The 144,179-nt window shown below is 41.6% G+C and overlaps 3 protein-coding genes across 4 annotated transcripts in view; 2 read left to right on the top strand and 1 right to left on the bottom strand.

Annotated features, from left to right (window-relative positions):
• Positions 1-27,610, bottom strand: part of ccdc102a (coiled-coil domain containing 102A) — a 98,223-nt gene extending 70,613 nt beyond the window's left edge. For both annotated transcript variants that reach the window (XM_083912983.1, XM_083912982.1), the window contains exon 1: positions 27,472-27,610. The gene's annotated coding sequence lies outside the window, so the exon portion shown is untranslated. The remainder of the gene's footprint in view (positions 1-27,471) is intronic.
• Positions 27,611-41,038: 13,428 nt separating this feature from the next.
• adamts17 (ADAM metallopeptidase with thrombospondin type 1 motif, 17) lies at positions 41,039-112,985 on the top strand. Its single transcript, XM_083921543.1, has 23 exons — positions 41,039-41,180; positions 41,426-41,775; positions 51,224-51,380; positions 64,905-65,077; positions 67,215-67,298; positions 71,086-71,243; positions 75,065-75,108; positions 83,057-83,162; positions 84,865-85,005; positions 87,138-87,288; positions 89,737-89,838; positions 92,470-92,615; positions 94,571-94,740; positions 96,750-96,877; positions 97,772-97,892; positions 100,316-100,396; positions 100,697-100,854; positions 102,631-102,790; positions 105,266-105,401; positions 106,092-106,296; positions 106,592-106,744; positions 107,664-107,841; positions 110,726-112,985. Exons 1-23 carry the CDS (start codon positions 41,123-41,125, stop codon positions 110,875-110,877), a joined length of 3,312 nt encoding a protein of 1,103 aa, XP_083777669.1. The 5' UTR covers positions 41,039-41,122; the 3' UTR covers positions 110,878-112,985.
• Positions 112,986-118,865: 5,880 nt separating this feature from the next.
• On the top strand, positions 118,866-132,941 carry minar1 (membrane integral NOTCH2 associated receptor 1; the record flags this gene model as incomplete). Its single annotated transcript, XM_083915828.1, has 4 exons — positions 118,866-119,672; positions 123,884-125,365; positions 129,915-130,178; positions 132,744-132,941. The coding sequence occupies exons 1-4, from the start codon at positions 118,878-118,880 to the stop codon at positions 132,939-132,941; spliced, it is 2,739 nt and encodes a 912-aa protein (XP_083771954.1). The 5' UTR covers positions 118,866-118,877.
• Between the last annotated feature and the right edge of the window lie 11,238 nt (positions 132,942-144,179).

The following is a 144,179-nucleotide window of genomic DNA, read 5'->3' as shown; positions in this document are numbered from 1 at the left end:
AACAAGTGACTCGTGGAGAGTCAAACACTTACATTCATCCCTAAATTAATTCACAATTGCAAAAGGTGAATCTGCCATTTGCAAACTGTGAAACCTTCACCAAGAGTAATATTGGACTGATATTTCTAAGTTAAACAGAACCAAGTCACTAGAGGCTGTCCCATGATATCCAAAACTGCTGACAGTACAATGCTCCTACTCTGATGCAAACCGCATCATTTTAGCTTGGGCTCCAAAATTCAACATCAAACCTTTTCCCCTTCCAAGTCAGAGAGTTTTGTAATAGCGCCAGTGGGAGATTTCCAAACATCAAAGCAGAGCTTGAGAACCCCCCCCCCCCCCCCCCAAACTGAAATACACTGTTTTCACAGGAAGAAATCTAAATATGAAAGCTTGTAAACAGTCTGCTTTGTGAGACGCTTCATCGAGCAGAATTGTCTTCATTACACCATCAAAGGAAAAGATCAGAGATAGTTTAGCTGGAACAATGTGATTAAATATAACTGGCAGGGTTTCAATTGTGCAATTAGAGAAACTAGAACCAGTTCATTTTTGTCATCTTTGCTTGAAAAATGACTGAAACAATGCATGGGTTTGCAAAAGGGGCAGAAACTTTCCATGGGAAGTTAAACTGGGGAATTTTGGAAATATTCCAAATTGGATTTATGGGAATTAACTGGAAATTGGGGGCAATTTAAACAAACTGTATCATATCCAAATATACAGTGGGTACGGAAAGTATTCAGACCCCCTTAAATTTTTTACTCTTTGTTAAATTGCAGCCATGTGCTAAAATCATTTAAGTTCATTTTTTTTCCTTTTAATGTACACACAGCACCCCATATTGACAGAAAAACACAGAATTGTAGACATTTTTACAGATTTATTAAAAAAGAAAAACTGAAATATCACATGGACATAAGTATTCAGACCCTTTGCTGTGACACTTGTATATTTACCTCAGGTACTGTCCATTTCTTCTGATCATCCATGAGATGGTTCTACACCTTCATTGGAGTCCAGCTGTGTTTAATTCTAATGATTGGACTTGATTAAGGAAGCCACACACCTGTCTATATAAGACCTTACAGCTCACAGTGCATGTCAGAGCAGATGAGAATCATGAGGTCGAAGGAACTGCCTGAAGAGCTCAGAGACAGAATTGTGGCAAGGCACAGATCTGGCCATGGATACAAAAAAATTTCTGCTGCACTTAAAGTTCCCAAGAGCACAGTGGTCTCCATAATCCTTAAATGGAAGACGTATGGGATGACAAGAACTCTTCCAAGAGCTGGCCGTCCAACCAAACTGAGCAATCGGGGGAGAAGAGCCTTGGTGAGAGAGGTAAAGAAGAACCCAAAGATCACAGTGGCTGAACTCCAGAGATGCAGTGAGGAGATGGGAGAAAGTTCAAGAAAGTCAACCATCACTGCAGCCCTCCACCAGTCAGGGCTTTATGGCAGAGTGGCCCGACGGAAGCCTCTCCTCAGAGTAAGACACATGAAAGCCTGCATAGAATTTGCCAAAAAACCCATGAAGGACTCCCAGACTATGATAAATAAGATTCTCTGGTCTGATGAGACAAAGATAGAACTTTTTGGCCTTAATTCGAAGCGGTACGTGTGGAGAAAACCAGGCACCGCTCATCACCTGCCCAACACCATCCCTACAGTCAAGTGTGGTGGTGGGAGCATCATGCTGTGGGGGTGTTTTGCAGCTGCAGGGACAGGACGACTGGTTGCAATTGAAGGAAAGATGAATGCGGCCAAGTACAGAGATATCCTGGACGAAAACCTTTTCCAGAGTGCTATGGACCTCAGACTGGGCCGACGGTTCACCTTCCAACAAGACAATGACCCTAAGCACACAGCTAAAATGACGAAGGAGTGGCTTCGGAACAACTCTGTGACTGTTCTTGAATGGCCCAGCCAGAGCCCTGACTTGAACCCAATTGAGCATCTCTGGAGAGACCTCAAAATGGCTGTCCACCAACGTTCACCATCCAACCTGACAGAACTGGAGAGGATCTGCAAGGAGGAATGGCAGAGGATCCCCAAATCCAGGTGTGAAAAACTAGTTGCATCATTCCCAAGAAGACTCACGGCTGTATTAGCTCAAAAGGGTGCTTCCACTCAATACTGAGCAAAGGGTCTGAATACTTATGTCCATGTGATATTTCAGTTTTTCTTTTTTAATAAATCTGTAAAAATGTCTACAATTCTGTGTTTTTCTGTCAATATGGGGTGCTGTGTGTACATTAATGAGGAAAAAAATGAACTTAAATGATTTTAGCACATGGCTGCAATTTAACAAAGAGTAAAAAATTTAAGGGGGTCTGAATACTTTCCGTACCCACTGTATATATATATATATATAGATACATTTGGATATGATACTGATATGATATTGAGACCACACAGTGCGTGGTCTCAATAAAACCCCTGCAGTAAGCCGTGTGTTATGTGCATGTGATAGAGGATTCTCAAGTGAACTTGCATGAAATATGGCTGTTGTAGTCAAGATTATACTAAAATATATTTTCCCCAACTATATTAAGCATCTCTGATATGGGCCAACCTTCAATTTTGTAAATTCCAGGTTTATTTTCATTTATTCCCATAAATTCCTGAAAATTCCCAGAATTGTGCAACCCTAGTTGGTGCTACTATCCAGAGTTGGGGTGATGTTATATATTGTTTAAGTCAAAAACTAGCATGTGTAGGAATTACACTCTTACACACTAATTCCCATCCGAGGAATAATCTTGAATGGGATTTTTCCATTCAGGTAAAGGGGCCTTCACATGATAATCATTTGCCCGGGGCTCAACGCGAGGTTGGGCGCAGAGACCCAGTAAACAGCTAAATCAAGGTTAGTATTAAAACAACTCGTTAACTGCCTATTCACAAACCTGGTGGGACTGCTTATGAACCTCCAAGCATTACATTTTCTTTTCTGATCGTGGAACGATTTTAATGTAACGTTTAGGCATGAAAACGAGTCAGGGGTGAAAAAGGTGAGAAGGGGGGGCAAAATATTTTCCCCCTAAAAATGGAAATGGCTATTGTAAAACACTACAGCGACAGGAGTGCATATATCGTCTTTATTTCATCAATATAAATAGTAGCAATAGGCCTCAAAGTGCAACAGCACAACAGCTGACCAAAACAATAGTGATAGGCCGACTCAAAGCTACAAGCTTGTTAAAAACAATCCCGACCAGAGGATTTTCACTTAATTATTAGACTAAAGTACAAGTTTGAGGCTCTTCTCCTTTACTTGAATACTTTATTTACATGCTCCTTTATTCTTCTGCTTCACTACAAATCAGTGGAAATATTCTACTTTTTACTGCACTACATTTATCTGATTATCTCAGTTACTAGTTACTTTACCAGGCTGACAAGCACATGTGAAACATTAGTTTATTCATCAAAAACTGGACTGACACAAATGAACGTAACATAAATGCAGATTATTTTTTACAGTTCAGTGGGAAAGGGGTATTGAAGTTGATAGGATTTTCTTAAAATGCCTTCTCCTCCTGCAGAGTAAACAAAGGCTTCACAGTGACAGTTGACGGTTTTCTGTGTGACCTTTTCTTTTTCAGAACAGAAAGAGCCATTGCGATGGTGATTAGAGTCACAATACCAAAAATTCAGTAGTCGGTGCCAATACCAGTGAAATTACACAATCCTCGATGCCAATTTGATACCATGGTGAAAAAAAACAAAGAAAAAAAAGGGATTTTGTAAGATCCCATTTACTTAAACATGAACTTCTTTATGAGCAAATTTGCAAAAAAGATTAAATGCCATTTCTATAACAGACATACAGAATAGAAAAAATTATCGATCGAAGCGGTCGCTGTTGTTCACGCACGCCGGGAGTACATTACGTTAGTGATGTGACACTGGGCACTGTATTTGCTTGTCTGCAGTAGTAAAGTTGGAACTTTATAGAAGCTAGCCAACTTTTCCCTGTAGTCAAGCCTACATTTTCCCTTACATTGTATTTATTGTGTTTTAGATGTGACGTATGGTGCGATTTCAAAAGAAAAATTTATTATTTTTAGACTTAAAAGTCAATTATACTGTATTTTCTACTTTTTATTACTTCTTCTCCAATCTTCCACAGTCCCGCGCTTAGCCTTACCGGCACCACGTAGTGCTTTATGTCCCTCTTGGCCGTTCAGTTTTTTATAGACCTGTAAATACCCGTCCTATGTAATTACAGATAAGAAATGACTCACTCAGGAGGATGAGTCAGATTGTTGGCAGAGGTAGCTGTACACCATGAGGACTTCTTTACAAATGAAGATGTTGATTTGAGTTAGGCCTAATAAATTACTAAATAACTACAGTGTCCCTTTTAGGGCCAACCTTCAATTTTGTAAATTCCAGGTTTATTCCTATACATTTCTGTTAATTCTCATAAATTCCCATGGAAAGTTTCCAACCTTGAAAATTCCTGGAATTTTGCAACCCGTATTGACATACCGACCCCGATATTGGAGCCATGCTGATAGTCTGCTACAACAAGACAAAAGATTCATCCTGAGCACTGGATGTCAGAGTTCAGTACGCAGTGCTACAGATATGCCTCCAAGTTGCTCACAACCCAATAAGTAAAACTACTCCAATAATGTCTAGCACTTATATACTTTATCCTTGGTCTAGCATTTGTTTCAGGTTGATAAGACATTCTCATCATTGTGTGATGGCTGCTCTCTCTCCTGCTCATTAGTAACCCCTGCCTGCATGGTAACTAAGGCATGGTAACCACACCAAGCAACAACATAATAGTGACTGTGTGGAGAAATTTAGCCCTCGCTGCCAAGAATTATTACAGCTTTCAATCATGTGAGCTGTTATTTACCCAGTGCATACCCACTACTGCTGCACACAAAGTCTCCATGCTGGCAGGTAAATAAAGGACACACAGAGAAATATATCTTTGTACACTTTGGTGGATAAAATAGGTATTCCATCGCGCACGTGCGGAAAAAAGAGAAGTTCACCTCCCAGGGGGCCCCAGGTGCAGCAAGAGGCTTCACTGTAGCAAATTATACAGAACATTCCTAAAGCATGACACACACACACACACACACACACACACACACACACACACACACACACACACACACACACACACACACACACACACACACACACACACACACACACACACACACACACACACACACACACACACACACACACACACACACACACACACACACACACACACACACACACACACACACACACACACACACACACACACTCAAGCTCAAACTCAAACATGCATGTAGTTTGCACCACATTCAAACTCAACAAACAGGAGCGTGAGTGAATGAGATCCAAGGACAGAGTTTGGTATTTCTACATAAGAAAAGACAGAGAAAGCAAGAGAGAGTGTGTGTTTTGACTCTGTGCTTGGGTAGTATCAGTTTGTTGGAGTGTCCAGTTCAGCAGGCTGGTGGTGCAGGATCACATTGCCATCATTTATTCAACAGGACAGGAGAAAGAGAGGAGTGAGGAGCGGATAAATGGAGGTGATGTGAGGGGATGGAGGAGGAGGATGATAGGTGGGCGACACTTGCCACTCCACTCTCTTCACAGTTCTACATCAGTAGAACTTTCCCCCTGCATATCGTCTGGGCCTTGCACAGTAAACCCGTCATGTAGGTCACACAACTTCTCTCGGATGGTGAGGCAAAGAGGCGGTTCCAAAAAACTAAGGTGTTTGTGTCTCAGGTCAGTGCAGGAGCAAGATGTTTGGATGCAGGACGTATGTGTGAGTGTGCATGACGAGGTAAAAATGTGCCAATTGCTGTTTGTATAGTGTATTTTTGATGATGCTGGTTAGTGACCTTAGAGCTTTTTTTATGTTTTTATGTTGTTTTAGGATATTTGTCAGTTTTTTTGGAGCATGTGATGCAAGGTGTGAACAGACGACAAAGTTAGAGCTTATTTTAACATGCCTAGGCGCTGAGAAAGCAGAGCTAAAAAGGGGGCATTTCTGCAGGGCACTTCAGCTTCAAAGCTTCTCCTACTCCAAAATGCAAAAAGCTAAGAGAGGTTTGCATAATGTGTTGTATTAGGTAAATAGATTGAGGACACATCTCTTTTCTTCTTCATTACAGAAGCTGCTGAAGATGATGAAATTCCAGGACAGAAAAGAGAGCAGTACATAAAAAGAAGTTAAAGGTATTGGAGGAGGTTACCTTCACAATAAAACTTCACATCTTCCACAGTCACTGCCAAAAGGACAAAGGTATACTAGCTGTGAGTCTGTCATTTCCACTGAGTTCAGTTTTCTTTTTGTTATACTTTGACATAAGTGCAGGATTAAAGCTGCATAAATGTTCAGTCCGCTCTGCGGCTTTCCTCAGCTTTACAGTCATTCAGCCTCTTTTAACGCAGCGTTTTAAACACTCACAACTTTACTGTTTTGAATAAACTTTCATCAAACCTGCTGATGTTCACTGAGATGGATTACGTAACTGAAAACTTCTTAAAGAGTCTGTTGGTTCACGCTGCACGGAAATGAATAGTAATGAATGGCTGCCTGGAGCAGTGATACAAATACATGATACTGCATGGTTTGCAAATCAAGTAAAGTCATCAGTGAGGTAAAGTATTCATCATTTCAAATGTGCTGTGGTATGGTCCTTTACAGTAAAGTCTTTCTTATGTTACATACTTGTACACACTACACACTACCTGGATCTCCACACCAGTTAGTTGGACCAGTCCCAGCCTGGTCAGATGTGTACATGGATGAGAGGTGAAACGACTTTCTAGACAAATAACCAAGTCCAGTTGGTGTAGACTGAAATTTCTTTGGGGACAATGATGACCTGGACTAATGAGAACATTCATTCATTCATTCATCTTTAACCGCTTGTCCCAGGACACATAGAGCAAAACAGAGACAGACAACCATTCACAGCTACGTGCAATTTTGAGTCATAAATTAACCTAACACGTGCACGTCTTTGGACTGTGGGAGGAAACCGGAGAACCCAAAGAAAATCCCACGCAGACACGGGGAGAACATGCAAACTCCACACAGAAAGGCTCCAGCAAATGAGAACATTCACAGACTTAGTCATTAAATGTCCTGTCAACATCTTTATCTGCACTCTGCATTCACCTCTGATGAACAGTAAGCCTAGTGATACATTGACCAGCTCTTGACTCGCAGGATCCTGGAGGGGGCCTGGGAGTATACCCATCCGGTCTTCATGATATGCTTGAAAAAAGTGCACCCGAATGCCTGTCAATGTGGAACCTCATACTATCAAATTTGAGGGAGATCGACCTAAAGTGAATTCACTAGTAGGAGGATTGCATTCCTGGAGGTCCGAAACTTCGGACTTCCCATGGCACTGACATTTATCAGAAATATGAGAATTGAATATTGATAAGTTTCAACTGCCGGTGGATTTCTTTTACATTTTAGTGTGCCATACACGTATTAGGAGCATTTTAATGCCAGAAAGGTAAGACTTGCTTTAGGGTACTTGCCCCCCCTCCCTCCCTCTCCCCCCGCGGGCCAGGCCCATTTGTTCTCACACTACCTGGGCCTCGGAGAATGCTTCTTGCTGCCTATACGTCATCACGCCGTAACACGTCACACGCATTGATGACGTCATCGCGATGCGTCGCTTTATTTACAAATCTTTCCGTAGACCTCAGAGTTTTTGTGCGTCTTGTCGACTGTTTTTGAATCTTTTGATCGACCAAATCTGCAGTAAACACTCCACCTCCGCATCACACCAACGTGAACCTTTCGCCGCCATTGTTTTAAATGTCCGCGCATGGTCCGTCCTTCTTTTTTCTATGTCCGAACAGGCGCACATTAAATGACGTCCGAACTGCCGTAGGCCTCGTGCTCATACACGTGCGCACGCTCGTGCGCACGCTCGTGCTCGTACATGTGCAAACGTGCTTTACAAAAGCCCACCTCTGCCAAATGGGCTGTGGCCGTCAAGCGTACCGCGCGGTTGCACTCACACTGGTCCAACGAACTAGACTTTAGCAATGAAACATGCTTGGGCACGGTACGGATGGACAGTGTCAGTGCGCTCTAAGAGTATTAACTTAATGTTCTCTTGTTGGTATGGGCTTTGAAATAAAAATGCATTTAATTTTACTAAGAGTTTTTCATGCTTTGGTCCTTAATGAACATGCTCTAAAAACAGCAGAAGATGATCTTGCAGATTAACACTATAAGCATGTGACTGACATTTAACAGTGTACAATATGTGTCTGTGGATGAGACAAACAGCCGAACTCTGCCTCAGCTGGAACTGGAACTGTAAGACTCTGGTCTAATACCGTCTGAACAGCCTTAGATGACCAGGAAATCGTCTGGCTCTAATCTTTTCCCATAAGGAAGCAGCATTCACAGCCTGTGTGACACAAAGCTCAGTGGGCACAGAGGGATAGAGGGGGTTTACGGCCCCTAATGGGGATCAAACCACTCTTTAAACACAAGCAAGTCAACCAAACAAGCTTACTGTGCAACACACAGACACATGGGAGCTTATGCAGCGACTTAAAGAACTTCAAAAAGGGGAATATGGGTGTGTGAAGTCACTAATTCCCCCCCCCAAACACACACACACACACACACACACACAATGGACAATACAGAAGAAGGCCAAAGGTTCACCAGCATACACTTCTGGAAACACTAAATTCAGACACACGGTGAACAAAACAGTGAAGCACAATATGTTTCCTTAAAGGAGTACTCAAACTATTTTACACAACAAAGTCAGCATATAGGTCCTTATCAAATCTACTGTATATTCACATTCATTAAAGGGGCTCTGCTGATTTTACACATGAAGATCAGTTACCAAGTCTTGGTTAGTAGCACGCAGCCTGAAACAGTTGTATAATGTCTTCTGTGACTCTGGAGGAGCTTTGACAAGTCTGAGTATTGCCCGATGATGGAGACGACAATATGTTTACCAGGAGGGGCGGGTCTAGTGATAAAATGCTATTGGTTGCTTTATGGAAAACATAGGATCCAGCTAGGATATCTCTAGTTGTAGCTCTTTAACACCCTCAAATTCTGCTAGAACCTTCCCTCCCAGAATACTTTGGCTGGCCGGACCGTTTGCTGCATGTCTATCCCCTACTCTCTTCCCCACATTTCCTGCCTCTCCCCACTTTCACTATCAAATAAAAGGCATAAAACACCCGAGCGGAAAGTGCCTTTTTGAGGCGTGTCCTCCTGGTTATGTAGCGTTTGACTCATTATTTTTCTCATTCCTCTGCTTTACCAGGTCCTTTAACGCTGCTGCTGACGCTGTTAAAATGTTCGACTTTATGGATCTCTGACAGCAGGACTTCAACAGGACATGAGAAAAGACATGGAGCATTTTATGGTAAAAATGGGGCGTTACTTATGCTAGTTTACAATTCTCATGCACACGCTCATTTACGCACAGGTGGTATTCGTCATGTGTACGTGGATCATTTACACAGTTATCTGACGTTAGGAGCATTTGCTGAATCTGACGTGGCACACTCATAAGAGCTCACCCTACGATAAAAAGTTGGGTAAAGTTAACATTTGTATCTGAAAACGTTCTTGCATGAGGCTCAATATGTCTAGTTTTTAAAAAATCACCTGTTTTAACAACAAGACCCTATGCAATTTTGTGTCCCACGCTGTCCTGTGATGCACTTTAAAATTTAAATGTGTTCTGTATGGAGAACAGTTTGGGAAGGGTTTACAGTGAGTTGACATTAACAGGGAGAAAACAAAGCCTGCTGCCATGCTGAGTGTGCAGACGAGGGTGTAAGGGCCCTCTAAAGACCCATTAATTACACTCTGCTTTAATACAATTAAGCGTTCAGGCAGGTGAGGCCGAAAAGGTTAGACCTAAGTCATAAGCTGTGTTTTCATCACAGTCGAATACCCGATATAAGGTGGGTGCCCCTCACCGAAACACCACTAATTTGACTGTGAGCTGCCCCTAAAGGCCTTGTGAGCGGGCTTTTGTCGGCCCTACCAGGGACGTAACTTCTCCCCTGAAAAAGCCTTGTTGCTGATTGGATATAACTTTAAGTGGGATGTGACGTAGGTAGCACTTAACGCCACGCCACAACATCACGAAGCCGAGAGTAGACATGTTTATCCAGTGGTGTAGTTCTTTTTTTTTTTTATTACCGGAGCGCACTCAGCGGCCCGGGTTGGATTCCAACCTGCGGCCCTTTGATGCATGTTGCTTCTTTGTTACTTGTACATGAGTTGATGTTGTGAATCAAAGGAGCCACCTTAAATGTCAAAATGATAAACTCTTTGTTTTCATCACCTTTTTTTGAACAACATACATTTTAATAATGGTCGGATCTTGTGTCTGGATGTCAACTAGATTATTCAAACTGCAACTATTATATATTCTGTGTTTCTCACTTGGAGAAATAAGTGTCAGAGCACCGTTCCTCTGCGATGGAAATCCATTCAGCGTGATACCTCACCTCCAGAGTCTGGTGAATCCCTCTGGGGTCCTTTATTGTAATGGAGACACGCCGAGTGAGAGGACATTTGAGCGCCTTCAAACTTCCCCAGCAGCCACATTTGAAACCTAAATGGAAATGTGCATACACATCACAGGAAACGCAGCCTCTCACTTCTTTTCCACGTGGTGTTAACCTTCACATCACGTTCACACTGGCATGATGTTTTAAGCTGGACTGTAAGCGCATCTCAATTTAAATGCACACATGCACAAATCTGCGTTCAATCACCAAAATGCTGATGTCAGTGCAGGTCAAGTCATAGCATTTACACGCTTTTAAACAGACAGTAAACACCTCATCTTGGTTGTTCTCCAGCCTCTGGGTTTCCAGGTTACATTCTGACCGGAAGCTGGATGAACGTACTAATGTTCCTTTCTGCTGTTTTTAACATAATATTACAATCTCTAAAACTGGGAGCTGTCTCCTTAGCAAAGATAGGACTAACGATTCAATCTTTGCACTGAAGGTTGAAATCCCTACAGGCACCCATTATGCTAATGATGTCGTCCATGCTTACCTGCCTTGTTAAGAAGTGAAAGAAAGCGGTGGTGCATCGATCACTATGAACTGGAAGCATTTGCATTTTATCTGTCTCGTGCACCACTCGGTCACCCCTGGGGTGCCGATTCAAGTCTTTCCAGATGCGCTTATATTTACAGAAAATAGAATATGATGTGAATATGTTAAATATTAAAGTTAAATGTTTTTTCTTGATATATTTTAACTAGTGATGCACTGATCCAACTTTAAGAGTTCAGGGCGCAGCATTTCTCCCACATTTAAAGTCTGTGTCATGCTAACCTGCCAGTATGGAATGGTAATGACACTGATTAATTTGCTGAATAGTTTCTTGGTTAATCCTTTAAGCTTCAGAATGGAATGTGAATGCCTTCAAATGTCTTGTTTTGTCAAATCAACAATCCCAAACCCAAAGATGTTCAGTTGACTTTCACGTGTGACAAAGAAGGAGATAACATCCTCACTTTTGAGAATCTGGGATTTCTTTGGTATTTTTGCTTAAACAATTGACTAAATCTTCTTCTCAATCTTAGACATGTCTGTTAAAGCTGTAGTAGGTAAAAAAAAAAAGCCAGAACTTGCAGCAGACTGAGGCCTCTTCCTGCACCTCTCCCCTCTCTGTCCTGAGCCAATAAGAACGCTGTCCTTCTCTAAAACATCCTGTGTTTGACTGAAGTCTCCGTCACGGCAAGATTTCCTAAACTCGGAAAACAGAGCCAAGGGGAGGAGCAGAAGTTTAGATTTCTCTCAGAACACTTATTATTATGGATTGTTATGCCCAGCTACACCAAATATAAACAGCCTCCTTCAGGTTTGAGAGAGTTTTCTGAATCTGACTTGAAAACACTTGGGAAATAGATGAAAACGTTCTTGCGTGAGGCCAATTGTGGCCTCCGTGGAACAGTGCAGGATGTAACTGACCCTGTCGTTTTAAAGGATTTGTGTTTCTCCAAACAGCAACACAGTCATTACACATAGTGAGACAGCTTCCTATTCAGTTTCTAATGCTTATTAACACCCGAATTAATCAACTGATGTGATCCAAAGTCAGACATAAATCCAGTGAACCAGAACCCATCTTTAAAATGGTTCCAATTTCAGAGGGATTGGAAGGGTACTAAATCCTGACGCGGTCCAAACTTAATGTCTCTGAGCAATAAAATGAAAACACACCTAGAAAACTGAATCCACATTTAAGATGACGTGTGGTCTTTAAATAAAGGCGTTGTATGCTCCACTGTGTGACAGCAGTGTTTTTGTTTGTTCTGTTGCAGCTGTACATACCCAGACAGGATGAAAACTCTTGGTGTGTTGGTTAAAGCCATAAAGACGGAGATAAGGATACACAAAACATTAGGATTAATGTTGGAGAACCTGATGTAACCTTTGGTTCTGGGTTTTCGGAGGCAGATACTCCATGGGAGCATGTGGCTTTGATGTTGTCTGAGTAACAGCAGACGCAATTGACCGTTAAAGCCGAGTAAATCTGTCTGTGACCCTACGTGGTGGCCGGGAGGGGGGTGCACACATCCACACACCGTGGGTATGGGGACACATACAAGTTACCCATTATTCAATAAGGAGAACGTTACTGAGCCTTTCTTCAACTTGATTAATGTAATTGACAAAACAATCTCACCCCAGTGTATATTCATAGCTGTTCTGGAGCTTTTGATCACATGTCCTCAAACTCACAGAGTTTAACATTTGCACATTTCTAACCATTTCAATAACGATACATTTAGAGCCAGGACGATATATACTGGCCAGTTATATCGGTATTAGAGTATAGGTTATCAATATCATTTAAAATGAAAAGTTTTCTTACAGAACATATAATGCAGAAAGCAATGCTTGGGATGATTTAGAACTTTAGAAATGTGTCATATAGTTATTTATTTTATTTATTCTTCATTTAAATTGTCAGTAATTGAATGTTACTGAACATGAGGTTTATTTTATTTTATTAAATGTTTTTATTCATTAGAAAGATAAAAGTCTATAAAATGAGAAATAAGGACTTTTCCTCTTACCCCCACCCCTCCCACTCCTACATCATTTGTTACAGAAGTACATAAAAAAAATTAAAAGAGAAAGAAAAGAAGTAGAGAGAAGTCGTATTTTCAATGGATTGAAATGAGGCAGGGTGGTAAGAGAAATATAGTCAAAAGTTGATTGTCATAGGTGAACATTTAATTTGCCCTGTAGCGTCCAGAGAGATCAGATCTGTTTTTATTCCAGCTCAATAATTCACTATATTGGCCGACATAGCGTACGGTATTTTGCACAGCTACCACATTCTCGCAATTACTCCAGATCATGCAAGAATCGTGTACACATGGCACACGGAAACCCATCTTGTCAGGCTAGAAAGTAATGCGCTTGCGTTTCAGCTTCAAGTCATCCGGCCACTCAGTGTCCTGTGAGGAGCTACTGGCAGTTGAGGGGGTAGGGGGGAGCAGGGGGGTGACGATGACAGAAGAGGCGACCGCTCATTCAAAACAACAATCACTTGAAGAGGTTAGCTTAGGTGCTGCAATAGCATCTGAACTAGAGTTTTTTCTTACTGAGATAAGAAAATGGCACTTAAGACTTTTCTCGATGGAAAAGATATTTTCTCTCTTCTTCCGATTGACTTCGACAAGAGTTTGATAGACAGATGGTTCATCCAATCGCCTGCTATGTATCTTTATGCAACAGTTACCAATGAGGCCTTCTCAGATGACTTTGTAACAGACCGTCTGACGAGGCGGTTCAGGCTTTTGGGTAACCAGTAAATTTCTCCCTCAAAAATCGGTATCATTATCAGCCTAAAAAGAAAGACGTATCTGTCAGGCTCTGAATACAATGAAATATCCAGAACCGCTATGAACCATGTGATCACACTGTTTTGTCAACAGCTGTTTCCGTGTGATGGAGTGAACTTTCACTCTCAACTTTCAAGCCAGCATAAACAAAAAGTCCTTGATGTGGGAATGTACTTTTTTTAGACCTTTATTACTTGGTATCTACCAGACCAATCTTACCTTAATGTTGATTAACTACTGCATCAGCTGTAGACTACTACTTTGAGCTCCTCCAAATACTGGAGGTCCTCGCTCCAGTGGTGGAATGTAACCAAGTACATCTACTCAAGTATTGCACTGAAGTACACATATGAGGTATTTGTATTTGACTTGCTTATTTCCATTTCATGCTACTTCATCCTCCTACTTCACAACATCCGAGCATGTGTTCTGACCTGGTATTAACATCTGATCTGAGTGGACAGCTCTCAGTGTGTCTGTTCACATGTCTCCAAACACGTCTACGGTGTCCACTTGTGATCTGATTTCACTTGTGCAGGAGCGCAGATAGAAAGAAGAAGTGTCCGTGTTCAGCTCGCTGCTTTAGTTTACCGTCATGTTAGGTGCTTCACAAGAGATGTGTTTTTTCACAAAGAACGAACAGAAATATCTGTAGTAAAATATCTAGATATGTTGACTGCTGTCCTGTCTTATCTCAGCGCGTCAAATACCGGCACGCTGAGCGACTGGCTCCATGCACTTCCTGTAGGGGCGCGGCTAAGCTCTTTTCCGTGGTCTTCTGCATCGCTCCTCTCCATAACAGTTTGTTTTGCGCCTGTTGTTGTTCATGAAATCGTTTCAGTCTGGTTAAATCCCTGGATAAATCACCAGCACAATATTTCTGTCTACTTTGAGAAAATGAAAGGTTCAACAGAGAATGGACAGAGAAGTATTTGTTTATAACTGTTACTGTGAAGCCTATGTGTTTACTCTGCACAGGAAAATTATATATATATTTTAATTGATATATATATTATATACATTTTAGACCATACCGTACAGCCCTAATATAGCCTACGATGTCCATTTAACACATACAATATATGAGCCGAGTAAAAAATGGTGCCTGATGCCAAGCTTTTTACACTTGTCTCATTACATGCATGCCTACTGCACACTTCCATACATATAGCCTTTAATGACGTATAGAGATTGTAAAATGAAGCCGAGCAGCTTTACAGACTCAGTTCTACACAGCAGGATCTGTCCTGCTGGCGCCAAATTCCATTATCTGGTTGAGGTCGACCGCAAACCGACTGGCTACTGAGAGGGAATAGACTCCAATAAATGGTCCAAAAATATATGCATCTAAAACGCAACATAGGCCTCTGACCATTTCTGTATCTGTAATCTTCTTCATAAATCAGTCAGGACTGCAATGGTGCAGCAAGTAAATGTGAGAGACTTTACACAATAATCACAGGCTATGGTTTAACAAGCGTACTCAAACTGAGAACTCCATTTGAGTAAATAAATACGTAATCAGAGCAGGTTTTAGTCGCCACTGTGTGCACAAGATTGTTGGATACATATTATCTATAAATATTATAATTATCATCATTCATCATCCATCTTCAACCGCTTGTCCCTATCGGGGTCATGGGGGGCTAGACCTGATCCCAGCCGACATCGGGCGTGAGGCGGGGTCCACCCTGGACAGGATGCCAGTCTATCGCAGGGCACATAGAGACAAACAGAGACAGACAACCACTCACACCTACGGGGAATTTAGAGTCATCAATGAACCTAACACCTGCATGTCTTTGGACTGTGGGAGGAAACCGGAGAACCCGGAGAAAACCCACGCAGACACTGGGAGAACATGCAAACTCCACAGAGAAGGGCCCCAGCCGGGATTCAAACCAGGAACCCTCTTGCTGTGAGGTGACAGTACTAACCACCACACTACTGTGTTGCCCATTATCATTATTAATATTACTATTATTATCATTTTTATAGATATTGTGACGTGTTGCTGCTCATGGAGGAATTGTTGGGTCTCTGTAAATCATGAATGTCAGAGTGTGGTCTAGACCTCCTCTATGTGTAAAGTGTCTTGAGGTAACTTTGGTCATGATTTTGTTATGATTTGGCACTATAAATAAAATTAAATTTGCCAATTCTCTAGAAGAGCTACACCATAGAATCCTGACTTTGCTTTAGTATTCAAGTATTCAGCTCGGGCCAGAGGACATCTCCGGTGCACAGCCTGCTCTGTGGGCCACACAGGGCGGAAGCAGTGCCGATCACCGGGGTATTTTTAGAAGCAGCAGTTGAACTTTTTTGGCTTGCACCACATAGCAGCTTTCATTGGAATGAACAGGGCCCTGTCTCCCATGTTTCTGCCGTCATACATTCAGAAAACAAACACACAGTTGATTTTCTTCCCCATTGTTTCAGACGAAAATATGATTGTAGATATTTTTCATAGCTTGGGTACTCGCTATCAACTCAGGATATAGTATTGCTTTGAACATGGTATTGAAATAGCAACAAAGTAGCAATTTTGCAATATGTTTGGCTCAAAGTTGAATAACAGCTCCAAATATCAGTCTGAAAACATAGTTAGGGTATAAATCTGTCCCTTTGTTCAACCAAAACTAGGCCTAAAGAACATGGTGGTGACCCCCAGCTGTCAGTGACTCCACCCAGCCCTGCCATCTATTGCTCTTATTCTCCACATCTGGTAGACGGATCACGGAGAGGCCACCAGAAGCAGCCAATGATGTCATCCGGTGGTTCGCACCAAACAGGAAGGATGTGTGTGTTTTCTATGCATGTGTGTTTATTGCGCGTGTGAGTTTTGTTGCAGGATAACTTATGGTTTCTTCCTACTCAGAGAGCCTGGAAAGAGAACGTATGTGTGCATGTGTGTTCAAGAATTCAGAGGTCAATGCTTGTAGGCAGATGTCAGCCATTTCAAACAGTCCCACACGCACACACAAAGCAATCTATCTAAAATGCATGCTCATACCAAAAGAACGCACTTGTCATGAGACCACACACACACACACACACGCACACACACGCACGCACGCACACACACACACAGGTTTTAGTGACAGAGGCAGACCAAAGGCATTCCTCTGCTTGCTCCAACTCAAACTCTGCTGCCAGCCATAATTACCAAGTCCCAAACAAACACAGCTAAACACAGACACACACACACACTCTTCCACTCAGATGGAAACACACTCCCTCCAAGAATAAAACCTTGCCTACACGCTGAAGCTCTCTTGACTGCTTCGGACCTCAGGATTAGTAGATCAGTAGAGTAGCGTTATCCAGCTGTTCAGTCTGACGTAACATCCTTTCAAAATACAATTTGCGGGTCCAAACGCTAGATCTCCTGATCTACTGGGATTTTCACACACAACCATCTCTAGGGTTTACAGAGAATGCTCCCAAACAGAGAAAAGATCCAGTGAGCGGCAGTTCTGTGGGCACATATGCCTTGTTTTAGCCAGAGGTCAGAGGAGAATGGCCAGACTGGTTGGAGCTGATAGAAAGGCAACAGGAACTCAAATACACACTGGTTCCAACAGAGGAATGCAGGAGAGCATCTGTGAACGCACAACACCACCTACTTTCTACAGAGAGGGAACAGCAGCAGAAGACCCCACTGACACTTTATTAAGCACCAGGTGCGCCTAATAGAGTGGCCGCTGAGTATATATTCTTGTTTTGCTAAAATTCAACAAATGTTAACTGGAACAAAAAAAACAAACATATTGTTCTCTCCACCCTGCATTGCCATAAAGCAAGCTTTTTGACACATCCTTGTAATAGTTTTTCTGTTTTTGTAACAGGTAAGCCGTCTTTACCACCTCCACGTCTCTCTGATCACACCTAGCACATCAGTAAAGCTGATGCATCCTTATGTCTACGCTGGCAGACGACAGAGAGAGTTCAGACACTACCGTCAGTCTGTAAGTATGTCTCAGATGCTTCTACAGACCCCATGCTGACAACAACTTGACTTCCAAGACTTTCAAGAGAGGCCCGATGTTCACTGAGGTGGAGAGTAAAACGCAGAGAGACAGAGGAGAGAGCAGGGGAAGGGAGGAGGAGCAGATTGAGAAGTTAGAGACAGAGAGGGCAGAGCGTGTGAACTGAGGGAGGTAAAAAAGAAACAAAGAGAAAGAGAGCTAGGCAGAAGGGAGATGCTGAGAGGAAAGTAAACAGTGAGGGGATTGGAATGTGTTTCAGTGGCTGAAGGTACACTGTGGGCCTGGCACACAGGCTGTCAGATACATACCAAGTGCTTCTAAGTGCACATGAACAAATATGACAGCATTCTTACCACACTGTTACTCCTCAAGAGACAAATTTGGTCTCATAGTAGGGCTGTGACTAATGGTTGTTCTCATTGTCGATTGTAATGTCGATTAATCCATTAGTTGATTGGTCAAATGGAAAACGACTTCTTCAAATGTCTTTTTTTTGTCCACAAATAAGATATGTTCTGTTTATTGTCATAGAGGAGAAAAGAAACCAGAAAATATTCACATTTAACGAGCTGAAATCGGATAATTTGGACATTTTTTTCCTTAAAAAATTACGAAAAATACAAAACAGTTGTGGATTAATAAATATTTGGCAACTAATCACTTAATCAGCTAATCGTTGAAGCTCTATCTCATACCAAGTGAAATAAACTTCCTTCTTCTGCATATTTTGCACAGATATACAGTAGATAAGTGATGGCTAGGACTGGGTATCCAGGTTCGATTTGTGGTTCTGTGCCAAATTTCAATAACCAAGGGGTTAATCTCATCAGCATCAGTGAGCCAAAGGGCATAAACGTGCAGGTGATTGGCTGTGTCGAGGCATCCTGGAAAAACACAGGGTGACACGTGGGTGAGCCCCCATCTCTGGGGGTGGAACTTGTCAGTGGCTGTATTTCATCAGGCTCGATGCAGTATTTGCAACAAGGTAATAAGTGCGAAAACTAGCAACAAATTTAATAAAGCACTTGAGAGTGCATGGAATTAATTTGAGTCCTCCTCCAAAACTACTGAGGAAAGCAGCGGCGCTTTGACCGGGACTTTAACGGGTAACTGAACGTTAATGCAAATATTCTGCATAATACGGCTAGCTTTTAGTGGTAGGGCGCATGCTTGTTTTAGGCCACTAAAACCGTCCAACGGGGAATCTGTTTACACTGGCAGAAAAGGGAAAATTGACTATGGAAAAGCAAGATGAGTGTCACAAACTTTATTGATAAGGTTTGCTGCCTTTTTCAACAGTGGAGGCTTCGTGGTGGAGGTTAATAATGCTATTTTTAAGTTTTTTGTTCTAATGTGAATTAGGTAGATCCTCAAACCACGGGTTTCAGTCCACCAGCTGAGACATGCTCTCAAATATACTCAGACCTGCATGTTATGGGCACGAGTAGTTAATTCCAAGATCGAGGGATCGCATCATTTCCTCAAGGGCCAATCGATTACTCGTTTTTCCAATTCTATTTTTAGAACTCAACGCATCTTCCTGCAGGAATAATAATGCACAACAATACAGCCTTCCCAACACCCAATGCTCCATGTCGTCTGGGCCTTGCACGGTAACACAACTTCTCTCAGAGGTGAGGCGAAGTGCTGGTTAGAAAAATCAAAGGTGTTTGTGTCTCGGGTCAAGCGCAGAAACCAGAGGTGCTGCGCGCGCACACAAAAAACTTGAGTGCCGTTGTTTATGATCAAATTAATTTAAAACGAGGACTCCTTGTAGTATGAGTAATGTCATCTTGTTAAACGGATTTCATGAATTGGTATAAAAAAAAAGTGTCATTCAGGAACCGGTATTGATGCAGAAAATGTCTGAACGCTATCCAGCCATTGTGATGGTGCACAAAGCAGACAATGTCAGAGGCAGTAGAGAATAGGGTTGCAAAGGCTTGGAAAATGTCCGGTAAATTTGTGGAAACTTTCCATGGTAAATTAAGCTGGAGAATTTTAGAAATATTCTTAATTGGAAACTTTCCATGGGAATAATAGTAAAAAATATATGAATTAACTGGAAATTGGGGGTAAATTAAACAAACTGCATCATATCCAAATATAAATAGAAACATTTTTTGTCAAACCACTTTTAATTATTTTAATGACCAATCAATTCTTTCCTTGAAAAACAAAAACATGAATGTTGAGTAAAATATTACTCATCCCCCGACCTACCCATTCAAAAATTAAGCAAAATTCATGTGTGCATGTGATGGAGGAACGTACAGTGCATTTAGGGGGCATGGCCTCAGTACCCCTGCAGTAAGCAGTGTGTTGTGAGCATGTGATTGAGGAATATCCTAGATATAAGTGTATAAGTGTAGTCACATGAAATCTTGTTGTTGTAGTCCAGATTATGCTAAAACATATTTTCCCCAACTATATCTACAATCTCTGTTAAGGACCAACCCTTCCATTTTGTAGATTCCAGGTTTATTCCCATTTATTCCCCTAAATTTCCATTAATTTCCATGGAAAGTTTCCAACTTTGAAAATTCCTGGAATTTTGCAACCCTAGTAGAGAGACTTGGCTCCTCTGGTTTGGCCTGAGTTTCAGTGGGTGGAGCGACAAATGACAGGATGTTGATATCCCACACAGGAAGACAGACAAACAAAAGGTCTGCTGGACAGACATAGGACACAAAGTGGAAAGAACAGACCAGATCTGAATAATGCACCATAAAAGCAAAAACAAGTATCAAGTGAATGTTCAAATCAGTAAGCAACTGACCAAATAACAAGGAAACAAGAATCTGAATCATTTGATGGCAACTTTAAGTACTACTTCTTGTGTCCTGTCTGCACTATGCTGGTAATTAAATATTTAAGGAAACCTATATGCTTTTCTTTATTATCTGTCATAATGTTACAATGTGGGCTGTTCATAACAATTGTTCTCAAATCTTCAAGTAACGATTAAAGGTGTGACGAGACCCTCAGCTCACGAGACAAAACAATAAATGATATTGAATCCAAGAGATGAGATATTCACACTATTCTTAACTTTCAGTATTTTCTTTAGAGGTGTGGTTGATTTTAGCAGAGAGCTGTGGTGGTGGAGCTGTGGTAGCCCACGGTAAACATTAAAGCATATAAACATGTTCTAGTGGAAACACAAAATACAAGTATGAACCTGAAAATGAGCATGAAAGTACACTCTTGAAACCACAAGTAATGGATATAATATAATTATATAATTCAACAACAATTTTGATCCATTGTTTTACTGCTGAAAAATACCAAACACAATTGCTAAAGTGAGGATGTGATTTCATATCATTATAAACGGAATGTCTTTGGGAGTTCTACAGTTTGATGAACAAAACAAACAGCTGGAAGGCATCAACATGGGTGTTTCTGAATCTTTTTGGTTTTTTCACTTTTAATACTTTAATAGACACAAGAAGGAAATAATATGCATGGGAATGCAGCTTGGTTTCTAAAACCACACTATAACAAATCCTTTCCCACAGAATTTATTCCATGCACTGGCTCATTAACTCTCAAAAATATCAATTAGTGGAGCCTAATTTACAGAGAAACAGCCCATCCTGAAGAAGACCTGGTTTTTACACACTCATTATATGATACTGTACACACACACACACTGATCAGACATGGGTTGTGTTGGACATCATATTCTATACACTTTTATATGTGAATAAACTGTAGTATCTTTGAGGATGCATGCACTTAGGGCCTACTCACACTGTCCTTCTGGCCGGGGCCAAAACCGTTTTTTCAGCTAAAGCCTAGTACCTTTAAGCAGTGTGAGTGCACCCGTTCCGCGCATAACTGCGGCCAGCGGGCCGTCCATCTGCAATCTCCAATCTGCAGTAAACACTCCACCTCCGCATCACACCAACGTGAACCTTTCACCGCCATTGTTGTTGTTGTTAAATGTCCGCGTATGGTCCGTCCTTCTATTTACATGTCCGAACACTATTGCCGTAGGGCCTGTGCTCGTGCTCGTACACGTTGCCACGCTCGTGCTCGTACATGTGCAAACGGCTCCGCTAAAGCCCACCTCTTGGCCGCAGTTATGCGCGGAACAGGTGCACTCACACTGCTTAAAGTCACTAGGCTTTAGCTGAAAAACCGGTTTTGGCCCCGGCCAGAAGGACAGTGTGAGTACGCCCTTACTTACTAGCTTATTACCGCATCTCTTCTTGAAGGCTTCATTACCGGTTGGACATGGCTAACCTGTGCCAACCTCAGTTCTACCAGCATCACCAGATAATGCTTAAATTAGTGATAAAAGCAAGTAGTTCAACCGTGGCCGGTGACAGAATCACTTATTTACTGAAGTTTCAGAGCTGCCTTTGTGGCTGTCCGTTTGTCTGTTATGAACGTTGACATTATCACCGCATTGGTGCATTGTCTTTCTTTGTTATGATCTTGAGATTTTGTGACAGCTTCAGAAAGAGAGAATGGAAAAGTGATGAGTGACTGCGCAACTGTGCTGGAGCTTGTTGCAGGGAACAATCAGTTGGTACATTAACTGCCAGGCAGTTAAGTTAGTTCGTTTTTTTTCTTAACTCTCTTGTGACAGTGACAGAGGCAGGACGTGTCCTGCTGACTGTACGGGATCTCACACCGCAGCATATCGGACTGTGACAAGTCTGATGGCATTGGCCGCCCAAGTGTGACGTTTGGTTAAGTTTCCCCAAAGTTCGTCTGAACTTTCAATCGCAGTCCAGAGTTTTCATGCTGTATATTTCACTGGAAATAGTTTGCAATTCTCATACTGTTGGTTTCAGACTAAAAGAAACCTCACAAACTATTTTAGCCTGCTAAATAGCACGTTAGTATGGAATTTCGGACACAACCATGGAGTCTGAGCCAGGAGTACATGGCTCTTGTTCTGCCTTTTGCCTTCAGAAACTCTTTGTTTCCATGACAACCACACACAGAGGTCATCCTTCAGTTTGCTGCGTGTGTGTGTGTGTGTGTGTGTGTGTGTGTGTGTGTGTGTGTGTGTGTGTGTGTGTGTGTGTGTGTGTGTGTGTGTGTGTGTGTGTGTGTACGTGCGTGCGTGCTTGCGTGTGTGTGTGTACGTGTGTGTGTGTGTCGTCTACATGTCAGTATATGTGTGTGTATGTCTACGAGAGAGACAAGTGGATGGGTAGTGTTTTCAACATTCAGGGCCAATAAGGCGGACAACATGAGTTAAAATGTGTACAGGAGTGTGTGAGAGAGGCGAGGATGGAGGCAGAAATGAAGAGAGAGGATGCAGACTGGTAGTGCCATCACACCAGCGAAGCAGGCAGCTACAGGCAGCAAAACAGATGGTGCTGTCTGAAAGTTAGAACACGTGCGGGCACTGAAAAACAGGCAATCCCCTCACTACCCCTTGATCCTCAACACCCTCCCATCAAATATTCAGATTTAAACAGCCTTCCACCTGGCTGTCTCCAGTTACGTTTCTGTTTGTGCCGTTCTTCTGGACGCTGAGCTTATTTTCCATTCCTTTATGTGGTTTGTAAATGATTCACTGGCTCTTTTAAAGCATTCAGAGATGTAACCACTTGAAAAACAGAAGGGATTTGGATGGTCTCAGGCGGACTCTGTGTGCAAACCATCGGATCACACAAGGAAGCAGGTTAGCCCCAGCTGGATTGTCTTTCTCTCGGTCACTGCAAATATGTACATAAGCTCTACAGCAGAGACTGTCAGTCTGCTGGGGAGAGATTTAAATTGAAGCTAGCAGCAGTTTAGTTGACAACAACAAGAGAGCAACAGTCTTTTCAATCGGTCAATGACACACCAGACTCCAGACCACCCGGAATATCCCATCGTATTAATCAAAAACAAATGCTTTTCTCCTGCTGCTGGAACACAGTGCACAAACATCAAATGTGTTCAGATGGGAGTCAGTCTTTGGGATGAAATGTTCTGAAGTGGGCTTAAAGATTTCCTCCCAACCAGACGGTAAAGTGGAATGTATATTCTCGGGTTGCAACTGTTGATTATTTTCATTATAGATAAGTCATTTGGTCTATAAAATATCAGAAAATAGTAGAGGTGTCACAATTTCAATTCTAAACCGAAACTCAATCAAGCTTTCAATTTCAATTATCAAAAGAACAAAAGCAGAATCGTGAATTCTCCCATTTCAAATCAATTATTTAAATTTGACCACACAGCTTTAGTGGTACATTTCAAGAAATGCAGTTATTTTCTAGATTAATCGATAAGTTGTTTTGTTTTTCCTCATTCAGGTCTATCAGGGGGTTTTTTTGTAAGTTAAATGAATGTGCACATTCGTTTGCGATGTTGATAGGTTAGTTCAACTTTCCACCCCACACCCAACTTAATTTGCTGTCCCTATTTTTATATGTTAAAAAGTGGTTGCCAAATGCTGGTAAAATATGCAAGTGACTGGCAGATTTGCTTCCCCAACAGCCAAAAAAACCCATTGGTAATCCATAGTAAAGAGCAGTGGCGGCTAGCCCATAGAGGGCGCTAGGGTGCTGCCTCTCCTGCTCTGCATCAAAATTAATTTTAAAAAATTATTGATTTTAATTATTTATTATAGGGTGGTATGGTGAGGTGATGGTTAGCACTGTCACCTCACAGCAAGGGGGTTCCTGGTTCGAATCCTGGCTGGGGCCCTTCTGTGTGGAGTTTGCATGGTCTCCCCGTGTCTGTGTGGGTTCTCCAGCTTCCTCCCACAGTCCAAAGACATGTTAAGGGTTAGGTTCATTGATGACTCTTAATTGCCCGTGGGTGTGAATTTGAGTGTGAATGGTTGTCTGTCTCTGTTTGTCTCTATGTGTCCTGTGATAGACTGGTGTCCTGTCCAGGGTGTACCCCGCCTCACGCCTGATGTCAGCTGGGATCGGCTCCAGCCACTGCGCGACCCCAATAGGGACAAGAGGCTGAAGATGTATGGATTTATTCATTATTTTCTTCCTTTGATTACAATTGTGTGGTCAATGAGTAGCTTATAATTCCTACTTATAACTCAAAGCAACGACTGCATTGGAATATTTATCTTGTCTCTCATCTCTGTCTCTGCCGAGCTGAGCGGAGCTGCTTCTGAAGGGAGGAAAGCTGGTCTCAGGAGTTTACGGGTCTTGGACAAGATTGAGGGCAATTTTCGGAGCGCCCCACAGTTCCACATACACACTTATTAAGAGGTTGCGCAAACAGCTTGCTGTGCTCTATGGACAAATTCATGGGACCTCAGGACGATATTTCGTCCACACCACTCCCCTAATCTCTCCCCAAGCAGCGCCCGTAGTGTTTCTGATAGGTGTTCCTACTTGTGACCGGAAACTGAAACGATTGCAGTGGGAGGGGCCACAACACAGAGCAGACCGGTGTTCTTCACTGTTAAATCTCTCAAACTAAATCTGCTAAAAGATCACTGACATAAACTTGTTAAACTACTTGAACCGCATCAGCGCAATGTTACAGTTATCATGACAACCAGTGAGGGAGAGGAAAAGAACACAATCATCAGTTTAAAGAGGTTTGTAAAAACTTCACAGCTAACTGTCTGTTGTGATGCTCAGGAACAATCATGCTTTACTTTCCTCCTTTCCAAATCTAAATAACAGATCAAGCCTGGCTAAATACTGGAGCAAATGACCTAAAGTGCCTTTCTGAATAATATATCAGTGACAGCTGCTGGTCTTTCGAGGAGGGGAAGATCATCTTTCCGGCCTACATCATAAATGTGTGTGTTTATTTATATGTAAATTCTACCCTTCGTTCCTTTTCACGAAAATGATCTGTGACCTTGTCGTACTAACTAGGCGTCTTTTCCAGGGACTTGACCAGTGTCCTCTCAATGGCAGCAGAGCTAGGCTGCTTAAACGGTCTTGGCCCAGCTGGAGCTGCTGCGCCAGGCTACTGTGAAGTGTGACCGCCTGTGAGTGAGAGTGATCGTGACGGGGAGCTGCTGCTGCTCGTTGGGGAAAGAAACGGCAGAGTGACAAAACAGACAAAAACAAAAACACAAGGCTAGTCGTTTTTAACAAAGACAAAGTCTGTGGGGATCGGTAAAGTCTCCGGATCAGTTCAGAACAACAAAATGAAAAACTTGGTAAATGCTTATTCTTCAAGATCGCTATTTCGCTCAATTAGCTGTCAATCACAAAAGGATTCCGCCTCAGACAGCTCATCCAATCATCATGCAGAAGCTGACTGTGTAAAGTGCTGTGGTGCTGTGGGGATGAATGAGGAGGAAGTTGCTCCGGTTACCTGTGATAAGGAGCTGATTCTGAAAAAATCTTTTGGGGGGGTGACATTCTAGGGGAAGCTGAGCTTCCCTTGCAGTCTTAGAGCAATCACCACTGAATATATATATATATACAATATATGTATATCTATATGAAATAGGGAGATCTCATTGAAAATTCAGTAAAAGTATTTGCAAAATTAAATATGGAAACCTCTAAAAGAAAAAGTATGTTTAGTTATGTTCACTTCAGCAACAACGTGTCGGTCATTATCTTAAAACAATGTTTTTGAGGTTATTGATGGGAACTAACATCTAAGTAACATCTGAACTTTCACTAGCCGTTTGGACAGTGGAGAGAAACGTTCATTTTGCATCCTGGTTGCCAGGTTGTCAATGGAAATGGCAAACCTGGCAAGATATGACAAATGTACCAGCCAAAAATGTTTGCATACATTCACAACTTCGTACACAAAAATCTTTAAAATATCCAGACAGAAAATGTTGAAAGACTTTGTAAAGACCTTTGAAACAGCGGTGGGTGTTGTTGCGTGACCTTTTCTGCCAATGCTTGGAGATCTCACGAGATGCTTCACTTCACTACACTAACTGGGGGAAGCCCAGCCATACCTCCATGACACAATCCGCATGAAGCTGATCCCAGACCACCACACTCTGAGACTACATCTCAGTATGTTCACCTTCCATGCAGATGGTGTACTCAGTTTTCCAGTGAGCTGCTCTCCATAAAGCGTGAATCAATCCCCCAGCTCCCATCTCAAATACCACGGTTTAGACATTTCAACTTCTGGATTGGTCATTTACTGCAGATGTGGGGAAATGCTAAGAGTGACTGCTGAAGTAGGTTGCTGAACTTCCAGAAAAGGTGTTTCTTTATTCAGATTGTCTCTTCTGTGGAATAAGGCAGAGTGACATTGATCGATCTGCCCTTTCAGGTGCCACAGGGGTCCCCCTCTGTGGGAACCCCTGCCACAGGCTGCTCTCGCGAGTGCAGTCGTTTCCTTACACTCAGGTAGTCTACAAAGACGAGATCAACAGTTCTAGAAGTCAACGAGCAGAGCCGAAGAAACACCGTGTGAACTTCACGGCGGCTCGAACGGCCAAAAGTGCCTTTTCCTTATAGCAACAATGTCCGTGAGATAGCAGCAGACATCATGGACAAAGCCACAGAGTAAACCTCTCCACGGTACACTACGGGTCTGTTATTTTGGTCATTATTACCCACCGAGACAATGCACGTGGAAAGAAAGAGAGGACAGGATGGTTTTCTAGTCATCTGACACCAGTGTCTCAAAGCAGTGGGCTCAAACTATCAGCCACTATGACAACAAAAGCGGAGCGGAACGTACCGTGAAGGAAGTACCGGGGAACACCGCCGTTATATCCGCCTGGAATCTGTATTTTAACCCCGGTGTAGCAGCTGAGGGTTCCCTTTATTCCAGCCAAACCTCGGTCCGGTAGTCGCTCTATGTAAGCCGTTTTTTCCTTCTGGTCTGGATGGAAAACGTCGTCCTCGCTGAGGAGAGAAAATGGGCGGGTCTCGAGACTTTGGACAACCCGCCCGACCAATCGGCTACGGGTGTGACAACACTATCGTGCTGTCAGCCAATCGGGTGGGGCTTCCAACGCACAACAGTGCGCTTATTGGTTGGCTAAGTGAAGCCCTCCCAGTTGAACTTACTACAGCACCGGGAGAGGAGACAGCGGGTGGAATGTGATCACTGGAGCCGCAGCTGCACAGCGAAGCGCCCAGAAACACCTGGACACGGTTCACACCTTCAAAACCCACTCAGCACTTTTGTTTTTGTCATGTCCAAAACAACAACAATCCCCTTTTTTATTATCATTATTCATTTTCAATTCAATATTCATTCCCAGGTAAAAATTATTATACCTCACTTGTGTTTGTTTAAGAATGTGGGTTAGCATGGTTTTGTCAGTCATAAGTATACCAATAGTGTATTATAAAGGACTTTTGAAAAGTAACTTACCACGTAACACCACCAATTATTTGCAGTGTAGTATGCTTTTTAAAAGTACAGCCTAAAAATAAACACATATTTAAGTGCACTTTTTGTAAGTAGCCTATACTTACCACTATAGGCATTTGTAATTAGGTATACTTTTTAAAAGTACATTTACATACGATACAATATATTACAATATAGTAGCCTATACAATTCAGTTCAATTCAATTTTATACCAAATCATAGCAGAAGTTATCTCAGAACACTTTGCAGAGTAGGTAAAGACCACACTCTATGACTTATTTATGATTTACATAGACCCAACAATTCCCCCGTAGAGTACGGTGGCAACGAAAACCTTCCCTTTAACAGACAGGAACAGGGACATGGGACAGACCCAGCTCTGTGGAGGACGGACATCTGTCTGCACCGGTTGGGGAGGAAGAAAAGGAGAGAGAAAGAGAGAAAAGACAGACAGATGGACAGAGAGAGACAGAGACAGACGGACAGACAGATGGACAGAGACAGACACACTTCCAGTAACTATAATACTATCTAGAGTAATGTGAATATGGCTTATATGTATACACTCTTCAAACACCAAATAACCACTTAAAGCATTGCAGGATTAGTATTTATTTTTGGAACATTAAAGTACATGTTTTAAAAGTAATGTGAAATATACTTCGAATTCAGTATAAAAGGTAAAAGTATACTTTTGGTACCTTTTGTTAATTTAATAACTGTCAAAATATCACAAACATATATTATCCGGAGCTTTTAACATTGAGTATCTACTGTTGGGGGTCAGGCCTATTTTGTATTTGAACTGTATTCGTTTGTCATCTTTCCCTAAGTGAAGCAGCACATGCACACTTGAATAGCCAGTGTCTGTCAGCAGAGCAGCTTTAAGGAAATATAACCTGGTTTCCTTTGGATGGTGTCCCATGGTATTTTGTACAGCATGCTGAAGTATTCATGCCTGTACCCAGGAGCCCATTGTCTTATAATCGCTCAATAAATCAACAGCTCTTAAAATTGAAAAGATGAGTAGTCAAACAAGTATCTAAATATGTCGGGAAAGTTACACTGGGCCAGTAAGGAGTTGGTTAGATCAGCCTAGATAAGTGCTAAACTAAAATCCACACAGCAGCTAAGTCTCATGAGAGCCTTTGACAAATGCAAAAGAAAAGACAACACTGGCGCCCCCTGATGGACCCCAGTCACTACACATCAACTGTTCTGTGTAGTTTTCCCTTAAAATAAGTCAATGTGGCTGGAAGGCCTCTATTACAGTTCTTTACAATTGCTTTTTTCAATACTTTTAATGATTGCCTAAACTCTTAACACAGTTAGCAGAACATCCATCTGCAGTGGCGGATTAAGGTGGTCATGGGCCCCTAGTCTACTATCTGTTTGGGGCCCCCCACATTATTAATCATGCTCTATAACAACCTTGAAAAATCCTGCCAATTTATAAATTTTCCTCAGTAGATCTTGGTCCTGTTGTTCTTTCGTCGTTGTGCTTTTCTTTTTCGTGCTCTGATATCACATTTCCTTTCTGACATTTTGCTGCTATACTGTCTGGTAACAGTGAGGGACGTATCATTTGACAACAAAACTGACCTTCTGAACCCAGACACATGATGGCAGCTGGTTGGGTAAATGTGTCCCATATCTATCCAATCAGTGACTTCATTCATTCATCCATCCATCTTCAACCGCTTCTCCCTATTGGGGTCGTTGGGGCTGATTCCAGCTGACACCGGGTGTGAGGCGAGGTCCACCCTGGACAGGACGCCAGTCTATCACAGGGCACATAGAGACAAACAGAGACAGACAACCATTCACACCTACGGGTGATTTAGAGTCATCAATGAACCGAACACCTGCACGTCTTTGGACTGTGGGAGGAAGCTGGAGAACCCGGAGAAAACCCACGCAGACACGGGGACAACATGCAAACTCCACACAGAAGGACCCCAGTCGGCAGCCCGACAGTGCTAACCACCACACCACACCCAATCAGTGACTTACTTCGTTTTAACGTTTCTAAGAGCCCCAGTAGGAGTTTTTTCCTAGTGTAGTAAATAATATTTAAAAATAGAATAGTCTGGCCAATGCAGGGCCCCACGCTGCAGCCTATTCCAGTTTGTGCATTAATCCGCCTCTGTCCGTCTGTGTATGCTATACATTTAACACATTTCTTCTTGCTCTGATACAAAATGCATACAGTTAACACACATTTAAAATGCTTGCACTTCTTTTACAAACAAGCTCAACCAAGACCAAAACAATGTCATTTTACTGCCACATAACAGATAACATCATGTTCTAAACCTCACTTACAGGCTAAAGACAAAGTGAACAGCTGTTCATATTCATAAACTAAAGAAAGCAAGAGCCCCCCCACCACCCACCTATCATGTGCTCCTTCTACCGGGGCACCATCGAGAGCATCCTGACCAGCTGCATCCCCGTGTGGTACACAAGCTGCACTGCCTCCAACCGCAAAGCAACCAGCATGGTGGGTGACCCCAGCCACCCTTCACATAACCTCTTCAGCTTCAAGCCTGAACCACCAGACTGGCAAACAGCTTCATCCACCAGGCTGTAAGGAAGCTCAATACCCTCCCCTCCCTCCCTCCCCTCTGCCCCCAAGTACTCTGGACTTTGACTTTGATCCTCCCATCAGGAACAGCACCGGCCACCCTTTTCCCACTCATCATCAGTGCATTTAATTGTTGTTTCAAATAATTTATATTTATATAGTTGATATATTGTATGGTATGTCCATTCCATTGCACATTTTCATCTCCTGTTTTTCTATTTCTCCTGCAATATATAGAATTTAGAAAATATTTATTTATTGTATATATATATATATATATTGTACTATTACATCGTGGGTACGAGAGAAACATATTTTCAATTCCTCTGTATGTCTGACACAGACTTTGCAGACTTTGACTTGGACTCTGATATTGTAGACTGAAACACAAATACATCACCTGTATCTTTGTCCATAGCTTATGAGGAACAGTTGATTGAAGTCCTGTAAACAGATCAATCACAGATTTCAGGTGTGATGTGGATGACAACATGTGGGCAAATGCAGAAGATCGGCGTACGCTAGAAGAGCACTTTTTTTCTTTTTTTCTTCTGTGGCTTTAATGATATTCATTATTCATTTCACACCAAAATGTTATGACAATAGATGACTATTGACGTACAAATAATACAGTCAGTCAATTATGTAACATAAGTGGATTAGATGACAATTTACGAACATGCCTTTTTGACTTCGTCCTGTATCATGGCAATAGCTTCACTAGGAAGGTAAAAGTTCTATATATTTTTTTAAGTGGACGCCATCTTGAAAAGCTTTTAAAATTGACTTAGTCACTCTATACTGTGACATGGCAAAATAAAATGGCCTAATTCACACTCTGGACACAGGCCATTACACTATAGGGGTAGGATCACATAATCTGTTCAACTGAGGATGGAGGTGATTTACCAGAGGAGGCCAGTATCATGAAGAGCTGACTTGATTGTCAAAAATATGACATAGGTCACTGTTGAAATAACATACTGTTGACGACATAATACAGTAACTGGCAGCTCTATTGCATATCTTTGTTACCTTGCAGTAATGTCCTGTTGCAGATAAAGCCTTTACTTCTGTCTCTGTCTTCTTTTTTCATAAACCGTACGTTCTATAAAGCTACTCTGAGATGGGTCATTCATTTTTTGTGCTGAATTTCTGCAGCAAAAGAAACAAAATGCATGAATTTACTAAACCCAAAAAAAACAAAATGCAGAGAGTCTTCAGAAGAAACTACAGTGCAAAATACAATCTATGATCAATACAATACACTGTCTATTGTATAATGGCAGACGTGACACATTGACTTGTGTCGTGACGTGATTGATTGACTAAATGTTCCTGTTGGAAGAGAACGTATGTTAGTGTTTGGGGAAAATTATTTGTTTTTGAGAGATGTTTGCAGTCTTTTGGTAGACATAGTTTGTGATTTTGTATTATTCTATTTTGAAAATAAGTGTTGGAGTTTAGTTTACAGTGTATGATTTTGATCATGAAATCAACTGTTTTACCAAATGTGTGTTAGGTATGAGTTTAGGAAAGTTGTTCAAAGTATTGAAAAATGTTATTGTGATCAGAAAACAACTGTAATATTCAAACAAAAAAAGCTGTTTGTACATTTGCCCACATGTTGTCATTCACATCACACCTGAAATCTTCTCTGTCAAACTGTGATTGATCTGTTTACAGGACTTCAATCAGCTGTTTCTCAGGAGCAATGGACAAAGATACAGGTTATATATTTGTGTTTCAGTCTACAATATGAACAGCTGTTCACTTTGACGTTAGCCTATAAATTAGGTTTAATACATGATGTTATGTTCTGATACAGTGTGAAAGCATTTGTAAATGTAGCAGTAAAAAGACATTGTTTCCGACTTAGTTGAGCTTGTTTGTAAAAGAAGTTCAAGCATTTGTGTTAACTGTATGCAATTTGTATCAAAGCAACAAAAAATGTGTGAATTGTATAGCCTACACCGTCCTAACTGTGTTAAGAGTTTAGGAAAGTTTCTATGAGTGTTAAAAAACTGTCATAGCAATTGTAAAGAACTACAGCTATGTACATTTTGACCACAGGGAACTCCTTAAGATATGGCCCCTACATTGTCATCCTATCCTTTGGTGCTGCATATTTCTAAACATATTTCCAATCAAATTAACACCAATCAGTTGGCAAACTTTAATCCAGAAATCTTCCAGGCCCCTGGAGATCTGGGACCGTGGACTGGGACCGGGACTGTTCCTAACTTCATAGACTTCACTTTGGACTGGAGCTGGTGTGGAGGTTCAATCATGGCAGTGAATCCAGGTAACTGAATGTAATCTCAGCTGGTTAAGATTTAATTTGGATTTTATTCTGGAAAGTCAAACAGCACTGAATGAGTGACGACAGAACCATGATGCACCTCCACAGGCCTTTTGACACCATTGACTATCCATGTATCAATTTCACATGTTTTTTGGGTTGCTTTAAATTACAATGTTGTTGTACATCTGGGTGAAGAAGAATCAAGTGCAGGGAGAGGGGCACGTCTAGCATCTCCTTCTCGATGGTGAAGTAGTTCAGCTGATGGTGTTTGAACTTTGCTAAAAAATTTGCGCACATAGCACACACATCCCTCGCAGTCCTGCAACAGCACAGCACCAGCTCCAGAAGCACTATAACATCCACCTCTAGCTTAAAGGAAAGAGAATAGTTAGGAGCAGCCAAAACAGGAGTACTGCAGAGGAGAGATTTGGCAGCATCCTGACATACTGTACATCATCCCATACAAAAGGAATGGCAGGGATAATTAGTATCAGTACACTTAGGCTTCCATTTGTTTTTTGTCCTTTACTGCATGGAGAAGCATTCTAACTACTGTCCATACTAACACTACACACACACACACACATGGTTACCATTTATTTCAGTACAGTTTGAAGCCTGTGAATGTTTTCATTCCTCCAGGTCATCGTTATACCCAAAGCAGTGGTCCAACTAACTGGTGTGGAGATCCAGGTATTTAAACTCTCACAAGGCCGATGATGTCACTGGAACCCTTTGTGCTCCAAGTGCCAACTGTCGTTAGAGTGACAGTGGTTGGTGGGAAGTAGGTTTCGACTTTGTTAGTGCTCTATTGAGTCTTAACGGCAAACCATCGTTTGATTGTTTGAAAGAGGAGTAAAAGAAGCCATCTATGCAAAGGTAGAGAAACCATCGCTAAACAGAGGAGGAGGTCTGACACAACTTATCATCTCCAATTTACAATGCTGCCCTTTCATCCCTTCCCAGGAGATTCAACAATCTAACCTCAAAGAACAACTGTTCACAAACGTCCTACTGTGACTCCAACTGCTGTTGTTAAGTGGGACCAGTCCCAGCCTGGTCAGATATGTACATGAACTGATGAAGCCTCTTGGATGAGAGGTGAAACGTCTTTCTAGACAAATAACCAAGTCCAGTTGCTTTTGACTGAAATTGCTTTTGGGATAGTACAGTTTGAAATGGGTTAGATGATCCGTCAGAATGAATATCATGTTTGCTTTTATAAAGTGGTGGTTTGTTGCAAGGTGATGGCATTTGTCATTTTTTTGTAAATATTTGTAAATGTGTTTGGCATTACATGAATATGGTCTTCGTATGTTTCTTACACAGGCCAAGTGAGTTCCCTTCACAGACAGCTGCAGTGAATCTCATCTGATTTCTTTTGGCTCCAACTAAGGCTGTGTCAGCTTCTTGTAAGCTGTGTTGCATATCACTTACCCAAAAAGCCTAATGAGAAAATTGAGCCAGTGCCTTTGTACTCCATCCCAGAATGAGGAAAGCCTTGTGCTTGTGGATTGTGTAATTCCATTGGCAAGAATCTAAATCTAAGCTGGCATTAGATGCTTCTTAACTCTACTGTGCACACCACCCAGCTGTACCAAAACCAGTATAGCTGGCCTTCACTACATTACTGTTTTTCTCATTTGCTTTAACACATTGGTCCACTCAGACGTGACATTTTCCAAAGAGTTAACCCAGACCTGAACTGAAAATGCTCTAACAATCACAAAACATTTAAAACACGCAACAAAAGCAAATATTTCCAAACAACACAACTTGTGGTCAAATTAACATACGGTAGGGCGGCTGGGGCTCAGAGATAGAGTGGGTCATCTTCCATTCGAGACATCGATGGTTTCAATCCCTGTCTCCTCCGGTCCGCATGTCAAAGTGTCTTTGGGCAAGACAATGAACCCCTAATTTCTCCCCATACTGTGTATGGGTGTGTGAATGTGGTGTGAATGGTTAGATTAGATGGTATGTAGATGTCCACTGCCATCAGTGTTAATGTCTGTGTGAAAACTGTGTGAAGAAGACTAGAAAGTCGCTAAATTCCATTTACCATTTAGGTACGGAAACGGTTCAGACTCCCTTAAATTCTTTAGGCTTTGTTAATTTGCAGCCATTTGTTAAAATGATTCAAGTAGATTTTTTTCCCTCATTAATGTACACACAGAACCCCATTTGACAGAAAAAACACAGAATTGTAGAATTTTTTGCAAATTAATTAAAAATTAAAACTGATGTTGTATTTGGCAGGTGATGAGAGGTGCATGGTTGGTGTTGCAAGTGAGAACACCCGTGCGGCGGTGGAAATATGTTGTCTGGCGAAACTTACCGAGAGGTGCATAAAAACAACGGAGAGCCCACAAGTGCAGACAGACAGTGTGAACACAGCAGACAAGCACAATGAGAGATGTAAAACGAGATCTACAGTTCACTTGTTGAAACAGCCACAAGCGGGGCAGAGAGCAGTGCTCAGCCTACGGTTAGACATGCCAAGTCTGTGGCATCTCAAACCACTTAGCTAAAATATTCCAGATTAGTAACAAGCCAAAAAAGGTGAATGTGCTGGAAGATGTTGAGCAAGGGAACACAGATACGGATGACATGTTCCTAGACACAAAATGCATCAGCAACGTGAAATCAAAGGGGTACAAATGATTTGTGCACCTCCGTTTTAACGAGAAAAGCAAGCATGTCAGCTAGATACAGGTGCTACTTGTATTGTGATGAGCAACAAGATCAAAGAGAAGTTACGCGCTACACCCAAGCACAACCAAGCTAAAACTATATTCTGGGAAACTATGCTGTCACAGGGGAGTTTCCCCACAGATTGTGTAATTGGAGGAGAAAAGCACAGCCTAGTCGTGGAAACGCAGAGCCTCTCCTCTCTGGAGCCACATGGGAACGCCTGGGCTTAATGACATTCACAATCCCAGAGGAGCTGCATAAAGAAGAGACGGATCAGTGTATTCCCCTCACAAATGAGCAGCTGCTGGCCAACTACAGTGATGTCTTCATGGACCCAATCGAGTCAGTCCCAGGTGCAATCTGATCTGCTGGATCCAAATGTATCTTCGGTACAATATGCACCTTGAAATGTCCCGGTAGCGTTGAGAGAGTAGGTAAAGGAAGAGCTTGACAGGCACATCAAAGCAGGCAATATCACACCAGTGAGCGAACCCACGGCATGGTTAAGTAACATGGTGACTGTCACAAAACCAGAAAAAATAAGACTGTGCATCGCCCCCAAACCCCTTAATCGAGCATTGCTGAGGTCTCACTATAACATGCAAACGCTCGAGGATGTGTTGTATAAGCTAGCCAAGGCTCGTATCTTCACACTAGTGGATGCTTGTGACGCTTTTCTACAATGCAAGCTCGCCGAGGAAAGTCTGTCTGACTACCTTCTGAACACCTTGGGGTCACATGAGGTGGCTCAAACTCCCATTCGGTGTCTCTGTAGCACTGTGGTCTGTGAGCCACTCCACAGACTCCTGGACAAAGACACTGAATGGCACTGGCTAGCCAAACATGAAGACGCAATGCGTGAGTGAAAAAAAGCGACTGGTCTCCAACACACCTGATCAGATACTATGATGTCAGCATGGGCTGGGATGCTGCTTGCTGCAAGGTGGGCAGCCTGTGGCTTTTGCCCCAAGAGCCCTGAAACAAACTGAGCAAAACTATGCTCAACTCGAGAAAGAGTGTTTGAGTATAGTCTTCATATGGCGGAGAAACGGTCACTGCATAGACAGACCACAAACCTCTGATCCCGATTAGAAGCCCCTCCTGATTGCACCAAAACGTCTCCATGGAATGCTGATGCAGCTGCAGTGTTACAACCTCGACGTGGTGTACAGGCCCGGGCCAGAAATGTACATCAGTGACACTTTAAGTTGAGCTACTCGCCGCACCACGGATAATGTACTCCAAGAGCTCAAAGAGGACACCTCACTGGCAGCGCGGGACTACTTGCCCTTCAGGGATGAGCTGAATGTGCAAAATGGTGTGCTATACAGTGGACAGTGCGCCAATTATCCCAAAGGCCCTGAGAGCAGAGCTACTCGAGCGGGTACATTCTAGCCCCGTAGGTTGCAAGGCCGGTTATAGACGGGCCAGGGATACCCTCTTCTGGCCATGCATGATAGCTGAAATCGAAGACTTTGTGGCCAACTGCCCAGCATGCAATGTATTGTAGTTATGATTTGGCACTGTAAATAAAATTTAATTTAATTTAATTGAAAATTGAATTGAATTGAGTTCGCGTGTGAACAATTCAGTAAGTTTGCAACAAGCTGGGGTTTTGCCCACATCACATTCTCCCCCTTGTCATCCAAAATCAAACAGCAAGGCTGAGTCTGCTGTGAATATAGTAAAATCACTCTGCAAGTGGGCAAAAGCAGAGGGCACAGATGCATGGATGGCCTTAATTAGGTTTAAGTCAGGGCTCTGGCTGGGCCATTCAAAACAGTCACACAGTTGTTCCTAAGCCACTCTTTGTAATTTTAGCTGTGTGCTTCAGCAGAGACCGGGCATGGGTCAGGTCTGGAAGGACCAGAAGGCACCAAAGACGCACCCCCCTGTTCTTTGTTTCATTGTTAAAAAAAAGAAATTGTGGGAAGACTGTCAAATGCCAGGGATGTTTAAAGGTGATACCATAATAACAATGAGTTGTTGATATAGAGTTATGTCATTACAATAACGTTATTACAGCCTGCAAGAGTTATAGCCGTGTGAAGAGTTTGAAATGTTTGATAACAGAAGATTAATCTAAAGGAAGGAAGATGTTATGGATGTTGAAAATTGCCAAATGCCAGGCAGCTACAGCTCGTCTCTCTGAGCACATGAATGCTGGTTTATCACGTTAACAACGCTGAGCTGACTGAACACAGCTAGTGCTGCTGCTGGAGGAGATGAACAAAACAAGTGCCGTTTGGAAGTATTTAGCATACAAGGCTAATGACTAATGACTCTAATTGATAAAGTTCTGGTCCCAAAGGAGGTATCTTTTGGATTTATAAGATATAATGTAAGGGATGAGGTGTTTCACCTGTCAGGGTCATATGTGAAGAGAGTGCAGCAAAGAAATGTGTTGTGATGTGCAAAAGAGCAACAAGATAAAAACTTATGCATGGAGAGAGAGAAGAAGAAATTGGTGACCATGGTGGTGAGCTGGAGTAATAAATGCAACAATTGCTCTCATTTTACTCATAACACAACGAGTAGGCGCTTGGTCAGACGCTTTTCTGCCAGAGAGCCTTTTATTTCAAACTGATGAAGAGGGGATTGAAGTTGAACCACAACGAGAGGAGAATGTCTGCGATATAGAAAACAACATCGATCCTGATCCAGACCAGTGTGAGACCGACCAGTCAACAGATGGCGAGGAAGAGGCCCCTGAGGAAGACACACCTGTGGAAGAGGCGCCTGAGGAAGAGGCACCTAAGGTGACATTCCAATCCAAGGATGTTAACTTAGCTCCCGTATTCCACCCAGGAGAGAGGAGGCAGAGCAAGAGTGGAAAAAAATGGTTAGAATGGTTAGAAGTGGAGCAGAATGGTTAGAGGTAGAGTAAACTGAAGAGAGCAAGTTGTTTTTAGTAGATCAAGAATTGGTCACAGCAAATTAAACTGTACACTTTTTATTATAGGACAACATCCATCTGGACACTGCAGTCAGTGTAAAGGGAAGGAGACGGTGGAGCATGTCCTGATTTCATGCAGGAAGTATATGAAAGAGAGAGCAGGGTCATGTTTACTGGATTATGGAAGCTAGGGCACGTGGAAGTCAGGGTCAAAGATGTGCTTTACGGTGGAATACACCGTGGAATGGAGAAGGATGACATTTAGCTTTTCGAAAACACTGGATTTATTACAAGAGGGAAGAGTATTTCGTGGGAACAAATTAGTATTTTGTGGGAACAAATAAGTATTTCACTGTCACAAGTTAGTATTTTTTTCTCACATGTCATAGCTGGGGCTCCGTACAAGACTGTAAAGAGTTAGAATAATAGTCAACGATGGAGACAAGTAGGAGGAAGTAATACAACTTGTAGGATGCCAACTGCCGTAAAACACTAAGGAAGAAGAGTCCGCATTCTAGAGGACTGTTGGGAGAGGGGTAGAAACAGAGAGCATGGTTTGGATGGATTGGTAATAGGATGGCTGAGGTTATGAAAGTGTATAACATGGAATTTGGTCCAAATGCGGTGTGGCCTGTGAGACTAATCATGCAGTGGTGGACACGAACCTGTTAAACAGCAAGCACAGGAACAGAACAAAGGATCTTGTTCATGAATATTACAGCCATACAGAATATAACTACAGAGAATATTTGCAGATCTTTACAGATGGCTCGAAAGATCCACAATCAGAAGCAGCAGGCGCAGAAGAAAGTGATTCCCAGTCTCAAGATAGAAATGTCTAAAAGAACATCAGACTATTTGAGTGTATATGCAGTTGAGATGTGGAATGGGCAGAGAGCAGTAAATCGAGGAAAGTATGAATTTGTAGTGACTCAGTATCTGCATTGCTGTCCATAAAGTCAGGTACTGCCAAAACGCACCAGGATTTATTGTGGGAAACACTATTTAGTATGTAAAGATTAGCCAAACAGGGGAAAGAAGTGGCATTATCGTGGGTCCCTGCTTACTCAGGTGTCCCAGGAAATTAAAGGGTGGATAGGGTGGTAAAGGAAGCGGTTGGAGGCTGGCTGTGGATGTGCGGATCAGGCTGTCAAAGTCGGAGAGGAAACATCTGGTGTGGAGGGAAATGGGGAAAAAATGCCGTCAGTATTTGAATGAGGAGACCAAAGTGAGACATTTATACATAATCCAGAACAGAATTTGAAGAGAATATAAAAGAAGCTGTAACAGAAGAATACAGGGGATTTTTAGCAGAATGAGAATTGCTCACTGTGATTTAAACAGAACATTGTTTTTAATGGGGAAACATCAAACTGGGAACTGTGATGAATGTGGGGAGAGGGGAACTGTGGAGCATGCTCTGTGCATGTGCAGGAAGCATGAGACAGAGAGAGGACGGGTGAGAGATGGACTTCGGAGGGCGGGACACACTGTGAAGAATGTCCAGATTATATTGAAATATGGAGAATCAGCGGAGTGCAGAAAAGTACTTATGAGATTCCTGAAAAAATCAGGTCTCATTAAAAGACTGGGATTTTGGAAAGATTATCTTTTGGAAAGATTATGCCCTCGTTCACTTGCCCTTAGTTTTATACTCCAAAAGGATGCTGGTTTCCATAGAAAGCTCAGGTAGAGAGGTTTGCCCGATAGTTTCTCTGGTTGCAGATGAAAGTAGAATTTTAACACCTGAAGGAACTGCATCAAAGACAATGAAGGAAGCACAGGAATGTTATTCTCTGATAAAAATTATTATATGTAAACTAATGACCCTCGTTGTTAAATGGTTTACGGACAAGAAGTATTCCATTATTAACCCAATTCTTTAAAAACAATATCAATATCTTGGTTTTTCCAAATGTAACATTTGTGAGAGGGAAAATTAAGTTGTATACACTAGGGAGCAGCTTAAAAGTTACTCTATGGGAATCAGAAACTTTTATGGGAAGCTTCTCTATCTTATAACTACATCTTAATAAAAAATATAAATCCTTCTAAAGCTTCAAATCTATATGTTGAAATAAAATTCCATAATGAGGTTGATTAGTTCAATACCGTTTTAACCACTCAATTTTAAAAGTGGAATAATGAGTATGAAAATCTAAGACATTGAATCCACCATTGCTTATTAATCATAACATCAACCCCCTCTTGCCTGTCTTCAAAACCTGAGAGCCCTGAGTACGGCGGGAGGCAGTAATGCAACGAAATGGATGTAAACTACCCTTAAACCCCAAAGAAGCAGAAGAAGAAGCAGAAGAAGAAGCAGAAGAAGCAGCAGCAGCAGAAGAAGAAGAAGCGGAGTCCGACCTGGGCTGTGTAGGCGTGTCCTGCGCCTAAAAGTCTCCACACTGAATTAGTGTAACTTTTGTACCGTGGAAATAAGTGCGCCGCCCGCTCAGTGCTTACAGCGCCCCAGCCCCTCTAAATAACCCCTCTCTCCACTGTACTCAGCCCCGCTCTCTTTACCATGCACCACAGCCATGTCACCCGTGTGCTCCTCTCTCTTCTCTGCATCGCATTGAGTGGTAAGTAACGTTACTGACTTCGAGCTGTTCGGTGTGGGCTAGGCTAAGCGCTCTCTTCGGTCTAGGCCGACTAAAGCGGTCCGTTAGCTCAGCCCAACGACGTTAAAGTCGATAAACGTCACTGCACATTTCTGTAAAGGCGAGTCTGAAGTTGAACGTGGCTCAGAGTCTCGAGAACACACCGTTCAGTCAGCTGTTTATGTCCACCGTGGCCACCGTTTGATGGAAACTGTCCCTCCCCACAGCCCAGTCTGAGCCGGAGACCGAGGAGGTGGTTCCCAGGCTGCTGTCCGGGCAGGAGGCGCACCTGACTCCCGAGCACAGCGCCCGCACACGGCGTTCCCTGGGTGTCCAGGGGGGAGGAGATTCTGAGCCGGATAACATCCTTCTGTCGCTGTTCGCTTTCGGAAGACACTTGCATTTGAACCTGACGCGGGACAGTACGTTTCTGTCCGGGGACTTCGTGGTGGAGGAGAGGAGCGGGGACCGGAGCGCAGCGGTGAGCAGCTTATCCACGAACCAGCGCTGCTTTTACTCCGGCTCCATCATCAACCACACGCGCTCCCTGGCATCAGTGAGCACATGCGGAGGCCTGGTAAATCATTTTTCATTTTTATTGATATAGCTTTCATGTTATTCCACCTCAGCATTGCGGTTGAGCTAAAAAGCCCACACCTGGCTGCGGGTCAGTCAGTTCAAAGCCACACTGTGCAGCCAAACCCCTTTCAAAGCCACTGACTCCATCAGCACACACAGTCTGGCACTACCCACCCATGATGGTGTGGGTGGGTGTAAGCTCAGTAAAAACTTTTTTGTTGTTGTTGTTTTGGAGAATTGTTAAGAGGTTCCACCGATTTCAAACCTAAGTAGGAAAAATAAAATGGGGAAGCTGCAGTGTTTCCCCTACAATTATATTGGGGGGTGATTAGCGTCAGACCACAACAGGAGTCATTTAAGGATCCCTTTCCTATAGAACAGCTCTGTACTTTGTCCTTTTAGTAAACAAACTTAACAGCCTTATGTTATTGATCTTATTTACACGACAGCATGTAAAATCTGTCTCTACATGGTCATGTGTTTATAAAACTCAGACAGAGTTGGAGACTCACTTGTTCAAAGATTATTTGTTAAATTGTTGTCCAGAAAAACGAAACTGAAACTTATCAGAGATCCTTTATTATATAGTTTGAGAAGATGATTGAAATTGAAATTCTTTCTTTAGTTTGTTGTGCTTGAAACCATAAAGTGATTTTGATTTAACTTTGGACTGTTTCTGTTGTGTGATACACTGATTTAGTTTAAGGAGTTTGCATTGTGGCTCTGATTATTGCTGTATAATTGTGATCCTTCTGTCTGGTGATTTTTAACGCCTTTATCACCGATTCATTTATTCATGTGGGGATTGACCTTTAATACAAACCCAACAATTAAAACATGAAAACACCCCAAAAAAGTCTTAAAAAAACATTAACTTGTTCAGTTTGTTTTAGTTTACATATTAAGTAACTGCAGGTGAAGCCCATTTCCTGATTTTGCTGCTTCACAATAAAAGCATTTGAATAATAAAACAGGGGTCTTTTTATTAATAAAATTTATAGGAAATAAACGTGTTTATCCATTTCTAAGACACGCCGACTTGTCAATATCAACGGCTGATGTTACAATGAAATAACAGGAATATGTGGCGTTGGTCACGGTTTGGAATGAAGACGTTAGTTAAGGTGGCAGGCGTGTGCTGCTTAGGCAGCCGCCTAAAAGTGCTGTGGGAAACCCTGAATTCTCAAAGTTTTAAAAGCTCTCCTTCAGTCGGTGCAGCACCTGTGTGTCCCACTGAGTGAGACACACACACACACACACACACACACACACACACACATACACACTTATGACTGAAAAAACGTAACCACCATTGAACTGGTCTAATGTCTACTCAGAGTAGGGAGAGAGGGAGAAAGAAACAAACACGCGTCCATACCTGCGGCCAGGTGGACGCTACATAAATCCTACAACACTGCACAAACCATGAAACAACGTCGGCATTACTTTAACCTATGACCGGTGTTTGAAACAGCTACCGTATAAATACATAGAGACATAATGGCAGCAGTTTTATAGACGAGGCATTGGGCATGCATTTGGCCTCCGTGTTTCGACTTTCAAAGTGTATGGCACTATTTCAGCTAAGTTAAACAGTTCAAAGATGCTTTCCCCCAAAGTAATTTTAGTCAAAAGCAGCTGGACTTGGTTATTTGTCTAGGAAGACGTTTCACCTCTCATCCAAGAGGCTTCATCAGTTCATGTACGCAACTGACCATCTTAACGTCAAGTATCTAAGTTCATCAGTGATGGAGGTAAATAATCACAAGTACTCTTCACGAGGTAAAGGTTTGTGAAGGTTGGAGAAAAGGTTCACTTCTCATAACAGCTCCCATTCAATCGGGCGCATACTTGAGGGAGATGCCACCTGTAGCACTACGCAGTAATGGCGGCTTGTTCACTCCCAGTACTTCGCCAGATACGTCTATAGCTTTTGCTCTGTAGCAGACTGACTTTTTACCTCCCTGTGGAGGGGGGTTAAAGAAAATATGAAATTCCCCACAGTGAGCAATCAAGTTCCATATTATCTGAGGGAGTTGGGTAAGGTCGTTATGGGGTTCATCATGTGTTTATCCCTTCTACAGCCACTATGACTTGTCAATATCTATGGCTGATGTTGCAAAGAAAGAACAAGTAGATCTGTAGCAGAGTATCCTACATATTCATGAATTCAGGTACATTTTATGAACCTTTAAGTAGGTTATTATCCAACGACAAATCCAATCAACAAAACGTGTGTTTTTTGATGTTAAAAATAACTCTAATCATACATATTTTTTGGATACTGTCTTGATATAAAATATCCAAGAATCAAAACATATATTTTTAGAATCACGGTTTTGTAAGCTAGAAATAAAAATGTCTACCACCTGCCAAAAAAGCAGTTAAACTAGGCCACATGAGGTCAAAACACGGCTGATGGTCCAGGGACGGCTGTAACGCCCTGTCAATTCTGAAGGCTTTGGTGGAAAGAAAGATAGACAGATCTAAAGATATTGAAATGTTATTGCTAAAAGTAGCTGCTTGTTGGTCACTGGTAATGTGTTTGGGAAAGAGAAAAACAGACAGATAGCTGTGTTTTCTCAAGCCAGTTAATTGTTTTTATGTTTATTGTTGAGGATTTATGGGATTAATTGAGTTTATTTTAGACATGTTACAATCGTTCCTGGTGTGCGTTACAGCAGTGAAGGGATTGAATTAAAATTAGATTTTGCAACCTGTACATATTTCAGAAAGCCACTTAAATCCAGGATGGCTTTTACTGCCAGGTGGAAATGGGGTCGTAGTAGGTCTAAATGGAAAAAAAACTGGCAGCTGCAGCAGTTCAACCTAGGGTTGCAAAATTCCAGGAATGTTCAAGGTTTATATTTAGCACGGGAATTAACATGGACCTTTACTCAGGCTCTACCATGTCACAAGGCAAACAAAGCTGTAGTCCTTTGGCTCAGAGACCCTGTTTTCACCTGGCACTAACATGCATCCTGAGTGATCCAATCACAAGTGGACAGCTCTAACTAGAGGTGAAAACACTCTCAGGATGCGTTTACGACACATTGGGCCTCATTTATCAATCTTGCGTGAAAACGGGCGCAGATCTGAGCGCAGAATTGGACGTAGGACAGGTCCCACGTGTGATTTATGAAACATTCGTATCTGAACAATCTCAGCGTACGAATGAGCGGGCGTTGATAAATGCGGCGGCTGAATTTGATCGTCATTAACATGTTACGCCCTTAAATATTCCTGGTTCGGAGGCCTCGCCCACTGAGGTCAAACATGCAGAGGAGAAACGCTGGTACGAAAAGAAACACACAGATCGGCATCCTGACATCTGAGATGGAGCAAAATAATATGTTGTATGGAAAAGAATAACGGAGGCAGTCAACCCGAAGCAGCGCTCCACTGAGACCCGTGTGCGCAGTGTTGGACAGGTGTTGTGCCGTACTCAGCACCCCTGCCGTGAAATGCACCCCCTCGCATTATAGGTGATATTCTGGATCAGAAGGCTGTTGTTTCCACCTATAGGAGTAGTTTATATACTGGTAACCCTATTAAAAGCACACACTTTTGAACCTATGAATTCCATGAAAAACTGGGATTATATTTAGGAAATGCTGAGTCAAATACATTCAACTTGCTCAAAAGATCCATTTCATTCATTTTGTAATTATGGTTGCAGTATATTTCCACAGAACAGACAACAAGGTGTTGTTTTGTGTTCGCTATTATCCAAGTTTGTGATTTTAACTCTTTAAAATAGTTTAAAGACTGTAAGTAACTAATGTTCTGACCGTTGTGGGTTAGCTGTATATAAACTACTCCTTTAGGTGGAAACAACAGCCTTCTGATCCAGAATATCACCTATAATGCGAGGGGGTGCATTTCACGGCAGGGGTGCTGAATACGGCACAACACCGGCACTCTTGCTCTGTAGCGGGGTTTGCCAGCGGGGTTTTTAGGTATACCGAGGATAACCTTTGTCATCTAGAAGAACCATAGCAAGATGTTAATCATCTGATACCTTTTTTGATTTAATGCAATTTATCGAAGGTAGCCACGAACCGAGGAGATGACTTTGGCTCCGCAGTGCTTCTTGCTGCAGCCGCGCGCCAACACATTCATTCATTCAATGTCGGGGTCGCGGGGGGCTGGAGCCGAGCTGTTTTGAAATATAAAAGAATCGTGTGTGCCCGACCACCAGGCCACCACGTTTAAAAGCGACAGCTTGGCATCACAAATCACCTGTACATTTATCGAGTGGTAGTTTTTGCGATTGATGAATGCGTAATCATTCATGGATGGTGCCTTCAGACGCGCATGAGTACAATCAATTGCTCCAACCACAATTTTTTTTTTTTTAATTCGTTTTAAGAATCCGTTTGATCTGTTCTTAATATCTGACTGCTTATGCTTGATGACAGCTGAGGTTTGTTAATTATTTTCAGCCAGATTTTGCTGTGCTGCACCGCAAATACACAGGCTCAAATTTGCGTACACAATCTCAGACCAGACGTGAGATTTGATCGTAGCTCCCGCTCACGTCCAAATTGATAAATGCAGACGTTTGCCAGGAAATGGTCGTACGCACGTTTTTCTGCCGTACGTTCGTTTGATAAATGAGGGCCACTGAGATTGGATCTCAAAAATCACACTAGGAGGTAGTTCAGGCAGCATGTGTCCACATTCTAATAGCAGTGAGAACGGGTATGTGACTCTTGTCCACATTAGGGACTGCATACTCAACTGCTGCCCTCTGCGGGCAGTACGTACTCATTCATGCGACAATGCGTCATAAAAGCGCACAGTTGCAGGTAAACAAACAACAGAAGACCAAAAACACCAAAGGACAATTAATATAGCCGAGCGTGGCAGCAGTGCCGACGAAAGATAAAACATCAGAAGAATTTCTACTGAAAGGCAAAATATGCTAATAACACGTCTAGTAGAGACAGGTTTATTTTAGGATGAGGAGTTGGACCGGGTGCTTGTACACCGACCGTCATTCTGTCCCGGTGAAGGGGACATGTTGGAATCTGAACTCGACTACAGGGAAGAGCCGATGTTCAACTCTACTATGAGCATGTGTGGATGCAGCAGTCACACCGCCCAACTGTACCGAAATACAGGGCAATGGCGACCAAGCGGACGGTATGTATTTGTTTTTTTAAAAAAAGCAGAAATCATATAAAATCAACAATCTAACCCCCGTCCTATGTGAATGTGGCTGTTGTCAAGCTACACACATTAGCAGCTAAAGCTAATACAGCAGTCCTGCAATAAGACACAAATAACACATGAAATGCTAACGATTATATACCATTCAACAGCACCCCGAACTGAGGCCACTGTTCAAGCTACTGCTACCTAAATCTGTTTAGGCGAATACTGATTATTATAACTTACATCAAGTTCGGATGTATTGCAGGGCTCGTTTTAGCTCATTTGCTAATAAACTAGCAACAGTGTGTATCAAAGATGCTAACCAATGTATAACGGTAGTTATATACGGTATATCGTATGTATGTAGTGTGGGCCTTTGGTTATGGGTGCAGTCTGCTTTTCCAATAACACTGAGTAGTAGAATAAGAAACTTGGCACTTTGCTGCACTGTTTCTTCCACAAAATGAGAGCATGCTGTAATGTCTTATGTTTACTTGTTTGTGTTTGTAGATTCTGCATCATCATCACCTACACCCCAGGCATCAGCATTACTTGAACCTCAACCACAATCTTCATCATCGAAGAACCAGACGGAAAAAGACAGATTTAGAGACAATGTTGGAGGCCTTTACCAAGGCCATGGGCAACAACGACGATGCTGCAACTTCAGATGCAGAGAGCACAGCATGCCCACGAAAAAAAGGAACTTTTTAACAGATTGATGCAATCGATTGCATCCCTGGCATCTACCATGTCTACTGTGCACCACCCTCCTGCTCCCTCCACACCTTTTTATCATAGCCACTTATCCTGGTATCAGCCGATGTCACAACTGACCCCCTCTGTCCAACACCCTCACTCCAACACACGCTTTAATCCACCTCGACAGGCAAACAGCTTGGAGGCGGTGTCCTTTGTGAACCTATAGTTCCACACCTGGCACTACACCTTTTTTTATATATAGGTATTTTTATTTGCACCAGCTGGTGTGTCCACATATGCAAGGGCCAGCGTGTCCTCATGCTGTTTTGGTGGGTTTTTTGCAAGCCATGGCATTTAAACACAATTTTCTGTTTTTGTTTGCAATTGCGATGTGTTAATTCACCTTATTTACATATCTTTAGCACAACACTGTTTTTATTTTTACTTTTATAGTTATTATGTATTGTACTGCACTACAGTCTGCAATTAAAATATTTTATTTAAAAATGGATCATGAACTTGTAATGTCTGTTGCAATTTTACATATCTGGATGAAAATTAAAACAGAAAGATGTGGGCTTTGCAGGGTTAAATAACCACAATTAAAATTGATAATAGCTTCGTAGGGAACACCACAGTATGTTAATCGACACACAAATGCTTGTACAAGTTTAAGTAAATACGTAAGCTTTTCATAAAGAAAAAAGAAAACCATTACTTCAAATAGCAATTAGGTGCATTATGTGTGCGGCCTCAGTTCTCTGTAAAAGAAAAAAGTAGCTAGTGCCCGTCTGATGTTCTGTGGCTATGCTGTTCTTTCCTGATGCCTTGGAATTTCTGGCTCTATCAGTTCTGCTGGCTCATACACTTCCTCCCTCCAGTTCCAAAAACTTGTCTCCTTGTGCCATGCACAGGTTGTGCAAGACACAGCAACTGCTGACACTGGCGGGGACCTGTGAGATGTTGACATCCATCTTCTTAAGGAGACACTGCCATCTCCCCTAAAGCCTTCTAAAACCACATTCAACAGTCATGCCTGCTCTACTCAGTCTGTAGTTGAATTGCTGCTGCTTGATGGTAAGACATCCATTGTCCGGGTATACTTCATCAGTCAGTTCGAGGGTATGCAGGGTCTCCCAGGAGCATGATGGGCACTTTTGTGCCTCCAACTTCTCTTGTGTCCTACATGAAAATATTACATTTATTAGCAGTGGCTACACAAGACAAGTACAAAGGAATGAGCGGGCGATCATTACAAGATTATGCATCGTTGGGAATTGGTAACACCGTTGGGAAAAGGTTTTTACTCCGTTATGCCAAACAGCTTGGAGTCGTGTAGCACTCTTGCGTTGTGCACACTGTCAGCCTATCCAATGCTGATGTTGGTGAATCTGTGGATGGTAAAGAAAAAGAATACAAGACTTGGTTTAATGACTTTGTTTGGTTTCATTAGGCATGTAATGAGGTTACTATCTAAAATAACAGATCACACACACACACAGACACACACACACACATCATTTGACACACGTATTGCTCGAAAAAACCTCCCAAACAGTGTTGCTTTGCCAATACCTAACAACTACAGTGTTCTATAGTCTGTATCTCGTGAATCAGCGGTCACAGTTCCCCCACATCAAATGTCATATGTAAAAATTAGTCAGCCATTGTTTGACTGTGAACTGTACTAGTAATATCTTGAGTAAAACAAGTTCATAATTTAGATAAAGTTGGCATAACAGTGGGATGTATCCACTAAGTAATATTACCGGGAAATACATGGTCATATTAAGGTTTTAACCTCGGAATTTAAGTTGTACTCAATCAGGTAATATTTTTAGATTCTGGATCACTGAGTCGGTCTAGTCCTCTCAGACCCTCCATCTCACCCTTCTGTTACGGGGAGGTTGAGGCTGGAGATTCCCTCCAGGATAATCAGTTACCTGTGAGGCCGGGTCCAGACATTCTCAGTCAAGCGATCCCCCTTCTAACACCAAATTGTGATGGAAATCTGAAAATAAAGGGTCCAGTGCTCAAATTGCCTTTTGCTTGGTTTAATGAGCTTTTGCAAAAGGGTTAGACATACAGTAAAGATGTGCTCTGAATGACAAAGAACACAGGCATGCAGTTTGTTTTATTAAAGTGTGTCTAAAGGTGTCTGCACCAGTGATAAGGGGACTTTTGCTACCAGTAACCAGGGTTGTTTTCTATAGCACCGTCACAACAGAACATGTAGCGTTGTTCTCACAGAAACAGAAGACAATAAAGGTTGAATACAACATAATTATAGGGATGTAACGATGCATCGTGAGACAATTAAAAATCTATTAAAATGTGTGATTCAAATTAGTTGAGAAGAAAAATGAATCAAATTCGAGCTATCTACTTTTGACTTTGCTTGCTGATGTTCTTTGTCCCTCATCTCAGTACATGGCAGTGCCAAGATGGCAGCGGTCGCAGCAGGACACACCATCCTGGTTAAATCTGCGAAAACGTCTCATTTTCTGGAGTGATCTACAGTAGAGACTGAGTTTTGTCTCTAATTCTGTCACTTGTGCCATTTTGGACAAGGACCATGATTCCATTCCTGGTCTGAAAAACATATTCCATACCCTTCCATTACTCCATGTCGTCACAAGTCTTCTTGTGCTTGTCTTTGATGCACACACTTCCTTCGCGTTTGTAGTGCCTCAGAACCAGAGGGGGGTGGTGCTGATGCACACTCATGACTCTCCATGCGTTGGACACAAATGTCTGTTCCTACCACACATTTTCACAGTGTTTTGCAAATGTTGTGCTAGTATTCGTACATTGCACAGAATAAAAGACGCTTCCCTCAAAGCTGAAAAAAATGACAACTAAATGTGCAACATTTCCAAGGACATTTTAGAGAGCAAACAAATGCCTTGTAATAATTAAGTCAAAAATGATACATTGGGTACTTTGGGTGCCAAACAGGGCACAAATTTGGTACTGTAAAAGTATGGATTTGGAATGGAAAAACTTTAATGAACTGGCTCGCAACAGTATCACCATTGGGTTTAATAACTTCATTCATTCATTCATCTTCAACCGCTTATCCCGGGGTCGCGGGGGGGCTGGAGCCGATCCCAGCCGACATCAGGCGTGAGGCGGGGTACACCCTGGACAGGACGCCAGTCTATCACAGGGCACATAGAGATGAACAGAGACAGACAACCATTCACACCTAAGGGCAATTTTTTTTTTTTAGAATCATCAATTAACCTAACACGTGCATGTCTTTGGACTGTGGGAGGAAACCGGAGTACCCGGAGAAAACCCACGCAGACACGGGGAGAACATGCTCCACACACAGAAAGGCCCAGGCCGGGATGTGAACCTGTAACCTTCTCGCTGTGAGGCGACAGTGCTAACCACTACACGTTTAATAACTTGGTATTCATAAAAAAAAAAAAATATACAGCAAAATAATGTCCACCACTAATGATTTACCTCTGCTGGTTACATTATATATAAATGCACACAATTTTACTTTCTTTACTCTAAAACCAGTCTCCTCAAGGGAATAATCACCCTTTACTCTTCTGTTCTCATCTCAACAGACTGGACTCATCCAGATCGGGGAGGACAGTCTATTTATTCAGCCGATGGGGGAAAATGGCCCCTCACAGTCATTCTTTGGAATAAAACACCGGCTGCTGCGACTCAAGCGCTGGTCCAAGACCAGCTCTGCTCCAGATGCTAACCCCCCTGTTCAAGGTGAGTGACACAGAGAGCTAGACTGGATGGCACAGGATATGGTATTACGTTCACACTAACAGACAGGTTTGCTGATACCATTAAAAAAGATTTGGCCGCACATCTAATTATAAAACAAGGAGGACTTTTAAGAACTGGTCATCCCATCTACTTCACACTTGGCTCGTGTAATGCTGTTGACTCAAGGTTGTTCAGTGTCGTCGGACACGTGACAAAATCAATCTTAATATATTGTGAATGAACAAGGAATCAACGTTATCTGCAGCATCGGGGCGGGGCTTCAGGGACAGCAGACTGAGTCGATCATGTCTCTGTGGTGGTTATGTCAAAGCAAGTATCCAATATGCTAAAATTGACATTAAAAAAATCTCCTACAATGACTAAACCTTAAAGAAACTCTGAGAATTCAGAATACCGACGAGGACCATCCTGATCTCTGAGCTCCATTGTATTTGACTCTTAGATCAGTCTGGTAACGTGTGGCGGAGAAAATTTGGAGAAGTTTGACCAGCGACCGAACCAATCAGTGTTGGTTTTGAGGCAGATTTAAGTGTGACGAAATTAGAATTGACTGTTGAGTGTAAACAACATGGCAGCCTCCACTGATGAGATGAGCAGCTATTGAGCAAGCCACTCACTAACTCTTTTTTTCTCTGTGATCCTTCTGTTGAATATGGACGGGCTCCTGAAATTGGGCCTTTAATCTGTAAGTTCACGTTACACAAACAAAAATATTCTTTACTGATATGTTGCTTACTTTCTGATGTTTTCCTCGACGCTGTTTGTACTCTGTACCTCTCGTTGATCTGATTGGTTGATTTGGCCCATATGTTGGTAATAGACAGATGGTTTATCCAATCAGCAACCAGTATTTTCGCTCCTTCCCAAAAGATCTCCAAACAAGAGTTCCCGGATGGATATGCTGAACAAATGTGAATCAATCCATCTGGAGGAGTCAGGTTAGGAGCATGGTACACTATAACAAATAGAATTGGCTTGTTTTGTTTTCAGGTTGGGCGTAAAAGTATAAGAACAAGACTCTCAAATCAATTATAGTTTAGTTTCGGCTTTGGTTTGATTAATAGGCCTGAGTCGAAAAATGGCTCCTAAGCTACTGCCTCTAGGAATATGAGTATTAATATGAATGGGAGGAGTGGATTCATTTTGGCTAACATATTCTTCATGACATAGCCAGGTTTCAGACAGAATAAATCAATATGATTATCTGAAATTAAGTGAATTTACTGGTACAGCTTTAGATGACAAAGGTGTTTAAAAGTCCACATTTAATTCTCCTATTTTGTTGTACTATTTCAGATGTGGTGTTCATTTTTGTTAGGTATTCCTGTATAATACCTCCTCTCTACCGCTTCCTCTTCACTTTTGATTTAATTAATTTAAATTGTCAGGGGACAGACACCGTTATTGTGGGATAATGGTTGGGTGCTCTAATGGTGCAGTGAAGGGTTTAGGACTGCACCTTTGCTTCCTGGTCTCCACTCTGGGTTGTCATTAAGTAAAAGTTGCATATTTGTAATATATAATAATTAGGGCTGTCAATCAATTAAAATATGTAATTGCAATATTGTCCATAGTTAGCTTGCGATTCATTGCAAATCAGATGCATTTTTTTATCTGTACCTTAATATATATGGGATATTTTTCGTTTCGTTATAAGTTTGTAATGCTCTTATTAACATGGGAGTGGACAATTAATATTATTATATTAATTATATTATTATATTAAATTATTATATTATTATTACTGCAACAATCCAAAACAATGATAAATACTATCCAGAATATTTCTCCAGAATCAACTCAATGGTAATAAATATATAAAATATGCTGAAAGGGAAGGTTGACTTGAATATTTTCGAAGGAAGATTCAATGAGCCTAAAAATGACTCTGTGTGAGGGTTGCCATTTGTTTCTGGTTGGAAGTACTTTAATTTGTAATACTTTTGGAAACCCTGTTGGATTTTTTTTTTTTTCGACGCAATCTCGGTTTTCGTAGTCTGTTATATAGAAGTTTCAAAGATTTCCCACCAGCTTCATTATAACGAATTTATTTAATCTATTTACTTCCTTATTTTCATAATGTTTGATTCGACGTCTTCATTTAAAGTGCGAACATGGTATCTATGTAGTTGCTTTAATTCATCCTCAAAATCCTGTAAGCTTTGCTTTCTAAGCTTCTTATCGTGAGAATTGGTAACTATTATTTTTAATAAAAATAATGACTACTATTAAGGCATCACTTTCCCGTTGTCATTCAGATCAAAGTACAGTATGTTTAAATTTCATTCCGTATCTTTGTTTTGGTTTGTGGTTAATTTTAAATAAAAGTGTAGATCTTGATTTAGTATTGCGGTAAAGTGATATATACTTGCTTGTTGGTCTCAGTGATGGTCATATATGCAACCATCACTGAGACCAACAAGCAAGTATACTCTACCCTCCATGGAGAAGGCATCTAGAAGCTAAGATCAAGTCAGCAAGAAGGTAAAGTCATCTAGCTATCACAGCTACAGAAAGGTGTGATAAAGAAAGAGGTGCTTAGAAAGTACACCAAGCTTTCCGTACAAGAGGCCAGGAGAATAAACAGGATGTTCTACACAGAACCATCCAAGGTATACTCTCAGTAGTGAGGCAGCAGCAGGACAAGAGCAAGACTGAGACTGAGCAATACTGAAAAAGCATATGAGAGAAAGAGGCAACATAAAACACCAATGCTCAGACCACAGCAACCTGCGAGAGCAAGACCCAGTAACCATCAAATTGATAGACATCCAAGAACGAGTGTCTAATATGAAGAGCTGGATAGCACCAGGGCCTGATATGATCCACACCTACAGGCTAAAGAAGCTGCCTGCACTCCATGGACGCATGACAGCACAACTGAACCAGCTGCTGAGAAATGGCACCCACCTAGAGTGGTCAACCCAGGCCGGATAGTCCTGATCATGAAGGGCCTCCAGAAAGGAGCACTTACTTCCAACCCCTGGTCAATAACCTGCCTCTGCACAACATAGACAACATGTGCACAACATGTCAGGAATCATAGCAGATAAGATGATTATGCACATGGCCCAAATACATGAGAGGGGCCAAGAAAGGAATTGGAAAAAACACCAGGGGAGCCAAACAACAGCTTCCGGTTGACAGAGCAGTCACTCGAGACTGTAAAAACATTCAGAAGAACCTGTGCACTCACTGCCTGGATCAACTACAAGAAAGCCTACGACTTGATGCCGCACTCATGGATACTAGAATGCTTTGAACTGTATAACATCAACAGGACACTAAGAGCCTTCATCAAGAAGTCATTGGGGCTGTGGAAGACGAACCTTGAGCGGAATCAAAGCCAGTCACACAAATTAACATCAAGTATGGCATATACCAAGGAGATGCTCTGTCCCCGCTGTTGTTCTGCAATAAATCTCAATCAGATCTTCCTTAATAGTAGCGTGTGCGTGACCATCAGCCACCTCATCTACATGGAAGACATCAAGCAGTATGCCAGGAGTGAGTGTTACATTGACTCACTGATACACATCAAAAGGATCTACAGCAACGACATTGAAATGTCATTTGGACTAGATAAGTGTGGTCTGATGTTATCAAAGAACGGTAAGATGGGCACAACTGATAGGGTGGAACTTCCAGAAGGCAACGTAGCAGATGTTCAGGACAGCTTTAAATACGTTGGAATCCCTCAGGCAAATGGAAAACATGAGGAGGCCACAAGGAAGCTGGCCACAGCCACCCACCTACTTAGAGCAAGGCAGGACCTGAAGAGTCAGCTGAATGGAAAGAACAAGGTCCGAGTCATCAACACATACAGTCATGAGATACCCTGCTAGTATAATAACCTGGCCAAAGGAAGAGATAGAGCACACTGATATCGAGACAAGAAAACTCTTTACAATACATGGAGGGTTTCACCCAAAGTCCAGCACCCTGAGACTATAAGATGCAGAGAACAGAAGTCAGTCATCCACCTTTTAAGGATTAATTGATTAATATCCCTGAACAAAGTGAAGGAAGATACGTGGTTGCCTTCATGAATCAGCTGATCCCACCACTGCTTGGCAAGGAAGACTTCCCCACTGTGCCTGTCTTCAAAAGGGCTCCCCACTCCCCAACCTTTAGCTCCAGCACTAGATCTGCACCCAGACCCATCCTGGTCAAGTTTTTACATTTCCATGACAAAGTGAGGATCTTACGTCTGGCCAGGGAGAGAAGGGAGCTCACCTATATATGCGCTCAAGTCCATATACATATATCCTGTCTCCAGTGCCGGTTTGATGAAGAGACGAGGCAGTCTGACGCTGTCAAAAAGAATCTCCGTGCAGCTGATATTACTCTTTGCTGTATCCTTGTACACAGAGTGATGGTGAAAGGGAAGCCGAAACTGTTCCATTTTCCCGACGAAGCTGAGATCTTTTTCATAGACATCTCCTCTCCATAAACTTGTGAGTAGAGAATCCTGCAAATTGTGGCACCGGTTGGTGACAGTTGTTAAACTATTGAATATTGGATTTTGCTGAATTAAGGAAATCACCCTCTTTCCTTGTTGTCTACGCTTTACTTTATGTATTTATACATTTTTTTGAATATCTGAGTCAATGCATATTTTTGGATGTATGATTTAATTTGACTCGGAATAAGCAGGGCCCTACCTTCATACTATTTGTATCTTTTTAGCAGTCTGAGCCTGTGGTTACTTCTCTTTTTTAGTTTACCTGCTACTCGTTTTCTTATTTTTATTGATATTTTTTATGTTTTTAATTGTGTCTGTCTATGTGGTGTTTTGTCTGTCTGTCCTGCTTGTTGCTCTCGCTCACCACCCTCATCTCTCTTTGTCCCAATTAATTTTCCTAAGTTTTTGATAAGCTATAATTGAGTGAGCCTTGTTTCAAAATTTGGTCTTCTTAAAGCCTGGGTCACTCTTTACGAGCCCAAAATTATTACCATTACTGAAACCTGCTACACAGTAAAATAACATTGACAGTTTTTTTTTGTATGTCAATTTTCAATATCTTTTCAGTAACATTATTCTTCATGATAACAAACACATTTAACCATTGGCAAAATTTATAGGCCTCCCTCTGTTCTGTCTGACTCCACAAAATGTATTCTTCTCTTAAGAGGCATAATTAAGTTATTATCTTGGGTGACTTTAATAGTAACTGGCTCAATTGTTCGTCCTCCAACGATCAAAATTTATTTGATAGTGTTAACCTCACTCAGTTTATTAATGAACCTACTAGAGTGGACTATCGGTCCTCCTCTTTGTTGAATTAGATTCTTGTAACTAATCCTGAAAGAATAATTCAATCTGGAGTTCTGTCAGTTTGTCCAAGCGATCAGTTAAGATTCCTAGTTCTCTAACGTGTCTAGACTGAGACAACCTGAGAATATGTAGATTATTTTATTTATGAGTCTGTTGCAATTTACTGGGATAGATTTCAGTTAAAGCCTTTTGTGTATGATGCACGGAACTTTTTTTATTCTGAAGACAATGTAATTCGATAATCACGCTCCTATGAAAATAATCAGAGCTAAAGGAAGACATTTACCTGGGATCAGCTCACAACCAGTCTTTTTAGACAAAGCCTGGGCTAAATATCACTCATCTAAAGATCCTGCTGACGGGGAAGCCTACAGATATCTGAGGAATGTATGTAAGACCCAAACAAGGAATGTCCAAATCCAATTACTATAAAGATAGCTTTTATAGAGATTTTCATAACACTAGGCAGTTTTGGAATCAACTGAACCGTATTCTCAATAAAACTTACAATGCTTTTAATCAACATTTCTCATCTATCAGTGGCTCCCAACATACTACTTCCTATAGTATGGCTGGTCCCCCTAACCTTAGTACCTCTAATGCTTCTTTCCTTTTTAAAAGAACTTGCCTGTTGATGTTCTTTATACTATTTGAAAATTAAGTCCAGATGTTTTTGAAGCTAAATTGTTCCTAAATATGTTTTACTTGCTGCTCATTAAATGTATTATTAATGTATCCCATTGCAGATTTGTCTCTGTCTTCTTGTTCAATGCCGTCTATATGGAAATGTGCCAGATTTACCCCTCTGTTCAAAGGTGGAGATGCATTAGATAGGAATAATTATTGAGCAATTTGTATTATTGCAAAAATCGTTGAGAAACATATTTTAAATCAATTTTTTCAGTATATAAATCTGTTCAATATTTTATCCTACTCTAATCTGGTTTTAGACCTAACTTGTTCACCACCATGACTCTTCCAAAATCCACTAAAGATGTGTTCTGTCCTTTGATAAAGGCCAAATCACAGGTGCAATTTTTATAGATCTTTCCAAGGCATTTGATATGGTTGGTCACTTTATACTTCTTGATAAGCTCTATTCTTTTGACTTTAAATGCTCTCCTTTGGTTTAATGCTTGTCTTTATAATAGATGCCAGTGTGTTGCCTTTCAGGGTTCGCATTCTGTTTGTAATTGTTGAAAAGGGCATTCTGCAAGGCTCCATCTTGGGACCTCTTCTTTTTTCTATTTTCATTAACGACTTACCTCATATATGCTGAAATTGTTTTTCTTCAACCTTTGCTGGTGACACTGTAATTTACACTTCCGACTGATATATTACAAATCCAGAATTCTTAACAGCTCAATTTCAACTTGGTTCAAAACTGGTTTTGTAACATCAAGCTTGTATTAAATAATTAGAAGTCATGAAGCATGGTGTTTGGTATTCAACAAACTCGTTCATAACTTTTAAATTTGTAAATTCATTTTGATGATGGGTATATTCTTGAGAAAGTTGATTCTATTGAGTTTAAATTGGTTCATTAATCCAGCACACAAAAACTGGACCTTGATTGACAGCTCTCAGGGAGTCTGAAGTTGCCAGGTTGGGGTTTTATGTATTGAATACTGTTGGCAAGACAAGAGACAGTGGCCACATCGGACAAGAGGTCAACGGTAATGTTGTCCATAGAACATTTTTAATATTCACTATTCATTTCAAGTAGTACTTGATAGCTACATTTCGTTAGCTACCTATAAAACATATCAACCTTTTTTGCTGACTCAGTTTTTAATAGCCGTCTAGCTAGCTAGCTACATTTCATTAGTATCATAGAGTACCTATAACGCCTATCAACCTTTATTGCAGACTCAGTTTTTAACAGTAGGCTACCTGCATTATTTGCTTATTCCATCTTAATATAATTAAGAAAAATATAAGATTATAATGTATGTTTAATTTTATGTAAACTATATTGTTCCCCTATTTATATGCCACTGCTGTACCCCTAAACCCCCAGCAGGTTTTAATAAAGGTCAGAGGTCGGAGAAAAATGGCAGAACAAAACAGGGTAAACTATTTTCAATTTTTCAAGACCATTAAAAGCTCTTCTTTCTGTAGCGCTGTTCATTTAAATTTGATTTTATTTATTCTTCCTGTTTCCCTAGAACGAAATATGTGAGGCAACGCAGATTTTGTTGGCCATCCTGAGTGCAGCGAGGAGCAGTGGTATGGATCATATTTATGTGCTTTCTACTAGTTACTGGATGGCATGTGTGCAGCTTGGTTACATTATACAGTGTTCTCTTGTGTATCAAATTAAAACTGGAGAACTAATGATTTGTCTATGATTCTATGGTGATAAGCCGTGTTTCCATTTTGGTAAAAAAAGTGGCCGCTGTGAAAGTTTCAGGGCACGCCCTCTCAAATGTCCTCTCACTCGTCGTGTCTCCATTATAAAAAAAGGACCCCAGAGGGATTTACCAGACTCTGGAGGTCACTCTGAATGGGTTTCGATTGTCATGTTATTATTGATACACAAGAATGGCGCTCTGATACTTCTTTCTCCAAGTAAGAAAAACGGAATAGTTGCAGTTTGAATAATCTAGTTTACATTCAGACAGTTTTGTGAACACTTTAGGATCTGACCATTATTAAAATGTATGTCGTTCAAGAAAGACGATGAAAACAAAGAGTTTGTTATCATTTTGACATTTAAGGTGGCTCTTTTACGTCAAATCATGCACTAAAAAACATGAAAGAAAATATTCCACCTTAAAAGTTCCGGTAGCTTTCAAAAAGTGTGAGTTAGTTGAGACTGGCGCCAGTGCAAAGGACGTTATATATGTGTGTGTGTGTGTGTGTGTTTTTGGCCTTTTGTGCCTTTATTTTGGCAGGACAGTTGGATGTTGTCAGAAAAATGGGAGAGAGAGAGAGAGAAAAGGGGTACTCAATGCCACAAAATTTCTTGTGTTGTTGTGGCGTTGAGTACTACCTACGTCACATCCCGCCAAGAGCTCTATCCAATCAGCAACCAGGCTTTTTTCAGAGGCGAAAAATCGTCCCTGCTTCAAACAAACCAAATTTCTAAGCCATCAAACATATTCCTATCTCTGCGATGGGCAGCTTGGCAAAGACTTGATAACAGCAGGAACAGCAGCAGGAGACATTGTTGACTGAGGTATTGAAATGTATATATAGATGTTCCTAAATCTATTTGTACACCTTACTGCCACCATTCTACAGTGATGCCGGCAGAAAAAGGAGGGTTGTGGGGGCTGCAGTTGATAAATGGAAACACTAAGTGGCAGCAGAGTGCTTGACCCCTTACTGAATGGATGTACATGTACAGTCATTGTACACATCAGTAAAACTAAAACCATGGTCCCAGTTTTCCCCCCTTTGCACTGCTGCAGCATTACCACTGCAGCAGTGCGTTCAAATGAATGTAGTAATGTCTCTACCTCTTTCCCTTTCTTGTATTTAAAGCACAAAATGTTTCCCTCCTTTGTCAATATCAACAGTAAGATGCCGAAGAAGACAGCTTACTGGACCTTATTCCTGCATCGTAGCCTGTCAGTACTCCAGGCCCATCAAGGCTGACCAAAAAAAGAACATCATAGAGTATGTCACCAGTATTTATGTATTGAAATCACCAATTTCTTCAGCTGGGGCCAATTGTGTAATAATTTATATGGTCATTTTGTTCTACATATTAGGGCCATAGCATTACACTCATTGATCAGGCTCTTCCACCTCCTGCAGCAGTTGCGAGAGGGATTAGCCCAGTACAGGTTGGATCAGCTGCTGGTGCAATGGCCACAGATGTGCAAGCAGTTAATAATTTCCAAACAATTCAACTAGCCTTTACCACACCTGTGAGTGACATGTGTTTGATTATTATTTATTTATTTATTTTTTAGGTGGGTGAAGATTTCCTGATCCCACACACTGTCGCAGTACAGCCCAGAGGGGTCAGTCAGATGGCAGTGTGAGTTGCAGATATTTCATCTTCTGCAGGATTACCTACACAGACTGAATGACAGAGGTAACACCTTTTTTAATTTCACATGTACATGTGCGTCTGTCAAACTCATTTTGCACAATGTAGAGACCACATCCATCAAACCTACAAATTATTAGTAGTTTGGTTACCCTGCCATTTCCATGTCGTTTATATTGACTAAACTTTGTATTTGTGTTTTGGAGAAGAAGAGCATCACAAGAAGTCAGAGGAGGAGCCATGCAACAACATCAAGCCTCCGACTGCTAAGGCCCGTCAGTGGGTCTCTGGACAGGACTACATCCCCCTGGGGGAGACTGAGAAGGACAACTTCAAACTGACTGTACACTTTGATCATGACTGTGACCTGAATTGAACATGAAGTGTGTTACCCAATAATGAATGCATGAGCAACTGACCTCCATTTTTGTTATCTTGGAAATGGTTTAATCTTGGTTTAATTTTAAACCTATATCTTTCTTGTTCTTTTCTTTGTTTTAAAAATGTAAATACTTATTAATCAAAAAAATTGTTTCTGTGATTCAAAAAAGACAACAAATACTTGACAGTGGCCCTTTTATTATCTCTGATATAGCCATTTGGTATAAAATAAACTGCTATACAAAGCAGAGAGAACATGTAGTGTAACGTTTAGCAGAGTGAGGTCAAATTAAAAAGAATGTTTAAAGCAGAAGTAAGTGATATATTTTTGTTAAAGGTGAAGTATGTGGTTAGCTAAGGCCCTGTCAGTGACTGCAGTTAGCAGTCCCTTCCCTCGTCCCTATGTCACCACATAAACGCACAGCGGTATTCGAGCAGCGAGTCATCTAGCGTCTGCACATTTGTGGTGACGATGGAGGGGACCGTTAACTGCAGTCACTGACAGGAAGTTAGCTAAAATAATCCAAAAGCATACTTCTGCTTTAACCTAGGTGTGCACGGCAAAGGAGTTACTGGTTTCTTGCGTGATCTTCAGTATCTCCATCATTTCCCTCAATGAGCAACTGAAGCTCTGCTTGCTGCTCTGTATTTAGGGGTTTACAAATTGGTTGGGACTACTACCACCCCATCTACATCTTCTACATTGTCAGCTGCAACATCCCAGTCAACCTCCGGCTCTTGGATGTTCTAAAACAAGGGCTTTCAATAAAAGTAGTAGAAGTCAACCAGTAGGGCAGTTCAATGAATTTCCATGATCAGGTGTTCAGATTGGTGTTTAGTACAGGTCTGCCTTAGTTTAGAAGTTACGATTATAAAGTATTTTTGGCATTTTTGTACATTTGTGTAATACTGCCTAGAGCAGCAGTAGGACAAAATACTACATTAACCATGGATTTACAATTTAGGCTACTACATCGCCTGCTTAGTGTACAAAGTTGTCACAAATAGTATCTAAAAATTCTCTGGCTGGTTGATTGGGTGAAGCATCATTCCTTTGTTCTACAACTGCCTGGGACTTTGATTCCTTTCTGTTCTCAGGGGGTTTGCCTTACATTTGGTATATGTCAGTTGGACTGGGAAAAGATCTTCGGTAAGGGACGATAGTAATTTATTGTATTGACAGGTGAGCTTTAAATACATACCATATAAAACTGATATGGAATTGTGTATTTTTGTCATTTTATTAACTGTGCTTTTTCAATGATTTTCCAAAATAGAATAAAATTGGCTATTATTATGCTGGGTGATCAATGTTAATTTCAGTGCCCTAGACATTTTTAAGCAATCTAATCATGATGATATTTACCAATCATCAATCATTTTTAGATAGAAAATGCGTCACATTTGCAGCCAGGCAAAGGCTGCAATTTGACGTCCTGTATATGTGAAACAGAAGCAGAATGTTCCTCTTTTTCCAAAAGATGGCTTTCTGGGATAGGCGTAAACGTGACGTGTGATGTGAAGCACAAAGTTCGGCGTACACAGTGATGATCTTAGAATGTACAACTTTCGACGGTCGATATTTTGCTGTCGCGGTTGACGTAATGACCAGGTATGACTTTCTGTCTCTCGTTCCTGTGATCAGCTGTTTCCTGCTTTAAAAACTCCCAGCTGTGGGTCACACACCAGTTCACGTCATCGACACCGCCGCCTATGTCACGCATGTGCCGCCAAGCCGCATCAAGCTATCTATGTATCTGTACTTGTTTATGCTTGACATGTATTGCTGTTTTTGTTTGTATGTAGTTTTATCATTTTGTTTTGTGTCTACGGGACCCCCTCGACCCTGCATCTCAAGGGGCTATCCTTACAATAAATTCCAAAGTGAATATCTCAGGCAGCAGAAACCGGTGATGAGGAGGGAGGGGGAGAGGAGGAACCATCCTGGAAGGAAAAGCCCCTGTCCTGCATGGCATGTATCACCAATGGATCGAAGAACTGGTTGCTATCGAGAAAAAAATACCAGTGACACCAGTGAAACTATACAAGGACACAGAGTCCCACGAAAAGGCTGCTTTGACGTAAAACAAGTTCACAAGAAGGATGGAGAAGAGGATTATGCAAAAGCTCTCAATGAGGACTCGGTTAAACACTGCAGCTGGAGTTGCTCGTCAGTTCAGTGCTGAACAGGGCAACGATCTGTCTCTGCACACAGTGTCTCGTCGTTTAAGACTTTTTGGACTGAAAGCCCACTCTGCAGTGACCAAATCGCTCATCCACAGAAAGAATAAAGAGGCTAGACTTGGGGAGCATGTTGTGTGGACGGAGAGAGAACTTCAGTTTATTTTTGTCTGATGCGAAACCTTATGTTCGGCGTAGGACTGGGGAAAATCCTCAGCAACAAAGTAATGTGTAAGAAACCCGCTACGGTTATTGAACTGTGTAAGATACTGAAGAAGAACGGACCCAGATCAAAGCAGAGCAGTTTGAGAAACTAGTGATGTCCTGTGGGTGCAGATGTGCTGAAGTCATTCAAAGCTGTGGCCTCTACACTTCCTGTTCATTTTTGAATCCTAGAGAAGAAAACATGGTTGAAATCTTCTCTTCTGACACAATGGTTACTGTTCTCTCATTTTGATCACTGCTTTTTCACTAAATAAAGGTTTTTGTTGAAGTGTCTTGGTTATTTATAAAAACATGCTACTACAGCAGTGGTATACACACAGCTAATATTCTATCAAATTCTGAACAATAAAAAAAAAAATATTTTAGAATAAATTAAGTTTTAATACTTTATCTAATTTTGATCACTAGTTTCAGTGAAATATTAAGCGATACATTTTTTCTTGAGAAATAATCTGCTAAACAGGTGAACAGCACACACGTGAGAATAGACTTATAAGATATTTTATACATAAAACAGAAACTGAAAAGTATGTCAGATAGTCAAGTTTTTAATGATGATAAAAAGTTTATTTATGCATATTGTTCTTCTTCCGTGGTGAGTTATCACAGAGTTTTAAGTCTATTACTGCCACCTACCCATGGATGTATTCTCTTCCCCATAATGCATAACTGCAAGGCATTGTGGGTGATATCCACCCCTGGAGTGACCATCGTTGTTCCCTCGATCAATCAGCCCTCCTATGGTCAATCTCTCCCTGTTACCTTCAGTTTTTCAGACTATTAGAACGACACTTAAGATGGCTGCGGGGATTCCCCAGAGGGCAAGTGAACAAGGGCAAATGAACCACGGCAAGTGAAGCAGGGCAAGTTGAACCACTATAAGAACACAGCTTTTGTCTTGTTGATCAAATCAACGCCTTCTCTTGAACCAACTGAAAGTTGAAGTTAATCACAGAAATGAACAAATCATCTGTGTAGTGCCAGTGGTACATACAATATTTTGATTTAATCTTTATTTAACCAGGCAGTCTTATTGAGATAAGGGTGACTTTTCCACGGTAGAGCTGAGGACAGAAACATCACAATAATACAACAACAAGAAATTACAAACAGAAGGATTTCCTGCATTGAAAACTAGTATGTGTTTTATATAGTGAAACTTGAAAAGCATCGAAGGCAGACTGAAGACATAGTACTGTATATATCACAAAAGAAAATTCCTCCTGATTCATTCAGCACACCAGAAGGCGGCTCTGTAAATCTGCCTTGGTTAAAGAAAATTGTCTGTGATCTTACGAACACGCAAGTTACAAATTTGCACACCAGTGTGTGAAAAAGCAATACTCACAGCAATGAGTGTCCCTGTGCACTTTAACCCCCTGGCGCAGTGTTTCTAACCTTGGTCTTCCTGTCTATGTCTGCCTGTTTGTGGTAGGGAAGAAGAAGGAGGAGATGTCAAAAGTGGGTAAGAAAGGTCGCAGGAAGAGAAATGGCAATCGCCTGCATGAAGCATACACTGTGGAGACAGTGGTGGTGGCAGACTCTGACATGGTGCAGTACCACGGTGGTGAGGCAGCACAGAGGTTCTTGCTGACAGTTATGAACATGGTAAGAATCCTAGAAACAAATACAGTCTCTCTTTATACCTTGGTTTTCACTTTATTCTTGCCTCCTCTTATGAATTGTGTGAAGCTTCAAGTAACAATGTGCTGATAAACATTCATGAATCCAAGAAACATTTAAAATGTTTAAGGCATTTGCAGTGGAGTGCAGTAGATTACAAAAGTTGTTGCTGGTGTGCTTTCTAAATGGAATTGGACATGTAAACGTAAACAAAAAGCTATATATACTATATATATATATATATATATATGTACACACACACACACCTGCATATATACAGTCAAGATCAAAATAAGATACATTTTAAATACTTAATTTATAGTATAGTACAGAATTTGATAGAATATCCGCTGTGGCTATATCACTGCTGTACTAGCATGTTTTTTTAAATAACCAAGGCACTTCAACAATAACCTTTATTTTATGATTAAAAATAGAGAACAGTATCCACTGTGTCAGAAGAGAAGATTTCAACAATTTCTTCTTATATAGGACTAAAAAAATGAACAGGAAGTGTAGAGGCCACAGCTTTGAATGACTTCACATCTGCTCCCACAGGACATCACTAGTTTCTCACACTGCTAACTCACCTGTCTCACCTGTTTAACAGTGTGACAGGGGACATTGTCTTGCAAGAAAATTGCAGCTGATTGGAGAAAATTGTAGTGTGTTTCATGTTGCTGAAGGAGGTTCACATAAACATTTGCATTCACCCTGCCAAGAGGCCCAACTCCTGCTGCAAAAAACATCCCCAAACCATGACACTTCCTCCTCCAGATTTAACTGACTTCTTTACACACTTTGGGTTCAGTCTTTCCCCAGTCCTACGCCCAACATAATGTTTCCATCAGACCCAAATAAACTGAACATCCTCTCATCACTGAAGTCACTCTGGACCAGTTCTCCTCTGTCCACACAACATGCTCCACAGCAAAGGCAAGTCTAGCCTTTTTATTCTTTCTGCTGATGAGAGGTTTGGTCACTGCAGAGTGGGCTTTCACTCCAAAATCTCTGGAACTGGAGACCAACTCCAGCTGCAGTGTTGAACTGATTCCCCATTGAGAGTCTTCACATAATCCTGTCCTCTCGTGCACTTGTTTTACGTGGACGACCGGCCTTTTTGAGGGACTTCAATGAATCTGTGTCCTTGTAAATCAAAGGTCTGTAGGATAACTACTGTGACCTGAGAGCTCCATTACCAGCTGAATCAACTTCAGTATAGAAAATAAACCCTTTACTCCAATGGAGGACTTGATCTAGACTGTTGACATCAAAAGTTTTTTGCTACTTTGTGCATTATATATGCTCAATTTATACAGTATTTCCATTTCATCAGCTTTGAATAAAATGCTAGATTTTTGGTCATTTTTAAATTTAGCAGAAAGGCCCCTGTGATGTTAGATAAATATAACATGTTCTTTTACCAAGGGTGTATGTAATTATTCTGTTTAAACAGGTGATATGAAAAACTTTCTACATGATTTCATGCATGTAGAAGGGTAAAAAAACCCTGGCCCATTTAACCTGGTCTATGAAAAATATAAATTGACGGATAGCGTTTTTTGAACTATACAATATTCGCTACAATATTTTGAAAAGGTATCAAACTAATCTGAAGCTTTGACAAACATTAAACACCAAACTTTCTAAAAAAAAAGAAATATGTCTTACACTTTGAAACATGGGCACAGTAAAGTCCTCACAGTAGCTGCTGATACTTTAGTTAATGAAAAGTTTTTCAACTACATAAGTTACTTTTTAAGATGTGTAAATTCAGCTCAAATTATGTTGATATGGTAGAGGATAACTGGTCTACTGTAACTTGTGTGTCGTAAGGATAACACATAGATCGCCGCAGTGTAATGACTATAGGCTACTATTACTTTAAGTGCTTTCACATTTACTAGGTGACTTTTTTTTTACCAAAAATAAATACTTGACTAATCTTTCACATTTTCTATTGTTTTCAAATACTTTCCATCAGTTTTCACAATGATTAATTCATGGATGTTAAATAGACAATAAACGTTTGCTTGATAAGTGTCTGCTCATTTGTCTATCCTTTACACCTTTTCTTCCCTGCTGGTGAAATATGTAATAATGTTGCTCTGTTCTCTTGCAGGTCTATAACATGTTCCACCACCAGAGTCTGGGAATCCGGATCAACATTCGTGTTACCAAGCTGGTGTTGCTCAACAGCCGCCCAGTAAGCCGGATTTTTCTCCCTTTTTTGGTCTCTCCTAAACTCTCTGTAGACCATAATAACCTGACTGTCAGATTAGACATGCTGGCCCCATGGTGTCTGTCTGTCTGTCTGTCTGTCATGCAGGCATGAGGTTAGCTGACAGGAAAGCAGGCTTGGAGCTAGCAGATCTGAGGCTAGCTGACTGCGAAGCAGGCTGGGAGCTAACAGACAGAGTTGCTGATTGATGGCTAGCAGGCTGGAGGCTAGCTGACGGGGAAGCAGGCTGGGAGCTAAGAGGACTGGCTCTGGAGCAGCACGCCATGGTGGCAACATGGCCCAAAAAAAGACTGGGCCTCTGTACACGAGGCCTGGAGGCCTTACTAAGGTGTTGTGGTCCTCCCAGGGCCAGAAGGGTTCCCAGGAATGGGTTTGGGGCTGGAGCAGGCTCAACAATTGCAAGCTGCAAACTCAGAAAGCCAACCCTCATGGTCTGAAAAGTTGACTGGGTTCAATTTTGGTCAGATTGTACTGTCAGGGTTTCATGAAAATGGCAAGCTAGAACCCAATAGCACAACAGGAAAAAAAACATTCAAGTGCAAGAACAGAGTTTAATGATAAGTGCAGGGTCAAACCAGGTAACCGGGGCAAAAAAATCCAATAATGACAGGCAAAAGGGAAAGTCCAAAAATCCAAAGGGCAGGTCAAAAACTGGAACAGAAATAAACAGAACACTGGAGAACTAGGTCAGGACACTAAACACTCTGGCGAGGAGCCGAAGAAAAGGACCAGTATACAGTCACAGAGGAGTTGATCAGTTGATGAGGAGAAGGTGGGACTAATTAGTCGATGAGCAGGTGACTATAGGTAATAGGACATAGACAAAAAAAAACTTACCGGCACTTTGTCTTCATGATGAAGTGAAAATAAAGTTGATAAATGACATAGTTTGAAAATAAAATTAAGCCATTAAATGTTGCATACACACAACACAGAAGAGCATATTAAATGAAGAGTTAACAAGGCAGCCCTATCTCTTTTCTCTCCGTTATGTGATGGATCAGTGTAGCCAGGCATAGCTTTATCAAGCGTTAGCTTTACAATAGCTTTATCATGGGTGGAGAGGAAACAGATGGATGGCATTACTGTCTGTTACGTTATTTAAAAATGAACCTGTAATTGTTTGTTTGTACAGTGAAAACACACGATAAGCGGTGAAGTGCCACTCCCTGCACTAATCACATTATTCCTGCTGCAGGGAGATGTGTTCATGTGTTTCATGGCAGGAAAAAACATAGATTGACTTAACACAAGTCACAGGACTCTTATTGGCTATGGTGGCCGCATTTGCTGCTGCTTTCCATAGACACTGCACGGCAGCTTGCTGTACTTTCGACTGCTCTTTAAGGTCACCAATAACTGCAATAACCCTCCACTCCCATCCGTTCCAACAGAAGGAGGATTTACCAATACATAGGGAAGGATTGTACCATATAACTTGGGGTTGTGTTCAGGAAGGGGTCAAAATTAAGAATCTTTGCAGTCTTCAAAACCCCTTAAGGTATGGCAGCACATGATGATACTGAGCACTTGGGGAAAAGAGAGATAGGCAGCCAAGAGAAGAGCAGGGTTGGAATATTTTCTCTAACCTCCTTGACCCCCCCAGTCCTCCTCCTCCATCCTTCCTTCTACCAAGCCACTTTGTCAACTACTTCATAAAAAAGGTAGATGACAAACGATCTTCATTCTCCACCCCACCTCCTGATCTCAAGCTTTCACCAACCTCAACTTCACCCCCTTCGCTATCTTCTTTCACCCCCCTATCTCCTGATCAAGTTCTTACTCTTATAACCTCTGCCCACCCAACCCCTTGCCCCCTTGACCCCATCCCCTCTTACCCTCTCCAATCTGTTGCACCTGACCTTCTTCCTTTTCTCACTCATTTTATTAACACATATTTATCCACTGGCTGCTGAGTGAACCCCCTCCTCATAAAACCTACCCTTGACCCGTCTGAAGTAAATACCTACGGATCTGTCTGTCTTCTTCCATTTCTCTCCAAAACACTGGAGCGTACTGTCTTTAACCAACTCTCTCCCTGTCTTCACCTGAACAACCTCTTTGATCCTCACCAGTCTGCTTTTAAGGCTGGCCACTCAACCGAAGCTGCCCTTCTTGCTGTAACCCGAGTAACTTCACATGGCTAGGGCAGCCTCTCTTTCCTCTGCACTCATCCTTTTGGACCTTTCTGCAGTATTTGACACAGTTAACCACCAGATCCTTGTTTCCACCCTTCAGCAATTAGGTATCTCAGGCTCTGCGCTCTCCCTGTTTACATCCTACCTAAAAAAAACGCACATACCAGGTACCTTGGAGAGGCTCTGTGTCGGAACCCTGTCATCTTACTACTGGGATCCCTCAAGGTTCAGTCCTGGGGCCTCTCCTCTTCTCTCTGTACACCAACTCCATTGGTTCTGTTATTCTCTCACATGGCTTGTCCTATCACAGCTATGCTGATGAAACCGAACTTACTCTCTCTTTTCCTCAGTCCAACACACTCGCAGCAGAACGGATCTCTGCCTGTCTGACTGACATTTCTCAATGGACGTCCACACAACACCTGAAACTCAACCTATACAAGACAGAGTTGCTTCCTGGAAAAGGCTCTCCAACCCAAGACCTTACTATGACCCTTGACAACTCTGTGGTAGTCCCCACCAAGACTCCAAGGAACCTGGGTGTGACAAACAACCCTCCCTTACCTCCAACATTGCTGCAACAACCCAATAGTGCACATACATATGTTGCACAACATCAGGAGGATACGTGCTCTTCTGACCCAGAAGGTAGCGCAGGTTCTGGTCCAGGCTCTTGTCATCTCACGCTTTGACTACTGTAATTCCCTCCTGGCTGGTCTGACTGAACCTCCTCCGACCTCTGCAGCTCATCCAGAATGCAGCGGCTTGACTGGTCTTCAATCTACCTAAGTTCTCTCACACTACACCGCTCCACTGCTCCCTTCTCTGGCTTCCTGTTGCTGCTCACATCCGTTTAAAGACACTAGCACTTGCTTATTGTGCTACTAACGGATCAGACCCAGCTTACATCCAGGACATGATTAAACCTTACACCCCAGCCCGCCCTTTCCGCACTGCATCAGTAAATCTGCCACCCCCTCACTGAGGAACACAGAGCCAGTCGACTAAGTAATGACTGTTTGCTGTCCTGGCTCCCAAACGAGCTCCCCATCAACATTCATTAGGCAGAAAGCTTCAGTTTATTTGATGTTACTGCACGTACGTGCTCTTCTGGCGTGTACCCTAATTGTTTAATGCATTTATTGGAAGTCACTTTTGACAAAAGTGCCCGCTAAATTTAATGTAATGTAATGTAATATTAGCCTAAATATAGATTGACACAAAACAAAGCTTTAAGATTAACATGGTGAACTTTTGCCTCTGAGAGGTTGTAGATCAGAAGGATATAGAAGAATAAAATGGAAATAGGCTAGGCCTATAAGTACCTCAAAATTGTATTTAAGTACAGTAATATTAATACTATTAATTGAACTTGGTTATATTCCACCACTAAAAAAAATCCTGTTTGAGTTTATTTCACACATTGGTGTGTATGTTTTTGACACCCTGCAACTGCATGTATGTGGGAGTTTACAGTGGAATCTGGAAAAGGGGGAGACTAACAGGGAGTTGCCGAGAAATTGGGAGGGAACAGGCTGGCAGTTGAAATTAAACATTGTGGAGACAGTTGGACTAAGTAGAGGATGAAGTTAATCTGCTCTCTATCTTATCAGGAAAAGCTAAAGGTGGGCCATCACGGAGAAAGGTCCCTGGAAAGCTTCTGTCATTGGCAGTATCAAGAGTTCGGGAGGCCGCGGTACCTTGGCACCAATCATGTTTCTTGTGGAAGGGATGGCTTCCCACCAGTGGATACTGCTGTGCTTGTCACCAGGTATGTAGCCAGCACATCCTCCAATGAATGTATGATGAAAGGACTTGCAAATCCTTTTCAACATACATTTAATTGGATACACTAAAATAAAAGATATTTGATGCTCAAACTGATAAACTATTGTTTTTTTGTAAATATTCACTCATTTTGAAGTTGATGCCTGCAACACGTTCCCAAAGCTGGGACAGGGGCAAGTTGAGGAATGGTCAAAGGATATTAACACCTGGACATTTCAGAAAACCATTGTCAGTTAACACAGTTTGTCTCTACATCTACAAGTGCAGGTTAAACTCTACCAAAGTAAAAACCAAATATCAACAACACCCAGAAACACCACCAGCTTCTCTGGACCCAAGCTCATCTGAGATGGACTGATGCAAAGTGGAAAAGTGTGCTGTGGTCTGACAAGTCCACATTTCAAATTGTTTTTGAAATCATGGACGTCCTGTCCTCCGGGAAAGAGGAAAAGGACCATCCAGATTGTTATTAGGACAAAGTTCAAAAGCCAGCATCTGTGATGGTATGGGGGTGTGTTAGTGCCATTGGCATCATGGGTAACTTGCACATCTGTGAAGGCACCATTAATGCTGAAAAATACAGTATATACAGGTTTTAAAAGCAACATATGCTGCCATCCAAGCAACGTCTTTTTCACTGATGTCTCTGCTTATTTTAGTAAGACAATGCCAAGACACACGTGTTCCAACAGTGAGGCTTCGTTGTAAAAGAGTGCAGGTACTAGACTGACCTGCTGCAGTCCACACCTGTCTACCATTCAAAATGTGTGGCATTTATGAAGCACAAAATATCTCAACGTAGACTCTGGACTGTTGAACAATTGAAGTCGTACATCGAGCAAGAATGGGAAAGAATTTCAACTACAATGCTTCAACAATAAGTATCCTTGGTTCCCAAACGCTTATGAGTGGTTAACATGCCCCTGTCCCAGCTTTTTGGAATAAGTTTCAGGCATCAAATTCAAAATCAGGGAATTTTTCAAAAAAACAGTTTAGTTAAAAAGTTTATTATTTTGAAAATGAAATATCTAGATATCTAGATATAGGTCTATAGTTGGCTAGTACCTCTGGATCAAGACTGGGCTTTTTAAGAAGAGGTTTAATTACAGCTACTTTAAAAGACTATGGTACATAACCTGCTGATAAAGACATGTTAATCATATCTAGTACAGGGGGGCTAACTAGTTGGGGTAAAGTCTAAAGAGACAAGTAGATGGCTTAGATGACAAAATCATTGAGGTTAGTTTGTGATGGTCAATTGGAGAAATGTAGTCCAAGAATATATCCGGTCGTACAGTTGTTTCTGAGGTTCCTGGGTTTGAAGAAAAACTGGTGCCAAACGAGTTGATTTTGTCTCTAATAGTTATAATTTTATCATGAAAGAAGGTCATGAAGTTGTTACTACTGAGGGTTATAGGAATACATGGCTCAATAGAGTTGTGGCTCTCTGTCAGCCTGGCTACAGTGCTGAAAAGAAATCTAGGATTGTTCTTATTCTCCTCTATTAAAGATGAGTAATAGGCTGCTCTGACATTACGGAGGACCTTTCTATATATTTTAGGACTTTCTTGCCAAACTAAGCGAGATTCTTCCTGATTGGTGGAACACCATTTACTTTCCAGTATTCACAATAATTGTTTTAATTCACAGGTTTTGTGTTTTGTCTATTTACATGTGACATCTATTTACATTTTCTTGAGTTACAGTTCTGTGAGCTCGCAGGGCACCATAGATAACTTTGGCTGTTCATTTTACATGGAAATGTACCTGTTGTGAATGATAAGTTATGAATATAAGTTAGTGGGTTTACGATACCATCAATTACTCCTGACAAAAGTTATATCAATTTTGTCAGTGGATGTTTTATTTTTTACACGTAGTTACAAAATAGATTATTTCATTTTCTTCAAATTCTCAAATTGACCTTGGATTTCTATCAACAAAATCCTTAACAGCTCCCCCTCTTTTGGCTGTGAATCAACGATCTGCAAATTTTGGTCCCACACTAACAAAACAGTTGTTAAAGCCAGTAACTACCGCATTCATATTATTTATAATGTTACCATTGTCAGTAAAATACTGAGGAAACTTGGGTTTTCATATTAATTTAATATATTCCATATGTACTTAGTATTATTTGTGTTATTCTTTAATGATTTTAGATAATATTCCTTCTTGCATATCCTCATGATAGTCAATAATTAGTCAACTTATTTCTGGACCTTTTAAATTTGTTTTCTGCCGCTGTAGTTCTATTTTTTATGACTTATCTAAATCTTTTTTTTCTTTTTTGCAGGCATTTTGCGGACCCTTTGTGATCCATGTTATGTCCTTGTTTTTGAACTTTTTATTGTACTGTTTTATTGGACAGGTTTTGTCAATGTCAACTGTAGGAGAAGGAGGAGAAGAGGTCCTGCGGCATTAATTAAGCTTAATAAATGAATGAATCACCTGATTGATTATGAATGAACTAGGCTAATTCATTTTTCATCTTTAAAAAGGGCAGAACACCGATATCTACAGGATTTATTTCTGTTAAACACTGTATGCTGTTTGTATAGCTGGAGTTTGAAACAAAAACAATTTCCCCCTGGGATTATTAAAGTATTTCTGATTCTGATTCTGATTCTAAAGAAACTTTGGCAAGGGTTTAATATCTGTTTAAAGTAAGAGACGCTGATCTCTGTAATTTTAGAAGAATACTTATCAATTTTATTTTATCAATCTCAATCTGAAAACGCTTGTTCTAATAAAACAGGGGCCGCAAGACTCTTTGCCAAGACAGAATAAAGATCAGAGACAACAACTTGGGTTTTTGGTTATTTAACTGGCCAAGATAAAATAAGATTATCTAAAAAACACAAGCATTAACTTAAAATGACATTTGACTGATTCATAAAATAATATTAATCAAATAAAACACTGAACTTCTTTGAAATGAAGTCCGGCAGAAAGTTGAACTGCCGTTTATATGACAGGACGCACCTTTTTGGACTCTTTTGGATTCCCTCTAAATTTTGCGCTTCCTAAAGGCATCCTCCAAGTGTCAGTGTGGAACAAAATCTATTTTTATCGTCAGCGCAACCCATCCTCTCTACGGCGTGCGGTCAGCAGTGCATTTATTATTTGTCTCAGAGGACTGACTGGTTGTCTTTTGAAAATGTGCTCTCTACGTATCAGGTTTGATGTCATCAAAAAGGATGCTATGGTAACCCAGTTTGTAAGAATAAATGTCAATGTTGCATAAGGCCTCTTGCTAGAGTTGGATCTGTTCATCATCATCTTGCTACCACTCATTTAAAATTAATGTGTTTGAAGGATTTCTTAAAGTTTGGGGTTTCACCTCACCAGAAAAAAGCCGGCCATTTGGAGTCATCAATATTTCTCATGAGCTTGTATTGCATGAAAAATGGGATTTGTGGCAGTCACCCTCACTGTTAATTGAGGGTTTAAATATCTTTAAATATCTATCAATAGCCCTTACAAATGCTGGTGGCTGGCATGTGGGAAAGATGACATCTCCTTTGCATGAAAGGAGTAACAAGGGCCTCTCCAATCTGCTTCAAAAATAGCCTCCTCCATTTCCTATTGCTTTTGCCCCCCAGGAGTGGGTCAGGTCGCCCCATATTCCAAAGGGATTGTCTTTGGACTTAAATGTCTCCCTGGTTGCCTACTCCTCCTCCTGTTTTAGGAGTCTGTTTTATTCCCATATGAGGGGTTGAAATGATACCTTTGGTACCGGTATCATAACAATTATATTAAAATATGAAAGACTTAGTTAACTAACTTGTGTTTCTCTTTTAGGACAAACTTCTGTGTTCATAAAGACGAACCATGTGATACTGTGGGTGAGTACCACTCTCTCTCTCTCTCTCTCTCTCTCTCTCTCTCTCTCTCTCTCTCTCTCTCTCTCTCTCTCTCTCTCTCTCTCTCTCTCTCTCCGCCAAACCGGTAAGCGAACTGCCTCTCCATCGTTTACATCAGATGAGACATCAGCCGGCTACTGCTCCATATCCATAGCTGCTGAATCAATTGATACTCTTATCAGTAAATTTATCACTAAATAATTGTTTTAAAAAAAAAAAAAATTAAAAAAAGAATCTGTTTAGAATTTAATATTTTTAGTTAATGGGATTTAAAGCCCTATTTTAAATATAACAAAATATTGTTTCTAGAGCAGCAACAGCAAAGTAAAGTGACATATTATTGTTAATATAGTGCTGTATGAACTCAATAATATCCCACTGGAAACCGATCTCAACTATCAGTAAAATAAATTATATTCCTGAATACTGAGTGAAGTTTAGAAAGAAGAAAGATCACAGACATCAGTCAGTAATGGTCCTCTGTCCTCCCTCTCATGTAAATCAGGTATGATGACATCAGTGACATGCATACTAATTGGCCATGTGTGGGTCATGCTGAGAGATAGAGGAAGGCTGAGTTTGGGAATTGCAAATTTACCACATTTTCCAACATGTTGAAAATCTAAGGGAAACGGTTACAGACAGACAGCTGCAGTTTCAGCGTGTGCTATGTGCAGAATAATGCAGAGATATATCAGATTAATGTGTGCAGGGCCACTTGGAGGTTGCTTCTGGGCCAGATGTAGTGAATAGTGAATTCACCAAGTGAATATGCCTGCTATACACAATCTCTCCCCTGTATCTACATATCTCATGAACAAACTATTCTCCTGCCAAACACACAGATCTTTTAAATATAACCTCACTACATGTGAAAACAGAAAAATGAATATTTCTGAACTGCTTTATTTGAATACAAACATGAAGGGTGCTTTCCTATACAGTGCCTATAGAAAGTCATGATACTCCTTTGAACTCCTTTGTCACTAGTTACTTGTTTGACTATAGTCAAATAGTCAATAGTTTTTTGTTATACAGTCTGAAATGATAATACATAAAAACAATTTATTTTTCCAGCCTGATTTACACATTTTGCCTTACAACATTCAAGTGAATTTTTTTTTTTCAAAATTTCTGAAAATGAATAAAAACTGAAAATAAATATATAGCAGGGTTGTAAAAGTGATGATTCCCCAGATGTAATACTTTGTGGAGGCACCTTTTGCTTTAATTACAGCCATCACTCTGTTTGGATTTGTCTCAGCTTTGTGCACCTAGATTAGAAATATTTCCCCATTCTTCCAGCAGAACTGTTGGAGTTCAGTCAGATTCTGTGGTGAGCGCTGATGGACTGCACTCTTCAAGCCCATCCACAGATGTTCTGTAGGATTCAGGTCAGGGCTCTGACTGGGCCTCTCTAGGACATTCACCTTCCTGTCCTTTAGCCACTGTGTTGTTTTTATTGAGGTGTGTTTTGGGTCGTTGTCATGCTGAAGGTGAACCACCTGCCCATTTTCAAGTGTCTAACAGAGGGACATGGGTTTTCCTGGGTGGACTTGGCAGCATCAATTTTCCCTTCAATCCTGAGAAACTGCCCAGTCCCTGCTGAAGAGAAACAAGCCCACAACATAATGCTACCCCCACCATGCCTCACTGTAGGGATGGTGTGTTTTGGGTGGTGTGCTGTGTTTGATTCCTGCCATACATAGAGCTTAGAGTTCTGCCCAAAAAGTTCAGTTTTGGTCTCATCTGACCATATCACCTTTAACACATGGCATCAGAATCCTCAATATGTTTTTTTATGAGACCCAGTGTGACATTTTTTCAGAAGAGGCTTCGTTCTCTCCACCCTGCCATACATGTAGAGCTTGTGAAATTGTTGTCACATGCACAAATTGACAGACCTTTGCCATTTAGACTTGTAACTCCTTCAAGGTCACCATGGGCCTCTTGGTGGCTTCCCTGATCAATCTTTTCCTGGCTCGGTCATCCAGTTTGGAGGGGCGGCCCGATCTAGGCCAGGTCTGGGTGGATCCATATGCCTTCACTTCTGGACAATACTCTGAACGTTCCTCAGAGTGAGAGTTAAAGCCTTGGAAATCTTTTAAGATCCTTCTCCTAACTTGTGCCTATCCACAACTTTATCCTGGAGCTCTTTTGAAAGCATCTTTCCAACCATGGTGAATTATTTGTTACCATGCTCTACTAGGAGTGAAATCCTCAAGGAACAGTTGATTTTATTCTGATGTAAAATCAAAAACACCACAGTTGATGTCAGGTGGAGACAAATTAACTTGGTGTGTAAATTGGAAGGTGATTGGTTATACCTGAAAATGTTTATAATGGTTATTCTTAAGGGACACATCACTTTACCAACACTGCTATTCTAGTTTTAATTTTTTTGTTAATTTTTCAGAAATTTTGAGGGAAAAAAAGTTTCACTTGAATGTTGTAAGGCAAATGTGTAAATCACGCTGGAAAAATATATTTTTTTATGTATTATCATTGATGATGAAAACATTCCAAGGATATTGATACGCATGCGCAGCGTTGCTGGATTTTTCTGGATTTCCCGCCACTTCGGCGCCAGAAAATATTGTTTTTAACACAGTTTCTCGTTTTTATATTTGGAATCACTCGTGCCCAGCTTTTATTGTATTTATTGTTTAAGAACATGGACCAAAGTTTTTAACCATCAGGCCTGTGATTGCCTCTGATTACACTGGAGAAGAAAAACACGGAAATCGTCACAACTTTTCTACAGTCGACCGTAACAAATGAACCTCTACTATCTCGGCATCACAGCCTTCTACTTGTCTCCTAGAGTCTATTCCAACTAGGTTACTTAAAGAAGTGTTACCTTTAGTTAGCACTTCTGTACTAGATATGATTAATATGTCTTTATCGACAGGTTATGTATCACAGTCTTTTAAAGTAGCTCTAATTAAACCTCTTCTTAAAAAGAACCAGAGGTTCTAGCCAACTATAGACCCATATCTAACCTTCCTTTTCTCTCTAAGATCCTCCAGAAATTAGTCGCCAATCAGCTGTGTGACTTTTTACATAATAATGAGTTATTTGAGGACTTCCAGTCAGGATTTAGAGCGAATCTTAGCACTGAGACAGCACTGGTAAAAATTACTAACGACCTTCTAGTAGCTTCAGACAAAGGACTTGTCTCTGCTTGTTTTACTAGATCTTAGTGCTGCCTTCGCCACTATTTACCATTGCATCCTGCTACAGAGACTGGAGCATCTAATTGGCATTAAAGGAACCGCACTGAGCTGGTTTAAGTCATATTTATCAGATAGATCTCAGTTTGTACATGTTAATGACAAATCCTCCATGCACACTAAAATCAGTCACACAGGGTTCTGTCCTTGGACCGATTCTTTTCACCTTATATATGCTTCCTTTAGGATATATTATAAGGAAGCACTCCATATTTTTTCATTGTTATGCTGATAATACATATGCTGATAATAAATTATATTTGTGGATTAAACCAGAAGAAACCGATCAGTTAGCTTAACCTAACTAAATTCTCACATCAAATTAACGACAAGGACTGCATATTTTCACCTGCCTAATATTGCAAAAATTAGGAACATTGTGTCTCAGAAAGATGCAGAAAAACTAGTCCATGCATTTGTTACTTTTAGGCTGGACTACTGCAACTCCTTATTATCACCTTTTACTACAGCAGAGGTTGCTAAATTCTTAAAGACCAGATAATTTGGAGCCTTTGTTTTTAAAACTGGCATCTGAAATTGTAGCTGTTCCATTGTGTTACATTTTTAATCTTAGTTTGTTGACCAATGTAATTCCAAAAGTCTGGAAATCTGCGTTTGTTATTCCCCTCTTGAAAGGAGGAGATCCAAATATTTTAAACAATTATAGGCCTTTCTCTAAACTGTCTGTTCTGGCTAAGGTACTTGAATTCCTTGTCAGTGAACAAGTAAAAGAATATCTGGCCACTAATTCTATCTTGTCGATTTCCCAGTCAGGATTTCTCAAAAAACACAGTACTACCACTGCAGCGTTGAAGGTTATAAATGACATAAATAAAGCCTTAGATAATAGACAGTGTTGTCTCTAACTTTTCATAGACTTGTCTAAGGCCTTTGATACCGTGGACCATGACATTTTGACTTAACGTCTTACAGCAGCTGGGTTTTCTGTACATGCAGTTGGATGGTTTGCTAACTATCTTAAAGACCGAAGCCCGGCTGCTCAGTTAGAAGGTGTCTCTTCTGAGGTTCAATTTGTCCACAAGGGGGTTCCTCAAGGTTCAGTACTAGGCCCTTTGCTATTTATTTTGTATATAAATAATATTGAAATTAATATTCCAAATGCAGCCTTTTATTTTTATGCTGATGACACAGTCATATATTGCTTTGCATCCACACCTGCAGAAGTGTTTGCATATATGCAGAATGCATTTAATAGAGTCCAAGAACAACTCTGTCAATTGCAACTTGTTCTAAATGCATATAAAACAAAACTTATGTTTTTCACTAATTCTAAATCAGCAAGAGCAAGTCAGTCCGTCATTGTCACCAGTAATGGTCAACAAATTGAACTTGTACCTACTTTTAAATATCTGGGGTTCTTAATAGATGACCACTTGTCTTTTAACGCACATTCAGTACACTGTAAAGAAGCTGAAGCTTTTACTTGGATTTTATTTTAGAAATAAGTCTTGCTTTTTCTTTAGGGTGAACAGAAACTGGTGGAGTCATCCTTTCTTCCGATGATTGATTACGGTGATGTGTTATATATGAATGCCTCCGTTCAGTGCCTCCACATGCTGGATAGTGTGTATCATGGTGCTCTTAGGTTCATTACAAACTGTGGAGCTCTAACTCATCATTGTGTCTTATACAGTAAAGTAAATTGGCCATTGTTATATGTACGCGCAGGCTCGGCCATTGGTATGTGCTGATTTACAAGGCTATTCTTGAGATGATTCCATCTTATTTATCTTCCCTGCTAATCTTAACTAACAGGGCCTACAGTCTCCGCTCTCAGGAGTTTTATCATTTTGCTGTTCCTAAGGTGAGAACAGAAATGGGGAAGAAAGCTTTAAGATTTTCTGCTCCAAGTACATGGAACATTTTGCAGTCAGAGCTTAAGTTCCAAAGGCTGGTATCTCTGAATGTATTAAAGTCCAAGATAAACTCCAATTACATCCAGGCTTCAGTAGTGCAAATGTTTTATTTGAGTGCAAATGTTTAAAATGAATCTTGGAAATTCTTTTAACAAATTTTTTGAAAATTCAATTGTTATTGTATTCTAATTGTATGTTTCTTTTTTTTTTGTCTTTGATTAATGTGTCCTTGTGGACATTGTGTTGAAACTTCATGTGCTGTCATTCTTGGCCAGGTCTCCCTTGCAAAAGAGATCTTGGATCTCAATGGGACAAACCTGGTTAAATAAAGGTTATATATATCAGGCTGCTCCAATAAGTCTGTTAAGAGTCTCCAGTTGGTCCAAAATGCTGCAGCTCGTGTACTGACTAAATCGAATCGAAGAGAACATATTTCTCCTGTATTAGCGTCTTTGCACTGGCTACCTGTAAAATCTAGAATAGAATTTAAAATCCTCCTCCTTACCTACAAAGCTCTTATCGGTTAGGCTCTGTCGTATCTTAAAGAGCTCATAGTATCGTATTACCCGACTCGATCGCTGCGCTCTGAGAATGCAGGGCTATGTGTTGTTCCTAGAGTCTCCAAAAGTAGAATGGGAGGCAGAGCCTTCAGTTACCAAGCTCCTCTCCTGTGGAACCAACTCGGGAGGCAGACACCGTCCCCATATTTAAGAGTGAACTTAAAACTTTCCTCTTTGATAAAGCTTACAGCTAGGGCTTACAAGCTTTTAGCTTCGTTGTTTATTGGCACTCAATTTCTCTTAGAGCCTGCCCGTTTGGGCCTAAGCTGATGTTTGTGCTATATACGTGTGTGCCTACACACACATATCATGCTAGTAGATGGCACTGTCACTCCTTGTAACTCATTCATTCTGAATATACGCTGCACTTGTCCTGACTCCTGAGAAGTCAACACCGTTCCACTTGAATAGCTTGCCTGCTAGCTTCCTTTCCATTTTTTACAACAACATATTGGCGACAAGGATGGCTCAGCTTGGGATTTTGCCACCTCCGGCAATTTTACAAAGCCTAGGTGAGCCTACAGTGCCTATCGAAGCATGGATTTGCATGTTTGATAACTATGTGCTTGCTCTGGCCGACAAAGTAGAGAATAAGAGGAAGCGTGTTTTGCTAATACACACGGTCAGCTCAGCGGATCTTCTACACGCTGCCAGCGATTGGTGATAGCTACGAGGAGGCATTTTTTGTACCTAAATTGAATGCCAGTATTTCAAAATGGTATCATAATTCTATAGGCACTGTAATTGTCTCAGAACATGAATATTCAACACAAATAATTGCAGCCTCAGACAAAACATGCATGGTTGTAAAACAGCAGAGTGAAGAGGAGAAAAACATGTCCAAATCCCGGCCAACATCTATTTTCATCAGCCCAAACTGTTTCAGTTGAAGAGGGCTTTAGCCTTAGCCCAGTCCAATCCAATGTTTGTATTTTACTAAATTGGTCCATTATTGCATGATACTGTAGCAAGATTAGATGCAGGAGAGCTCATAAGGGTGTCTGTCTTCTAAACTGGAGACTGCATTCAAAATGAAACAGTTGATCAGGAGGTGCCTGGTCATTTTAAAATGGTACAGTGTCAACCAAGCCATCAAACGGAAGTTCATTATCACCTACTTGTTAGTTGTAAATTAATGAATATACACTACTGTGCAACAGTTTTAGGCAGGCGGAAAAAATGCTGTAAACTAAGAATGCTTCCAAAAATGGAATTGTTAAAATTTTTATTTCATCAATTATCAAAATGCAGCGACTGAACAGAAAAGAAATATAAATCAAATCAATATTTGCTGTGACCTTCCTTTGCCTTCAAAACAGCATCAGTTCTTCTCGTTCCACTCACACAGTTTTGGAAGGAACTCGGCTCTTAGGTTGTTCATAACATCTTGGAGAACTAACCCCAGATCTTCTGTGGATGTAGGCTTCCTCAAATCCTTCTGTCTCTTCATGTGATCCCAGACAGACTGGATGATGTTGAGACCAGGGCTCTGTGGGGCCAGACCATCACTTCATCAGGACTTTACTCTGAAGATAGTTCTGAATGACATTGGCTGTATGTTTGGGCTCGTTGTCCTGCTGCAGAATACAGTTGGGGACAATCCCACTCACAAAGCTTTATAATCTGTGTTTGGAGAGACGTTGTTGATGCAGTATAACTACCTTGCCTGCCATGGTGTATGATCTGTGAAACTGTCTTCCACAAACTCACCAACAGCATAGTTTGGCTGTTCCTCATCCAGTTTTAAGCCTCCTACACAGCTGTTTCTGTTTCAATTAATGACTGTTTTCAACCTACATGTGAAATTGATGATCACTAGCATCTGTTTGGTATAATTAGTTGATCATTAACCTGACTATAATCATACAAAATCCCTGAATTTGTGCAAGAGTGCCTATAAGAGTTGATGCTTGTTTGAAGGCAAAGGGTGGTAACACTAAATATCGATTTTATTTATATTTTTCTTTTGTTCGCTCACTTTGCATTTTGCATTTTTGAAATCATTCTTAGTTTACAGCATTTTTCCACAACTACCTAAAACTACTGCTCCCATACGATAGGGTTGGCAAATGTCTGTGGCCTAGAAATCTAACCCTTTCATCAGCACTGCCAAGACATTCTGGAGAGTATAGATTTTTAAAATCTCAGAATATTTACCATATGTTTGTTGTCAGCTGTGACGACACAGCCTTCAGTTAGCCATTCATGACCTGTAACTGTTTTGTTAAACTCACTATCATGTCATGTCACTGTGTTACAGGTATTGCTTATCTGGGGGGTGTCTGCAGTGCCAAGAGAAAGTGTGTGTTAGCTGAGGACAATGGTCTGAATTTGGCCTTCACCATAGCTCATGAGCTGGGACACAAGTAGGTTTCACTGTGCTAGTTTTGAACAGGTCTACTGTATATGGCATGTGGTTATAAAGCCTCTATTGTCCATGTTGATGTTGTGAGAATGCTGTGAAAGTGTGCTCATTAGTGATGTGTGGATTGCAGTTAATGTCTGTGTGCACTGCAATTAATCTGTCAATCAAAAAAATAACATAATTAATGCAGCAGATAAACAATGAGTTGGTGAAATAAAACATCATTAAGGAAAATTTAACATTCTATAAAATGAGCGCACAGCTGTTCAGCTCATTATTTCTCATCAGGCACGTGTGTCTGTGTCCCCATTAAGACAGGTGCTGTGTGCGCATTTTCAGCAGCTTCATTGATTATGTCAGAAGCTTCATGTTTAGTTCTGCATACTTTGCAAACATCTGTTCATATGAACGGTGGACGTTCATATGAACAGATGTTTGGCTCGCACTGTCGCACAGAAAACACTAATACAGGGACCGGTAGAGAGGGAGTGAAATGTTAATGCGGGTGGAGAAAATAATTAATTTGGATGGGTGGCAGGTAGAGTACACGTGGATTAGAATGAAACAAATGTTTCGCGGAGTCATTGTGAGGCAAGATCAAACACACACTCATGATAAGCTAAAATCAGCACTGAGGAAAATCATAAAACCTAAACTGCGATAGTTCAGAAAGTATACAAGATATCAAAAACTGAAACATTTTTTAATCCTTCATTAAATTTGGTAAAACCGAGACAATTCTATTTGAAACACAGTACAAATATTGGAAATACTGAAAGTCTTCTGTGATGAAGTTAAAGGTCCCAGACCAGTGTCTCATATTTAGAAGTGAAATTGGATCAGTCACTTTCCTGTGAATGCATTGCTGCTAAAATGTTACCAAGTGTGCTGGCAATCGCAAGTTCCTGTTTCACAGAACAAGGCTTTTTGTCTTTTCTGTTTTTTTGTCATCATTGATAGTGTCATTTCGATTATGCCTGTTCTGCATGGTACAGTGGCTTGTTAGCTAAACTTCCGAACAAACTGCAGGTGTTCCAAATAATGTTATTCAGTGGCTATTAAATGCATCTCCTCAAACTCATTGGATGTTGGATGTGATGAATTCAGAAGGGTAGGACTGCTGCTAGTACAGCTAGAGCTACAGCTAGAACAACCTACATCATATCTACAATGTTATCAATGGGCATGCTGCTCAATATTTATGGTCTCTACTCAGTTCCATACTCCCATAACTATAATACCAGGGCCATCAAGTTATATATTAAGTGTTTAAATATGAGAGGGGCTTAGAGAAGTTAGGTTTTTATGGCAGAGTAACAGAGTAGCGTCATACATTGAAATGGCATGTTAAATTAATTTAAATTAAATTATGATGATTTGTTTTTGGTTTTCAGGATTTCCTTGTTTAAGTTTTTATGTTGAATGTCTCCTGATTCTTACTGTTTTTGTTTTATCTTCTAACATAAGTCAGGACCATATTGGAAATAGGTGTTTTCACCTTATGAACATGATATCCTTTGGATTGTTTTGTGTTCCGTGCATTATCCATGAATAAAATCAATGAATCAATTGGGAAAAAATGCTTCAAAACATATCGACAAAGAGACTGAAAAGATTGCTGGTTGACCTCCTAGTTTGAGAACCAGCTTTACTGCACTTTGACACTGTGTAATACTGCGTATGTATCCATGTCTTGTCCTCAGCATGGGTATGAGCCATGATGACAGCCATGCCACCTGCACTGGTCACTCCCACATCATGTCTGGTGAATGGGTGAAAGGAAGAAACCCCAGCGACCTGTCCTGGTCCACCTGCAGCCGTGATGACCTAGAGAACTTCCTCAGGTGAGCTACAGCTAGATGCACCCGAGTTTGATCTTGAAGACATTTTTTTACTCCCAACGCCAAGATGAGTTGTATTTCACTGTTGTCTCTGATTCCCCTCCCTTTTGTGGGCAGTTGTGTGGAAATATATTGCATTTTAAAGATGAATATTGGCCGCTGCGAAGGACTAACTGTTTCTCTGCGTAACGTAACCGCAGTTGCTGTTATAGAAGACCAAGCCAATATACTGGTGCTATTTAGCAACGTACACACTTTGTGTGTGTCTCGCTGTCAGACAAAGGAATCTGCCCGGCCTCGGTTCAACATTGTTGTTTTTCTGGTATGAATTTTTTCCAGCCTTGTGATTGTCTAAAATGGCCTACCTGTTAGGAGTGCCATCACCACCTACTACTTTGCCATGTGCATGACATTGTTTTAGGCTGATTTTGCGGTTTCATGTGGTCGAAGATATTTTTTATCACACCGGTGGAGTGGACAGGATTTTGTTTTTAACCGGGGGCCATAAAAGTTCGGTTTCAAAAGTACCTGAGTTTGTGTGGACTAGGCCTAAATGGGGATTGTGTGTGTGGAGACCCTTTACAGATGTAGCAAAAAGACAAACAACAGCAAATCAATAAATTATACCATATAAAACAAAGACATACCTCAAATGTTACCAGATGTTAATTTTTACATTCAGCACTAAGCATTGATCCATTCAGACTCTTCATTATAGTATAACATTTATGTTCACATTAGGTTTATCCAAATAACATGTGACCACATGTGCAATGAATATGAGGACTGTTTATGAATGTTTACAAAATGATGTACATATACTCAGCGGCCACTTTATTAGGCACACCTGGTGCCTAATAAGTGTCAGTGTGGTCTTCTGCTGCTGTTCCCTCTCTGTAGAAAGTAGGTGGTGTTGTGTGTTCACAGATGTTCTCCTGCATTCCTCTGTTGGAACCAGTGGATATTTGAGTTACTGTTGCCTTTCTATCAGCTCCAACCAGTCTGGCCATTCTCCTCTGACCTCTGGCTAAAACAAGGCATATGTGCCCACAGAACTGCAGCTCACTGGATCTTTTCTCTGTTTGGGACCATTCTCTGTAAACCCTAGAGATGGTTGTGGGTGAAAATCCCAGTAGATCAGCAGTTTGTCAAACACTCAGAGCAGCCCCACTGGCACCAACAACCATGCCACGTTCAAAGTCACTTCAATCACCTTTCTTCCCCGTTCTGATGCTGCTTTGCACTGCAGCACATCCTCTTCACCATGTCTACATACCTGAATGCATTGAGTTGCTGCCATGTGATTGGCTGATTAGAAATTTGCGTTAAGTTATCACAACTGCATCTCTTAAAATTAACTTGTTTAATTTTAAGACGTGCTTTGATTTAAGCACTTGAATACATCATATAAATGTGAAGAATTACCAACAATATAGAGCTAAGGTAAGTATCAGTTAACATTAGCGATAGCTTGGTGAACAACGTGCATTGATAATCCACGTTAACTGTGAGATTAGCTGGCATGCTGAGTTTGGTAAGTGAGAGATGAGGCTTAAAATAACATGTAATGTTTCTAACGGGATAAACTGAACAGCAGGCTGCTTGGAAAAACCCACGCAGACACGGGGAGAACATGCAAACTCCACACAGAAGGGCCCCGGCCCGGATACAAACCTGGAACCCTCTTACTGTGAGGCGACAGTGCTAACCACCACAACACTGTGCCACCCTGGTTAAATAGTGCCAATTTCAAACAATCTTGTAGTAAGATACCCAGGAAGTTCAAATGCACCGTTTTGAAGTAGGTAACTTGAATTCAGTGTTGGGGAAGCTAGTTTGAAAGTTGAAGCTGAACTACAGCAAAGCTACCCTGGGTATAAATCTAGTTTGGTTAACCATCTACTTTGTAAAAAAAAACACCAAGGAGTCATACAAATGAGTCTTTGCTTTGGCTCATACTTTACATCCTTTGATGTCACCATCTACAGTACATCATCTAACGTTGTTAAACTCTTCCCCGTAAATGCTGTCAATTAGTCGGATTCAGATTGAACATTGACAAGAAATCACTTGGAAATAAAATAGTTCACTGGTAATCGTGTTATGAATCCTCCTCTTGTGTGTCTTTCAAACAGGTCCAAAGCCAGTGCCTGCCTTCTCCACACAGACCCCAGGTGCCGTTACCAGGTCCAGCTTCCTCCCAAGCTGCCAGGCATGCACTACAGTGTGGATGAACAGTGCCAGATCCTGTTTGGAACCAATGCCACTTTCTGCAATACCATGGAGGTACAACACACTCCATTTGTCCTAGTATTTTAAATGCCACGTGTGAGCCTCCCTGCTCACAGGACAGACGGAAAATGAGAGACACAGCGTTGTCGGCGGTTAACCGTTTATTTCCGCTTCTTCTCCCCCCCCCCAAACGTGACTCAACGTCTTTTATGCTGTACGGACGAGCGGCCGTCCCTCTGACGGCCGTGGTCCGGTGTCTGCTGCCTCTTCGTTCGGTCCCCGCTCTGGTCCTCCCATAGGACCCAGTCTACTGCCAGAGACAGAACCAGGTTACAAACGTGCTTATATAGCTGACTGATTACCTGATTCTGTCCAGCTGTCTGATCACCGGCCGAGCCACTCCTCCCTCTCCTCCAGCAGTCGACACCTTAACCACACCCCACTGCCACACCACGTTATTCAGTTTTCATAATATATTTATTTTATGACCCACCCTAAAAACCAGAGATCCATTGTTATTTAGAAAGTATAAGAGTAGAATTACTCCAAAAGAAAGAAAAAAAGGGTTATAATAAACACAAAAAAGACATACAGATCTTCATTTTTTAAAGAAGAATCTAATCAAAGATGTCAAGTTAAAAACAATGTGGGGCTGATCGATGACCTTTGACCCCTTCCCAGAGGATATTCATTCAGTCTCTTGTTCAGGGTCCTTGTTGATGTAGTATAGACTGTATAAAATATGTATATAGTCTCCTTAATCATAGGTTTCTAAAGAGCCATCGTTGGTAGCTCAGACGGTCGCCATCTTGGCAAAGCCTGACTGCACCTGTGCCCAGCTGATCCAAAAAGTGTGGGTGAAGCTGATGCGGACCAATGTCTATGCATCGGCACAAGAAGGGGTTGAGCTGAGGGTGCTGCAGAACCCCTTGCCTTTTCTCTAGGCTTATTGTTTAACTGCAATGAAAATTTGAAATATATATATGTGTTATTAAAACATTATCTGTCTTCTCTCTGTCTTCCTAGAGAAGCCTCCATATGTGGCATGTTAGGGGTGAGAACGGGCCTCAGCCTGTCTGTGAGCAGCACTCTGAGTGAACAGCAGCTGGCTCTGACCCGTCTTTATCAGGCTTATGGCAGAAATTTACTAAACCAAAAGTAGTTTTTCTGTCAGCTCCATGGGAAGAAATCAACAGCATTTATGTATTGATTCATTGATTTACCGGAGCAAGTGAGGGTAATCAGGCTGGGAGCTGATCAGTCAATGTGGAAATGGGTTATACGTTCAAAACATATATGGTATCTGTGAGACGCTCTGCTATATGACATCAAAAATGCCTCTGAAAAACTTTTGAGCTGAGAGCAAAGGCTGGAGTTTCTGTTAACAGAAACAAACTGAGTTACTGTCTCAGACCGAGAACATAATTAAAGGGCTATGGTATATGCCTTACATTGTAGTTAAGGGACATTATTTCACACAATGCTCTAGGAGTGGAAGCATAGGAAAGCTCTGTTTTGGAGATGTTCATTAGCTCTTGTTGTTAGCAGCAAAGTTTGCATTCCTTGTTATCACAAGCTGAAGTTTAACCTTTTCAATTCACTCAAGAACGTCTGATTTGAGGTCCAGTCTCATCATTTTTATAGGTGGTTTGACTAAGCTTTAACAATGATGTTATGGGTCACATCTCCTGTCCACATCCCTACATTCCCTCATCCCTCTCCCTGTCCATCCAGTTCTCATGCAGTAGTTCTGTGTTGTTGACTGTGTAGTTGCTTGTATAAAATGTTGGTAATAAGTGTTATATTAAATTATCCTAGATATGTAAATGAATACAAAAACCATGAACATCATGCAGCATTTAGCCTCCTATGATGTCATTACAATATATTTTCTCAGCACCCCCAACTCTGACTTCCTCTGGTTAAAGGGTGCTCAATAACAGTAGTGTTTCATGGAACTGCAATTCTCGCCATTTCGCATTTGCTTCATTTTTCAGCATCAGAAGTTGCCACTTTGGGTTTACCAGCAATGGTCTTAACCTTGAATAGTTTATAGTGCTGACTGCTTGTGACTTGAAGACTAGATGTTCTGATAGTCTGGTCATACAGTACATTAAGGGCCCGTCCACGCGGAGACACGTTTTCCTGTAACCGCACAACTTTAGTCTGGTTCCACAGCGTCCCCCGTCTCTTCTTCTCTGTTGTTGGTGTATTTCTGTGGCAGTTACAGCGCCACATCCAGGCCTGGAATGTGTACTACAGCCTTTTTAGTCGGTTTCACTGGTTTCATGTGGACGCAGATATTTCTTGAGACGTGGCTGCTTGGACGGAAAACATTTTAAGGACGACAGAAAAAAAAAAGGTTGGTTTCGATCGCGTGGACGTACCCTATGAGAGTGCCACTGAGATGCTTCTGATTAAACCTCCTTGTTTAGATACCAAACGACAGTGATGTGTAATTGTTTTCACCTTGTAAGCGTGTGTGTGTGTTTTTTTTACCAGCACCTGATGTGCGCTGGCCTGTGGTGCTTAGTAGAGGGAGATCTATCCTGCAAGACCAAACTGGATCCTCCTCTGGATGGAACAGAGTGTGGAGCAGACAAGGTAGTACTCTCATTCACACACTGTGTTTCCACGCACAAATACTCAGATTTTCACCTCTCTCTGTCAACAGCTTATTTTAGAGGATGCCTTTTGGCTTGCCTTAATGAAGACTGTGATGAACGACTTAGACTTAGATTTCTCTTTATTGATCCTTTGGGATGAACTCCCGCAAGGAAATTGAATTTCCAGCAGTTTACAAAAACACAAGGGAGGTATAAAAAATACTGTATAGGATAACCAATAAACTCTTAGCTAAATAGATGCAGAAAGTATACAGTATGTAGGAGATTAAGCCTACTTTTGTTATGGCTAGAATATAGTAGTCGCTGAATTAATTATGAATTAACTCGACTCGTTAAAATTTAGGATTTATTTTGACTCGTAGTAGGGCACCAAACCAAATTAAGACAGGATGTTTATTAAACTTTGGTGAAGGTTAAATACCTGTTAGTTATTTAAAGTAATTGATTGTTAAATTTTATCAGTCTAGTCTTGAACGCGTTAGTTCATACCACAGCTTTTATCAGTGACCAAACTTTCTGTACAGAACGGAAGACTCTCACAACGACGTAAGGTTATAAACATTTATTTGACTACCTAACAAGGAGAATACAGGGTAGTGCAACACTGAATAGACAAGTGAAAAGGGTTAAATGTGGATATGAAAAAGCTTAAGACCAGAGTGATTCAGATCTACGAGGCTGGCATATAAAATTACTGGCGGATTGAAACTGGTTCTAATTAGCCTGTCAACAGAACTCGGATCAGAATCTAACTGTCACCAACGTTTAACCAAGAGTTGCATTTAAAGGCCAACCTTACTTTGCCGTTGATATTACAGTCGCCCTGGCGTCTTACAGTACCGGTGCAGGTTTGTAGGTCCGCGTCCCGGTGTTTGACCTTAGTTCTAGTTCTGTAGACTGGGTCAGCTGCGCGGTTGGATCGGCGGGATCGTCTGCTCCCGTCCCGGCTCTTCAGGTGGCTTGCCTCTGGAGGTTGTTTTTGGGTTGACAAAAATGTTCTGACCGGTTCTGAACTAGAGTTTGATGCAATTTGTCGACCGGACAAAAGGGAAAAGACGGCACGAGGGGTTTTACTATACTTAGGGAAATTAAAAACGTGTCGTAGAAACTTATAAAGTTGCGTGTTAAAACGGATTAATAAACAAAAATACTTAAGTAAGAAACAACGTCTCTTTCTAACTTTGGGTTAACAAAGTTAGACAAAAGAACAGAGGGAACGAAGAGGGGAGAAGAGATAAGTGCAGGAGGTGAAGTAACAGAGGGGGGGTCAGAGGTGTGAAGAGGTGCAGAGGAAGTTGCAGAGTGAGAGAGAGCTTCCTCTGTCTGTTCCTTTATCTCACAGTTGAACGAAAAGGGGGGTTTTACTATACTTAACCCTTTGGCTCTGAGCGAATCAACTGCTTTTCATGCCGGAATTCTAACAGGGAAGATTAAACTATCTTTCGTTACTGACTTTCCATTATTAATCTTCTTGATATCCAATTTAACCAAAATCTTTAGGCAGACAGTTTTAACAGATACAGATACTGAGTGACGGGCCTATTATTAAAACACAAAATATTTCAGGAATTAGACAGAGACTTTGCACTTCTGAAACCACATAAACATGATCACAACAAGATACAAATAATGCATATACTGTTACACACTTGCAAGAATGTCTTTGAACAGCCAGTTGCGATGAAACATCGAACTTTAACTGTTTAACACAAAGTTCTGTTGTGTAGATTTTATTACTGAAAGTCCCTCTGTCTCCCAACAGACTGTTCCTCCAGTTCAAATTGGGGTCAGATTTGACGTTGATTTAGGTTAAAAGGGGTCCTTCATCCTGGAGTTCTGTTTTTTTTAAATTATTTTAGGGTTTGAGGTTGTAAAACACATTTTATCTTCTATTGAAACAAGTATACCTATGTCTTATCTACTGTTGTCTTCCTGTGACGCTGAGCAGACAACCAGACACAAAAACTCCTTAAACAGGACTTTCCTCATGAGGTCCTACAAGTATATACAGTAAGCAATAAACTCTTAGTCAAATATATATGAGGCAGATGTAGGAATACAGGTCAGATAAAATTCATAGAACATTAAATCAGATAAGATAAATGTAAAAAAGATCAAATATGTATGACTGTGTATGACAGAAATGAGCAGTAAGATTAAATTATTGCACTTAAGTGGAGGATAAAGTTATTGCACAAAGAAAAGAAGAAGATAAGTGTCCAGGTATGTGGGAAGTATATATTTAATAATTTAGTGTCCTGCAGTTCTTCTTATTAGTGCATGCAGCCAAGTTCAGCTGTTCGATCCCCCGCTCCCCCGGCTCCTCTGGACCACATGTCCAAGTGTCCTTGGGCAAGACACTGAACCCCCAAATTGCTCCTTTTGCTGTGCATGGGTGTGAATGGAAGTCGCTTTGGATAAAAGTGTCAGCTAAATGAAATTAAATGTATTGTAATGTAAGTTATGTCTGATTTGCAGGTAAAACAGAGAAATGTTTGAATATTGATAACTTATAACGTTAAAAGTAACCTTTTTTGAAAGAAACAAAGACAGTCTTTACAGTAACAGTGTGTGTGTGTGTGTGTTTGTGTGCGTGTGTGTGTGTCAGTGGTGCAGGGCAGGCGAGTGTGTCAGGAAGACACCCATCCCTCAGCATCTGGACGGTGACTGGAGTCCATGGAGCCAGTGGAGCATGTGCAGCAGGACCTGTGGTACTGGAGTCCAGTTCAGACAGAGGAAATGTGACAACCCTCCGTATGTCACCTGTCTGTCTGTCTTTGTGTGTGTGTGTGTGTGTGTGTGTGTGTGTGTGTGTGTGTGTGTGTGTGTGTGTGTGTGTGTGTGTGTGTGTGTATGTGTGTGTGTGTGTGTGTGTGTGTGTGTGTGTGTGTGTGTGTGTGTGTGTGTGTGTATATGTGTTCAAATTTCTTTCCTTCATTTCCTTTTTAAATTAAATGAATAAATGCTTTATTTCAAACGTGAAATAAAATAAAAAAATAAATGCTGAAAGACCAAAAACACAGTATTCTCAAACGGAAGTTAAAGAAGCAAAAGTGCATCCATTCCTACTCCTTTTCTACTATTATATAATATTAAACATGATGAATGGCTTCATATTTATATCACATCTCATCTTTAACACAATAACACAATTTGCTTCACATGTATATACATACATATTAACATACATATACATCAAACATGACATAAAATAATACTTTAAAGCCAAAGGATAATAACATTGACAAAACCACATTTCTCAACATGTATGATCTGTCAGAGACAACCCACTCTGCTCCGCCTAGGTTGCAAAATGTAGATAAATATATATTTATCCAGCCTTTTTATTGGGCATCAATCTCACATTTTAACACATTTTTAAAAAACAGACGTGAAGTGTAAGTTAAAGTCAGGTCCGGGTTAAGACTTTGAGCTAAGACTTAAGTCCACATGGAACAGGTGCAGACGGCTGCACGGATTGAAATGAGAGCTTATACTGTATGTTCTGTGAGATGTGAAAGTGAAAAAAATGGTCTCATTAGTTTGCGGTTCCACACGGGACTACAAAATAATTCTGCTAAAATTGAAGTACAAAATCATTTTGAATAGAGTTATCATTTGATGAGAATCAACAGTCAGCTGCAATAAGTGTCTGTACGGTAAACTACATTAAGATAATACAGAATACAGCTCATTCTCATATCTTTGCAGTACATGGGTATTGGATGTTATTGTGAAACCTTGGAGAGTTGGCAGATCTCCACGGAGTAGAGTGGAGCTCTTCATCCAATTGTGTTTATATCGCCTGCTATTTGGGCCTGTTCTCACATGGTATTACATCCGTCCTGAGTGATCAGATCACAAGTGGAAAGTACAAACTAGCTAACCAACTAAGCAATAGGTATCTGATTTCACTTTCTCTCTCTGTATGCAAATCAACACATACATCATTTCCGTTTACAGTTAAGATACATGCATATTTTGTACAGTGAATTTTTATTTTTGTGTAAATTTCAGTGATTACTCTCACATTATTACAAAAATGTGTTATGACACTGTCTACAGTTTTTTTCCTCGAGCTGATGGTAGTAACTTTTCTCTCTCACAAACGTGTGTGTAATATGCTTGAATTCTCCGGTGCATTATATGAACATATAAATAACGTCTAACCTGCAGGAGAGCAGAGAGCTTAACTTTACCGCTCAATGCTCACATCACAGAACTTTAAACTTTAAAAAACTGTTATCCTATGGCATGTATTAGTTTCTCTAATAAGACTCCAGGAAAGTGGGAAAAAAAGTTAAAAAAAAAAAAAAAAAGGCGAATGAAAATAACGTCTGTGCCTCTCATCTTTAACCAAATCACACAAATTTAGACTATTCTATGTGATCCTCTTTTGATAACAAATGTGTCATGGGTAGGCCCACGTCATGCTTTGGAAACCTCGTCACTATCAGGATCATACCTGTTCAAAGACATTTTTAATTCATCTTGTGAAATACCAGTGCTTAAACTGATATGTATGTGTGTGTGTGTGTGTGTGTGTGTGTGTGTGTGTGTGTGTGTTGTGTGTGTGTGTGTGTGTGTGTGTGTGTGTGTGTGTGTGTGTGTGTGTGTGTGTGTGTGTGTGTGTGTGTGTGTGTGTGTGTGTGTGTGTGTGTGTGTGTGTGTGTGTGTGTGTGTGTGTGTGTTTGTGTGTGTGCCTGCAGGCCTGGTCCTGGTGGGCGAAACTGTCAGAAGGCCAACGTGGAGCACAAGGCCTGTGAGCATCCTCCCTGTCCCAAGGGGACACCCAGCTTCAGAGACCTGCAGTGTCTGTCCTACAACCGACATAACGGCAAGAAGGAAGGCAGCATGCTGACTGCTATTATTAATGATGGTGAGACACACACACACACACACACACACACACACACACAAACACAAGTACACACACACAGACACAACAGACCTTGAAGTTCTGCTCATTTGCTCACACAGTTCTACTGAGTCAATTTCTCAACATAGGCAGTATGGTGCATGAAAAGTGGCGGACGATACAAAAAGGCTTCAGCTGTTTTGTAAAGATGTCCAGTCAGTTCCAAAATCAGAATCAGAATCAGAATCAGAAAACCTTTAATGTCCCGCAGACGGGGAAATTCTTTTGTCACAGCAGCAACAGAATATGACAAAATAAGATTAAAAAATGGCAAAAATAAGCAATAAAATTAAATTTAAAAAGGGAAGAAATAGACATATATACATATTCACATGATATAGTGCAGTCGTTCTTGTTTTGTTTGTTTGTAATAATATAGTATAGAGTGAATAAATATGATTAAATATGTCCAAATAGTGCAAAAAAAAAACCAGAAGTGCCCATAGTACAGGCGTATTGCACAGTGCAGGGTACAGGATGAGGTAAATAGTCTATTGGGAGCGGTGCTGATTGTAAAGTCTGACAGCAGCAGGAAGGAAGGACCTGCGATACCTCTCCTTGGCACACTTAGAGTGAATCAGTCTGTTGCTGAAGGAGCTGCCCAGTGCTGTGAGAGTGACCTGCAGGGGATGGGACTCCTGCACCAGCAGGGATGACAGCTTGTCAGCAATCTACACAGTCTCCAAGTGAATGAATCATAGCACTAAGACAGCACTGGTAAAAATAACTAATGATCTTCTAATAGCTTCAGACAAAGGACTTGTCAGGACAATCTCAGTTTAACAATCCTAGATTTCTTTTCACCACTGTAGCCAGGCTGACAGAGAGCCACAGCTCTATTGAGCCATTTATTCCTATAACCCTCAGTAGTAACGACTTCATGACCTTCTTTAATGACAAAACTATAACTATCAGAGACAAAATCTACTCGCTTGGCACAGGTTATTCTTCAAACCCAGGAACCCAGGAACCAACTGTACGACCTGTTATGTTCTTGGACTGCTTTTCTACAGTTGACCTCAACAAACTAACCTCAACTATTTCTGCATCAAAGCCCTCTACTTGTCTCCTAGACTCTATTCCAACTAGGTTACTTAAAGAAGTGTTACCTATAGTTAGCACTCCTGTATTATATATGATTAATATGTCTTTATCAGCAGGTTATGTACCACAGTCTTTTAAAGTAGCTGTTATTAAACCTCTTCTTAAAACTAGCCAACTATAGATCTATATCTAACCTTCCTTTTCTCTCTAAGATCCTCGAGAAATTAGTCGCCAATCAGTTGTGCGACTTTTTACATAATAATGAGTTATTTGAGGACTTCCAGTCAGGATTTAGGATGAATCATAGCACTGAGACAGCACTGGTAAAAATGACTAACGACCTTCTAGTAGCTTCAGACAAAGGACTTGTCTGTACTTGTCTTACTAGATCTTAGTACTGCCTTCGACACTATTGACCATCACATCCTGCTACAGAGACTGGAGCATCTAATTGGCATTAAAGGAACCGCACTGAGCTGGTTTAAGTCATATTTATCAGATAGATCTCAGTTTGTACATGTTAATGACAAATCCTCCATGCACACTAAAGTTAGTCACGGAGTCCCACAGGGTTCTGTCCTTGGACCGATTCTTTTCACCTTATATATGCTTCCCTTAGGAAATATTATAAAGAAGCACTCCATAAACTTTCATTGTTATGCTGATGATACACAATTATATTTGTCGATCAAACCAGATGAAACCCATATTTCACCTGCGTAAAGACTTATTGGCAAGGGATCTTACATTTTTATCTTGTATCATTTGTGCCATACTATATTACTAGTAGTTACACTAACCAAATTACTTTTGCCATTTTGTGTGTGTGTGCGTGTTTGTGTGTGCGTGCATGTGTGTGTGTGTGTGTGTGTGTGTATGTGTGTATGTGCGTTTGCGTGCGTGTGTGTGTGTGTATGTGAGAGCAGAGAAGCCGTGTGTGTTGTTCTGTAGCCCAGTTGGCCGAGATGTCCCAGTCCTCATGGCTGACAGAGTGATGGATGGGACGCCCTGTGGACCATACGAGGCTGACCTGTGTATTAACGGAGAGTGTCAGGTAAACACACACACACACACTCATACACAACATGTGAATACTCCTTCAAAAACATGTCATGCTATGGTCCATACCAAATACGAGTAGACTATCTTTGGCCTACTGGTATGGAAGCCCATAGGGGGATTTGATAATTCTCCATATATACTATGTGGTAAATGAAAATGAAATAATCCAATTTTCATTTCACATACGCTGGAGATCAAAACTAGAGAACAAGTTATTAATACTTGATTTACTCTGAAATACTGATTTTTCATAATTTGTGTGGCTTTACCACTGCTGTACTAGCATGTTTTTGAAACTGACCAAGGCACTTCAACAAAAACCTTTATTTTGTGAAAAAAACAGTGATCAAAATTATAGAACACTTTCAGATCCCTCCCAGTTATTGGTGTTAATCTGCACCTGGTCACAACTGACTTCATTGTTGGACACACCTTATGTATCTGCAGCTCTCCTGTGTTCAACTGCTGTTCACATGGTACCCTTGTCCACCTCGGCCTTCAAAGTTCTCGTTTGAATATCTGCTATTACCACCAAGATCTGCTTCCTGCGTTAATAGTTGTTACACAAAATAACTGTCTCGATGGCTTATTTGATGTATGTACTGTAACTGCCGAAAAAGACCCTGGGATGATTTTGCACCAGAATTACACTTTAAGTTTTAAAACCACCTTCTGATGGTTGACTAGGTGACAACATCATGACAACCCAAGCTTTTGCTCTACATAGAATATGTTTCTTTTCCAAATAAATTACACACAAAAGACACCTACACACACACACACACACACACACACACACACATACACACACACAAATCAGTGTGAAATACAAAGGCCACTCATCAGTGCTTCTTTAATGGTGTTTTCACTGCTTTGTCGTGGTCAGAAAATTGGCTGTGACGGCATCATCGGCTCCTCAGCCAAAGAGGATCGCTGTGGGGTTTGCAATGGAGATGGGCGCTCCTGTAAGATTGTGAGAGGAGACTTCAACCACACCAAAGGAATGGGTGAGAGGGGAGATTCTAATTCTAATACAGTTCCCATCACTGTTAATATTGAATATTTTGTAGAATTATCTGGGCATGATTTAGAATGATCAAATTTAAAGATGTTTGCATAAAATGATCCTTGTCAGTTTTTGCCTAAAACACCATCCTAACATAATAATAACACAATAATAATAAAACACATAAAAACATCATATTGGCCTTCAGTAGGATGTTTCTGTCTAAAGTATCACAGAGTAAGGAATCGAACACAGACATCCTGCTGTGTTAACCATCATCTTTACCAGTCTGCAGGGTTTGAGGTGAATAAAGGTTAAACTACCACCTGTCATTTCCGTTACATTTGCTGTCTGTTCTAAAAGTGTGCTCAGGAATCAGCCAAGTTTGGTCTATTTAAAGGTGCCAGCAAAGTGAGAAAAACTTTAATCTCACTCATTCATTATTATTCATCCAAATGGGTATTAAGGTTGGTTTTTGTTTTTTATACTAAAACTAGTTCCAAACTCAGAATATTTTGAGACATTTGCTACACATATAGTAGAAACTTTAAATGCTAAGAATATAACATTACTCAAGTGCAAGTGCAAGGCGCAATGATGAAGATGTGCCTTACTATTTATAATGGCCAAGCCTAAAACCCGGCCACTGAGGGGCTGCTAGACTGGCTCATAACAAATAGTCATATGGCTAATGACCTAGCTGATGCACCTTAATTTGTGTCCAACACACACCATACATGAAAATGGCTTGTACATCATAATGGATGCTTGTTGAATCTGTGCACAGAACAGGCATTATACATATAGGGGCGGCTGTGGCTCGGTGGTAGAGTGGGTCATCCTCTGGGCACTTCAATTTCCAGTGTCCTTGGGAAAATCACCGAACCCCAAATTGCTGCCCGTGTTGCGCATGGGTGTGTGAATGATTCGATTAGATGATCAGCAGGTAGCCTCTGTCATCAGTATGAATGAATGGGTGAATGTGACAAGTAGTGTGAAAGTGCCTTGAGTAGTCAGAAGACTAGAAAGGCGCTATATAAGAACAAGTGCATTTACATTTACCACTACTGTCACCTCATGTTGCAGCATTATAATGCAAAGCCCTGTGTTACAAGGTTGTGTACACAAATCCTGGAAGCTGAAAACATCCCCGTTCTTGCATAGCCTGTATACTCACCGGACATGTCACCCATTGAGCATGTTTGGGATGCTCTGGAGCGGTGTATACGACAACATGTTCCTGCCAATATCCAGCAACTTTGCACAGTCATTAAAGAGGAGTGGACCATGTTTCCACAGGCAACAATCAACAACCTGATCAACTCTATGTGAAGGAGATGTGTTGCACTGCATGAGGCAAATGGTGGTCACACCACAGACTGACCCCTGTGAAGAATCACAGGGAAACAATCAAATTCCCATCAAGTCCACAGAAAAAGTAACCTTTTATGTGTTTACCGTTCTCACATTTCTCACGTGATTTCATGACCTCAGGAGGTTATTCGAACCGAACCGAGGCAAAGCCGGAAGGCGTCGCTTCCGCACCTGGTGGAATTTTGGGGTAATGCACACCTAATGCAGTAATCATGTCTAATTAGCATCCTGATATGGCACACCTGTCAGGTGGATGGATTACCTCGGCAAAGGAGAAGTGCTCACTTACACAGATTTAAATACATTTGTGAACACAATTTGAGAGAAATAGACCTTGTTACTACACAGAAAAAGTATTAGATCTTTGATTTCAGTTCTTGAAAATTTGGAGCAAAAATAAAAGTGTTGCGTTCATTTTTTTGGTTCAGTGTATTAGGGGGCTAAGATAACCAGCAGACTCGACATCATGCTGCTCCATAACAACAAGACATTGACTGTAGCGTTACCGTGGCTATACACTGAGGGTTTTTTCCCCAAATTTCTTTTATTGAATTCTGCAGACAAGTACACAAGAAAGAGTATAACAGTTGTACAGTGTGTCTGCTTTAAGATGAAAAAACAGGAAAAGCCCAACATGAATCCCGCTATCCCTCCCAACAACCTACGTCAGACACGGTCACAATAACCAACCAAGTAACCCAATAACATGTGACATAAGTGGATAGGTAAAGTTAGAAAAAATAATTTAAAAAACTGAAAGTTATTCAAGAAAGAAAAAACAACAAAAAATAAATAAATAAAAAAGAAGAAGGGATGGGTCTTTCTCATTCCAGGCACTAGCACGTGTCCTCAGCATCGTCAGAGTAACAGTAATAGTATTACTAATTAGAGTCAGCAGTGGGTCCCAAGTTTGGTGGAAGGCTGTCAAAGATCCCCTCTGTGAAAACCTTAACTTCTCCAACTTTAGACATTGTAAAATTTCAGGGATCCAACTATCATGAGTCCTGGCTACACACTGAGTTTTAACCTCATCTCCCATCTCTCTGTCAGGCTACATCGAAGCTGTGGTTATCCCTGCAGGTGCCAGGAGGATCAAAGTTGTGGAGGACAAGCCCTCACATAGCTTTCTGGGTAATGATGGTTCCAACTTCATGTCAAACCTAACTTCCCACAGTCTGACAGTATGAAGTGTGCAACTATAGGTGATGTAAAAAGTTGACTGGGCTTCAGAGAACCCACAATCCACTTCAAGGTGTCTTTTAATAGACCGGCCAGAGCTGTCCTTTTTGTGGCTGAGGGAAATAGCAGCTGAAAAAGCAAAGTGTCTTGAATAAGTAAGAATGGGTCAAACATTGGCCAAACAGGTGTCCGTTGTCCCATGTCAAAGACAGGGTTTGTGCATTAAAGTGACCTCATGTGTCTTATTCACAGCTATGCAAGACTCCAGTAAGAGGTCCATCAACAGCGACTGGAAGATCGAGCTTCCAGGAGAGTTTGAGCTGGCCGGGACCAAGGTGCGCTATGTCAGACGGGGACTGTGGGAGAAGATGTCTGCCAAGGGACCCACCGAGACACCCTTACACCTGATGGTAAACACATTCGTTTCTGTTTTCTGAGAAACAGAAAATGCACCCTGGATACAATCAAAGTGTTTGTGTCCTCATGTTTGCGCTGATGGGCCATTGACGCATTGTCTGTTTCCAGCGCAGCAAGAACAGATAGCTTATCTAACAGCATGGACCCACACAGACTGTAAAGCTCTTAGCTGTGTATAATGTGCTATATTTGAAGTATTCTCATACTGCCACCCAATGCAGTAATCCGGCTGTTTAGTCTGGCGCAACACCCTTTCAAAATACGGTTTCCGGGTCCAAGCGCTCCGTTGAAGTAGAACAGACACAATGGTCGAACATGTAAACAATTACGATCACCTCTTCTGTCAGTTAGACACATTTTTCATCATAAGAAAGAGGTAAAATGACAATTAAGTTGTTTTTTTAGAACTCAGATCTGCTCAAACAACAAGGAACAAGGTACTGCAGCGTTGTGAAAATACAAGGCTTGGACCCGCTTGGACCCAGAAATCATGTTTTGGAAAGGCGTTACTTCAGGACTTAACAGCTGGTTAGTCCAGTCATTTGTTTCTCCATCCCTTCATCCTCGCACCTTTGGTTCTGTCTGATGTTGTTTTGAGTTGTAAGCCGTGTATAACCTGCAGCATAAAACCTTAAAGGCATGAACCACATGCTGAAACACATTTTCAATTTCTGCAATTTTATTTTGGCAAGTAAACTAAATGGTAAATATAATCACAAATGATCGTGCAAATTGTACTTTACACCATTATGTCTAACGAACAAATATCAATACGTCCCCGTCAGCATTTCTATTTGTCTCTCAAACCATGCGTCCTTCAGTTCAACAGTCAACACAAAACCTGCCGTTTGATGGCGCACATCCACACCAACCAAATAATGCAATTTAGAAACATCAGTTTTTTTCAGTTTCAGTTCGAATGACTTGTGCAGCCTCAGTCGGCAGCACGGCAGTGATGAGACACAAGTACACAGTAAGCAAAATGTAAGGCTGAATATTAGAACTTATTAATGTCAAATTTTAATTTTAACACAACATTCACTGTAGTGAATGTCGCTCCTTTTCAGAGACTTTCTGTATCACAATAAAGACAAAGAAACCCATTTGTGGGAGCAGATCAGCTGGACACTGAGTGTTGCTGGTGAGTGTTGGGCTTTTATCACCGTACAGGTTGTAAGCCTGTTCTGTTTTGAATTGGCTTTTCTCTCTAAGCATCCACAAACATAATATGCCATTCAATGTTATTGTCACCTCTGACTCAGCGGCTTCTCTCCTCATCATTCTGTATGTGCAAGTGTATCTCAAACCAAACTTCACAGAGATCACAGAGGTTTAGTTAGCGGCTGGCAAATGACTGAGCTGAACGCAGAGACTTTTAAAAAACCTCTTTCTCTCTGCTCTCCTGCACAGACATGAGTTGCCAACCATAGACTGTACAAAAAATAATGGACATAATGGACGATATGGACAATGGATAATTAAGAGTTTGCCTTGCAAAAGTGCCAATGGAAAAGCCCTACTAGAAACCCAGACCTCCCTCAAAATCACAGTGCAATCTTAAGGCCTCTGTAATGAAAAGCTTGAGTTTTCATGGCACAGTGTTGCCATGGCGTGTTTTACTATGGAACAGTGTAACCCACTTGAAAAGTGGCTTAACTTTGAGAAATAATTCTGCAAATAAAGATGAATGGTAGATAAACTGAGTAAAGGTTGTTTAGCTCTAGGTCTAGCTTCACTTTTCTTGAAACCCCTGTCTGTCATGTTCCCAGGTGCTGCTCTTTCATGACCAGAGCTATGGGATCCACTATGAATACACAGTGTCTCTGAACTCAACTCAGGACAAGAGCAGTGAGGAGCACAGGGAGCCAGAGTATCTCTATATCTGGACACACAGCAGCTGGCGGGACTGTACTGTCCAATGTGGAGGAGGTAACACACATCACACACACGTAATAGTACCACTCATAGTTAACCACCAATCATCACATAATGTTATGTAAAATAAATTGCTGGGAAAATAGGTTGTCTCGACAATAAACAAAGAATAGTCTTAAATGACTGTTTTGAAAATGGTTTCTGATGAGAGTGAAGATTTCTTTATTATCCCAAAGAGCGGGATTTGTTTGGCAACGGTCCTGCAAAGTAAAGCCAAGCCATTTAAAATGTTAGAACAATGAAGCCTACAAACGTGAATCAGTTGTAATAATATTACAATAATATGTTTGTATTGTATTACATCTTTATTTAAAAATCTCCAGACAGCGCAGCACTTATCTTACCGTCTAAGGTTTGCATGCCTTTGGGTTAAAGTTACAGCAATTTATAAAGAGAATGCTTCTTCTATCGTCAAGACTAGATTTTACTTCCTTTTTGAGTGCAAACAGATTACTATTTTGCACTATTTTGTTCATCAGATCTTTGGGAAATAGATGCATAAATAAATCTATTGGTTCGGTTCATTCACTTTCCACTCTCGTAAAAAGGCAGGCAAGTCTCCCTCAAACCAGTTGTTTTTCAACACATTTCTGCCTTTCTTCTGTCCCCTTACCCTGTCAGGTGTCGTATCCTCAGCTAACCCCACTGTCACTGCAGCTAGCGTTGGCTAATCCTTCTTTTTTTCTGTAGCCATTCATCATCACTGCCACTTGCATCATCTAGACTTGAGTCAGATGGTAGTTGCTCCAATATTCTGTATGTCTGTCTATCACGCACTGCTCTTGATCTCTACAAAACAAAACAACACTTACTGTCACTCACATAATGTAACTAACATAATGACCAAATATATATATAATATATAATATATAGACGCCAATTCCAATGAAGTTGGGACGTTCAACCCATATTTAATTGAATACACTACAAAGACAAGATTTCTGAAGTTCAAACTGGTAAACTTTTTTATTTTTTTCATTTCATCATCTACATTCCATAATAGCAACAAAAGGTTCAGAGAATCTGGAGAAATGTCTGCACGTAAGCAGCAAGGCTTAAAACCAACATTGAATGACTGTGACCTTTGACCCCTCAGACGACACTGCATTAAAAACTGACATCATTCTGTGAAGGATGTTCCCACGTGGGCTCAGGAACACTGAGGACAAAACCATTGTCAGTTAACACAGTTTGTCTCTACGTCTACAAGTGCAAATTAAAGGAAAAAGCCATAAATCCACACCACCAGCTTCTCTGGGCCCGAGCTCATCACAGATGGACTGATGCAGTGGGAAAGTGTGCTGTTGGCTGACGAGTCCACATTTACAATTGTTTTTGAAATCATGGACGTCCTGTCCTCTGGGCTGAAGAGGAAAAGGACCATCCACACTGTTATCGGGACAAAGTTCAAAACCCAGCATCTGTGATGGTACGGGGGTGTGTTAGTGCCCAAGGCATCATGGGTAACTATATAAAGATTGGCAAGATATCCCTGCACTTTGTGACATTCCTTCCTCTCTATCGGCCAACTTTGATTTGGGCAAATTTTGGTGCACTTAGCAGTTGCAGCTTGTCACAGGTGTGGCTTGATAACAGCATATCATTAGAATCAGTTGTGTAAGAGCAGGGAGAAATCTAAAACATGCAGGGCAGTGGCCCTCCTGGAGCAGGATTGGGCAGCCCTAGTTTAAAGGTTCCCCCTCTATCCACTCTAGAAGACCTCACTTCAAAGTGTCCAGAAGCCTGAACCCTGGAAGCCTCTGAAGGTCAACATGACCCTTGAAGTCCTCCCCCACAGATGATAGTAGGAGTTGGCCAGACCTTGTGTTCAGTCGTGCTGATGTTAAGTATAGAGGTATCCCCAGCCACCTATGAAGGTGATAAACTCTCAGCAGCAGCAGACCAGTCATGTCTTGAATTTCCCTGGTAGTCCGGATTTTTCTATCTTCCTCAGCCCCTCTTCTGTCTGGTTTTCAGTGCTGGTGACATTGTTTTTATTCCTCTGTCCATCATATGTGTATTAGTTTGTTCCAAACAATTTTTACTGAAATATTGGCCCAGGTGTGACAGAAATTACAATTGACACGTTTTGGGCTTTAAAACAAAGGACAAACATATTCTTTCTCTCCTTGTGATGCAGATGTTCTTTATCTGGACATGCAACATGTTGAGCTCTGGATACCCACAGAGACATTGTACAGTACATATCTGCATTAGCACGATTTTCATCTTCAGTATTTAAAGCGAACTGCCTTCAGCTCTGGGTCTGTCTCTCTTCCAGCCTTTGCTCTTAGAGAGGATAGTCGTTTCCTGCAGGAAATACTTTGAAAATCTTTGTTGACCGACTTCTTTCATAACACAGGATAAAAGTATTTTTTTAACATTACACGGTAAATGTGGACTCCTCAAAGCCTCAAAGCTGTCTCCTCACCGTGTTTGATGCACTGACCTATAAATGTTTGTGTGCAGGTGAGAGGAGGACAGTGGTTTCCTGTAAAAGGATAGCCAATAAAACCATGGAGGTGGTCAACGATAGCTTCTGTCAACCTGAGAACAAACTACACCCCCAAGTACGACTCTGCAACTCTCACCCCTGCCAGTACCGGTGAGTCAAACACACAGACACATACACACATGCAGTATTTTTGTGTTATCTTTGCAACGCTTTGCAGATTGAGACGTTTGTTGTCAGATTCTGAGAGTCTGACACATTAAAACCACATACTGTCTAATTAGCTGCAGCCATGCGTCCTCTGCTCACCTGTTTTATTCTATTTTTAAGTTCATGTTTCTGTAGAGCCTCAAATCACAGTCTGTCACCTCAAAGAGCTTTACAGATCCACACGTTTATAAAGAAAACAGGATGGTTATCCTCATCGAAATGTTGCAATAACAGCATCTGTAAGAAATGAATGACTAGTCATAGTACTGTATGAAGCCTGGGGCTCAGGACAGAGCAGGGAGAGGGAGAGCTGCAGGAAGAGCTCTCACACTACTTTGAATTCTCTACTCTCACAGCTTTAAAAAAAAAAAAAGATTTGGAAAGATTTGCTCTCAAACCTATTCAGTTTGATGCATAATACAGAAACAAAAATACATACATATAAAATAATAGCAATTCCTGACTTTGTTTTGAAATATGCTCTATAAAAGTTCATTCAAAAAGTATGTCCTCAGTAAGCCGGTCAAATTCACAAATGCATCTTTTTCTCTCAGTTTCAGACCTCCATCCAGAGTTAAGCACTCAGATGCAAATGGACTTATGAACCGTCTGAGCACTGTTTGTTTTTTACAGGTGGTTGACAGGAGAATGGGGATCCTGCTCCGTCACATGTGGTAAAGGTCTCCAGCAGAGGGAGGTGCTTTGTGTTTACCATCTACAGAATGGTTCACTCATCCACACCAGGGACCTATACTGTCAGGGAGGAAAACCTCCTGCTCTGCAGGGCTGTGAGGGCCGCCTCTGCCTCACTGTGTGGGAGGCTTCAGAGTGGTCCAAGGTATGTCATACACACAGTGTGCTGATGTGAAAACCATTGCAGCCTCTCAACATTTCTTTCCATTAACAATTGATCTTAGGCCGGTGTGCAGTTCAAATACCATTAAACATTAAAGCAGTGCAGAACTGGGAGTCAGGATGAACAGGAATGCTAAAATATACATTTGCTAAATCAATCAACGGAAACCAACAACCTGTGACATTAAGTGCTCTTCATATCAAAATGGTTGCAGACTTCTGCTTTACACCATTCTGTATTCCCCTCTCTACTGCATGTTTTTGTTCATTTCCTCCAGTGTTCATCAGACTGTGGCCACGGTGTTTACAGACGGACGGTGTCGTGTACAAACCCTCAGGGTCTATGTGATCCTCTGTCCCAGCCCACTCAAGAGGAGCCCTGTGAGGACCACTCCAAATGTTACGAATGGAAGACTGGTGACTGGTCCAAGGTATTGCTATCTTCAAACCTGATGATTCAATATGGTTAACAAGTCATTAAGGTTAGACAACTGCAACACTTCCTTGCTCACAAAAAAAGGAAAACACACCCTCTTGAAAGAGAAAAAAAAAATCAATGAACTTACTTAAAGGTATAATATGTAGGAAGCCTCCAGAGGACGCTCTGCTTCACTGGACTGGTAGTTGACTGTTTCCAAAGTTGGTGATGTACCCTACTGTTGCATGCGGCTGATTGGATAAACGACCATCACCATTTAAAACTGGATACAACATGGTGAGCTGGTCAAACTTTATGTTATTCCGTCTAAACAAGTCCTCAAAATCTTTCTCTGAAAAACATTTTATGTGTGAAATACCACAAATGCAGACCATGCTGCAGATCTCTGTTACATTGTGCTGCATCCTGCTGTAGGGAGAGAAGGTGAAGGACGTTTCTATGCATGCACCAGCTCTTGGAAGTGCTTCACAGCTCCACCTAGCGACCTGGCAGGCATACTACGTTGAATTTCACACACTGTAGCGTCACCGTAGACTTCCCCCCAAAGACACTCGTCTAAACGCAGAATAAAAAGTGATAATGCAACGCCACTTTTGCGTTTCCTTTCTAGATCGTCTTCGTCTGAACAGGGCCATAGTTAACACACAGCATTCAGAGTCAGCCCCTCTCCTCCCTGTTGCATGCTCAACGGCCAAAGAAAGAGAGGGAGAGAGAGCGAGAGTTTGTTCCATTGATATTAATGAATTGTAATTTCTGTTAACTGTTTCAACATTATTACTCGATTACAAATGAATTACAAAATGTACAGCTAACTTGAAATAAAAACCACCAATGCCACCACTACAACAGTCAACTTGTAGAAAGTCCCAGAATGAGCATGGAAAACTGAAACCTTTGACTCGCTGTTTCAGTGCTCTTCATCCTGTGGGAAGGGCCTGCAGTCGCGAGTGGTCCAGTGTATGCATAAAGTGACTGGTCGTCATGGTAACGACTGCGCGGTGAGCCTGAGACCACCGACCTACCAACCCTGTCACCATGGTACCTGCAATGAGAAAATCAATGTGAACACCATCACCTCCCCGAGACTAGGTGAGTTGAAAAGTTAAGGGTGCCTTGTTCATTTAAAAGAGTAAAGGTAATTCAGTTACATTTTATTTATAGTGCCTAATTCTAACAGAAGTTATCACAGGACACTTTTCATATAAGGCGTGTTTCAGGGCGCACCCTCTGAAACGGCCGCTCACTTACCGTGCTTCCATTACTAAAAAAAGGCCCAAGAGGGATTTACCTGACTCCGGAGGTGACGTTTCACTCTTAATGGGTTTAAATGCGCCGCTCTTTCTCAAAGTGAGAAATACAGAATAGTTGTAGTTGGATTTAACGTGGCCCGTATGATTCACAACGTCAACTTATTATGTACAAGTAACTTGAAAGAAAACACAAAATTTCAGGCATTGTAAAAGTCACCCCGCTGCAGTACGGTGTGTGTGTGTGTGCGTGTGTGTGTGTGTGTGTGTGTGTGTGTGTGTGTGTGTGTGTGTGCGTGTGTGTGTGCGTGCGTGCGTGCGTGCGTGCGTTTGTGTGCGTGTGTGTAAATGATAGAGAAAGAGAGAGGGAGCACACAGCAGGACCACAGGTTAGAATCCAACCCGGCCGCACAGATCATTTTCTGTGCTGTGTTCTTCTACACCACTGGATAAAAGTGTGTACCCTACTTCACGTGTTGTTGTGGCATCTGTTCTACCACATGTCACATCCCGCTGAGAGCTGCATCCAATCAGCAACCAGGCTTCTAAATGGCCGCTCGAGCAACTCACATGCAAATTTAGGGCGTTTCAGCGAGATAGACTGACCATAGTGGAAACGCACCTATAGAGTAGGTCTAGATGACACAATGATTTACAGGGACCCAACAATTCCCCATGAGCAACAGTGGTGACAAAAAAACCCTACTTTTACCGGGGGGGGGGGGATCCAGCGGGGCGCAGCCACCACAATAATGACATTTACAACTATTGGAATAATAATAGAATTATGACTCATAACAACTATGGCAGGGAGTCTTCAGAGACAACAGGTGTTCTGAAGCTCATAACCACAGGCTCTCCCATTCCCAACAGGACACAGCAGCAAACTCCTCTGTGCCTTGTGAAGTAGCCCACCATGGCTGTCACTTCTTACCAACACATGCCTCCCTTGTATCAGGGGCTGGACGTGTTGAGTGACGAGAAATACTGTGTGTAACTCGAGGAGGTTGATGCCACACACCACCTACTGCTGTCCCCAGGCAAGTCCCTCGCCACCCCATCAGGAATAAATCTGTGAAGACTGTGACACAGGAGGTCACGCGTCCCACTGGCGTTCCCTTCAAAAAGTGTTATGGCGTCCCCTAGTATCACAGGTCATTCTGTACTGAGGAGGGGATGGTAACCAAGCGCCACTTGTGCTTCTTGGCATCCAAGCAAAAGCTGGCAAACGACCTCTGCAGGTGCTGCATATGCAGTAGCCCCAGCAGTACCAGCGGACAGCCAGCTGCCATGAATCCAAGCACCAGCACGACAGCCAATGCCGTCACCGCTGCACACAGTCGGACACCGTTGCAATTCAAAGCCACTTTACCACTTTGAGGTGTGTTGTCTGACAACATCACGCTGGTTATAGGGGTCATGATGGACATGGCTCTGTGATGCCCTCAGTTATGACTGCTTACAGTGGCCCGAGTGCCTACTGCTTTCTGTACTGGTGGTGGGGCCGGAGTGGCGTGTGTGTGTGTGTGTGTGTGTGTGTGTGTGTGTGTGTGTGTGTGTGTGTGTGTGTGTGTGTGTGTGTGTGTGTGTGTGTGTGTGTGTGTGTGTGTGTGTGTGTGTGTGTGTGTGTGTGTGTGTGTGTGTGTGTGTGTGTGCGTGCGTGCGTGCGTGCGTGCGTGCGTGCGTGCGTGCGTGCGTGCGTGCGTGCGTGCGTGCGTGCGTGCGTGCGTGCGTGCGTGTTCATACAGCATCCATTAGAGCACATTTGAAGCAGTTTGAGACGGACGCAGCAAAACGCCATTGTAAACTGCCGAGGTTGGACCACCATGATCAAACATCTGTCCGGAACAAAGGAATGCATTCCTTCTTGTGCTCCTACTCTCGCTCTCACACACACTCACACACACACACACACACACACACACACACACACACACACACACACACACACACACACACACACACACACACACACACACACACACACACACACACACACACACACACCTTAGTTTGTCTTGATTATGTAGCTTGGTTGTTAGATCTATTGTGTATTGTGTTTTGTTTTTGCTTTTATTAACTTGTTAATAAATGTTTGTGTTTACATGTTTGTTTATTTTATGTTACACAAAAGTGAATGAAGCCAACCTCTTCATGGTAGAACTCCCAAATGCTTGAACTGACTAGTTATTGACATTGTGATTTTGATAGTGAATATGAAGTTAATTATTAATCAGAATCCTAAATAAGTAGTTTAGTATATTTCATGAGAGTTTACAATTAAATGAGTTATCGTGTTCCCTTATTTAAGGGGGGTGCCCCAAGGAACCCTAGTATTAATAACTATATAATTATATTTAATTATATTTCGCTAGCTAATATTTATTGATTACACCAACCATCACGGTTACACCTACATGAATTGAGGCTACTGAGTTTCATAATCTGACTGTGCGAGGCGTAGTGCCTCCCTCTTCAGTGTCAAATTTAGTATTGTGATCATATAAATATGAATATTAAACAGGCTGCTATCCCTGAGACTACGTAAGGCCCAGTTTGTCTGCCTTGATGTGAAAATACAGTTTTTGCATTGATTCACTGAGGTCTCTAGCCTGCAAGTTGTTCTTTAATCTGAATGAATTTGACATTGGTAATGCAGTACTTTGATTTGCTGCCTCCCTCCTGTCAACCCTCCCACCCTCACCCCCCACCCCTCACCCCCACAGCTGCTCTGACCTACAAATGCTTGGGAGACCAGTGGACAGTGTACTGTCATGTGATCCGGGAGAAGAACCTGTGTCAGGACATGAGGTGGTACCAGCGCTGCTGTGAAACCTGTATGGACTTTTACGCCAAGAAAATAGGGCACAAGAGCTAAAAAATAAATAATGGTAAGAAAAAGTATATTATTGATGATGGACCATTGAAAATAGAACAGAAATGCACGTGTGAATTGGGTTCATAAGCTTCTAGATTTGATGAAGACTTGAATATGGCACAAATGTATTTAGCTTTACACCAAAAACAAAGGGGGGGGGGGGGTTGCTTAATTGCACAGAATGAGTGTAAGTAAGTGCTTTATTTTTAAGAAACACAGATCCATCAGATAACATGGGTTCATGAATTAGCTGCAGCTACGTTCTCCTTTCTTTCTTAGTTATACTCTGTTGTACTGTATTATAGCTAATAGGTGAATAACTAGTAAACAGGTTTGTACATAAGTACAATTATTTTTACTTCAATATTAATTAAGTATACAGTAATGTGTAAGTATTGATCAGGAGCCATGGTAACATGCTGTAGGATTACAGTGAATGGACCCAGCTAATGCTGTCAGAGCCACTGCTCCACAGGACTGTGTGAGGGCTGTGGATAGCTCATGTAGCAGAACATGGTGCATGTTTTTTGTTTTCTTTCTGACGCAGTCAAGCTGATGGGATTAATTAATTATTCAATTAATCATTAATTGTATGTTTTGAATTATTTAATTTCACCACTTTGATTACCTGTGCCCCTCAGTGCAAAATCTAGATTTCCGGTTGTAGTTGTTACTCCAGTAAGTACGTGGGGGTCAGTCTGAACAAAAAACTCTACGGTGGTATAGCTTGCTTAAATCTGTCACAATGCATACGCACTGTGTACAGACGTATTTCCGTATGCTTGTGCGTGTGTTCTAGAGAGCCAAATGGGATCTACACTGTGATCATAATAATAAATCTATTTTATAACCACTTTTCGAGCATTTCAAGAAGCAATGGCACTGCTATCAGTGGCATTGGCCAGTTAAAGGTGAAGTCTGTAACTTTTTCATATTGGCTGAACCTTTCACTGTATCCTGACACCCCTCTGCTGCTCCTGTCTGCTCCCAGAGCCCTGTCTGTGTGCTGCTAAAGGCATCTGCTAGTTTCTACCACGCCCAAAGAAAAACAACCACAGCAGCAGAGTCTCTGACACAGTGTATATTAATGCTCTAAACTCCATATTCTGTTACTGTATTGCCTATTTCTCTCATAAAGCGTTTTCGGAAAAATGTTTTTAAAAAATCCCAGCCCGCCCAAACAGCTGGAGAAACGTTCTCATTTCAAAGCTACAACAGTACCCTAAAATATGTCACTAAAAATTTGCAGAACAGTAAAAGAGTATCAAGCCATATTTGATCAGCGCTTCCTCGTTTCAGTTTGACTGTAGTTCATGAGCAGTTATTGATGCTGTGTCAGAGATTTCTCTCCTCTGATTGGTTGGCAGTCGGTGGCTCTAGCACATGACAGGAGCAGACGGAGAGAGGTAGAGCTTCAGCACAATTTCACAAATGGTCTGTCTCATTTTGCTGTCGCGATACAGTGACAGGAGCAAACGGGGAAAAAACGCTAAATGTTTGAACATTGAATACAGCACTAAATATCCTTCACCAGCAGCTGCTGTTCAAAAATATCATCCTGTCAGCTTTTCTTTATGCAGTCCTTGAGCTCACAAGCATCTGTGAGCTCAACTCCTCTGTCTTTTTCCAAGACGTTGAATGGTACTATCTTCTGACCCGTTTCACTATTGTGGAATTCAGCTTATTTTCAGTGACAGTCCTTTGTTTGATTGTCTTTGTTAGCAGTTATGTGTTTTACTGTGACGCAAAATCGTTAAATAACATTGCCATCTGTCTTTATTGATGAGTCTTTTTGCCTATGTAGTGCACATATCCATAATTATTCCTGTACTGTACTTTTTTTTAGTTGCACATACAGTATGTCCCATACATGAACTGCCACTACATGTATTTGATGCTTCAGATTTGGGGTAAACTGAGTAAATAATATGTTTTTAGCGATTTAACCATTGGTCTGTTGTTCTGTGCAGTCACCCTTTGTGTCCAATATTCTTCACACCATTCAAAAATCTTAATGGCTGGTTCAACTTCTATTGTATTTCAAGTCTATTGTAAAGTGCCTTGTTTATTTTGTTACAAAATAAATCATGTGATTTTTACATTGAAAAACAAACCTGCATTACCTACTATTAAGGTCTGTGGATTTACCATTAAAGCAGAATGCAGACTCTCTCGCCTTTTTGTGTCCTCACAGCACACTACCACCCACTGTAGTAGTGTACAAACAGTTAAATGCCAAACAAATCACTGTCTTTTTTTGTGCAAACAGGGATAAGAACATTTTTAGGTATTGATATTTGAGTTAGTTTAGTTTTTAGGCAGTTAGTGTATACGTTTTTTTTCTTCACTCTTCATGACAACTGAACGGATACCATGAAGACCATGAGACACTGCTGAAAAATCTGGAAATCTAGTAAATGAACCTTGAACTATTATTTACAAGGTCAATTATGAACCATAAAGCTCAACAACTTTTTTTCCGCGATTTTGTACATGTGTATTTCAGTTACAAGGGCTTTTTACCTTACATCAGTTATCAACACATTGTTAAAAGTTGGTGTTAGTTATGTTCATGTCATGTTTCATCATAAATATATACTTACTGGCCACTTTATTAGGTGCACCTGTCCAACTGCTCGTTAACGCAAATTTCTAATCAGCCAATCACATGGCAGCAACTCAGTGCATTCAGGCATGTAGACATGGTGAAGATGATGTGCTGCAGTTCAAAGCAGCATCAGAACGGGGAAGAAAGGTGATTGAAGTGACTTTGAACGTGGCATGGTTGTTGGTGCCAGATGGGCTGCTCTGAGTGTTTCACAAACTGCTGATCTACTGGGATTTTCATGCACAACCATCTCTAGGGTTTACAGAGAATGGTCCCAAACAGAGAAAAGATCCAGTGAGCGGCAGTTCGGTCGGGGCAAATGTCTTGTCGATGCCAGAGGTCAGAGGAGAATGGGCAGACTGGTTGGAGCTGATAGAAAGGCAATAGTAACTCAAATATCCACTGGTTCCAACAGAGGAATGCAGGAGAGCATCTGTGAACACACAACACCGCCTACTTTCTAGCGGAGAGGGAACAGCAGCAGAAGACCACACTGACACTTATTAAGCACCAGGTCTGTCTAATAAAGTGGCCGGTGAGTGAATCTACTGAGCCCTCTGACAGACAACACCATTCATTACCTTTGACCGAATGTACCTTTAAGGTGCCTTTAAATCCTACGAATCCTCATCGAAGCGAAGAGTACATACTTGGTGGCTTGAGCCGGCCCACATTGTATCTGCTCAGGTTAAACTACAGTGGTTAGCCCAACTGCTAGCTTGAATAGGTAGCTTCACCTGAATGCCATGGCCCACTCAGTAGTCAGTCGACATGTCGATACTGCATCCACCTGGTCAGATGCCATCGTGATACAAGGTTCCATCTTGACCATTGACTGTATTCAATTCACTTCAAGTCATAACAAAAGTTATCTCAGGACACTTTCCATACAGAGCAGGTTGAGACCAAACTCTATGAGAACAGCAATTCCCCCATGAGCATCAATGGCAATGAAAACCTCCTTTTAACAGGCATGAACGTCACACAGACCCTAGGCCAGGGGTAGGCAATTCCGGTCCTGGAGGGCCACTGTCCTGCATGTTTTAGGTTTCTCCCTACTCTAACCTCTCCTGATTCTAATGATCTGCTCATTTTCCAGCCTTTAAAAAACTTCAGCTGCTCGACAAATCATTAAAATCAGGTGTGTTAAGTTAGGGAGACACCTAAAGCATGCAGGGCAGTAGCTGTCTGGGAACAGCAGGTACCCCATAAAGCAGGTTGGATGTGTTTGCAATTTTAAATCAGCATCACTCTATTAGGATTGATGGCGATCGATTCTGCATTTGGCATGGTTATTTTTTAGACAATATGCAGAATCTTTACACTTATGAATTTACACGATCTCTTATCATACTCTTGAGCTGCTCACAGGAGTTCATTAAAATGATCGGTTCCTCTTGGGTGAATTCTGCGGCCCCTGATCTATCCCAAGGGTGAGTCAAATGACACGCCCTTTTTTGTGAGAGCGAGCATTGAAACTAAAGCAGAAACCCTGGCTTGACAGATTAACTCTAATGTGAGCTTCGTGGTACCGTTCAACTCTGATTGGGAGTTTTGTATTTGTCGATCCAGCTTATCCAAAGAAACTGGGGATGTTCAGCGTGCTTCGTAGTACGACCCTCAGATGGTGATACCTAATTCAGGGATGGTTCAGGTTAAACAAAAAGGGTATTTAACAAAATGGTGGACATCTGTAAGAAACCGCCCCATAATGTTGACACTTAGAACGAGTAACTGAGCTTGTCAGTGGTAAAACAAGCACTTTTTTTGCACGTAAATTGAAAGTGCGCAATTGCCCAATAACTTACATTATCAAAGTCAGAAAGAACTTGTCACTTTCATCATTTAGAAAATCTGATCCATCTGAACAAATGTCTGCCACGCTCAAATCAAATCAAATCAAATCAACCTTTATTTATTTGGCGCTTTTCATACAGAAAAGTATCGCAAAGTGCCTCACAGAGATGAACAGAAAAAGAGAAACATCAAATAAAATCAGGAGAAGAAAGTTAAAAAAAAAAAAACAACCCTCCCACAGTCATGCACGGAGACACATACAAATGTATATACGTTCATACACACATTCACACATACACACACAGCCACGCTGACACACAGACACACAAACACTAGTTGTCACTACAGAGACATGGCCGGGCAGCGAGACCTGAGGTACAGAGGAAGCTAGAGGAAGCTACCTTTGGGGGGCCAACCACACTGGGAGAGATCCCAGTCCAAGGTCGCAGGGAGCACCGCCACAGAGACCGCCCCAACCCAGGCAGACAAGAGGCTCCACACCAAGGTGCAGAGCCCTCTAGAGCTCAAGGATTCATAGTCTCTGCAGCCCTCATCCGCCATTTGTTTATCATGGCTTTTCTACCTTAGAACCGCTCTCCATCCATCCAGGATGCCACAGCGCATGGTGTAAGCTGCAAGAAAATTGTTTTTATTATAAATAAATGAATATAGTATGTTGTAAAAAAACATTACTAAATAGTTACCAGGGAAAAATTCTTAAATTATTTCTGAATATCACTTGAGGCTGAAACCATAAACGTGTGTAAACACACAAAGCCCTGGTGAATCAAACTGTGTCTGTCACATTGATATCTCATGAGGCTTTTGTGTTTTCCACTTGGAGCAGTTTTTTATTGCAGGTGTGTGACAGATGTTTATTAGAAAAATGTGCACTTTCAAAAAAGTTTGCAATGAAGTTGACAGCAGCAGGCGATGTTTAGGCCAATGCTGTATATTGAGTGATATTTGGGGTTTTTTTCTGATTAAATTAATCAAAAACAAACGCAAGGTACCACTACGAAACAAAATGAAACAACTGCCTTACAACCATGGCTTGGTCTTATTACTACAGGCATATGTATGTGTATTACATATTTGTACTGTTTGTGTATTTTTACATGAATAGTACATGGTATGGTATTTACGTTGTCTTGTGTTTGTTAATATATGCATTATTCACATCTAAAAGCTGGCATGGTATTGTTGTTAAACGGTCATGTTATGCTACCGTTAACGTTGTTGTTTGACACAATCATACTGGATAGTATGATGAGAAGACCCCTGAACTAAGCCACTCTGTCGAAGATAATTGTAAAGTGGCCTTACCCTCAATGTTATAAATCCCTATTGTACTAGACAATAGTGGCCTCGTACACACAGAGTATTCCAGGCAGACACACAGCTGACAACCAAGCAAGTGGATGCAGTGGAGACAGGCTCAGACATACACAGTGTGCACGGCTGTGAACTTGTTGTGGATTGTGCATGCAAAATGCAACATGAAAAGTGTGTGTGGGGACCAAGGAAGAGCAATCAATACTAGATCAGGTGTGTATGGTCGAACAAGGAGAGCTGTGACAATGTTGTTTCTCAACAGCAGCAGCTGTGCTCGGCCTCTCATCAGATTCACAAATGTCTTAGCGATGATGTGATGACTGTTTAAGTGCACACTACGTTGTTATCAAGGGGGGGTTCCCCAATAGCTACAGCTATATCGACCAGGGAGCTGGAAGTATGTGGTCAATCCATGGTCTATTTTGGGAAACCCCCTTGATAAATATGTTTGGTTATTTTCTAAGATCAAGGTCAAGATTATTACCTTTATCCATCGTAAACTAGCAGCCACTCAGCTCCTTGACCACATACACCTGATCTAGTTCAGGTCTATTGGCAAAAAAAACAGATCAAATACAAGGTGTTTATAGAACAACACAGAAAGAAGTATACATCTATCTGTTCAGAAGCTGTTTTTTACCTTATTTACACTAGGCTACCACTTTACCACACCAGAGTCTATGCTATTTTCTCATCTCTCATCTCATCTTCAGCTTCTTATCCGGGGTCGGTCGTGGGGGCAGCAGCTTTAACAGGGGACCCCAAACTTCCCTTTCCCGGGCCGCATTAACCAGCTCTAACTGGGGGATCCCGAGGCGTTCCCAGGCCAGTGTGGAGATATAATCTCTCCACCTGGTCCTGGGTCTTCCCTGAGGCCTCCTCCCAGCTGGACGTGCCTGGAACACCTCCCTAGGGAGGCGCCCAGGGTTCATCCTAACCAGATGATCCTGAACCACCTCAACTGGCTCCTTTCAACGCAAAGGAGCAGCGGCTCTACTCCGAGTTCCTCCCGGATGGCTCCACTTCTCACCCTCTCTCTAAGATGCCTCTCCGGGAACCATCACCTTATTGTGTTGGAGAGGTTTGTGTGTCACTGTGAACCTGAGGGGCAGAGTGGAATTTTTTTTTTAATGAATGAATAATAATTTGATTAATATTCTTGCAGTTTTACATGCCTTAAATATAAAGGACAGACAGGAAATAGGGTGAGAGAGAGAGACATGCATTAAAGAGCTCGGAGTCGAGCACCGACATTGTCTGTACATGGGGCGACTGCTCTAACCACTGTGCCACCGGCCACCCCTGTATTATAGTTGTTCTTACTTCTTGATTGTCTTATTGTTGCATTTACTGACCAGGTGTGACTATTCTTCCAGCATCTGTCATTTAAATAAAAGCCTCTTTTACCTTCTAGGATGGCCCTCTCTTATTTTGAAAGCGGAAACCGGTAGTGCAGTGTTTATTCTTTTTACCTTGGAACAGTTTTATTTTTTTCAGCACAGCATGCAGTTTCCATCCCCGCACAGCTGCTTCACCACGGCACCGCAGCCGACACAAGCCCATGAGGAAGAGACAAACGTCGGACAATGGAGACAGTCCGGCCGGCTGCGGCTCCCGGGGCTCGGGAGGACGGATCCGTGCTTCACATCCGAACCGACCGGGACAGTGCGTTTCATTTGATCAGCACAGCTGTGCGCGTGCACGTGAGCATACTGTGCGATTGATTGTTTTCTCTGATCACGGTGATGGATGATCGGACGGATTTAAGTTGGCCTCTGTAAACCGTGTTGTAGTTGCGTGTGTTTATTCTCCCGGGCTCTGCTGCACCGACGTGAGAGGATGATGCTCCGCTCCGTTCCCGATCACTGAGGGTGAGTAACGGTATGCAAACACAGCTGAAATCCATCTCCAGCCTCCCGCACACGCACCTGCTCCGTGAGACGCTCTGCGGCTGCTGCTGCTGCTGTCCTCATGCAGATGGACTCGGTGGAAACTGGGGACGAGGAGCAGGAGGATTTTCTTTCTTTTCTTTTTGCTTTACCTCGATTATAGTCCTCTGTCTGAATTCAGTGTAATGAAATCAGCAAACTATGTGCTCTGCTTCTGCTTCTTTGTCATGGATCGTTGTGTAACGCTTTATTTGTCTCTGGTTAAGGCAAAAAACAGCATTGTATGAACCTATAGATGTGTTCTTTCCAGGTGCCAAGCTTCTCCGTCATTGGGACCTACTCTGTAGGTCTGCTCCTGCCACCCAGCAGCCATGGACCCCCTCCCAGAGTACTCGCTGTTCCTGGTCCGGATCCTGGATGAGCTGGACACCAAGCACAACACCATGTCCTACCAGGACCTGTGTAAGTCCCTGTGTGCTCGCTTCGACCTGGTGCAGCTGGCCAAGCTCCGCAGCCTGCTCTTCCACACGGCCTGCCTGGACCCCGCCTTCCCGGCCTCCCTCTTCAAGGACAAGATGCGCTGCTCCATGGAGGACCCGCAATCCAAGAAGCTCATGGTGGCGGCTGACATCGTCACCATGTTCAACTTGATCCAGATGAACGGAGGCATAGCCAAAGACAAGCTTCCCGTGCACAGAGCCAAGTTCCACAAGAACCCGTCTGTGGAGCTGTGCAGGTCTGACACTGATACCTATACGTTTCAGGACTGTGACAGCGGGCGTTCTTATGAGCACATGGACCACCCCAGGGATGGACACCACCATCACTGCCCCCAGCAGCACCCTGTGGCACAGGGCACCGCTCCCTGTCCTAAACCATCTGAGTGCAACAACTTCCTTCTGGGAGTCAGCAAGGACCTGAAATGTAGAGCAGTCTCTCTGGACAAGCTGCACCATCTGCCCCAGTACTCTAGCAGCAGTCTGCACTCTCCACCCTGTGAAATGCAGAGCACCTACTTTCCCATGGACATCGACAGCGAGTCCACCACCGACCAGGAGTCCCTGCAGCACATCGGCCACCCAGAGCCCTTCTCTGTTCACTCCTGCATCCAGAAGAGGAATGCCTTTAAGGAGGACTTCGGCAACTGTGTGGCCTTCTCACCACAGGTTGGTGTTTTTATTTTAGGGGCCGTAGATCTTAAAGTCTTGTTCCGGCGTAAAATCATCCCATTGTCTTTTGAGAACTTACGTACCTCAAATAAGCCATCGAGAGAGTTTTTTCCGTGTAACAACTATTAACGGAGAGACCCGTGGGAGTCACTAACAGCCAGGCGATTAGCTCGGGGCATTAAGGTGAACACATTCAAACGTCTTTTTTAACCACTAATACTGCTCAAAATAACACCAAACCTCTGCAGCAGCATGAGAAGAGTCCCTACACACAACAAAGCACCAACAACGTAGTTCGTGAACCCAGAGTTTATTAAAAGAGTGTTTTAAAGACTTACCTACTGGCCCCTGTACCAGCTCCTCTCATAGTAAAGTCCATTCAAGTGGATTACCAAAGTCAATCCCAAAGGAAGGAGCCCATTGGTGCTTTGTTTTCTGTGTAGGGACTCTTCTCATGCTGCTGCAGAGGTTTACTGTTATTTTCAGCAGCATTAGTGGTTAAAAAAGTCCTCTGAATGCCTTCATCGTGCTGCCCCGAGCTAATCACTGTTCGCTAACAGCCGGCCCGCAAGGGACCTGGCCCTTTGAGTAGAAGCCTGGGAGACTCCAGGAGCTCCATGCGCTCCCTTCTTGGGTGCTGAATCCTCTTGGCAACAGCTCACTAAGCTCCACTCTGTTGGGGAACTGTAAAAAATACTCTGTATTTACATTATTTTCATTTTTGTGAGCCCAGTTTTTGATGAATAAACTAATGTTTCATATGAACTTGTCAGCCTGGTAAAGTAACTAGTTACTGAGATAATCAGATAAATGTAGTGCAGTAAAAAGTAGAATATTTCCACTGATTTGTAGTGAAGCAGAAGAATAAAGGAGCATGTAAATAAAATACTTAAGTAAAGGAGAAGAGCCTCAAACTTTACTTTAGTCCAATAATTGAGTGAAAACCTCTGGTTAACAGGTTTGTTCATTTAACAAGGATTGTTTTTAACAAGCTTGTAGCTTTGAGTCGGCCTATCACTATTGTTTTGGTCAGCTGTTGTGCTGTTGCACTTTGACGCCTATTGCTACTATTTATATTGATGAAATAAAGACAATATAAGTACTCCTGTAGTTAATTAATGTGACGCTTACATTTTTCCAGCCCCTCATTTTGGATTATTTCTGTCAACCGGCCTCAATTCCAAATTAATTAAATAGCCCTGATATTATATAACTGCCGAAAAAGACCATGGGATGATTTTGCCAGAGTTACATTTAAAAAGGATAGCCCAGATTTTCAGAAGTGAGGCCAACAGCAGTACCATGCTTAGCTTCCCTGCCTGTCCTCCTGCCTGCTTCTCCAAACTGCAGTGTGCCATCTAAAAATAACTTTATCTGTGAGTCGGTCACCATGGTAAGGTGGTAAAGCAGGATTACTGAAAAGTCTGAGTTAGTTAACCCTAAGATGAGGGAAACTCTGGATTTTCGGTTCCAGAAGGAAATACAAGTCAAACTCTCGGTCAGTTACCATGGTTACTGACTCTGTGAACCTAAGCTGCTCACTGGCAGGTTTCCTAAACTAACAAACTCTGTCTTACAGAGCCAGATACTCTGTTTAATTTCCTCATTCATTCAGTCTGTATCAAAGCCCATATTGCAGCTCATAAATAGCAGAGATTTGTGAACGTCAGAACCAAAACCTGGTCGGATATTAGTTTGTTCCTCAGGACTTTCAAAAGTTATCGTTTCTATGCGCTGTCGGTCATTTGTACAACGTTTTTGCCCTCATTGAGATTTTCAGTACTACTCTGAAAAAAACCTCTGCAGGACCTTTTGTTTAATATCCCAGTGACTCTGCAGACAGCCCTCAGTTTCTTCGAGCAGTTCCCCTGAAATGTCTATGGCACATTGCGTGTTATTATCACAGTAAGGGAGTTAAAATATTAAAATAGTATAAGGCTTTAGACACATAGGGTCAATGAATAACAATCTCTATCACTCATGATGTGGTTGAGTGCACTGATGAAATGTAATTCCTATAATATTGGAGATTATATGTTAATATAATGAGAGAGCAGGATCGTGATTATATATATATATATATATATATATATATATTATTTTACATCTTCAACTACATTTTTAAATGATGAATTAAATAATGGACAACACTGCATGAATCAATATTGTGTTAACGTACTGCCCCTTATCCCTGCTCTGACTCCTTTTTGAAAGGTAAATGTGCACAGTCTGCATATACATGCATTAATATCTGTACATCCTCCGGATTAAAATGGAGGCTCGGCCTTTTATTTACCTGTCGCCATGGTGAATTGTAGCATCGGAGCTCCATTGATGATGGCTGTTTACTTCAGGCTCAACCTACTCAGAGTTGATTGAAGTAACTCTGATCAGCTGTGGAACAGAAAGCTCAGTTTCCAGCTTGTACTTTGTTAAACCTGCTGTCTGAAACAGGGCCCTGTCATACGGAATAGAAGTGTCCCACTATCATTCTGTAAAAAAAAACATTTTTAGTGATGAAAATGTACTTAAAGTTGTACTCTAAGATTTCCATCTATTTATTGTCTTTAAAGTTCCTATCTATCACAGAGTGAGTTAAAACAATGGTGATTGATCATGTGACCCACTAATCAAAGCACTTGTTTTGCTTTTTGCTGAATATTCTAATATCTGTGTCTGTGGAGACATTCGTGGGCTAGATGTAAATAATCCACCATGTTAGGGACGCTGCTGACAGCTGTTATGTCAACAGTTATGCTGCGTTGACTTGTAATTGGAAATCAGTACTTCCAACTTGAGTCAGGCTTGTAAAATAGGAACATGTGTTATTGTGGATTTAAGAGGGGAACATATAGGGGACGGACTGGAAGTTAAGAAGTGAATGTGTTTCAATAAAGTGTACAGAAGAGCAAAAAAAAAAGTTAAAAATTGTCAACACACATAGTGACCGTGAAAGGGACAAGATGGAGGCTCTGAAAGAACAGGCTCACCTGCAGTTACATCTTACCACCAAAGAGGCTGCTAGAAACAAGATATCTCAAATCTTATGGAGTACAACTTTAAAGTATAAAATGTAAAAGTTCTCGTTAAACTGAATGGCCTCATATTTAGTGTTATAATACTAAATACACTGGAGATCGAAAATAGAGAACAAATTATTAATATTTACTATAATTGTATTTTTTATCGTTCAGAATTTGATATTTTGATTTGCTGTACTAGCATGTTTTTTTTAAATAACCAAGACACTTGAAACAAAAGCAAAAAACAGTGATCAAAATGAGAGAACAGTGTTCACTGTGTCAGACGAGAAGATTTCAACAATGTTTTCTTCTCTAGGATTCAAAAATGAACAGGAAGTGAAAGGGTCAAACGCAAAAGTGTGCTCTGATCTGCTCACGCTGGCTCACATCACGTACGTGTTTCGTAACATCCATGTGCAGAGTTCAGGTAAACAACAACAAACATGTGGGACTGTTTCCATCAGTGGGACATTCAAGTGTCCTGGGTGGGAGGCTGCAGACCATGCTGCAGATCCCTGTCACACTGTGCGGCGTCCTGCTTCTCCGCTGTTAGGGAGAGAAGGAGAAGGAAGTTTCGACGCATGCACCAGCTCTGGGTGCTGTTGTGTGGCAGTGCTTCACAGCGCCGCCTACACACCTGACGTGCTACACTACATTGAATCTCACACACTTTTGTGTCACCGTATGCACGCAGAGTTCCCCCAAAGACACTCGTCTAAACGCAGAATAAAAAGTGAGAACGCAATGCCACTTTTTTGTTTCCTTTCTAGATCGCCTTGGTCTAAACAGGGCCTAAAACTCTGTTTCACCCTGTACAAACGCAAACGAATCCTTTGGCCGGAGTTTTCAGTGATAAAACCTTCTTTTTTGGTGTAAATAAAAGGCCAAACTGCACAATTCTGCCTTTTCTTATATATTGACACTACCCTCCCACCCCTTTTATTCTGAAGATCAGCAGTCCATTTGGAAGTCTTATTGTTCTCATGAACACAGCTTGTCTTCCCTTTTATAATGTATAAATGTTTTCAACCAGTTTAGTAGACATTTGCATTAAGTTTCTAAAATATACATATAATATAATTTGTGATATTTTGTTTTTCTATATATTTATTTATTTTAACTAACATTACACTGTCAAACAAACGTGTTTTCTAAAGATGAATCCTTGTCTGGGATACTTTGTAGGTGATCACCACTGAAGGCAAAAAGGGCAGTAAGGCTGCTGATGGCTACCACAGGAGGGAGCTGCACAAGCCTGCTACCTTTTTCAACCACAGCTTTGAACTGCCCTATAGTAACCCCTACTTTGAGCCAACACTCAACTCCCCTCTTCAGGACAAACGGAGGGTGAAGCATGAGAGCCTGGACGACTTACAGGCATCCACGTACTTTGGTCCAACAACCGTCTCTGAGTGCGTCAGCAGCAAGAAGCGCAGTTACAAGGCAGGGAAACAGCCGCCATGGCCGGTGAAGAGCCTCAGTCTCAACACAGAAGATGGGCCTCCAGACTTTGGGAGGTCGTTTTTGAACAGCAAACCACTTAAAGAAACTCACCAACGCAATGTCACCATCATAAGCACTGACAACGAGCAGCATTTTCAGAGCCCAAAGGAAAAGGTAGTAGCTTCTCCATCTGGCTTTGCGAAGAAATCAAGTGTAATGAAAAACAAGGATGTAGCACTGATGGTGAGTGGGCCTGCGAGTTTGGAGAAAAGAGAAGCACCCAAAAGGTTTAGAGATAAAAATATGAACAGTCCATCTTTTCAGCGAGGCGACAGCTCCTCTAGTGTTGGTACTCAAACAGAGCAGGCTGAGCAGAAAAAGGTGAAGGAATACCCAGCTAAGTACAGTGACAGAGAAAAGCACACCTTCAACCACTGTGATGAGGACGCTGAGGTTGTTAGTGATGACATAAGTGACATTTTTCGTTTTCTGGATGATATGAGTGTTTGTGACTCTCTGGGCGTTGTCCAATCATCATGCTACAACAGTAATGGGTCTGTGTCTCAAGTAACGCTGAAGTCTGAAGGCGACAGCTCCCCTGAACGCAACACGGTAAAACTAGCCAAGTCCAAGCTGGACCGCCTCTTCCATTCGCTGGAGAACACAGACGATGAGCTCAAATCAAGTGTATGCAAGCTGGTTATGAGGATTGGTGAGATCGAGAAGAAGCTGGAGTCTCTGTCTGGGGTGCGCAGTGAGATCTCCCAGGTACTCTCCAAACTCAACAAGCTGGACGAGAAGATCCAGGAGCCTGAGGCCAATGGGAGACATGGGAAGACAGCGTCCGCATCTGGGGCCAACGCCACCCCTGACAAGCTGCAGCCTTACCCTCATCCACATCCCGACACCACCCTCTCACCTTGTGTTTTCCAGTGCAACACCACCGGTCACAATGTTAAAATAGACAATGGCTCTTCAGGGGAGTGGTGCTGCTCAGATGAAAGTAACAGCGATAGCCTCAGAGTGAAAGCTCTGAAGAAGAGCATGTTTACCAGGAAAGTGTCCAGCTCATTCAACGAGGAGAACGGTGCCACTGAGTCAAAGGTCAACAGCGTCACTAACTCTCCGCGGGACTGGAGGACAGTCTCCTACTCCTGCCACCCTGGAGACGAGAACAGGGACAAGGACAGAGACAGCAAGGACAGACACCGCAAGGCCAAAGAGGTAGGAAGACTGTTTTTGAATTAACTTTTAAATCGTACAGTATTTGACAGAAGTAGAAAATAAAGCATGGATTCAATAAATGGAATAATGAAATAGAACAGATACAGTAGCCTACATCACATCATGGAGGTGTCAAAAGGAACAAATGGGATGGGAGAGCATACAGGGTGTTTTTACACTTTGTGCTGCAGGTTCTGGACAAGATTAAGAGCGTGCTCACACTGTCCTCCCGGTCCGCGACCCGGACTTTAGGGTACTTGTCCCCCCTCCCTTTCCCCCCCGCGCCCAAGCCCCGTTTGTACTCACACTTCCAGGGCCGGCCAATGCTTCTTGCTGTCCATACACCATCACGCCGTAACACGTCACACGCATTGATCGCGTGTGTGTGGCTTTGTTTACAAATCTTTCCACAGACCTCGGAGTTTTTGTGCGTCTTGTCGACTGTTTTTGAATATTTTCATCACCAAATCTGCAGTAAACACTCCACCTCCGCCCCACACCAACCTGAACCTTTCACCGCCATTGTTGTTGTTGTTAAATGTCCGCGCATGGTCCGTCCTTCTATTTACATGTCCGAACAGGCGGACATAACGCTACTGCCGTAGGGCTCGTGCTCGTACACGTGCGCACGCTCGTGCTCGTACATGTGCAAACGGCTCCGCTAAAGCCCACCTCTTTCAAGCGGGCCGTGGACGGTCCGCTGGCCGCAGTTGAGCGCGGAGCGGGTGCACTCACATGGCTTAAAGGTACTAGACTTTAGCTGAAAAAACGGTTTTGCCCCCCGGCCAGAAGGACAGTGTGAGCACGCTCTATATAACTCTCACAGTGCTGGCAGGCTTGTCCAGATGACACTAGACTGTGTTCAGCAGATAGGTGATGCAGTCCTCAACTCCCAGGCGGGGCGGGTAAGAGAACTGTAGTGGATCAGTGAGCGCCTGACCATCGGCCTTAGCTGCTCCAGGACGAGTCTCTCCATGGTCTTCATGATGTGGGACACCAGGGCCACAGGTCTGTAGTCCTGAGGGCCACTGGGACGTGGCGTCTTTGGCACAGGCACGAGGCAGGACGTCTTCCACAGCACAGAGACTCTCTGGGGTTGCAGGCTCAGGCTGAAGACTTGACTCAGAGCGTACTCACACTGTCCTCCCGGACCGAGACCCGGACTTTAGGGTACTTGTCCCCCCTCCCTCTCCCCCTCGCGCCCCAGCCCCGTTTGTTCTCACACTGCCAGGGCCGGCCAATGCTTCTTGCTGTCCATACGCCATCACGCCGTAACACGTCACACGCATTGATCGCGTGTGTGTGGCTTTGTTTACAAATCTTTCCACAGACCTCGGAGTTTTTGTGCGTCTTGTCGACTGTTTTTGAATATTTTCATCCGACCAAATCTGCAGTAAACACTCCACCTCCGCACCACACCAACGTGAACCTTTCACCGCCATTGTTGTTGTTGTTAAATGTCCGCGCATGGTCCGTCCTTCTATTTACATGTCCGAACAGGCGGACATAACGGTACTGCCGTAGGGCTCGTGCTCATGCTCGTGCTCGTGCTCGTACACGTGCGCCGCTCGTGCTCGTACATGTGCAAACGGCTCCGCTAAAGCCCACCTCTTTCAAGCGGGCCGTGGACGGTCCACTCACACTGCTTAAAGGTACTAGGCTTTAGCTGAAAAAACGGTTTTGGCCGCAGCCAAAAGGACAGTGTGAGTAGGCTATCAGGACTCCACACAGCTGGGGGGCACAGGCTTTAAGCAACCTGGGAAATACGCCATGGGGGCGTGCAGCTTTGCCAGAGTGGAGTCTTGTCAGCTGTCTTCTCACCAGGTCAGGCATGAAGGACACTGTAGAGGTGTCCGTTGGGGAGGGCTGAGGTCATCAGGTTGTGGAGGACATGATGTAGAGCAGGGGGGAGGGGTGGAATAGGTAGGTGTGAAGTGAGGTGGTGAGGGGCAGACAAAGGATCTGTAAGGAGGAGGAGTAGGGGGAGGTAAAGTGGCATTAGTTGAGGGGCCGGCAGCAGCAGAGTCATGTGGGGGATGGGCCGCAGTATCACACCTATTGAAAAATAGGTTCAGTTCATTGGCCTGGTTCACACAGTCCTCCAACCCCGGCCTACCAGTCTTTTGGAACCCGGCGATGGTTCAGATATCACTCCACACATCTCTCATGTTGATTTGCTGGAGTTTATTCTCCAGCTTTCTCCTACAATTGTCTTTAGCCTCCCTGATTTTAAGTCTGAGAATCCCCTGCACTTTCCTGACCTCATCGCGGTTGCCATCTCTGAATCCTCTCTTCTTTTCGTTCAGGATGGCCTTAATGTCCTTGGTGATCCAAGGTTTGTTATTAGCTAGCAGGTTACAGTCCAAGCTGGGACAATGCAGTCCACGCAAAAATGTATGTAGTCTGTGATGCACTCAGTGAGCCCATCGATGTCCTCCCCGTGCAGGCCAGTCAGTCACTTCAAAGCAGCCCTGCAGTGTCTCATAAGCCTCCTCAGACCACCTCCTCACAGTGCTTGTGGTCGTAGGCTTCCTCTTCGCCAGAGGCACATAGCAGGGTTTGAGGTGAACCACGTTATGATCTGACCTACCCAGAGGGGGGAGAGAAGAGGAGATGAATGTATCCTTAATGTTAGCATACATCCGGTCCAGAGTCCTCTCCTCTCTGGTAGGACAGCTTACGTACTGTTGGAGGGTCGGCAGAACTCGATCCAGGGTGACGTGGTTAAAGCCTCCTGGCATGATGATGAGGGCACTGGGGTGTTGAGTCTGGAGATGGTGGTGTGTATGATGCTGCAGGCAGATGTCGGGTTTGCAGAGGGAGGGATGTACAGAACAACGGTGATGACATGCAGGATCTCTCTAGGCAGATGGTAAGGACGGAGTCCAACAGCCAGCAGTTCAACATCCGGGCTACAGAGCTGTTCTTTAATGGTGATATGACCAGGATTACACCATCTGCTGTTTACTAGAACAGTCCTTTAAATGAAAAGCTTTAACACATGTTGATATAACCAGTTAAATCCACTATTAAACTCCTCTCCAGAGTTTGTGGGCTGCCTTATCCTAAATATGCAACATACAAGGGCTGCCTCTCTCTTTAAGATGATGTGTTGAGAATATCAGCTGGTCTGGCCGCTATGCCGGCTGGCATTAGGGCGATCATCAGGGCCATTGTTTGGCATTTTGCCAATGTTTGGCATTTTGCCCATTATCTGCATCTGTGTTTTATTTAACTGATCACGAATAAAACTTTTTTTCAAACTAATAAGCGCTAATTGAGTTTCAAATGATGTATGGAGGGACAGCTTACATTGTATTTTTACAACATTGGTGCTAGTGGGACGTATTTAAGCTTCCACAGTGCATATGTAACATTAATCATCTGTATGAGATGTGTTTGCACGTTATGTAACATTAGCTGACAGTAACATCGAGTCTCTTATAGATCATTTGAATGCGTTGACAACTGTCCATAAAATAATTGTCTGGTTCATTATAAAGACTACTACGTCATACTAAAAGACTAAGACTAAGTTCCTTATTGCGCGCAGCGTATAAGAGCTGGTCATAATCTAACATGTGAAAAGCAACGTTGCTGAAATGTCTGGAAGCTGTCTGTTGTAACGTTAGTGAGATGAGGGAAATTGCTGTTATAGACTTCAGACATAACAGAACTGTATCCAAGGCCTCTGTTAATCCAAGTGATGGAATAACCAAGTAGCCTACTGTCTGAGTACATTTAAGGTTCTTGACTAGTACTTAATAAATACTTTATTATTACGAGACTCTACCTGATTTTGGAGACAAACATATTACTTTTACTAGCTAAAATGTACTTGACTTAAAGTAGATGACTCAGTATGAAAATCAATTAAAATGAGCTCCAATTTCACCATCTGCAACATTTAAGTGATCAACTTATTAACTCATTAGTAAATATGTCTGCTAGTGGACTCCTCATCAGAGTCTGGGTCTGACTGACGCCTGGTTCAGACTATAACTTGCAAATCAAGTAAGTTGCACATCACTTACATTTGCTCCATGAGCAAGCAGCTTAGGCTCTGTGTTCATTCATCCACCTACGGCGCTCCGCAAGTCGCAACCACCATACCCAGCCCAAGGGGCTGCGCTGCCCTGCTGCGATGGCTGATTCTCTCTAATGTGTTTAGTCATCGTTCACATGCTTCTCTTTAAACCTGGGGCCTCTTTGGAAACCTCCAGTAGAAGCTAGAAAGTAGTTACCATAGAGTCTGAAGCTAGATGTGTTATTGCACGTTTCATATCTTCATCATAGCAGCTCTCTCTCCCAAGGCACTGACATCAACGTTCTTATGATACTAAACATTTTAAATTAAACCATCTGCTCTGTAATACATCCTTGCGCCCTGTCTTACAGATTAGAGTTTGAACGTTTAAAAAAGTCTCTAATAGCTCAGAAAAAAGCCCTGGCTGATCTGAAATAAAGTGTTTACTGTTTTTCTAAAGCACAGGCTCATAAGGACTTCCCCGATGACCTTTCTGTTCTCTGCACCTCTCTCTATTTCCAGGCAGAGCGAGAGCGTCAGTACGAGCTCCCCCAAGCCCACCGCCCCCCTAAACCTCGAAAGGATTCTTACCCGGGTGAACAGGTTTTCGCACCGCACCTCTTCACCCCCTCCATTAAGGCCCATGTGAAATGCAGCCCCCTGTACACAGACCTGAGGCTCCCCAGCCAGTCAAATGGCAAGCGCGGCCAACCGTCCTGGACCATCGAGGAGTACAAACGCAACTCAGGAGGGAAGGGGAAGCATCTCACAGCTCTGGACCTGCAGGTACTGGACTCCCAATAGAATCACAAGAGGGATGCAGGGGAGTGAACCAAGCATAGCTGTCCTCTAACTTTGTAGATATTTTAAACCATTTACTGTGTGTTTGGTGCATTCCTATTGCCTCCTTTTTTTTGGCGCTTACTATGAGAGGCTTCTCTATGGGCAGAAATATGTGTCCTTAGAGGCTGAACTTGATTTATATTTGCATCGGAATTGCTCAACTTGAATAATTGCAACAAAAAAAAAAAACAGAATTTGAATTACATAATCTCAAAATGTTTTCCTTAATTCTATGAATTGCATTGGAAAAAAACTTAATCTGAATAGAATTAGTTCAATTACTTTGGAACTGAATTCCAATAAACTTAAATGAATGTAATATGAAATTAAATTCAGTAGCTCAAACTGTATTTGATCCTCAACTGTACAATACTTCTTATACATACTTCACATTTGAATTCAGTTCACTGAGACACTCATCTGGTTTGAGGAAGAGTGTACACTTTGATAGTTTGTTTATTGGAATAAATCAAAAGTGTCAGAAACATAACTGCATCTGTAGCAACACTATGATGGGTCTAACCAGTGTGATGACACCAACCGCACGGCTCCCTGCTGGATAAGGTTACTTCCTGTTGCTGCCTTTTCACAGGTTAGACCCAGAGCTGCTGACGATGACCTCATTGGCATGCATATTAATTAGCCATGTGCAAGTCCCGCTGAGAGATGGAGGGCTGGTTTGTCTCAGCCAGCTGAATTTACTACATTTTAAATGACGTGGAAAAACTAAGCAAATGGGTAAGATACAGACAGCTTTAGTTTCAGTAATGACTAATGCACTGAGCGTGTGGGGAGACTGTGGCCAGAGCAGATATAAATATTGTGTCCTACAAATGCCTGTTGAACAGTTGTACCAATAAAGTAGGTTGTTAGCATTACCTGCAAAGGTTTTATTGCACTGTGAGTACAGTCAACCGTTGTGGTGAAAAGAGCTGTTGTAGCAAACAAGAAGATTTTCAGAGTATCGATTTCTTTGACAACCCTAGTTTAGCCAAGTTTGAGGTCCCCTGCTAGAGCTGCTACCCCCGCGACCGACCCAGTATAAGTGGTTGAACATGAGTGGTGGGGTGGCATGCAGCTTTGCTGGGTAGAGCTGGTAGGCTCAGTCTTGGGCAGCAGATCAGGTGCAAATCAGACTTGTGGCCCTTTGCTGCATGTCACCCCCTCTCTCTACCCCCTTTTCCTGGTTCTCTTCAGCTGCTCTAATAAAATGGGAATAAAAGCCCAAAAAATCAGCCACTAGATTTCTAGTCAGGATGAACCGTGCAGTGCATTAAAGTGCACCATGTAAAATGCACAGAGAGCATGGTTAGTGGTGTCGACAGTGCTGGTGTACACATGAAGACAGGGTGAGAGAATCTATTATACTGCATGTTATCCTTGGTTGTAATAGGGGTCTATCAGGGCCGGTCACATTGACTCCTCTCACCCCCTGCTGCTTCCTCTCATTAGCACACAGTCAGAGTTAACCATCTGCTCTTTGTTTGGTGTTTAAAATCCCCATATATTTAGATCACAGGGCTCCACACTGCGACCAAATGGTCACATTTGAGAGTGTGCAACTGAATTTTACATCTAGTTGCACATGCGTGACCAGATGTCTCTCCATATCAATATGTAAAAGGCTAAACAGCAACAGACCGACAGATAAGACAGGAACAATATGTAAGCAGTGTAAGAGGATATATAGTGCCGTCAGCACAGTAACACAAACACGGAACACGTGAACTCCCGCAGCTTCTTTAACATCAGGATACAAGTTATAGTCACAGTGTCGGGATCTGACCGTATGTGACGAGCTGAGAGACAGCAGAAATGTACTAAACCTAAATAGTTTTCATGTCAGCTCTATGTGAAGAAATCAACAGTGTTTAACTGATTCATTGACTTTATTTCTCCGTCCAGCGCAGTGAGTGAGGCAGCAGGTGACACACAGACTGATCTGATCAGTCAGTGTAAATACGGTTCATATGTAGCAGTGCCGCATTTTGCCGTTTTTGTTCGTCATTGTTCTGTCATGACAGTGATGGTGGTCAGTTACCTTCTATGTTTACTCTTCAAAAATTGCACAATAAAAATGTGACACTGAATTTGAAACGGCACATTGTAATTCCTGCATCTATTATTGATTTACCGTGTGTGCCCCTGAAATATCTGGTTGCACCCCTAAAATGTTCAGTCCGGGTTAGTATGGAGCCCTGGATCATTTACTTTGAGTTCAGAGCATCTGGCATTTTCGGTTTGTTGTTATGGTCATTAAGTGCAGCCCCTTGGTAATGTTGTCTGTTATGAGGTCTCTGTAAAATAAAGTATAATCAGTATATCTGTAATAATATTGGTAATAGTAAACGTTCAAATGTGGACCCACGCTATACTTTTGGAAATCATTTGAAGCTCAGTAAATCTAGGAAGCTATTCTATTCTAGTCTATTATTATGTTAATAATAATTACCAATATTCAGGTGTGCACGCTCTTACTAACAGTGTCGCCTCTGTTGGTTTCATCAGACACAGGAGTCTCTCAACCCCAACAACCTGGAGTACTGGATGGAGGATATCTACACACCAGGCTATGACTCACTGCTCAAGAGGAAACAGGCAGAGTTCAGGAGGGCCAAGGTGTGTAAGATCGGAGCACTGATTGCAGCAGCTACCTGCACTGTTATCCTGGTCATTGTTGTTCCAATTTGCACCATGAAAACATGAGAGTACCAGGATGGAGTGGCCCTGCCCCACGGAGGACTTTTACTGCTGGGGTTTTCTGTGTGAAGAAGATGTACTGACAGAATGAACGTGTCGGGATTTGGCAATGTTAGATGAGGGTTTTTGTTTTAATGTAGTACTTTTTTATGGGGATCCTTTTGCCAATATAAAGATATAAATATAGCTATTGTACAATAGAAATTCAGCAAGTGCATAATATAAACTGTATATCTATTGGTTTAACAGTAGTCGTTCATTGTATGTTTAAACTGTACAGGACAGTATGAAGGTCATTGATTCAATTATTGAACATCTTAAACTGCAGCAGATGATCACTGAACTTAATTCGATTTGTTATTGTAGCCAGGGTATGACATTTTTATTTTTGTATAATTACTGTACAGTGTATCTTGATCAAAGTTATTTTTGATGAATTTTCTGGTTGAATGTGAGAATTTCTCCTTATTTAATTATTTTTCATCAATGACCACAAGCATTTTAAGTAAATGAAATTTGTGCAACACATTTTTCATAGAAATGTAAGTACATTAGTTGAAATATAGAATAATAATAATAATAATAATAGATATACTTCTACATAGATTGTTGAGGAAGTATGACAAACTGGATGTATTGATGATTGCTTATTCACTTGAAAAGGAATTAATTGAGTAACTTGAATGTTGCTGCCATCTTCTCCTTTTTCTGAATTATAACCATAGACTATATAAAGATGGACGACCTGTATCCACATTCTCCCAGTGTACAAAAATGATGTTAAAACATCCTGGACATGAGCGCCACCATCTTGTTATTTAGCAATCCGACTGACCGAGCGATATCGAAGTCCCGCCCATACACCAGCCTGACGAATCACAAATCAGTTACAGCTGTCAATCATGAGGTTTCACCCTGTTTTTACAGCACTGAATAATTAAAAAACAAACTTGTCAGAAGAATTAAGACTTGTACAAATATAATGTGCATTACAAGGAATTTGACTTGCTTTGACGGTGCCTACATGGAAGCAGACATAAACACAAGCGGTTGGTGCAACGCATATATGAGTCGTAGATCCATAAGTTTCATTCAGAGTCTTTAGCTGTGTTCCAGAGCCTGATGGCAGAGGGGTAGAAACTGTCCTTGTGACGGGAGGTTTTGGTCCTGCTGCCATCTTCTCCTTCTTCTGAATTATAACCATAGACTATATAAAGATGGACGACGTGTATCCACATTCTCCCACTGTACAAAAATGACGTTAAAACATCCTGGACATGGGCGCCACCATCTTGTAAATTAACAATCCGACTCACCAAGTGATATCGAAGTCCCGCCCATACACCGGCCTGACAAATCACAAATCACTTACAGCTGTCAATCAATATTTGTGTCATTAAAAACGACCTAATATGACAGAAATCACCTTTAGGAAAAAATGTATTAGAGTTGTACTTTGACTATTTAGTTCAGTCCATGTTTCATCAGCTAACATGGAATGAGCAGCATATATGACTATACCGGGGGCGTCCAGATGTTTTGGTTTCACTGTCAGGGAGCTGTCGTTTACTAGGTTTAAGCAAAACAAGATTTAATTACCATATTTATTTATTCTGAAAGTACAGAAATTATGGATACATTTATTTGTTAGCTTTCCAATAATCAGAGAACCATACTGATATTTCTGGAGATATCTGTAGGAGGGATGGTCGATATGGATCATCTCAGTGCGCTTAGATGCAGTCTAAAAACCTGATTATGGGGTGCCCGGTGGCACAGTGGTTAGAGCAGTCGCCCCATGTAAAGAGGCTAAAGGTCCTTGAGGCAGCGGCTGCGGATTCAACTCCTACCTGCGGCCCTTTGCTGTATGTCTCCCCCCCCCTCTCTCTCACCCCATTTCCTGTCCGTCCTATTTAATAAAGGCTTGAAAAACTGCCAAAAAGTAATCTTTTAAAAAAAACTGATTATTCAGGTTAAGGCAATACTGTGGTTTCTCAAACACCACGTAAACACCGTACCCAAGAATTCTCACACCCCGGTTTACAGACCTAGGTAACTCCTTCAGTACCCCTTCGTGTATGCAAACAGTGTTCCCAGATTATGAGCCAGTTACGCGTCTGCGCATGCTCTGGGGGTTATAACTCCCTCCTACCTACTCCGCAGCAGTGGCTTTTGACCCGGAAATAGAATAAACCAGGAAGCAACAGCGCTGAAAACAATGTGGAAAAAACAACAAAACGATTGTTACCATTAAACAGAAGGAGTACTTTGCCATGGCAACTAACATCACTACCATAAAGACCAGTTTCTGTCGTAATTCTGTCAAAACGTCGGCTATTTTCCCCCTGCTTTCCTAGTTGTTGTGATTTTGACAAAGGTCACCCAGAAGAAAAAGCTGTATTCAGTCCAGCTGTATGTTGGCGGAGCACCACCTACTGTACCGGAGGTGGAGTCACTCCATCATTTCCCGGGGGGAACAGCCATAACCTGATTATTCCTGTAACTGCCAGAAGATCATATTCAGGTTACTGCTGTGCACGTAAACATACTCTATGAGGGCCCCTGTCAACTGAATGTGTCTTTCTAACACTCATATAGGTTAACATGTTGGGGAAAGTTCACAGCTAAAGGGCTGAAGAGAGAAAGTGATTTATTTCTGATGGCATGCCCAAAAACACTTGGGGTTCTGTATTTCTGTAAACTGGTCAGGCTCACCTGAGAGGATTGTATGAGGTCAGCACTATTGATTGTGCCATTTTCCCACACTGGAACAAACTATAAAGAGCAGGTTTGTCCATTCACTGCTGCAGTCTCCTTAAATGCCTTAAAGTACAGACACTTCTGTAGCCCAGCTTGCCCAAACTTTATCATACCCATTTCATAGCCTATGTGATTGCCTCAATGTAAAATAGTAGCCCTTAGTGCACATTTGATTAAAGGATATGAAGGATATAATGTAATTCTATCATTTTCAAATCGTCAAATTGCAACAATTTGTTAGTCCATCTCATAACACTCTCTGACCTCTCTGTCCTGACTGTTTCCTCCAGTGTCATTTAAGAAAAAAGGGTTCAGTCATTTCCCCCAAACAACATTTTTAGCAAACATATTTCATAACAAATAGTGAATTTGTTGGTGACTGTTTTCAGTGGTGGATTAACCACATTTGGTGCTTTATACAGTATCTACCACAGGACAGTGTGTGTGGGGTTGAGTCCAAATAAACTAAAGCGTGTGTGTTCACTGATTGGTTTTTATAGTTTCTGGACAATCATTGGAACTCTGTGGCACAAAAGGAAAATATACTGCATATATCTTGTTAGTATTCATTGCTGGTATGCATTTGCACATGGGATTTATGGACTATAGGAAAGATACAGCATGTCAACAGCCTTATTCCTTTACCTCCATGTAACTGAAAACCAATAATGTATCCCCCGTGTGGCCCAGTAAACATTAGTGTGTTCATTTTGTAAGCCTCTATGATGTACTGCAGCTCAGCCCTGCAATAAATCCTGCCTTTATGAATCTCAGAATGGTTATCACAGAGAAATTTATTCAACTCTGAGGTCATTGTTTTGTTAGTGGTGCTGTTCTTTTGGACTCATTGTGCTCTGATATTCTACCAGTGCAGTAGTGAGGTCCTGCAGATGACTGAGATCACACTTTATTGTAAATGCATTAATAGTGACTGCTGAGGTAGGCAGGTTATCATGAGTTTATGAGATTTACAGTATCAGTATCCATGTTCTAAATGACAATTTTCATATTGTCAGAATTTTACTACAACAGCATTTGGATTTGTTGAAGATGTAGTAAATGAGTAAGGGAGATAGGCTCATCACAGTAACGACCATAAATTCAGTTTAAGTGGGAACTAAACTGAACAAATTTCTGGTTGATTCCACACACTAATCCTAATTTAAGTGTAATTATGCAAAACATCAATTCAATATAATACAGTGTTTTCCAGAATTGTGCAATGTTCTTTCCTGGATATACGGTGCATTTTTAGGCTTGTGTACACATGAGCAGGACAGTATAGGCATCCCAATATGTCTTTCTCCTATTTTTCTTTTTTATCACTGAAGGTCTGAAGTATTATGGCTTATTAGGGCCATTTTAGGTAAAAAAAAAAATATTATCATAAATAACAATAAATTAAATGATAACTATAATTTCACTCACCAAAAAAACTGAAGCACCTACTATTTTCCTTTAGTCCAATTAAACGTACAGCAAGCCACATTATTGGTTTGATATTTGCATGACTAATTCCCCAAAAGGCACCAACATGCATCCATTGTACCAGCGGAGAATAGTAACTGTTCAAAGAAATCAATGACACTTATTGGACACAGTTGATGGACTTTATTGGCTTCCCGGGAATTCCAGTCAAAACAGCACCCTCAGATCATTTAACATAGAGTTTTATAGGGATACACAAACATAGCAGTTTGGTATCATATCATTCCTTATTTAGAAAGGACTTTCAAGTTGAACAATCTTCACATCCTTGTTCATACCAGGCCAACTTATATCAGACCAAGTAAGGCTATTTCCTGATCCTGTTCAGGTCTTCAAGACTCCAAAGACAGAACAACTGGCGCCTGTCGGCCCGTTATTTTGGCCAGAACTTTCCAATCTTGCTTAACATCCTGTTCTTGGCCGGACATACTTTTTTTCCGGCACCACCAAGTACACAGAGTTTATTAGCTTTTTTTCTCAGATATAATATGTATAATATAAACTGTAGATACTAAATAATAATATAGCTTTTTATATCTACACAATCAAGTCAGTTTAGTATCCAGGCACCAGCCTTGTGTCATGACGGTAGCAGAGCAGACAGATGGCTAGCAGGTGTTAGCCTCCTAAAATGGCACCTACCAGCCACAGCATTAATAATGCAAAACTTTCAGCCTTAAATGGACGAGTTATATACCCCATACAGTTGTCATGAGTAGTGAAATTAGCTATAGAAACCCAAACTGTTTTTGTACCAGGTTGTAAACGTAACTCAATGGGGGTTTGCTCTGTTTTGGACCCAGCCTCAAGTGGACACTCACTGAACTGCAATTGTTGGCACTTCTGCATTTCACAGACCTAAAGGTTGCCTCATGTTTTGTCTGATAAACTGGTGATTTTTACCACTTAAATCTTCTGATTGTTTCCTCAGAATGTAACCCCGTCCTCCTGCTCGATATTATCACCTACAATGGCCCTAGTACACTATTCACTAAGTAGTGATCAGGGAAAAAGCAGCGCTGTTTAATAACTGCTTGTGCCATTCATTATGGCACCTAATGGCAATGTCAATGCAAGACCTCAATACTGCAATTTAACCACCCCGGGGTAGTTCCTGTAGGGAGGATTAATGTGCCATGGGATTGGTTTTGGTGGCGGATTGTAAAAGGCTGTGAAATGAAATGGATACGCTCTATCTGACTGACTGTAGTCTGCAAATGGTTTAAGGTTCAGTGTACATTGTGAGCAGGAGCAGGTGTTACTGTAATATCACTATAATAAAAACATATTGTTCTGATTGTTAATGGATCTGTGTATTTATGTTGCCATATTGTGTTTCATCTGGTATACCTGATAATATTGCAATACTGATGCAATACTTTTTCATTACCTTTGGTAAGGTCCTTGCTAAAAAAACAAACATAGGACCACTATTACCACTTTGCAGTTGTATGGCTCCACCAACCAAGTGGTAGTTTATATACAAACTAAGTGCATTGTTCTTTAGTTAGAATCAGCACTTTCAAGATTAGTTTCACCACTTCAGTATCCAACCAAATGTCTTCCCTTCTGTTCCTGAGTTATGAAACATTCATTCAATTCAATAGAGATAGACACAGATACAGACAGACCCAGGGATAGCAAAAATAGCTGTAACACGACTAGAAATATGACTAATAGTATTATTACTGAAGTGTATATTACACTAGAACTAACAAAAGTAATGATAATATATATTAACACATATTATCATTTCATATACAATAATAGCAGCAGGAAGCGTCACACAGGACCACCGCAGCAGGCACCACCACGATCAGCAGAGACCTGAGAGACGAGGAAGCAGAAACCACTCAGGGGAAGAAGTGAAGATAGTATCATGCATTTATAGAACATGAATGATACATGATATAGAGAGCAGCACAGATAAGCTTCAATTTGCTACTTTTGCCCATATGGCAGAGCAGTGCGTTTTATGTCTCAGCTTCCTTTCTTTATTTCTTCTTAATCTTCTCCACCATGTATACTCAGTACAAGGCAGTATTATATTAAAATGCAAAAATGTTATGATTGGCAAATGAGCAACAGTGGCCAGTGGACATACAATTTTCAGAGGGACATCAATGCCAGAAACAGGGAAACTGTGACATTCCTGCCCTGGTCCCACCACTAGGTTATCCTCATTGGATTCACTCAACAAGCTAGCTACGCATGCAACACTTATTATTTCAATTTGGGATGAAGGGAGGATACATGGCATTGCTAGGAAAGATGGAGCATTTGGGGTGGCTTTGCCCCTCTGCACCCATACTTAGAACCGGCCCAGGTGTATGATGGGGCTCTATCTTTATTTGTATGTATGGCACCAGTTTGGCCCTCCCACTGAGTTATCAGCCATCCTCTCCTCCCACTGCCTGTTATGTGTCTGGATCAAAAGGTTGTGACCTTTCTAAATAATTAAGACTTCATGTGAGCCTGTTTTTATGGCTCCTCAGGCAACACAGAGATCACTTTCCATCTCACCACACTTGATGAAATGGTTGTGTTTCTCTGCTGCTGGAGATAAGCAGCTCCAATGAGTGATGTCAAAATGAAGAGTTTTCCTTAAGATGCTATAATTCTTCATTTTATCTCCAGAGTTAATTGATGGAGTACTACTGTCGCTTCAAACTTATGCACAAATAAACAAACCACTCTCGAATTATACTGTAGTAGGATAGGATGGAAGTCCATCTGACTCTCTCAATACCTATTAATGTAAGGGAGGCAGAAAAAAACATGGTTTCATTCTTGGTGGTTTCCTCACAATGGGGTTATCCATGTTTTTATTTCTTATAGCTGCTTGATTCTCAGCTATTCTTAATTTGAGATTATTCTTACTTTGGTCTAGGATGGCAACACTCTGCAGTATCATAAGTGTTACAGCAATGTGTACATGCACCACATCTATAATTTCCATGCACTTCCTTCATAAGTTTTCATGTTAGGTTCTCTATATGTATTATATTCTTACCCCTATTATAACAAAACCTTAGCATAGACGCAGAGGTATGCTGCAAAGAAGCATCACATTAAAGTTATGTATTTAGATAATATTCTTGAGCCTTGCAGAGATAGTGTTGTAATTGGAATCCAAAGAAAGTGTTACCTTTAGGTCTGTGATTAACAAAATAACTGTTTATTTCTGTACAAATAACATGATCCTTGTAAACTCTTTGGACAATCTCGCATTCATTTCTCTTGCCTAGCCTTATAAATTGTTGAACAATAACTTGATTGACAGAATTTTATCTTGACCAAGGTACTTTAGCAGGGAAACGGGGATGTGTCGGGCTTGCTCTGCAGGTGGGCAGACTACTGGGGAGGCGTCGGAGCCTTCTGGCAGATTGACAATGCAAATATTACTACACCAATTGTAATTTTCTATATGGTCAGCTTTTTCATTCAGGGAGTAATTTTCCTTACTCTACTCAACCCAACGACGTAGAAATCTAGCTTTTATCTTAGCCGTGCTAATTCGCTCCTCTGAGCACACCCCATTGATCAGTGTTTTCTGTCCTGGTTGATTTTTTTATTCTCAGAAATAGCTTCACTGCAGCTCAGCAAACCTCTTTCCACCTCATGTTTGTTCTCCCCCGCCCTTTTGCCCTTGATGCTTTCCTCATGTGTTATTGCTTCCCTGGACAGAGTTTGCTCAGTAGACACATTTTAAGGCTTGTTTTTAGGTCTTAGGTTCATGTTGCATATTCTAGATGAAGTTGGATGTAGAGCAGGTGTTATTTAAAGGAGCTGTAGGCTGGGATTCCCTCCACACAGGTCTCATAGGCCGGTCCCCAATACATGAAATACCAGTGCTTTGTCACAGCCACATGCACTAACATGCACTCGTGGTTGTACTGGTTATTAAAACAAAAGCCAGAGGAAATTGGATAACAACAAGGGGGAGTGACTTCATTCTCCGCTCAGGATGCAACAACATACTATGTAAAATCAACGACAACAAAGTTGTAAAGTTCAGCATTTAATGTGGGGCTCTGTGGGGATTTGCTCTGTTTTGGAGCCAGCCTCAAGTGACCACTCAATGAAATGCAGGTTTTGGCACCTCCTTGTTGGCTTCAGACTCTGAGGTTGCTGCTGGGATGGAACCCACATACTCAGTTCCTTTAAAGCAGACCTGCAAACACACACTGTTGTGTTGCAGTGTGGCACCCAATCATGTAATCATGTCATGAAAATGTAATATGGTAAATGGACTTGTACTTATATAGCGCCTTTCTAGTCATCTGACTACTCAAGGCGCTTCACAGTGTTTGTCACATTCACCCATTCACACAGACATTCACGCTGATGGCAGTGGACATCTACATACCATCTAATCTGATCTAACCATTCACACCACATTCACACACCCATGCGCAGCACGGGGAGCAATTTGGGGTTCAGTGTCTTGCTCAAGGACACTTCGACATGTGGAACGGGGGGAAATGGGGATCGAACCACCAATCTCTCGATCAGAGGACGACCCACTCTGCCACCAAGCCCCAGCCGCCCCAAGTGGATATAACTTCTACTTAACCTGATCAACAATGTAATAAAACCCACTGATGTCAGAACTTGCCCAGTCATGTAATAAAACGTCCTGACTGAATACATTTTGGACCAATAATGTAATTCCTTTCAGGTGGGTCATTTCCCCCCAAACTGTTGATGTAATAATTTAGTCGGATGTGAAGTGTGCAAGTACAGTATACAAAAATATAATACTATTAGTTTCTTGTTGGCCTACTGAAAAGCCACACTTAAATATAAACTCTAGGCTTTATATAGAATTTGAAATTTAAAACAGACGACAAATGGTCAGTTATCAGGCAAGGATGCATTAAACTTAAAGGTTGAATATGTAGAATCTTTATTATAATACACCCATGGGGCGTTTTGAGGGGTAAAGAAAGAAAGTATTGCTTTTCCATAAAATAAAAAAAAATGTAATCTGAATTAATATTTACATTTTTTTTTACAGGTTTGACAATGACTTCCTGTCCCGTTCTGTTTCCATTGTACCAGCCAATAGCGTTGGGCGTTGCTGGTTGCCAGGGTTGTCTGTTGTTGGGTGCAGCTACTGTAGCTGACACTGGGTAGAATGGAGTTAGCCAATCCTGCAGCTGCTTCGGAGCCTCAGTGAAGGGGGCGTTATTTCTCCATATTCAACCTTTAAATCCCTATGAATGGGAAATGAACCCACTCATAGCCATTCTGTCTACTCGTTGTGAAAGGGTCGTTCAGTAGACCAGAGAGGATCTTAAATTAGACACCATCAAAAGCTGACAAAAGTTCCATAAGGCGAATAACATCAGACATGCGAGCAATCAAGCAAAATAGTATATTCAAACTCTGAGTCAACAATGATTCTTATCGAATGAATCTCCTTTGACCTTATCCAACCATCCATCCATTTTCAACTGCTTGTCCCTATTTGGGAACACATGCATGTCTTTGGACTGTGGGAGGAAGCTGGAGAACCCTGAGAGAACCCACGCAGACACGGGGAGAACATGCAAACTCCACACAGAAGGGCCCCAGACGGGATTCTAACCCAGGAACCCTCTTGCTGCACACCACCATGCCGCGTTTCTGTCGACTTTTCGGCATTCAAAAAAAGGGTTTCAAATTTAATTCAAAATGAAGAAAAACGGTACCTTAATACTTCAGTACATTTAAAAGTGGACTAATATCACCCTGATGGTGTTATACATTTTGTATAATCACACACTATACATGTCTGTGAATTGTTGTTGTTTTTTTTTACATTATCACATTATCAGTTTTGGAAAAAAATAAAACCCTGACCCACCTGAAAGGTATTATTGTACAATACAGGTAAAAATGTTGTCATTACATTATTGCTTTATATTACATTATGTATATTATATTAAACAATATTCAACAGGGTAAGTGCAAATAACTTAAATTATTATAACAGGAAATTATTACGTTATTGGGAGCTACAAGCAGTAAAAGCTCTCATGAAGTGGAACAACTCTTGAATCAATACTGGTTAACAAAGCTAACTAAGAATGGGTCAAAACTGATGGATTGGCTTGTGTTAAAATCTCATCTCATCTTCAACCGCGTATCTGGGCTCGGGTCGCGGGGGCAGCAGCTTTAGCAGGGGACCCCAAACTTCCCTTTCCCGGGTCACATTAACCAGCTCTAACTGGGGGATCCTGAGGCGTTCCCAGGCCAGTGTGGAGATATAATCCTTCCACCTGGTCCTGGGTCTTCCCAGAGGCCTCCTCCCAGCTGGACGTGCCTGGAACACCTCCCTAGAGAGGCGCCCAGGGGGCATCCTTACTAGATGATCCTGAACAACCTCAACTGGCTCCTTTCAATGCAAAGGAGCAGCGGCTCTACTACTTCCTCACGGATGGCTTAACTTCTCCCCCTCTCTCTAAGGGAGACTCCAGCCACCCTCCTGAGAAAACCCATTTTGGCCGCTTGTACCCACGACCTCGTTATTTCAGTCATGACCCAGCTTTCAACCATTGGTGAGGGTAGGGACGAAGATTGACTGGTAGATCAGGAGCTTTGCCTTCCAGCTCAACTCTCTTTTCATCACAACGGTGCGGTAGAGCGACTGCAGCTCCGCCCCCGCTGCTCCGATTCTTTGGCCAAACTCATGCTCCATCATCCCCTCACTCGTGAACATGATCCCGAGGTTTTTGAACTCCTTCACTTGGGGTAAGGACTCATTGTGTTAAAATGTCAAAGATTATTTGTTAAACTTTAAATGAATAGACTAAATCTGATAATCTTGAGACATATCTGTCATTCACCTTCCTTCATTCTGTAAAGTGTTCTGTAGTGTAGTTAACTCCTCCAGCCTCTCCTACCAAATGATCGTTAAACAGCTCAGTGCTCCCTCCAGAGACACAGCATGCATGCCTTGCTAAATTATTCAAAGAGCTGGATGTACAGCATATGGCCAGGGCAGACAGT

Source organism: Echiichthys vipera (assembly GCF_963691815.1).
Source record: "Echiichthys vipera genome assembly, chromosome: 1".
NCBI lineage: Eukaryota > Metazoa > Chordata > Actinopteri > Perciformes > Trachinidae > Echiichthys > Echiichthys vipera.
The sequence above is the reverse complement of the archived record's forward strand: the minus strand, read 5'-3'. Positions and strand labels throughout refer to the sequence as shown.

Excerpts from the sequence above, each read along its gene's own strand:
- adamts17 (XM_083921543.1), top strand. The coding sequence starts at position 41,123 with ATGCACCACAGCCATGTCACCCGTGTGCTCCTCTCTCTTCTCTGCATC. Across the intron at positions 51,381-64,904 it reads TGCTAACCCCCCTGTTCAAG|GGAAGAAGAAGGAGGAGATG; the intron begins GTGAGTGACACA and ends TGTTTGTGGTAG. Across the intron at positions 94,741-96,749 it reads GACTGCTATTATTAATGATG|AGAAGCCGTGTGTGTTGTTC; the intron begins GTGAGACACACA and ends ATGTGAGAGCAG.